Source organism: Enoplosus armatus, chromosome 14 (assembly GCF_043641665.1).
Source record: "Enoplosus armatus isolate fEnoArm2 chromosome 14, fEnoArm2.hap1, whole genome shotgun sequence".
NCBI classification, from domain to species: Eukaryota; Metazoa; Chordata; class Actinopteri; order Centrarchiformes; family Enoplosidae; genus Enoplosus; species Enoplosus armatus.
In genome coordinates this window covers 4,386,713-4,515,330 of record NC_092193.1, presented here as the reverse complement: position 1 = coordinate 4,515,330, position 128,618 = coordinate 4,386,713, and the positions used below count along the sequence as shown (strand labels likewise).

The window sequence follows — 128,618 nt, the reverse complement described above, 5'->3', positions numbered from 1 at the left end:
TTTATTGTTTGTTTTCATTTGGTCAGTGTTACTAATCTTGTTCTTGTTTGAAAACATTTTAACCTGTAAAGATGAGAAAGATTTCTATACCTTTTTATTGCCAATGAAGTTTCCTAAATCAGTATTTTATTGAGTTCTACGAACAAAAACCTCTGCACTACAGTATTCCTGGTTTACCTACGGATACATGCCTCATGCATTGTATGCCCTTCAGTGTTATATACGTACACTAGCTGGCAAATTGTTGTTTGTGTTAGTGTTAGTCTTTGCTAGCTAGCATTACTTTTGTTTTCAGTTTTGACTGTTAGCCTTAAAGAAAACAAAGTATCCTTGGGGAGGGTTGTGGGCGGGATGGGGAGTCTGGGATGAGAACGTGGCTTCTTTACGCCATAACCAAATTTGTCCTATCAGGGAAGGTAGAGTCACAACCTCAAAGCCAGCATCAGGCGCCTATGTTTTGCCGCCCAGCGTAGCCTGTAGGGGTGGAGCCTCCGCCTCGCCTGGCTCAGCTGTGGTTCCAAAACACAGGCGTCCATTCTTACCAAGCTTCTCCTTATTTTGGTTGACTGTCAGTCAGTGTTTCAGTGTTATTAGCTTATATATGAAGTCATACTGTACGTGAAGGAACGGGGCCGTTTCCCCCTCCACCCCAATGCCTCCAGCCTTATGCAAGACCTGTGTGCTGTTAAAAGTGCCATTGAACAGTGTTATCATTTCTTCTTCACACATGTAGCCAGTGTTATGTCCCTCTGTTACTTACACAAGACCCATATTGACTAATGTTTGTCGACTTGCACAGAACAGCAACTTTGTCACAACTCCTGAAATATACTTCCTGTGAAATTATTTTTGGAGTATTTGAAGTTTGGACCACACATGAAAGCTGGGAAACAGATTATTTTCATTATCGATTAACCTGAAGACTATTTTTTTTGCGTTTGTGTGGAAAAGGGCCCGTTATTATTTCCCAGAGCGGCTTTGAAGTGGCTCCTTCAAATGTCTTGTTTTCTGAGACCTGAACATATTTAGTTTATAATTATATAAAATAGAGAAAAGCAGCATCATCACACAGAAAAGCTGGAAACAGGATGTTTCAGAGTTGTGCTTGAAAAATGACTGAAATGATTAATCAGTTATTAGTTGTCGTTAATCGATAATGATGCTTTTGGTCCTGATACCTATAATGACAAGACTTGAATAATTTCTGTTGAGGAATAACTTTCAGCATGGTCTAGTTGACAGTCTTAGTTGCTCAACAGCTTCAAAAATCTTACAATTGTAGTTCAAAGTTAAATGTTTTGACCTCAGTCCAGACTGAACTTACCTGTGGATATAAAATGCATTATAAACTTGATATAATCAGTTTCCTGCTGATGTTAAGTTTTTAAAAAATGTGTTAATATGTTGGACTTTATGTCACAAGTCAAAGTTTTAAAAAATGTTTACATAAGTGCTTAAAAACAGAAAATGTTCTGTTGAGGCAGAATGAAATTTTCTGAAACTCCAACTTGACCTTCTGCTCCACCCGGAAGAAATCCAAAAAGATACAAAACCAAGATCAGTTTCGATTAAATGGAGACGGAGGGATTTTACGGTGAAATTATAAATGTATTCAGACTTGTGCACTTGTTTTCAGATAGTAAAAGAAAAAGAAATTGTGGCAAGCTGTCCCGCACTTCAGGTAACAAACGTTAGTGAATGTGGTCTCTGTTGAAGTGTTTTCAGTTGGTTTTACCGAACAGTGTTTAAAGTATTAGTCTGTTTTAATTTGTTTGTTTTTATGTGTGTCCTCTCTATGTTTTTTTTCAACAATGGCAGTATTAGAACCCTTTTCACAGATTAAAAAAAAAAATGTACCTGTTTAGTTTTTAGAAGACTTTTTTATATTTATGTGTCTTATTTTTATATTTTCTTTTATGGTTATTTATTACACATTGTAGTGTACATTACTGTAGTTTGAATTGATACAATAATATATTTTAGTATGAAAAATAATCTCAAGACAAACAAAAAAAAACCCAAAATGTGGTTCTGGGAGCTGAAGTTTGTTTTAACAAAAAAAAAACATAAAAAAAAGATAAAAACATGTATTCTGTAAACATGACTTCTGTTTTAAGCTAAAAAAGAAAAAAGAGGAATGAAGTGAGAAATAGAAACTGTTACATGTGCATCCGCTCTTTGCGTCGTTATGAAGCTACTGAATTCTAAAACTCTGTGATTTTAAAAGCATGAGTCGTTGCCGTTTTAATGAAGGATCTTGTTATGAAGCCGTTACTCCTCCCTTTTTATTTCGAAGCCAAATTTAGATCGTCCCGCCACCGTTTTCTGTTCTGTGCCAACTTGTTCCATTGTACTGTCGAAGGCTGCATATCGTTCGTTCTGTCCTCACCCTTTGTAAATCCACTGTCTTTTTGTATTGTTTTTATTTTAGTTTTGCTCCATTTTTATGACTCCCCATCACAATAAAATATAAGAAAGCATTTCTGAGTCACTTGTTTTACTTCTTCCTGCTTCAGTCTACACACAGTCATAGACTCAGAGTTTACAAGGTGGACATCATGCAAAACCTTCTTTCCTCAGACTCTCGATTCAGATAAAGAAACCCCACAAAAACGACCCTTTAAAATGAAAAAGGAAGGGAGACCAACAGTGGAAGGATCTCTCCCCCAGGACGGACAGACATGCAGTAGGTGTCTTATATGGAGAGTAGAGAGAAGAAGCAATAGTGTGATTACGATATGACATTCAGAGACTTTAAATTTACACATGAAGATGAGACTCAAAACAGTTCAAACTCAGTTTCAGCTGTTTGTGTTCTAAACGGCTTCATACAACAGAGAAGGTCCTACTCATCTGTACTACATGTCCTCACCAGCAACAAGAAGAGAACTACACACTCAATATATCCTACTAAAGCTGCCTCGGTATATCACATCGCTTCTCACATTCAAAACTACTGTTCAGATAACGGACAACTCTTGAGGGTAAATACTGGACCCTGGAGGACTGCCCTCTGTCTTGCAAAACAGATCTTGATTTCACTGAGACGTTAAATAAAGGTTATATCATCATCATTTTTTTCAAAGTGCAGAAAAGTCTATCATCCGCAGACATAAAAATACATTAACTGGAATCAGGTTTGTTTTGCTGAGCAGAAAACTGAGGACGAGAGTTGATACCGTATTGTTGTTGTTGTTGTTGTTGTTGTGTTTTGAAGATGTGTCACCAGGTGGTGCTAGAGGACCATCTAACACACCTTGACAATACCAGAGAAAATTGAAGTCTGCAGAGCACAACGTAGTAAGAGAGGGAAAATCAGCACTAATCACTCAGAAATAATTGAGTTATGAGGCATGAGTGTTAATACGAGTGCTGAGGAGAATTCGGAGCTCTATCCGAAAACAAATCCATGAAATCTAACCATCAGGTTTTTCTCCCTTGGGAAAATGGCAGATTATCTGCATGGCTGATTTCAGCGTGCAAAAGTTATTATGTGCAATTAGAGGGAAAATCAATGATGTGATAGTGAGGTGTGGGGGGGTTATAATAAGACAAAGCAACCAGCAGAGATATCTCGGCGCCTGCAAAGATTAGCTGCAAACTGATTTCTAACAGCATGTTTGAGCTCCAGGAGAGAAAGTGAGTTACCTTTCCATTTGAGTGTTCCCTCAGGTGATTACAAAGAGTGTGAGCAGCTTTTTAATGGGAGAAAACTCTTCTAATGTCCAGGTAATGAAAAAGTACTCTTATAATGTACTTTTACCCAAAGCAAACTGCTGCACAATAAAAGCTGATTTTTTTCTGGTTTCTGTGTAAATGGACTTGTAGTTGTTATGAATATTCATGATGCACCTGATGATGTTTGTGTGCCAGCTGCTGTGTGTGCATTATGAGGGAAGTAAAGACATTTTCTCTTCAAATTGGTGAAGCAATGATTTAACTTAAACAGACATGACATACAGCGAGACATCACATTAAACAGAGGCATGAGTGCAAGATGGGAGGTGTTTAGACGATGTTTAGATGTTTAGACGTGACATGTTGTTTGTTAGGAGAGGATGGGGCTTTTTTAAAGTGCTTCTGTGTTTATATGTGGCCGAAAGCATGTTGTACGATAAAAATATATTTAACAGCGAGTGTGTTGGTTTGGTGAAAGTGTTGATGATAGAAATGCAGAACTGGTGTCATGTCCCCCAAACCAAGAACATTTGGTGGATAGATTGTAGGAAGTAAATCAGGGGCGTCAAGAAAGCATTAAACAAATACACAAATCAAAACATAGATATTATGAATCCTCCTCTTCCCTCAAACGTTCGTCAGATGTAGAAGATGAAATTGCTCCATTGGAGAGTGATAGATTCCGACAGTGAAGAAAATTGGCTTGAAAATGAAACAGCGTCCCCACTCAAAAGCTTATCTGAAGTCGAAAATGAAATTGATGCAATAGAAGAAGATGTAGCATTGATCACTGCCCACTGTAGTATAGTTGTATGACAAACTAAAACCTTGGGGTGCCATGTTAGTTCAAAGTTTGATCCCAATATTGATTGTTTTTGGTGTCATCCTATGTTTCTGTACTTGTACTCTTACTTGTATGCGTGCATTGATGTATAACTGGATTGGAGAAGTAGTGGGAGGACAAGTACGTCAGTATGTGAAGCTACATTCTATGAATTATGAAATAATCAAAGCGGGGAATGTTATGTGTATATGTATTATATGTAAATGTGTTAAAAAATGTTCATGTGCTTGTAAGTGGAACATGTATTGAAAGAGTGACATGATGGTGCAAACACCAACCAAAACAACACCTTCTCTAATGCTTCTATACAGTGGCTAGATGAGCTGAGAGGATGAAGGATGGTAACAAAATAAAGCCTACTGCCGTGAGAAAGAGGAGACGAAGGTTACACACTGCACAAAGTCCAGCAAGGAGCAGAGGATGGGAAAAAAGGCAGCTCTCCACGCACCGACAGGCAGGAAGGAGTCTGAATGACAGATTCACTGCAAAGAAGAAAATAACGGCACTTAACACTTGTAGTGTTTCTCTGCTATCTCGTTCAAATGTGTCAGATTTAGGGCGGAGTATTTCTACCGAGAGTCCTCAGGGAAGGCTGCTCTCGTGTATCCTCGCTCATCGCTCGGAGCAGAATTAAGGGTCAAATCAGAGACCTCATCAGTGTTGATCTAGCCTCTCAGACAACAAACTGCTCGTTCTAATACAACCAGCAGGTGGCAGTGGAGGTCTGAGCTGTGTGGGGTTTTGAAAAACTGCAGCTTTGTGCTCTTTACAGTGTCTGGAAGAAGAACTCAGGTATGGATTAATGGATTATTACTGCAGGAGAGGCCGATGTGCTTCCATCAAAATGCTGCTTCAGTTAAAGTATGAAAGTGCGGGCAATGAAATGAACTGAAGCATCAAAAAGAAAACACATTAATTTGTTTGGACAGAATGGTTCAATGTTTTTATATGTGTGACCCTTTCTTTAAAGTGGTTGGTGTTAAAGTATTTGCGGTTACAGTAGTTGTGTCCACTGCCCCCTAGTGGCAGCACCTTTGTAGATATTACCTATAGGGGGCGCCAGAGACAGGATATTTTCAAATCACTTCTAGTTCTTTTCATCACTATTCATTACGAATAACTATTAGGAAGAAAATTACCATTGACAACGTTACGATCCATATGGATTTGAAATGACTTCTTATAAAACACATTATTGTCACAAGGTGAGCCTGATGTTTAATCTCATGTCAGACAGAACTTGTTCTTGATAAAAACATTATTTATTTATTTATTTATTTATTTATGAAGTCCTGAGGGCTAAAAATAAATTATTAGAATTAATACTCAAAAGCTTTCTCTTGGTCGACGAGTCCACTCCTTCCTTATTCATTCTGGACAAAACACTGAATTAGTGAAAAAGTCACTGAACTTGAACTTGTTAGACAGAGACAGGCTGACAGTCGTCAAATAGAGTCCTTTAAATCAATCCTTCTGTATAACATTAAAGCCTCGAAACATCCACAGTCCACCCACACACATGTTTTCACTCATGTTGCCTGATGAGACAACTCACTCTTATTTAGTTCATAGAGTTTGATGACACGTAACGTCCCTGCTTAGCTCCACCCGACTTCAACCTGACTAGAAGTTTAATCAACCAGAGAAATTGAAAGCACCTGTGAACACCTTTCTTTCCTCCACATCAACTTTGCACCGTGTTTCAAAATTATGAATGAGAAACTACTAGACATAATAAGGATTTCACAACACATCTACTGATGTGTTCAGATGTCTGAATGTGATAATGATAATGGGCTTTTACAGCTGTAGATTACACAACATTATACGCATGAACAAATACTGATAATCTATAAATGAATGGAAAGCACAGATGGTCAAATATTGCATGACAATGCTTCAAGGCAATAAGTGATACATCTATTCCTGCACAGATGTTTGGAGGATGTTCACCTTCAGCAACAACGACAACATATTCAGCTCATCTACAAACCAAACGAGTCTGCGTCCGCTGGACCGAAACAAAGCACAAACAACGTCAGAGCTGTAATAACTGGCGGTAATTAAAGCTCATTTCACGCCGCTGCAGTTTGTGATGTCGCACACACGGAGCTATTTGTCAAAATTAGTTGGGATGCTCAGGAGCACATCACACCTGTCAATCAATGCACAACCTTTCTGGCCGCACTGATCAGCAACGTTGATGCTGACGAAGGCTGCATGGCTGAAATGAGTTGAGGGTAATGGACAGGAAAGACAACTCATTCATCTTTGGAGAGTGCTGTCATGCTTCAATATTTGTGAGGAACCATATTTCTGTTTTTTGTTTTTGTAGGACCTCATCCTTCAGTTTCTACAGACATGAGATTTGGCTGATGTATTCCCCTGTGTGTGTGTGTGTGTGTGTGTGTGTCCTACACCTTTATATGCTTTTATCATCAACATTTCTCTGAGAAGCCGAGTTTCTGCACAGATGAACACTTCAGTTTTTATATGTGTGCACTTTAACTCCAGCAGAGTTATAGATTTTCCAGCAGGGAGCAGTGTTGGCGTGCATTAGTGTGCGGCAGCAGATGCCTGCTGAGGTCTGTCCTGCTGAATGAGTTTGCTGCCTGTCATTAAAGCAACCACGCAGGGAGAAACAGTGTCTGTCACGAGTCCCTCTGTGGCTGCTCTGAGTTCAGCTTCCCTCGGCTCGCTCTGTCTCTACATTTAACTACGGGTGTCTAATCGATTCTCTTATGCAAAGCAACTCAAGTGGAACAGTAAAGCAAAGATCTTAAAGGAAGCAAGCTACCAATAGTGCAGGGATAGAATAAAACAAAACAATATACTATCATTTTGTGCCTCACAAGCAGGCTTTGTAGCTTGTGGCCTCTTATTGCTTCTAAAAAACAAAATGTATTTATCAGCAAGACCACGAGTATAAAACAAACGCGGATGTAAGAAGTTGTGTATGTATTCCATAAATCATTTCATAACCTCGCAAAATAATCACACGACCACAGATCCTCCAGGTTGAGAGGAACAGCTGAGATACGCAGGATTTATCTAAAGCTGTATTCAAATCTGAGGTATGAGTATATACAGGGCTGCTATCTGGGATTTGAGTAATTCACACCTTGATCCTTTATTCCAGGACAGCTGGTTGGATCACGCTGGACGCAGAGACAGACGGGGCTAAGACGTAAGTGGAACTTTACCAATGAAGCCAGCTGCAGAAAAATGTTAACCTCTCTGCATCGTGTGTGTGCAGAATGTGAGAAACACCCAAACCCTCTCAAAGCCTATAAACATGAATATTCATTGAATCACTACCATGGTGAAGAGATTTGCATGCCCCCATGACCACTGGAGCTGTGTTGTCAGGGGCAATAGCCTAGGGCAAAAAAAAAAGAGCCAAACTTATCAGGCATTCAGACCAAACACACTGGTGGGGGCGAGCTACTGTAAGTACATGTGGCCATTTTAAAGTATTAGTCCATGAGTTTGAAGACTCAAGGCCCCAGAACACTGCACAGCAATGAGGATCACGTTGCAGCAAAACAACAGAGCTCCCCCAGAGCTCTTGGCCTGAAGGAAGGATTCAGGAGGATTGCTGGGACAGGATGAGGAGCTCCTGGACCCCTCAGTGTGGAGGAATGTCCAACCTGGGGAAGCACAGGAGATAATACATATCTCCCCTGACCTGGGAACACCTCAGGATCCCTCAGGGAGAGCTGGAGGCCACGACTATGACTGCTTTCCTTCCACCTGGATGAGCGGTGGAAAATGGGTAAAATATACTGATGACTATATAAATTAAAGGCAACGTAAGCAATGTGCAATGTAGAAGATTAAAATGTGGGGTTCAAATCTGTATTACAACCATTTAAAAAAGTGCGTCCTGGAGATGTCGCGATGCTGCATTAAAGATACTGTGGTCCTACACGGAGGAAATGCAGACAGGCAGTATGTCTTCAACGCCAAGTCTATAAATACTGCACTGTTACATGGGTCTTCAGCAGAGCCATTATTCAAACAGGAAGATTTGTATCAACACACAGAGCCTGTGATGGCGTGCATATTGGTGTAAGCAGAATATGTATGTGAGTGTGAGTGAGTATACATATATAGGTCTGTGTTATGAGCCTTTATCAGAACCTCACACCTGCTTATTTCCAATTGTTTCTCCCTGAGCTGCTGCAGCGCTCCCCTCCCTGCACATGTGAGACTCTCTGGTCTGTTGTGTTGCACCAGCTTTATGTTTTCTCTTTGTTTGTCCTTCTTGCTGCACTCCACTATTTATGCAAACCACTTAACAGAGATGGAGAGGGGTGGGGTCCAGGTAAAGCTAGAATGAACCTGGGCCAGTCAGCCACACAGCACTTATTTTTACTTTTATTTAAGCAGAGGCTGGGGTTATTCAAAAATGTACATTTGACGTTGCATCTGCCCCAATTTAATGAAAGAGATATGCGCTGCTGTGTTGCAGTATTCTCCTAAACGCCTTCGTGTTACTTGTTCTGCACTAGAGCTTGTTGTTGCTGAGGAAGAATTTATCTGTTTTTATCTATTAACTGTGGCAATCTCTCTCCATGAGTTCAGGATCATTCGGCTGTCATTCGGGTCGTTGAGGTGCTTGTTAAGGCGAACCTGCTCGGCCAGGTTTCATAAACATAAAAGTCTTATAACAAGCCTTACCCTGCAGCGTTATTTGTGCTCCATTTCTGTCTGAGCAGGACCGCAACGTCACTGTCCGATTAATGTTTCCTGTGTCCTGAAACCGAACCAGAATGTATTTTGTCGCTTAATCTATAGGACTTGCTGACTGAAGCAAAAATGTATTTCATGATCAAACACTTCTTAAAGACATTAAACACAGTCAACAGGATGAAAATGTAATTAGACATTTCAAGTAGACCAAAGCCCATTGCCAAAAAGAAAGACTGAGGCAGTAAGTTATTTAGAAGTCATTAGTAAATACCATTAAAAAGTCATTAGTGAGTAAGTCAGTAAAATTCTGCAGTAAAAGTCCTCGTAGAAGTCATTAGTACTTGTCTGTCTAAGTCTTTGGCGAGTCATTAATGGAAACCTTTAGTCAAAGTTGCAGCCTTTAAAAAATTTGCCGTGTCATTCTTTAGTAGAAGTCATTAGAAGTGTGAGTGGAATAAACAGCATCCTGCTTCCTGTTGTGACGCTCCAGCTCATTAGCCTCCACTCTCCTCCTTCACTTTCTCCTTCCCCTCAAACCTCCTTTTCATCCTCTACCACCTCCTCCTCCTCCTCCTCCTCCTCCACTTTTCTTCATCTTCAACCCTTTGCTTTAACCGTCTAGCCTCTCACCCCTCCCCCGCTCCCTTCATCCTTCCCTTGTTTCCTCTGTGATGGGAGTCTTATTTCATGTATTTTCTCCCAACAGCATGATGATGAGTTGGCTCGGCTCCATCTCATTTCTTTTTCACATCCTGCAGTCATGAGGCTGTAAGTCAGTCCTGCGAAGCAGTTGGGTGTCACAGCATAATCCCTTCGCTCAGTGTTTGCTATCAGAGTTTATTATAACCAGCGGAAAAGTCTATTTCTTTTTGCAGAAGGTGGAGTTAAATAAGTGTCTGCTGTCTCAATCTGTCTTGTAAATGGAGAGAAGGTCAGAAGAGGGAGGAATATACATTTCAGTGCCTCAGTTTGAACTTTGGTTCTTGCCTTGTACGTGCAAGAAATGTGTTTTATTGAAATTTAATTCATCTTGTAATTGAAGCTTATGTTTTTGGTAGCTGGAAGCTCAAGTAAAGTGCATAATACAAACTGAAGTTTTGAGCTCACGATCGCTCTGGATGAAAACGTCTGGGTCGACCAAAGGTTACAAAGACCATGAATGTCTGTACCAAATTGTAGTTAAAAATATTTTACTCTGAACCACAAATATTAACCTGCTGGTGGCTCTAGAGGAAAAGTCATGGGATCACCAAAGTCAGTAGAACTGATCCTCTGGGGACGAATGTCTGCACAACATTTCATGCAATCCCTCCAATAGTTGAGATGTATTTCACTCCGGACCAAAGTGGTGGTCTGACGGACACTGCCATCCTAAGAGCCGATAAAGAAGTCGGTCTCCGTGTAAAAACACCATGGTGGGTCCAGAATCACTTTGTGGACAGAAAATCTCTTCCCTCTCTGACCCCTGCTCATCACTCTGGGAGACCCTGTGCATCATACCGTCAGCATGTTTCAGTTCACAGCGCTGCTGTTCTGGGACCCCTCGACCCTTCCAGCGTGGACAGGAAATAAGCGAAGCTGCTGAAGCTTGAATACCAGCAGGCTGAGCTGACCGCACGTCACTAGTTCAGACTCCACTATAGCTTAAACAGGAAGATGACAGAAAGTCCTTCTGCAGGTCAAACACGGTGGAAAAGTCCTTTGACCAGCTGAAGGTCATTCCAATAGCTTGCTGAGAAAGTGCATTCAAGTGCAGTGGAGTTATTAAAGTTATGGCTTTTTCTTAACACTCCATCAAACCCTTCTCAGCCTTGGGCTATATATGTCCTCTGACCTTTCCATCCAGCTCCAGGCTAAAGCTTCTGTCCAGTCGCTCTTCACTCAGTCATCATCCCCAACATGACTGATGGAGAGCACCATCAGTGAGACGCCCTCCGAGGGACACAAATTAACAGGCAGTGGTGCAAAATGACCTTGGAAGTTCATACAAGGCTGTAAGAAATTAAAAAGTACATGATTGGGCATTTTACCATTTACACACATTGTTTTTAATGGTTTGCAGTCAGTCTCCAGGAGGGAGTGTTCATAAAATCAAAAACAAACCCTGCTGAGAGTTACATTAGAAGATTGATACCCTTCTCATATATTTCTGTTGAATATGAAACGAGAGCCAGGCGATAGTTAGCTTAGCATAAAGACTAGGAACCTGGGAAACCGATATCTGTGTGTCCGACTAGTACTGATCTATTCCATTCTCGCCATTCTGGCTAAGAAATAGTCTAGCGCATGACCCCCTGTAAAACCACAAATTGTTGCTTTTACACTTCGGTTTTTTAATGATAAAACAAACGGGATATAATGTGTTAATTAATGTTACCTTTGGATGGAGGCAGGCTAGCTGTCTCCCCTTGTTTCTAACATCTGGCTTGTTACTAGCTTCATACATACAGACATGAGCGTGGTATCGATCTTCTCATCTAACTCTCAGCAAGAAAGTGAATTAGCACGTTTACCCAAAATGTCAAACCATTCCTTTTAAGTTGTAAAGCAGAACTAATAGAGCTAACTGTCCAGAGCCAAATCATAGCACAGATGCTAAACTCTCAGTGACTCAGGCACAAGCTCACACAGAGTAGTTTGGCTTCACTGAGAGAATGAAGCCTTAACCCAAAACCTCATTCTGACCTTTCCTGGCTCCAGACCCCTGAAATTCAGCCCTGACCCCAACCCCAACTCATCTCTGCACCGTCCTGACCGGCAAACAAACCTCTCCACCGGTCCTCACCCTCTGCCCGGCCTCCCGCCTCAGCCTGAGCTCCATCTCTTCCCCCTAAACTGTCAATCACCTGCAGCTGCAGCCGTGGATCCAGCTGACCGGTCGCTCCGTCTCCACCTCAGGCAGCAAAACCAATTAGTGTCTCTGACAGTCGGCCGCAGAGCTTCTCCCCAAGTTTCCAAACTCTGTTTTTATTTTCTTCTCCCTGTGACCACAAAACAATCTCGCCCATTGACCCGCATCAGTGCAGGTCAGGCAGAGAGGACACGCTGCAGGATACCTCAGTGTTGTTGTGATTCATTTGTCCCCAGACTGTCCAAATCAGATCCCGTTCGTCCTTGTTTGTGTTTCCAGAAGGGCTGTTTTGAGCCTCTGATGTGGTTTATCTTCACCCAGAAAGGATTTTTTTTTTGCATTTTCTGACTTAATTTTCACACAGAAGAAATCCCAGAGAGGAAGTAACAATCACAGCAAAATTACCAGCAGAGTTTGTTTGAGCCTCCTAAATTGAGATGAGATGAGACACCAATGACCCTGTTGAAACCGTTAATTTCCTTTAGCAGCATGTATCTGTTTTATTTGATTGTGAAATCTGTTTTATTGTCCTCTGATGAGACATTCAGCTGTGTGGCATTTCAAAAACACAAGTTTCCACTTTTGATTCCAGTTGGCAAACAAAGTGTAGCTAGTGTGATTGTTTTCAATGTGACACGAGATCAATCTGACAGTGAGATGAAGACAGCATCCGGTGTTAACAGTCCAGTCCTCTTATTGTTGGAGAAAGACAGTAATTAAAGTAAAATCTCTGCCAGTGCTTCGTTAAATCTCTGATTACAAAAGTCTAAGAGAAGCTCTGGAGGGATTTTTCTTATTTGGAGAGTTTTGTTCTTTAATGAGCTCTCCAGCATCGGAAACAATTGATGCATACGCAAACAAATGGATGGTGCAAAAAATTCTTAAATGACAAAATAATGGATATTTGACATTTTAAAACTGTTTTGAGGGGATTTAGAAACCAGCCTTTCCTTCAAAAAATGTCTGTCTTCACTTTCACCTGCTTTCCATTCAGAGTGTGTCGTACGTCTGCAGAGTGGGCGCTCTGATTACTTTGTACATCAGTGAGTGAAATGACAAAAAAAATAAAATAAAATAGCCACAAGAAAAAGAAAGATGAAAGGAGAGATGTTATAGAGCACAAAAAACACAAGTGCAATTACAAACTTTTGAGCAAGTCCTTGGGCGTAAAACAAAAGTTGCACAAATTGGAGAAAAATCTAAAATGGGGAAAGTGAAGGCGAGATGGATGCAGAGATACTTCAGGAAAATAAAGTGTGATTTATTTAATAATTCACCTTGAGAGCCTTTCACCAGCTTTCTCATCAATCTTTTCTTCCCTTCACCTCTAATCTCATCATCTACTCACTTTTCTTCCCATGTTTTGTCTTCGTCTGCAGACCCACTCAGTTGCCCCAGTCGTCCTCGTCACAATCAGAAGTGCTCTGGAATAGTATGACCCCTGTTTTATTGTCTCCAGCCTCTCCCACGCTTGTAAGCGTTAAGCAGTATTTCGACGTTTTGAATTTCACCACCCCTCCTTCCCGTCAGCCCCACTCAGTTACCGGGAAATTAATATGCACGCTATTACGGGGAAAAATAATTATTCGCTGGCATTTTGACTCCAACCATAATTATACATTATTTATAATTTATTTATTATTATATTTGTCCTTTTCTTAAAAAAAACGTTGATTACTGCAGCATGGATGAAGGTTTCAATCAGACAGTTCACATATTCTCATTCCCACACAACAACATAAAATGAATGTATTGTCTCTAAACTAATTTGTGTCTGTGCTTTGTAAACAGCTGAGAGATGAGTGATAAATATTCATCGCTTATTTATAATTGGTGGTGCCAATTCTCCAGTCGGGTTGCAGAAGAAGAGGGCACAACTACATGATGAAATTAAATGAGCATCAGCCAAACCTCAAACAAACCAAAACGATGTAGAAATATGGCATTCAGGTATTCATTTGAGGAAGGCCACAGACTCCTCATCGCTCCACAGCGATCTGACGTCCTCGTCTGCTGCTATTTTTGGTCTCTTCAGTGGACGTTTAAGTCACATGTACGTCGTGATTCATTCACTAAGTCTGTTTCCATTGTTGCATGTCCACCACGTGAACAACTTTCAGAATTCCTGGTGTCTCCGCTGCATAAAGAAAGACACTTCATGTGCTGATGTTTGTATAGATTTCTTAGACGCTCAGTTTGGCCATGAAAGGAACTAGACTCACAGAATGAGCCATTTTAATAGTGCAATCTGCATAATGAATGTTAAGCTGGTGAACCCAAAGTTTTTCCTTTTTTATGTTGCATTCTTTGCCCTCTTATTCTTAGGCTGTCTCTCCCTCTCGCTATCTCGCCTTTTTTCCTTTTGCTCCTCACAGGCTGCAGCCGGCTGATAGCAGGCCTTCAGTCAGAGAGGACGGAGCTGTGATGTTTCTATCAGCAGACAGACAAATGAATGAACTTCCAACTGTGTCTCTGAGCCACTGAAACCACATCAGCCCTCCTTCCTCCTCCTCCTCCTCCTCACCGCTCTGCCCTCTCACCTCCCTTCTTTTTTCTATCTTTTCCATGCCTGCTGTCAGCCATTCCCTTTGTCTTGTTTTGTCTTCCCATCTCATCCTGACTCACTCCTAGAGTGTATTTTATTCCACCATCATCCTCTGTGAATTTGTCATTGTGTGTTACAGGAGCTGTGAAACATTCCCAGTCCCATTAATCATTTCAGAGTCGATCGTCCTGATGGCGTATCTCTGTTTTGAGGTTTGGACTGGTGTTTGGTGTTTGGGTGGCGCCGTGCCTTCGACCTGTTTCTCGTCAAAGGTAGTTCATCTAGAAGCTGCTGTTGAAGCTGATTAGAGGAGCTGCTGCTGTTCAACAGCCTGAAGGTGTTTGTCTGATCATTTGCTCACAATTTTGTCTCAGTATTTTCTCAAACAATGTGCAACTCAACATAAGACAGTTTAATCAGGAAGTAGGCATATAAGGATCTATTATTTATTTTAGTCCCATTTGGATCTGAGAGCTGCTAATCAACAGTTTCTTAATTGGAAAGTTGAGGTCTTTGGTGATTTTTTTTTCACCAGGAAAGAAGAAATTGTTCAGCTGTTTTTTACAAAAAAATGAGTGACGTGAAACAGCTGAAAGTATTGCCTCTGGTAATTCATGTGAGGAGGAGAATTGAGAGATTTGAGTTTGTGCTGCACACAGATACATGTTTATTTTCAGAAACTTTGAAAGACAAAAACTCACCGTTGAATGTCCCTCTTTGACAGAAAGTACTTAAAGTAATTGACGTGTTTTCTGTCAGGAGGTGAGGGCGTGCAAACCTGGAGGGGGGGGGGGCATAAACGAAATGTTGCTGGTAAGCCAGACAGTATCGACTCTGCTGCTAAATCTGAGTCTGGACCAAACCAGGCCGCCTTCATGCAGACCTGTTCGAGACCCGCCTCCATAAGAGTCCCCTGAATCCATGTTGTAGTGAAACTGGACTTCCTGCACGTTCAAACAACTAGCTGGCTTTTATTGTTGTGACTCGGGTGTTAAAACCAGACACGAGAAGGCTGTGTTCATCCAGCCACACTTTTGTTAAACGTGATTTCACAGCTGATAACTGTATCAACTGCAACTCAAGATTTCTGACGTGACATGTTTATTGTTCCTTTGTTTGTGATTTTTCACTTTCAGCTGACACTCTTCTCCAGGATTGTAGAAGGTCGGTTTAGTCTGTTTTCACCTGTTTCCAGAATTAATTTGCGGATTCATAATCAGTGCTGACATGCCACATTTCCCCCATTAATTACAGATTTTATTCTTGTCACAGAAAAAACAACGTTATCATGTCATCTGTTTTAGTTGATCCACATTCTGCTCGGATGACAAAGTGTTTGTAGAAAACACCCGGCTGAATTGATTAGGATCACTTCAAGCTGCTCAGATTCATTTGCACTCACAGCGGTACAAAGACCCAATCTTCCTGTTTTTTGCAGCCGGCGTAAACATTGAGCTCAGGAGATTGGAAAGTGGTGATTAGATTCTCTTGAAATTTAATGTGGGTTTCAAAAGTCAAGACATGAACCAGACAGAGTCGTGTTTTCGGAGTTTGCCTCAAAATGAATCAGATCAAAACAAAGTCCTTTATGAAAGTGTGTGTTGTTGATTTAACATGTTTTATTTCTACAGACAGGACAATTAAAAGATTGAAGTCTGGTGCGTCAGTGTGTTTTGCAGCTTGTTTTGTGGATCACAGTGTGTTTGTTAAATTAAGTCAAAACGAAACTCAAATGAACATCAGGAGCCTTATTTATTAAAGCGTTCATCAAACAAGTTCTTAATCTTTGTGTAAAAACTTGATGTACGTAGAAGACATTTGGTAGCAGCATAACATTTAAATACTCAAGTAGAACTGTACTCAAAGTACTTGGGTAAAGTTAGTTACTTTGCGCCTTCATTCTCAAATACAGGAAGAGATTGTTCTTTCACAGGCTGTGTAGTGAAAGCAGCACATCAGCAGCAGCAGCTTGAGTCCTCTACACAGGATCAACATTCAACCACAGTACTGCCTGTAGCTCGCTCGTGTTTTGGCAGCTCTCAGAGCCCAATACACAAATCACAGCTTCAGGTTGCGGGTACATGTGCAGAGCACAAGTAATAGAGAGAAATAAACCATATCAGCAGTAATTGTTTGCTCTGATTATAAGCAATTAAGACTGAGTGGGAATGGATTTGGGGTCTTAGCCAGTGAGGTGAGGCCAAAATATCAAACGATGGATAATCACACTTGTGTTTACACAGACACTGGATGAACGATTACCCATGAGCCTCTGGGGCCAGGCCGAGGCATGCAGACAGAGTCGTGGGTGGTTGGCGAATTGACACAGCATCAAGCTGTGAGCCAGCGGCCTTCTGGGAAGAGGCGGCCATGACAGGCTGCAGGCTGCGTGAAGAAAAAGAAAAAAATAACCCCCCAAAAAAACCCACACAGACTCATGATTAATGGCTGCTGGTGGTTTTTACAGCAGCGAGGAATATAAAAATAAATGATATTATAGAAAAGTGGCTGGTATTAGAACAGAGAAATAACAGGTATTATAGGGTATAAATGGAGCTGCAGAATCATTCGTTGATCCATATGTTTTGGTATTAGGCTGCAGAGTAATGAGGGTCTGAGAAACTGAACAGAAACGACCCAACAAAGAGCCATGCTGAGGAGATGTGAGGCTCCTGGGAAAACATAATGAAACCTTCTCACCTGAAAACACAGACCGGCCGGCCGCAGAGTGATTGCCTTTCATCCGGCCGTCTGGATCAGATGGAAAAATGAGCCGACGACGGTGTAAACTAACAGAGGGTGGAGGAGTGAGGAGGATTTAAAGTGGCCTGTAAAGATCTACCGGTGGTGTTATACAGTGTGTGTTAATAACTGTACTGTTGCTTTAGAAAACTGAATACACTGAGTGATGGGAACAGACTTTTAAAAAGTACAAATGTCCCAGAAGAGGTCACACTGGGGCAATGTGATGCTCTGATCTATGAATATAATTAAACAACCATCCTAACAGAGCGAGGACTGACTGACCATGATGCAGCCTGCCGGACACTAAACAGTAGCAGAATGTGGACAAAGTGCCTGAAATGTGTGTCTAGATACAGTTTTAGATTTTGCTGTTTTTAATGGTTGTTTTTATGCACGAAAAATATAGAATGTACCTACAATAAATGTGAATATACATAAGGACTTGTGTTAAAGTCTATAGTTTTAATTTTCACTCAATTTCTCATGACCTTACAGTGAAGAAAATAAGTCCTTATTTATCAAATTTCAACTAATGGGCCCACACTCATCTGTAACTGAAAGATGAAACCCAAGCTTTTTCGGATTTCCACTCTTGATTGTTTTATGCGCAACTTGAAAATGCGTATAAAAACAGGTGGATGGAAACCCACCTAGTGTTACGACTAGCCTGCAGCTCACTTTGTGGCATTACAAACTACACGGAGTCCGTGTCACAGTTAAGTGGCCGGCCCAGATCTAATAAAAAGGTAATGGAATGAGTCTTCACACCTAATGAAAAGAGCCACCATCTGGTTTTTGTGCATCAGTGAAGCAGAAATTAAGCCATGGATGAAAAATACTGTGAAGAGTCTTGCATGCATGTGTGTCCATTTGTCTCTACATTTGCCTCTAAGCTGTCAGTTAACTCTGTTTCTCCCAGCGAGGAAGCTTGAGCGAATGTTGCAAATCTAAAAAGAGACCTCAGAGGGCACACTGGAGAGAAAGAACATTTTCGTTTCTCCATCCTGCACAGTTTTCCTTTGACATAAGTTAAAATCCCTCATGATTCCCACACACAGAACTGTCTACAAACCCAATATTTCTGATCTTGCAGTCATTTTTTCTGTTCCTATCAACCTGTTTTTGGAGCAGTGAAAGCCCAGAGGAGCGTTGAGCCGGGCCAACTCTTATCAAAGCTCCCGAGAACGGAGCTGAAAACAACAGTCAAACTGCAGCATGGCTGTTGAACAAGGAGGCACGGTGAGGGTTGATGTAACAAGCTGCTTGATTGTGTGTTCAGTTGGCCCTTGACTGAACATGAAAACCCTGCGGCAAAACCAGGTTGTTTTCCTCCCCAGGTGTATCCCCAGAGATCTCTTTTCTTGCTTTTCAAACAAAGCAGGTGATTGAGAGCAGTTGAGAGCAAAGAGCGGCACAAACAGGAGCTGAAATCAATTTTTAGATAATGATATAAAATCAAGTAGTGAGAAAAGGTGAAAACAAAGTTTAATCAGTCAGGAAGGGATGCATCTGTGCTCTCGAGTAGCCAGCCCGGCAGACAAATCGCCGCAAACTGTTTTTAGACGACATGTTGAAATAAGTTTAATAGCAAAAAATTGATAAGAGGTCAACAGGAATGAAACTATCTTTTAATATTACCCAAGGACTTCTATATTATTGATAATGTTTCCATGGAGGATGATTTTTAGCTTCATATACGTCAACTAAATGTTCTGCCAACATTTCTGTGCAGAAGAGTTGTTCTTTTTGTTATTTCATGCATCAGTGTGGCGGTAAACTATCCCCGCCATCATTTCATAAAGAATCATTTGCTAGGGGGACCAATGGTTCAGCTCTACGGACCTTTCTCTGAGCAAACAGAGAGCAAGTGACAAACTTCACTTTATAGACCAAATCACCTGCCACAGGTGTGGCTCCTAATTAGCAATCAGCAGGTGAGGCATCTGACACACTTCCTGTTTCTTCCAGCACGTCTTTTTAGATAAAAAAATAATATTAAAAGATCCAGGAAGATGAATCAGCTTTGTCTTTCAATATTATAACAGACAATTTAAGTAAAAGTCAGCAATAAAAATATAACCAGAGATAAAAGAAAATGACAAAAAAAAACTTCATCAAGTTTTCAAGATGAAATTGACTTCTATAATTGATAACAACAACAATTTCTATATAGTCTCAATGAATTCAATTTGTGGATTTGAAACATTAACTTACTCATCTCAACCTCAAAATAGCAGCAATTTATTAGTTAGTTTGATTTTATCTTTATTCTGTCATAAATAACACTTGACCAAATACAATAATACAAAAAACACAAAGAACTAAAACAAAAATAAGATTCCACACAGAATACGAATACAACAGTGAAATGAAAGGAAATGAAATAAACTGTAAATAGCTAATGATGCTTTGACACATAAAAACACTCAAAATTAACATTAACAACTGCTTAAGGAAAGTTGGCATGTGGATTTTGTTATCATAGGAATTGCACACAATCACACGTCTATATGTTTAATAACAAATTCCAAATCTTTGGATCTACACTGAAAAGATGTAGATCCAAAAAGGTATTATACCTATTCTGATACACTCAACACTGTTGGCCTTGTTGTCTCCTCTGTATATCCACAACTGTGGTGATTCTCTGAACATCCTGGACAACACAGAGACTAGAATATGATGTTCTTTATTCATTCTTTATATTGTGCAGATTTAAACACAAGGTAAAAAAACATTATTGTCACATGGACTCTACAGCTCAGGTGTTTTCTTTAGAAGTAAGTTGTATACATTTATTTTTTGTTGTAATACATGAGATTGATTTATAGTATGTATTCTCTAACTCTCTTGGATTTTGTTTTAAAGGAGCCATTGTTTGACAATGAGGTGGATCACAAGATGTTACTGATTACTTGCACAGTGGAGGCAGGTGGAGCTCCAGGTGACAGTCTAATTACTGAAGAACGCAATCATCCAATAGGATGCTTTGTATGTGTCTGACAAAGCAGTATATGAAGTGGTTTCTGCCGTCACTTCTGTAGGATGTGGGTGAAGGCAGGAATGATGGGCTTTGAGCCTTTTCCAGTTTGTTCAGAGCTCCAAAGACTTAAACACCAATTTGTTGGGGTCGAGGTGCTTTTTCATTTGATTGAAGCAAACAAGAACATGTGCCCTCTGTAGCAGGATGACTACTTGAATATTTGCATTCATTAAAGTTTGGGGAACCATCTTCAGTTGAAGGAAAATAAATACCAAACTAATAAGTCTTATAACATGGGTGGAAAATTCTCAATACATTGATCCTTACACTCTGGCAAAAACTTGGAGTAATGAGTAATTAACATAATGGAAAATCGGAATCAAAGAAATGAAGGAAATGGTAAGACCACTCCACCAGAGTACTAATCCAAATTCTCTAAACCTTTCAAATTTAAGAATTCAGAGCGATCAGACATCAACTCTGATGCATGCCTTCAAAGCTGGAGTGGATTCAGTCAAGACCAGAACAAGTTAAAATTTCCAACTGCTTAAGCGAGGTGTCATTGGTGCCAACAAGAACAATAACTTTCATGGACATGACGGTAGGTTGTAAGAATACCTGGTAATTGTTCTGAAATATTCAATTCAATGTTATTTATATAGCACCAAATCACAACAAAAGTCCAGGCAGGCCTGAGCCAGCCCTAACTATAAGCATTATCAAAAAGCTTTAAGCCTACACTTAAAAGCAGAGAGTGTGTCGGCCTCCCGGACCCAAACTGGGAGCCGATTCCACAGAAGAGGAGCTTGATCGCTGAAGGCTCTGGCTCCTGTTCAGCTTTTGGAGACTCTACAAATGCATGCACTAGTTTTTCTGCGTCTGTTTGAGACAGGATCTTCCTGAGTTAAAGGACATGTCCTGATCAAAGATAACTCTTATATTCCTCACGGTGGCGCTGGAGGCCGGGGCAATGCCATCTAGAGTAACAATATCTTTAGATAATGTGTTTCGGAGGTGTTCAGGGCCAAATACAATAACTTCAGTCTTGTAGGACGCCAGAAGGACGCAGTGAATAGTATTGGTCCAAGCACAGAAACTTGTGGAACTCCATGACTAACTTCGGCGTGCATCATTAACGTGTACAAACTGTGATCGGTCTGATAAATACGACTTAAACCAGCTTAGTGCGGTTCCTTTTAATGCCATGTAATTCAAAGTACATGTTTCGGTCTCTGTAATAAGATATGATGGTCAATGGTGTCAGAAGTACAGAGACAAGTCCTGGCCACTCTGGCTTTACAGAGGGCCTTCCTATATGTTTTAAGCCAAACTAAACGTGATTCCATTTCCTTTCAAGTTTCTGCAACGTTTGCTTTAATTTGTTATTATGATATATTTATTATCTTCTTTTTTTAGAGGGGCAGTAGAGTCAAAAGTGCCAGTCGCATTGAGCCTGCGGCACTATCAACAAGATCAATTTGGGAGGGAAGTTAGCAGAGGAGTCCTCAGTTGTATTGCGACATGGCACTGAATAACATGAATAACAATCTTACTGTATTTACAGTTATCCTTAGCCAGCAGTTTTAACTTTGACTCTGTTGCTCGCTCTGGCCCCAGGAATACATTTCACTATGGTCGCTGGTGTCGCTAACCTCACGTTTCTGACTATGGAGCTGCAAATTACCAGATTCCGGTAATTGGTAAAACATATATATATATATGTGTGTATGTAAAAATCTCTGCAGCGATAGGAATACTTTCTTAAACCCTAATTTCAATGGGGCCAAATCTGCCCAGTGGGGAAATTAAACTGTAGCTGTCAGCTCCACCTCAGCCATGCTGCTCTCTGTGTGAACACACAAACGAGCAGAGAAAACCTATCTCGGATTAAATAGATCCATTTGCAAATACATTATTCATGTTCCCCCGGTAAGCACTAATATATTTTTACCTGCTGCTATGTTTAATTCATTACTTGGAGACATTTCTCTTGCCTCCAAACTGGGTGAATAAATTGCAGGATGTGTTGTGTGATATTTCTCAGACTGTCCATGCAGACTGCATGCCCTGGATGGCAGGCTCCAAAATCGACCTTACTTAAGCAGTAAATATTTCTCTAGGGGTTACCAAATTGGGACAAATAGCAGGTGCTACAAGTGTCAGTTTATGGCAAAACTGTTATTATTTTTCCCTGACAGCCAAGTGTTCAAAATGGCATCAGCACTAACGAACAACTAACATCGCTCTGCCACCTTTACAGCTACTTCTTGTTTCTTGAATGAGGGCAGAATTCAACTTTTCTAAACTTTCCTTTCTGTTCAAACATTGACACTAATTTATTGCAAATTGCTGCAACAGAGCTTTACAGGATTCAATAGGAAGATAAGATGTAAAGCTTGTTGCCAGAACTTTGCTTAAATGTTTTCAGGTTTGCAGTCCAGGATATTGGCTATAAGGTTTAATTCCTAAAACTGTTGTCGGTAAACTACACTGTATCTACCAACCTGGATGTTGTTTGGTGCTTAATTGGCCACACAAACATCAGGAGAGGTAAAAAATAAATGCACCATGTATTCCTGTCACAACAGGAACAGGATTACCTCAGCAGACTAAATATGTGCTCAAATTTACAGAGCAGCTTAATTTAAAGGTCTTAACTGCCACCAAAATACAACAACGCAGGACAGATGTGACTGTAAAGCTGTTAATTCATCAAGTTAATAATATTAAACCACCCACAAGTGGCAAAGCCTGTGTTTGTTAAACCTCACAGGGACACAGGGAGGGAGACTCTACTCTCAAGGCAAGGTACACTGATCAATGTTCAGTCCGTAGGAAATTATCATGCAGAAAAATTGCAGATTAAAAGTGGTGAGAGGAGAAAAAGCAGCACACATCAATCGAGGATAACTTTTACTTCTTGCCTGCAATATGTATTTGACGTTTCCTTTATCAGATCACAAGATCATTTCTATGCATTTAGTTGGCTCCAAATAAAGTAATCAAACTCAGTGGGTAATGGAAGCTAAATAAGAACTTGCATGAAGGCAAAACCTTTCAAGATTCAGTGAAACAAATACTTATACACAAAATACTTTTAGAAAAAACCCAAAATGAGTAATGCACAGAAATGGATTAAGATTAGAGAATCAAACAAAGCATTTGTTTTCAGATGCAAGTGAATGTATTGTTGGCTAATAGCTGCTATCCAGATGCTCTCTCACAGGAACGTCACCACTGGCCTCCCTCACAGTTCCCCTTTCCTTTTTTTTAAAAACCTCATCATGAATATTTCTGAAGATGTTTAGCTAATGATTTTCTAATGACAAAAATGCAGAATAGCAGAGTAGAAAGCCAAAACAGCTAAAGGACATATATTTTAGACATATATTTGAGTTGGCTGGGGAACTTTTGGCGCTTTGGATTAAACAGTGCTCTCTGAAATGATCAGTGTCACTCTGTCAACAAAGCCTCCAACTGCCATCTGCAATCAATAAACCGTGTCATGTGATTGGTTGCAGTTAAATTAAACTCGTAGCATCCCACTATATTTCACAAGCTAATCCTGCCTACATGACAAGCACACTGGCATTTGCTTGCAGCGCAATTACGCCAATTTGTTTTTGCTTGGTAAATACTGCCAGATTTGATGTCTTTCAGAGGTTCTTAATGTCTCCATTTCCAGACTTTCATACAATTCTTCCTTCTAAGGTCTATTTTTTTTTATTTAAAGTCAAAACATTTTGTCTGGCAGCGAGCCATTTCTGATTAATCATGAAGAGAAAGCCAGTGAGATGAGACTCTGTTGGAGGACTGCAGTATGGCTGACGTCTGTGCTCCATATAATGACGAAACACACTGAAGTCAAACATGTAATGAGTGTTTTATTTTCCTGTGTCACTTTAGTTTGTTTATGCAGTATGGACAGAATAACCACAGCCTTGATGGCTTGATTGTATGAGTCAGAAGGAGAGAGAAGGAGAAAGCAAGAGCTAGTCGCTTGGCTTGCTCCACTTTCAGATGATCAAGGAGATATTTAACATGCAGTAGATTACTGAGTGCCACCCGCAGCGTCCTGTACTGCATTTCATCCTCTCTAGTAAGGTCTGGAAAAGGAGGGCTCTAAAGTTTGTCGACATGTGTTCTGCCAGTAGGGGGTGCCAAAGGTCTCTGTTCCTGGTGGCCTTGAGATGTAGAGGCATTAGAGAGGAACACTGCCTCTGCTGGGAGGAAAAGAAAACCTTTGCCAAAGTATTCCAGCTGAAGGAACTGCAGCATCAAGGACTGACAAGTTGGGTAAGTAGGGCATGGCAGAAGAAACAAGATGAAATAAGATGACGGCTGACTTTTGGTGGACAGGATGGCTGGTTCGGTTTTGATTTAACGCTTGGGAATTGAACAGCTTGCTGTTCTGCTTGAGAAGCCATTGTTAGGTTACACACACCGTCTGTTCCCTGTAGATGACCCCGATCTGGATGAATATGTGGAGGAGGAATGAACAGTTGACGATCTATCCGTGAAACACTGAAAGTCACATTGTCACTTAAAGTCGCCTCACAATTTTAACCTGATCAGTAGATGTCATCTTGACACGTACAAGCATACAGCCTTACATGCATGTAGTACACAGACGAACCTGCTCTGCCTCATGCTACTCACGAACATGCATACAGGTTAATACTACAATATTCTGTCAAGACATTGCAGTTGTCTTTTGCAGCTTTTGAGGAGATTCCATTGGGATTTAGCTAATGAAGTGGAGTATGCCTGAGTGCTTATGATTCACTCCTGAAGCTATATGTGAAACTTAACTGGCAGACCCTCATGCAATGCAGGCTGGCCATGGAAGGCCTGTGCTGGATGATGTGATGTGGTAAATACGATGATTCCCCAGCGGCATTGATTTCAGGCGTCACTTTCTTGACATAGCCGGATTCAACCAGGTTTTGGACAAAGTAACAGTCCCCACAAAGATAGAAAATCCAGTTTTGATGTGTATGTGTGTGGGTATAATCTAAAAGTCTATTGTCAACCTCACCTCCAATATTAAATTTAATTCATTTAATGCTTGGGTTTTAAAACCATCTCCATCCAGGGAACTGGATTCCTCCGTGTGGTACTTTATTATTCACTTAAATAAGGCCTTATTGATACACTAATGGATACTTTTGGTTTCACTCAGTTTGTACATGAAACTAAATAAAACTGAAGATTTGATCAACTCCAAATGATCTATATCTTTACTCTCCATCAGATTTAAGTCTTTAAATCCCTCTGATAAGCAGGTAAAGCCGGCAGGGTTTTTTGGAAACAAAAAATCTTAATTGTCTGGATTCTGCCGCGTCGAAGGCCTGCACCCTCTTCCTCTTCCTCACAGCTCTCCAGCTGCCTGATAAGAGCCTTCAGAGGTGAAACTGAAGAAAATCTATTTATTATTGGACAGGGAGGCTGTAAGGTGGCTCGGCCGTGATAACTGATATGTATCGGGATGAACACTGACAGAGAGGAGAAGCTGGAGATGTTTTGGAAAGAGAAGACGATGAGCGTGAGGATAATCCTTTTAAAAGTACACGTCGTCTGCAGGCAGCCATGTTTAAAAAGTTGTCCTCCAATGCTGTTATTTCTCTGTCACAGATTAGCTCTGTTTCTACAGGGACAGTTATTTTCCCATTAGAGATTAGACCGGTGTTATCTCCTATTAAGGAGGAAAGGTGGGAAGAGTCCAGAGTCAAGCCGAAGCTGTGAGACTGGAGAGCAATCTGATAAATATTCTCTGCAGATGTACACATCAGCTTGATCTGCTCCATGATAATTCTTTCTCTTTCACTTCTCATTGCCTTGTCCTACTTTGTCTTCTCTGGTGTCCTCCTTACCTCGGACATCAGGTAACAGGTGACATCAGCCATGAAGGTGTGAAATAATTTCACTAAGAACAGGATGAAAAGGAAAGCTGTTTTAACAATTACCTTCTCGCATTTCATTTGTCGGAAGCATCTTGATAGAAACAGATGGAACCTGTTTTGTTCGACTTCATACAGTCACTAAGTATACCATGGTCATTATACATTCTTGGATAGGTGATTAACAGTAGTTACAGTGGGCCCTGGACCTCAACCTCCACCTGGTCATCGGACACTGGTGTAGAAGCCACTTATCTTAACCAAGTTGTTCCCAAACTGAAAACAAAGGCCTTTTCCAAAATGATCTTAAATCTAAGACTCATCACCTTCAGAGGTGAATCAAAAGATGATTGTGTGCACTTTCTCACATTAGGATTATTACTTGACAGGGTCACAGAGCTCACATTCTTCAATCTTAATAGATTTTAATGACCTGTTCGTTCACGACAGGTACCAAATCTAGCAGATAAGCCCACACATGAATGAAATATAGTGTTAGATCTTCTGTTACATAAGAGAAATGAGGAGTGAAGGGGAGTGATAGTGGACCGACTCTCCTCTCTCCTACATGCTGTAGGTGGGCTGATAATTAGCAGGACAAACTCTGCCATCTAATTACTCATCTGATAGAATTCAAACTCCACAGTGAGGAACATTTCCACAGCCGCTCAGATTGTAAACTGCAGGTGGGCTGGATAATTACGAGCAGCCTGCTATGAGAGGAGAGATCTTTTCCCTCCAGCAGAGCGTCAGGACAAAACATCGAGGGCTTTGAGTCGAAGCAGAGAGAAACTCCGACTGCTGTGTAATGAGCTGAGATCCTCCTTTACCCCACCAGGGTCCCCGTATCATTGACAACCAAAATAAAACAGCAAGTCAAATCCCAAACCAGCAAGTGGATGCTTCTGAGGTTTCTGGCGGAATTTGAAAAGCATTTTGAATCATTTCGACAGAATAATCTTAACTAGAGGTCCGTATACTAGCTCATCCTGGAGCTTTCAGCTGTATCTCTCGGCTTTCATCAGTGGATTGAGTTTGATCAGAGGAAGTTCCGGGAAAAAGCTTGTAAGTGGATCACTGTTCATAAGTCCTTCCAGTTTGGTCTCATTGGTCATAGCACCATCTGACTGGTTGGCAGGTAAACTTAACCAGCATCTTAACCAAGTCTGTTTTTTTTTCTTTTTGTGGGAGATATTGTTAGGTTAGAAGTCCTCAGATCCATTCAAAATGTTGCTTAATACTTAAAAGAATCAAAAGTAAAAGTACTCATTATGCAGGGCTCCTTTCACTCTGTTCATATTAGTATAGAATATTGTATTCTGTTTTTATCACGAAGGAATACATGTAAGAGCATTTTGGTGTTGCAGTTTGTCAATGTGGAGCCAACTTTGGATACTGTATACTACTGGGTAGATTAGTAGTATAGTACTGCATCATAAGTATATCATGTCTTCTTTCTGTAAGAAATAACTAGGGACTATAACCTAGCCATTATTCAAGCTGTCTGAAGCTAATGTTTTGCTAATACAACATTCTACCTGTTTAAATTTACTGTCGGGTGAACTGTGCTGTGTCTTTTTTATTGTTCTTATTTTTGTGTTTACTAGTTCTGTTGTTTTGTACTTCCTATGGGGACGTAATGTTGATCCAGTTTCCGTGTTCATTTTACAATACCTTTGGTCTAACTGTTGTTTTATTGTAAGTGTGTCTGGGTCGCTGCATAGCTGTGCACAGATAGTGAGGGCAGAGGAGAGGATATCCACACAAGTAAACTTTTTGGAAAAAGTTTTATCACACCACTCGTCTACACTGACTGAAAGTTGAACTTTCTAGATATTAAGTTGCGGACGATATCACCTGATCCGCCTATCAATCATCTCAAAGCCTAGAAATCCTTCTCCAACTCAACTGCTTCTGTTTACATCTTCTCCTTTTGTGGCCGGTTTGGATTTGATAAGAGAAATCAATACGAGGAAATGGCTTTTACCCAGATTAATCTTATCAGTGCATGTCATAAAAAGAGCAAGTGATATTTTGTACATAGCGCACATCCTGCTGGCTCTGATAGGTGGTGGTAGGTTGTTTGATGCCTACGTAAGCAGTTGCACTGAAGTAGCCTCTAAGCTTTGGAAAAATGTCACTCTAACATTCTGGATGGCTGTAATAGATCTAGTCTGAGTGTCATATTTACATAGCAGGCCACAGGTAATAATGCAGCCCAATTACAGCATGTAGGACAACACGTTATGACTTGAATCGTCCAGCTAAATCACCCCTTCTATTCAAACATTGCATGTTTTAGTAATTTCAGTTTTTGAGGGATAGTTTGTTTATAAAGCTTGACTCCTGTCTGGACTTTGCGGCAGATTAAATTAAATTATTACGGCCCATTAGATGTGCACAGTGTCCCCACCTGTATGTCAGAAATAATATGATATTATGAAAATGTGGAAGTGCAGCAATTATCCTGAAATGGTAATAGTTGGTAGCTCTGGTAATAGCTGTAGAGAAAATAGACACTGACAAGTAGTTGAGGCTCTAAAGGGCTCATGAATCAAAACATTAAATTTCACTGAAGTCCACATCTGATGTCTTTTGCTACTGCTTGCATATCTGCCCTGTTTGTGTGACGTGCACAGGCTGCCAACAGGAATCATCTCAAAGCAATAGCAAAAAGAAAGGATGAGTTTCCCAGAGATGTGCCCTCCAAAGCAAAGAGAAGTTTCTGTGGGTTGATTGTAAAATAAAGATGGTAATAATTAGCACTTGAACGGTAGCCGTATTCCAACAAAAGGTCTGGCTGCATGCCAGTGTTGGAATTAATCATTTATTCTGCTCATTTCCCTTTTAAACGTATTTTAAAAAGCTGATCTTAATCTTTAAATTACTTTTAAAGGGGAAATGTGTGATACAGCACATTCTTCATTAGAATTATTACAGCACCAGCGGTAAATGTTGGCTATTTAAAATCACTTCAGTGTCACTGTGTTGAGTTAGTCTGCCCTATTCAAATAATTCATTGAGTTTTCTTCTCCCACCTCAATGAATAAAATTACAGAAGACCTTAATCTTTTAAAATCTTAAAAAGTCTCATAAAGGAGACCTGTGAATGTGCCGCGATGAGTGAGCAGGTGTCAGTCAGCAGGAGTCCTCTGGGTTCGTCTGTGAGGAGTTCCTGATGAGGGGGTCGACTTCCTCCAGCTAGACAACATCTGCATCAGGTGGAGATCAGGAGATACATATAGAAGGAAGTGAGAGACACAGCTGTTTATTGCATTGCATTACTGGCAGATTGAAGCTGCTCTTGAAGAGGAAATAATCTCATGGGGTGATTAAATCAGCGGGGGGGGGCACATGTCCACATGTGATCCGCTCAGATTTATGATCACCAATGGCAACAACATAGCCCCTGCCATTGAGATATGATCTGAACCAACGGAGGACTGTACCAGATAATACCACCCGCTTTTCCAGTCTGTTGAGAAGTATGGTGGTATTATGGTCCACAGTATCAAAGGCACTAAGATCAAGGAGTTAGAAAAGATAAAATAGGAGTTATTCGAGGGAAGGGATAAGGGGTAAGGTTGGTCTCAGCAGTGAACAGCTCTTTCATCTGGTCTGTGAACTCCAGGAGGGGGAGAGGAGAGGGAGAGGGTGACTAGAGAGGAGGGAGAACTGGATGGGATTTGGGCGGTTGAAGAAAGTGAATCCTGACAGGTGGTAGTTGGCATGTGGGGTGGAGACTCTCTCTCTCTTGGCTCGGATGTCACTCATGTTTTAAACTCTCTTCAGGGCTGAGGCGGCTCCCCTTCAACGTTTCTGGTGTGTTGTTAAGTCTTGTCTGGGTGACGCAGGAAGTAAAATAGGTTAGAGGTGAACGATTTTACTCCTGACTTGTTAAAAGGCAAATTCCATTTGTCCTAAAAAGATGTCTGCAGCCCCAGAAAACACGTCAATATAGTGCACTGAATGGAGGGTATTTGCAGTTGAAAGCCAGATGTTCAGTGCCAACAATCTGCTGAATCTCTCAACTCCTCTTCTGACTGCTGGTAGGAGGCCATTGATAAACACCTCAGTATTCAAGGTGTGTTCAATGATTCTGATCGCAACCAATGAGAGGAGATTTAAATGAATCAAACAGGGATCACTGATCTGAGGCAGTTCAATCATCCTGTAACCTCAGGCGTCTGAGGCCCACAGCTTTACATATTTCCTTCATCTCTGGTCTGCAGAAAGACGCACGTTAACAACTGTCAGAAATGTCATGTTCCCACACTAAAGCGACAGGGAGCAGCAATAAAGACATAACTGCAACTTAATTATACTCGAAGATGAGGGGTAAATTCTGAGCTCCATGCAACGGAGGAACAAAAGAGCTCAATGATCGTTCACCAACAAAACCTGAACCTTATCTCTCAGATTTCTGGTTGTGCAGTAATGTACACGCTCTGCTGTGGATGGGGGAAATGTTGTGTAACATGTAACCTCTTAAATATGTATTTATAATGTGTATACTCACAGGTTAGATCCATTGATTCAAAATAAAAATCATACTCAGTGAAAACATTTTATTTTCATCAAACAGATTTTGTCTGTAACGAAACAATCAGAACATGGTTTAAACCTCCCGTTTTGTTTTTGTTCTTTATTTTTATGGCATGTCACTCAAACTCATTGACATCACGGTTACTCACCAATCACCAATACTAAGTACCATTACATTATTATAGTTACACTGAGAACCAGCTTACTACAGACCTTAACCAACCTGATTGATAAAACGTAATGTTTTATTTAATAATGCTTTTAGGTGTACAGGTGTCCAAATATGCAACTGTTTTGACACTGTTTCATAGTCACGCTGGACTGAGCCTGAACGCTCACGACTAACAGTCTTTTTGATGACTTCTTTCTGTTTTTAGTGCCATGGTAAGATCGGGTCACTTGAGACACATTTTTGTACTCTGCCCCTCAAATAACATTTTCTGTGTTTTTCACAAGTGAAACGACATGACTCAGTTTTATAACAAAAATGTTATGCTTTGAAACGATGCATAGCAAGTGTTTAACACCAGTGACAGAAACACTGCAGAAAACAATGGCTGTTAATTTGTTGTGGGGTGATTTAAAATAGAGACACAATGAGATTAAGTTTAAAGAAGCACTTTTGAAGTTTTAGTAACTTTTGTCATTAAAATCCCATCTGTGCTGTGGGGTCTTGCAGAGAGACGGCGGTGTGTGTTTTGATAAACAGCTGCTGTCGATCCTCTTTCTGCTCCTCATCCTCCCTCTATCAGCAGCACTCTTTACACATGAGCTGAATTAACACATGGAGGGATATCCTTCATTTTCAGTGTTAATATCAGAATGGCTGTTTTCTTTATGCCCACGTCTGCTTGACTCAGTCTCTCGGATTATCTGTCTGTCTCCTTCTGATCATCTCTCTGCTTTCCATCCGGTCACAATCCACCTGTCAGACCGAAGCAGATTAGCATTTCAAAAAAACACATTAACTGTCGCTGCGTGCAGTGAACGAGGTGACAGACAGCCACAGCGTTATAGAGTCTGTGCCGCTGTCACTGTTAAAAGCTTTACTGTTCAGAGACATTTAGAGAGCTGGGAGAGGAAGCTCCCAGCAGGCAGCATACAGCAGGGAAGAGAAAACGTTAAATTGGGGTAGAAAGAAAAAGTAAAGTGAACTGGATGTAAAAGCTTTTGAGGGAACCACCCATGTGATATGGATGGCTCATGGATGTGACTGGGTTTCCTTCCCATGCCACCATGTGTAGAAAAGAAAGAAGGATAAACTGAATGCCTGTGTCAGTCCAGCACTACCCTGATTATGGCTCAGATATGTCAAACCTTCACTGCTTTTAAATTAATCCAGACTACACACTGGAAAACCCAGTTTTACCAGAACAAAGTTCTGTGGGAGACACAGCTTGACTTCTTCGTATGATATGCTTTAGATAAATCTTTGTAGCTTCAGATGTGTGTGCAGTTTTAGGGTTAGGGGTTAAACTTTCTGTGTGGGTGTGTGCGGTTAAAGGTCAGTAAATTGATGTCACAGCCTTCTTGCTGACGTTCTCCCATATTTCACTCGGAGGCCTGTCCTTGCTAGCTTCGAGAAAAATGTGTCTATTGACCCGGCTTGGCTTGTAAAATGTATATAGTTCACTGCTGTGTACATCCAAAAAAGCCTTTAAATGTAAGCTAATGTATGTAGGAGTTTTCACTGTTGGTTGCCTCCTACGCTTTCCTACAATGTGAGTTTGTTTGGCTGCACTGTAAACAGATACACCAGTTACTGTGGTGTATTTCTGTCAAAGTATCTGCTTGGGGGCAGCAGAAACAAGTTGTTAACAACACTGAGATATCATCACCTTTTTAAGTAGATACAGCAAACTTGTTGCATATTTACACACATCCAGCATTTACAGAGCAACATTATCATTCATTTGAAGTTTCTGGCCACCTGGTGAACGCAAACTCAATATTCACTCTGTTTTTGGTCTCTACCAAGTCTGAGGAAAATACCTGGCTCCTCTGCTGCTAAATATTCCACGATTTTCACCAGCTCATCTCTAGCTCAAATTTGGTATAATTTCTTTAATATGGTAAAATAAAATTCTCCCTCACTGAAGTACATACAGTATATTTATTTAGTTATTTTCCCAAAGAGCTTACAATGTGAATGGTTAAACCTTCAAAGGGAGGGGTTAAAAGTAAGTGGGAGAGATGTTGAGGACATCGTAAAATATCCCTGGAGGGTTAGTAGGTGACCAAAACATATGATCACAACCAAAGGTATGATGACTGAACTTCTAAATAAAAGTACCCATCTCTCTCCAAGAGAAACCCAACCACAAAAGGGTGTAGCTTGACATTTTCCCTATCCATACACCATTAAAAATACTGATACCTCCATTGTTTCCAACATTTCGATAAGTGACATTAGCCAGAGATTGTTACAAAGACATTAATTCAACATTTACATTTTTTAATATTTACAGTTAAAACAAGGATATCAACACCTCATAAGTCCAACACTGTTGTCTGTTTGTATCAATATATTCACAATTTACAGTAAAGCAACAGATAGACAACACTGTGTGAATTGTTATTTTTTGCCTCGACATGCTGTGGAGCCACAGCCTCCAGCGAAGTGTCTGAGTGGCTCCGAGTTCAGTGTAAAGCCCTGAGGCGTGGCAGGACGCCCCCCGTCTGCAACCTCTGCTCCAAAAACCGCCAGTTAATCAGGTCATCAGGCCTCCAGTTAAATGAAATACTCCTTTGGGTTTTCACCGGAGACATTCTGGGAGTCAGTCTGGTTGTTGAAAGGGAAATCTGGGCTGTCCTCCTGTTTGGCCCCCTTCACTTCCTGGTTTCGATACGTCTCTTTCCGCCGGTAGAGGAATCTGGCAGTTATCGCCAGGACAGTCACAATCACAAAGATCACCACTGCTATGACACCTGCAAGGTAGAGGACAATTAAGATGTGAAAGACTGAGATATCAGATAATTGTCTCATAGATGCCTATTTTTCTTCCATTGTGCTGACATTTCATTTCCTAATGTTTTGATTATCTGGCTAATCTAACTTTCAAGTTCATTGAACATCATTTTAAATCTTTTGAATCTATTGAGCGCTTCTGCTCCGTTGAGCACATTTGGGAATATGAGGGCAGGTTTCATTTAATTGTAATTCCAAAATACGTCGGAAATCAATTTTCATACAACATTACATTATAAAAAGACCGTGCTTTTTAAGATAACAGCAAAAAAGTTTTCCCATCAGCAAGTCATTCCTGCATAGGTTTAATTAGACAAGCTGCCCTTTGTGCACTGAGACAGAGTCAGGCCAGTTTAATGGACAGTTTTAAATGACTTTTCTGTGTCTCACCTCTTCTGTCTACATGATTATAGATTGAACCTTTTCAGTCTTCACTTTGAATCAATCTGTGCTGGCAAAGCAACAAAGTTTTAAATTAGTTTTAAATGGACTCTTGCCTGGCACATCACTTTATTCTTTCTTGGAGCTCAACATCTGTTCACACAACTTTCTCCACCCCAGCTAAGGTGACGCGTAACTTTCAAACTTGATCTTTGTCACTTTGTTGAAAAATGCACCAAACAAATATATTGAATATCAACATTTGATAGATGAAAATCAGTATGATTGCTGTGTACCAAAAGCCAAAGATCCTGGTGTTACACCAGTGAAACAAGGTGAGACAGGTTCCAGTACAGTGAATTACAGTGAAAAGGTTCAGTACCTCCAATCAGAGCTGAGTCAGTCCTGATGGCATTGACTAAAGGTTGACCTGAACCCACTGAGCCAGACTGGTCTACAGCAGAGAAAGAGAGAGAAGTAGTGAAGGAGAGGAGGAAGAAAGAGGGGGAAAAGATTAAAAAACAAAAATGAAAAACCAAAGGGCACCCAGAAACAGAAGAGAAGATGTACGAAAGAAATTCAGGAATCATACAAAGTCGAATGAACAGACAAGAAAACAAGAAAGAAAGAGACAGAAGAAATATCCAGAGACAAGATCAGAACATCATTCAGAGTAAACAGGGAATACTACATCAGCTCTCCAAAGGACTCTAATAAAGCATCACAAACTGGATGAGAACGAGCCCAGGGGAAGGAAATCCCAAAGGAGACTTCCCCCTCTGTGGTCCAGATTAATTAAAGCATTGATCATGCTGTCTTTAGTCTCCAAAAAACAAGGACGATACTATATGCGATTAATGAGCCCCCTATGAGCTGGAAAAGCAGCTTTCATGCAATTTCAACACACAGAAATGAAGAGACAACAGAAGATGCATGCTACTCTACTCTACCAACTTCTAATGTAATGCTATCAGTTACAAGTAAACAATGTCATCAGAAACGTCCTTGTTGTTTTGAAAAGATGTGGAAAAATATTTGTCCCAAGTATTTCATTTTTAGATATGACAACTATAAAAGCTGTGTTGTTAGCTTTTTGCCATTGCTCACTCCGCAAACTAACGGCTGTACTGTAGTTAAAGTGTTAGCAGACGCAAATACCAAAGCGAGTCTGGATGAGTGCAGCGGTGTAGCTTGTGATGCTACATAATAAGGGCTTCAGGCTTGACAAGTGAACCAAAGACGCTTTAATGACTCAATCTGGCATACAAGGCTGCACCATTGTTGTCACTGTCGGCTGCACTGACTGTGGCTTCTTCTGTAGTCCTTAAAGGATAAAGCCGATTGTTATTGTCAACCAATCCCATGAAAAGACAAAACCAAACAATGCATTAATCTGTCTCTTAATACTCTCCGACTCTGTGGCCCATTCGTTCATAATGAAGAAGTAAATCTTATTAAATATAGTTACATCATTGTAAAACGGCTGGGCACTGGACTTTTTTAAAAGAATGGGACTATTTTCAGCAGAGGATTATTTAACTTTTGGTGTTTTGTGTGTATTTATATATGTGGGATTGACTCAGAATAAAAGGAATAAGATACATCAGGCTTTGGCTACATTACAAAGGCATTATTTCTCAGTTGGAGCAATTCATTGTTGGTTTGGGATTTTCATGAAATTCAATGACAATGAGAACATTAGAGAGCCAGTCATCCAGCTCTGAACTTCCACATACAGTCTTTTGTCTCGAACTTTTTAATGCAATGTGCCTTATGTCTATGATTATCATGTTACCTTGCTTTGTAACTTCTAGGATTTACCAAATTTGCAGGACTACAGCTATTAGAAGTTTCTACGCTACAAATAAATAGTCAGAAAAACATAGTTGACCTCATTTTGGATATATCATGTGACATTTGCTACAAACAGAAACGTAACCCTAACTAGTATCCTCACATCATATCAAGTTTGATTTTGAATTTCGAGGACCTAACCAACTCCTGCCCTCTTACCTGACAGGTGGTGTGTGTTCTCTGCTGCGTAGGGATTGGCCGAAGCCAAGGACCCGCAATTGGACTGGACTAAAGGTCCGGTGATGATGACGGGGCTGGTGTCCGGGTGGAGCAGGGCAGCTTTCAGAGGGCTGATGGAGTTAAAGTGGACCACCGACAGACAGCCGGTAAAACCGAGAGACGCCAGCCTGGCCAGGTCTGGATCCAAATCATCAGACCCTGTAGAAAGAAATGGAATGAGAGAGTTGAATATGTATCATTCCTGTAAACTGGATAAAAGAGCCACAAGTTACTAAACTTAAACTTTTTTCTGTAAAAGTAAATGGAAATGGAATAAAGTGTCTGTTTTCCTGGATAGTGTCTTTTGATTTTGTTCCCAGTAGACGTTATTGAATTGTGAAATAGTATCACATCAGATGAGGAGAATCTCAGTCCGTTCAATACTGCATAACCGGTGAATATGTGTGCCGTTACTATATCAGACTTAATAAAAAGATGAATTAAATGAAACATATACATATTAAAAAGAAAATCTAGGCCGGCCGTGACACATGTTTAGGTAGATGTAATTGTCTGTCTACACATGGGAATGAAGAGCATGACAGAAGTTCACATCCTGGCAAGTCTTCCAGTTATCCTGCAAGACTTCTGGTCGGTAAGAGTTTTATTATCTTGCTCCAAAAAACTCAGTAGTCCTTTAGGGAACAACAGTGTGATATTTCTAACTGATGTCGTTCATTCATTATGCTGACGACAATACTGTTTATCTGTTGTACTTTGTTTATATATATATATGTATATATATATATATATATCGTGTGTTTCCTCTATTGAGTGCAGCAGTAGGACACAAATTGACATCATGTCAGGATCCGTAATGCGAATCACCATCCAATCAGAAAGAATGACAAACATACAGACACTCGCCGCCCTCATTACAGCAGACAGACTGCCAATGACTCAGCTTCCAGTCTGCATCTGTCACTCCACAGATGTGCACTCTCACCTCTATCTGTTCACTTTATTGACTTAAATCCCTTCATCATTCACCTCCACTCCTTCACAGCAGTGTAAACAGCAGCTGTGAAAGCCGACATCACCGCTGTAAACAGCTGCATCAGTGTCTGTTCAGATGACAGAGAGGGGACTGTGGTTTTACCAGAACACATCTGCATGTTGATGAGAGCAGCAGGAAACATTGCTGCAGCCTGTAAGCTCCTCTCAGCTGATACACTCTTCACTCCATCACCTCTCGCCCCCTTTCTGTCTCTCTGTATTCCTTCCGGGTCCATTAGTAAGGCTGATGGATGACGGGGTTGGCAGGAAACGACAGAAAATCCACTTTCCTGCTGCTTTTCTGATCCTGATCTGACTCTCTGCCGCCTCTGGTTTGACAGAGGGGAGGACCGGTCACATGCTGACATGACGGGGTTAAAACACACTGAGCTGAGTTACAACGTGCTGCAGGTTTACATCCAAAAAGACAAAAGATCTTGGAGGTTTTGTATTAGTTACTCCATAAGACATGTAGTGAACATGCCTCGCATAGAATGTAGATTTATTTAGTGTATCATGAAATTGTGCTAAATTAGGTTTTGACAGATGTTTGAAGGCTAAAACCACAAACCAATATGTTTTGAAATTAACCAACTGATTTCCGCATGCAATGTTACTTTAATTTTGATAATTTCATGCCTAAAGATGCAATTAATTAAAATTTTTGAGCGCTGAGAGTAAAACAAAAAGCCTCTGAAACATCAATTACAGCTTGAAACAGTCAAAGTCTCTGTTTGATTTAATCAAAAGAAAAATAATGCTTGCATGTGTGGGATCCAATTAAATTTTTCTGAGGTTGGCTTCACATAGACAAACACAGCAATGCTCAGCACTCACACAAGACATATGAAACTCAACAAACTGCAGAATATCAGTGAAAACAAAAAACATTAATAGTAATAATAATAGACCTGTTGATATGTCATTTTTTAACAAGGTTCAAATTCAGTACAACATATTGACAAACTGCTGGAATATATCGGTCTGAAAATACATTATGTGCAGTACCACATAACAACAATAACAACAACAAACGGCTGCATGTTTTCTGCACTCTCTTATGCCAGAATAGAAATAAAAGAAGCATTTTCTGACTTGACGGTACTGATGAGAGCCATTTTAAATAGCCGACTCATGTTTTACTGCTAATGGCTGATGTGTTTCCTTTTAAACTGACAGTACGGTTGCTGTGTCTCTGTTTTATCAGAGCGGTGTGCCTGCAGCCTGCAGCCTCTCAGCCCCTCATGTTATTAACAGCTTATATCTCAGTCCGTCTCTGATGGAGCCATGACGGAGCCAATTACTGTCTCGCCCCGGCTCTGTTACAGGTCCCTGTCCAGGACTACACAGCTAAATGGATAAAGCATGGCAGTAAAACAACCTGGGTTGGTGACACTTTGCAACAAGGGATCCATCAAATGGACTCCTGTTCACTTCTGTAACGGGAGTGAGGAGGAGACGCTATGTGAGGTCAGGGAAAGCTTTGACCAAACAGTCCGACTCCCTGGATTAAGACTGGACAATAACTCAAATGTATTTAATAACCAACATTATGCATCTCTAACGACCTAAATTCAAGCTCGTTTCTCCTCTGACCACAGCCAGCATCTTTGATGGGTGTGGTCAGGAGCGTGCTTTGTTGCACCTGTGACCACAGCCAACGGTGATGTCACCGATGTCAGCCTCCTGGAGTACACCTGTACATCACTACAGCACTACAAGAGGTGAGAAGTTAAAAACAAAAACTTTCAAAAACTTTCAGAGGGTGTTAAGTTACTCTTGAACAAACCAATCAGCTCACAGTCTCATCCAGAAGATCTAACCCGTCATACTGTATTTAATAAGGTATTTGTTGTTATCAGAGTAAATTATTGACAATTTATTATGATATAGAGTTTAGGTCATATCACCATGCCTTTCTTGCACACATTTAATTTTAGTTAACTTTGCAGGTTCACTGCAAACTTTAGTCCTTTCTTCTTATCAGTCTCTTCTCATTACCATTAGAAAGTGAAATGTTTTTAAGTTAAGACAATCAGGGCGATCTGAAGTCATGTCTTTATGACATTAACGATAATCAAATAACTGGGTAACAGTGATCTGAGCTATAGAGAAAGTTGTGGTTCCTGCAGTAATCAAGCACGTGTCTGACAGCATCAGCATCAACTCTACACCTCAGTTTAAAGTGTAACACAAGAACCTTTAAATTATGTGGCTAAATCCAACTTCACTCTCTGCTGAAGTAGTTTTCTGTTTACATCTTGACTCAGCACTACTTAGCACTAAGATGAAAATATATCATACTGAGTGCTAACAGATTTGGCTACATTTTCTTTCCAATGCTTCAGTGTTGGATGAGGCCAGTCATCTCAGAGCTGTTGTTCAAATGAGTTTTGAGTCTGAGTGCCCTCTAACTAAAAAAACCTTGTCAAGAGCTTTTACTGCCTCCTCACTTACCGTGCACTTTGCCCAACACCAGCGACTTGATGGCGTTGAATTCTCCGTCAGATGTCAGGTTGAAGTCTTCTCTGGCATTTTGGTCAATCTGAAACAACCAACATATTTCTGTTATTAATTGTGGGTAAAACTTTTTTGTCGCCTCACCAGACTAATTCAATAAAAACGAACTTTAAAAGACTGAGTTTGACTTTCGTGCCATTATTTTCTCAGTGTAGAAGTCAAAAACCGTGGTGTTATCTGAATTTGGAACTCCATTCATTTATAGTTGAACTTTTAGAACAGTGATCAGCTTTCCCTTTATTCCCTTTTGTTTCATGTCAAAGAGTCTCGCCATGTGGCTGTGGAGAGGAAAGCAACCAGAGCCAAAACTGAAGTTTCAAACTAAAACATCAAAGCTTGAAGAGATACTAAATGTTCGTCTAATATTTTACTTTTAGCATTTGACTTCATAAGTAGGAGTTTTAAACACTGATTACTTCAACAAGTGTGTCAATTACTTGACTTGAAACACTGATTAAAATAACAGTTTTATTTTCTTAACCTAATTACAGATGTGATGTTTAGTGCTGTGAAATCACACCTGCATGTCTTAAACATTAACTCTGGCCCTTGGATGAAACATTTCTGTTTATCTATATATATTTCATGTCATGTAATTCTGTGGCTCAGCAATGATGTGTGAAATGAGAGTTGCAGTCCCTGAAGTGTTCAAACTGAACTTAAAGTGGGGTGAGTTGGACTTGAATAAATGTGTATTAGCTTGTAGGTGCAAATACATGTGCACAATCTTCATCTGTTAACTCTTCACTCAAGTTAAAGACTTAGTACATGTCCCTCTAGATCTCACCATACATTTTAAAACGTAGATGTTTAAAAAAACAAAAAACATCTGACACATACACATATAAATGGAGTAAAACTTCTTCTGCAGATAATATTAATATTACTAATATTAGTCTTGTGCTCATGAAGAAATAAATAAAATGGCTGATATTTGGAAAAAAAAAAAAAGCTCCAGTTTTCATTGCTTTAAATTTATATGATTTATTTTCGTACATTATATTATATCATATCATACTATAACCTGAAATGTTTCTCCTCTGGTGTCCGGACAGAGTGGACTAACTGGAGCATGATGTGAGATCAACAGGAGGAAAACACTGAGCACTGGCCTCCATGACAACAGTATGAAAACAGAGGACACTGTGTATTGGTAGCCCAGAGTGATTTAGGCTCCAGTGAGTCATTTTTCAATTGGACATCGGCTCAGGGGAGAGGATATGATACTGTCCACTTGTGAGACTAGTGGGGAGACTGTGGGCTGCTGGCCATCAGGAAATGGCACACTGAGGTTCACCTGATGTCCCTGGAGTATGGTGCTAACAATATAATGATTCAAAGTGATGGAAACTGGCAAGATGAGATGCACCTCCTATTTCACTGGAGCCTCACAACACAGTGAATCAGGAGGCTGCACCCATGCAAGACGAGGTCACCTTGTGTTTCATCTCAGGGTGTTGGTAATTATACAGGCATTCAGGCTGCTGGCTCCTGGTTAGATGAAGTTAGCCTCATATATCATCTGAGGCTGTTGTTAACAAGATAAGACATTCAGTAGATCCAGATATGAGATACGAGACGCTTCATATTTTATCTGAAGCTCCTCAAATGTGTAGTTTGTCTCTGCTGCCCTGCCGTAGCTCTGCTGTCATCACTGGCCTTTATTATGGCTGGGAGAAACAACACAGCACTGTAGAGAAGGGACTCTGTTCGTGTATCATTTTAATCAGTAAAAAAGGAGGGAACAAACGCCCACATATGTGACCTACCATGTGTCTCTGGTAGATCATTAGTTCTAGTATTGTAACATTTTGGTATCTTGAGCGACAGCAGGTGATTTATTATCTCAAAAGTGGGAAAATAAATACTTTTAAATGCCATGTGCCCAAAACTTCACTATTTTTGTGGGAAATTGGTAAAACTTTGACACAAGTAACACACTGTTTCCATCCATTAAGAACTACTGCCCCTGTTTCCACAGAAGGAGAAGGTACAGAATGGAAGGAGACCATGTACAGCTATATGGTTTAAGTTATCATGGCTATCAGTCAAGTATCAGTAGTCATCAGCAGCAGACTTTGAAGGTGGTTGTTAAAATTTGGTAATTTCATTACAACAGCGGCTGTTCAGTTTGGCATCATGTCAGTGACAATGGAAATCTATGCCAAAATATGGCAGAATAGACAGCTTTCATTTGTCACTGGTTTGACTAGCTGTAAATGTTTGTTGCACAAAACGAGACTGGTCGATAATCAAAAACTTTAACAGCCCACTGTGTTTTTAGCCATATTTTGGAGCGTTGTCTTTGGAACATACTGAGCACGTGGATGGAAAACTGGATTATGCTGCAGGAGTGGTTGGGCTCTTTTTTCATCTTGAAACTGGGTGGAAATTGTTGGAATATATTATAACCAACATCAACTCCTGCTGTTTTTTGCCTGTTCTGGGCACTTGAGATTGCAAGAGTGTGTGACCATTTCTGACAAACAAGTTGTAACAGGACCTGCCAACATCTGGAAGTTTTTCAAAGTCTGCGTAGTGATGGAAACCCTGAATATACAATGTGCTCGGGTACGTACCAATCAACATCTTTTTAATTTTTTAATTTTTAGACCATATTGTTCTTTGTGTCCATCTGGTGGTTAAAAATATCACTGTCACAGCTTTTATTTTGAAAAGAGAAGTAAAGAGTCCAACAGATGGCCCTTCAAACCAAAGAACAAATTAAGCTCGGCTCTCAGTTTGAGACTGCCAGAAGTGAGAGTGAGCGGTTTTGATAATTACGAGCTAGAAAAGCTTTATTTATGGCTAATATGTTGTTAAACAACAAGTCCTTTTGCAGGCTCAAATTATCTATAACGTTCACAATTTCATCCTCACTCTCAATTTTGTCATCTACATGCTTCCATACACTTAAGGCCAATCTCCCAAAATATAGTATTGTGTATTCATTCAACTCTCTGTACCAACAGGTATAATTATACGGTGTGTGTGTGTATAGTTACCTGCACAGACACAGAGTCTGTCAGTCTGCTGATGGTAACGGTGTGCAGCTGTCCGTTGGCCAGACTCTTCACTCTGCTCCTCAACACTTCAGCATCTCTGCTGCCGTCCAGCTTGTATCTCACCTCCAGCTTATCTTCACACACACACACGCAAAGTTTTTCCAATTTAAACTTTTTCTCTTGATGAAAACATCCAGGTCGTCTTCTCTAATCTTTTCTTATCTTATTTTTAAGGATGTATTTTTCACTTCACTGATAAATCTGAATGATGAGTATCTGAGTCAATGAAACTTTCCATATTAAGAGGATTAGGAGTTAATTCCCTACTAACAACACAACTCCAAATCTAATTAATTTTACTAATATTTGGAGGATTAAGAGTAGATTTAATGAAAACCCTGTGATGTTTGGGCTTTTAAGACTTTTAGAAGGACGCCGTCCTTCAAATGCATACATATTAACATTTATTATACTTTTCAAATATAGTAATTAATCCCATAAAGAACATTACATGATTATGATTCATTATGTTCTTCTTTTTATTACAAAGGTTTATATACCAAGAAGAAATAATTATGCTATTTGATGTAAGAACTCCTCCAGTAGGCTGTTGCTCTATGATCTATTCTTGAAAACAGGCCTTCAGTGATTGACAAGGGATTTCTGTGTTTGTAATGAGGAGGTTTAACTGCAGTAGAGGGGGAAAAGAAATGAGCCGAACAAGAGAAAGCTGCCTGGGATTTAATTGGACATTTCAGTTTAAGTGCATCTACCTGACGACTCCACGGTCAAAATGAGACCTTAATGCCCTGCTGTCCATCAGCTTTCTCTGACTCATTAACACCAGGAGAAATCCATTTACAGCTAATCTAGCAGCAAAGTGCTGATTTTATTAGACTCCTGGATGCTGAAAATGTCATTTTAAATTCAAAGTGCCTCCGACTACTCTTAAAAGCCAAACTCCCAACATGATTATTTCAAAGTTTATAAAACACATCTGCAAGTTTTCTGCTGTTTTATTCAGCGGCACACTGACCCGCCACCCATTAGCAGCCCAGCAGACCTTTATTCCCTCAGCATCACTCATCAGGTCTCAGTGATAAGACCAGAGAACACCTTTTATTTCCAGCCTGAGACAAAACATAATAACCGGCCCGGCTGGACGGATTAAAAGGCAGTAGAGGCTGACAGGGTGAATCCAGAGAGAGGAAAGATCCTGACAGATCCTGACAGATCTGGTAAAGCTACAGAGCAGAGGAGAGGATGAGGAGGAGGAGGAGAGAGGAAGAAGGAAATGAGGAGAGGTCGATATCAGGAGAAGATGACAGGAATGAGAGAGAGTATGTGAGGAAGAGGGGAGGAGAGGTAAGGTGAGAGGCTGGGAGGAGCTGAGGAAGAGAGAAAAGTAATTGAAAAAAGTTGAGGGATTAAGGAAAAGTCTTGACAAGATTTTTAAATAATATAAAAGAAGGAAGAGCAACAACCAAGAAGGAAAATGGAAGTTAAGATGTAATTAACTATAAGAGGAGGAATGGGGGAGAGTAAGAATTTGAAAAAGGAGGTGAAAGAAGACTTCAAGGGAGAAGGAGGCAAACAGGAAAATAAGATTATAAGAAGCTTTTCATAAATAGGACATGCAACCTGAAGTCTGAAGGAGGGCAGACAAAGGGTGGAGGAGGAGAGGTGTTTAAGAGGCTTTTCATAAAAAGTGATGCACCAAATATTCAAAATGCAATCTTCTAAATCAAAGCTGCAGGAAAGAGAAGTCAAGGTAGACATGACGATTTAAAAAGAAAATAAGACCCTCCACCTCAAGAACATCCGCCACATAAACAAACCCCTTCAAAATAAAAGCCTGCTCACCGTGCTTGTTGATGAGCAGGGCCAGGTACTCTCTGTAGTAGGAGCTGACGTAGAACAGCACAGCAGGACTCTGGTTCGTCCTGAAGCTCAGGGAGACGTTCTCTCCTCTCAGCGTCATGTCAGAGTAGATGGAGGACGGCAGGGCGCTGCTGTTCCTGCTCAACTCGTACGGCTCCTTGAAGGTGTAGCTGACGGACGTCCCAGACTTGAAGCTGGCCGACACCTCTGGAGGAAGAGCGACAGCCAGTTACAGGTTACAGAGTATAGAGTAGAGTATAGACTTTCATTTGTCAATATCAGAAATGGAAAAATGAAAGCTTCTCAAGATGTATAAAACAAGGTGTTCTTTGAAAACAATGGAGTCACACTGAGATCAAAGATATCATCGGGAACTCTGACAAAAAAAATACTGCATCATAAAGCTTTCATTTTTGTCCATTGACTCATGCAGACTACAAACACATTCAAACCTCTTGAACCTTGAAAGATAAATTGAGGCTTTTTGATGTTTTCAGAACAAGAGCACTGCCATTGATTTTTCATCAAGGAAGCAGACTTCAGTACTTTCTTTCTTGTTTTTACATTACTTTTACATTTATATTTTAGGGATTTTACTCCCTCTTATTCACAAAGAGGCTAGTTAGTTGGTTGATTTGAACTCTGACTGATTTGAACTCTGACTGAGTTTATTTGAACCACGCCCAAAGAGACTTTCCCATACGCGACCATAGATGTTCTTCTTCTGGCCTTTCTCCTACAGTTATTCTATGGAGGACAAGAACTGAAACTCAGCAGGATTAAAATGCTACTGCGGTTCATTGCTCTAACAGCAGCAAGTCATTACGTTCATTACTTGGTTTAGTTTTATGAATAGATTTCTTGGAAGTGGAATGCATTGACTTTTTATCCTGCATGAACACCATTTATTTCAATTTGCAGCATCTCTTTTGTTTTTCATCCAGTAGAATTATTGGTCAATATTACCAGGAAGAGAATAATTGTTTCCCTGGCAGAGCACAAGTCACTTTGTTTCAATATTATAATAAATTGCTCAGGGTTATTTTAGCTCAATAAGATATTTACAGCATCTAAACAACTCTGACATCGCCACACAAGGCTGTTCTCAAAATACCAACACAAAAGCAAGACAAGAAAACCTTTATACTAATTACAAGAACAAGTTTACACAGCTATATCCATGCAGTATTTCACACATGCCTCAAAGCAATTAAAATTCACTTTCTGTGCCTCCGCCTGCTGACGTAGACCCCAATAAGTACAGCAGATGCCAGTAGTTGTTGGGAAGAGGGCAAAGATAGTCCCCTTAGTGAACCCAGACATAAAGTTCAATGTGATGACGCATTATTAGTGCAATGCATTTAACATCAAACGCAGGACTTAAATAGACTTCCACACATCAAACAGACACTATTTGCATGAGACCTTTGATGTCACATGGTAACTAAGTACTTCTTGATGAGTGTTAAGTGCAGTAAAAGGTTCACTGGAATGATATGGATTCTTAACCTTTAGACAGCAGCAGAAAAACACCCACACTTGGTCGTTCTGAACAGCAGTCTCCGTCTCGTCTTCTTATCTTGTGTTTATTTTTATTCGCGTTCCCATCCTTTGAGTTTTGTAAAGTACATTATGAGAACATATCCAATTAGCTGTCCTATAGACTGCCTATGTGCACAAAATGGCTGGAGACACAGACGTTCAGGATTCATCTGCACAGTGAAGGACTCCTACTGTTTCATTCTGTAACATCCAAACAGCTGTGACCTTGGAGGTTGAGATATACGAGTGAACTGCAGTAAATGTAATGTAAAGAGGAGGGGATGGAGGCATGATGTGACACTGTGCAGCATGCTGTAAAGTGGTTAGATGGGTCTCATAGAGACAGGTCAAGGTAGGTGGCACCATCAATGTTCGAGCTGAAGAGAAATATAAGATAGAACAAACCTTCTTAATAGCTTCAGCTTTATAAAGACTGTGGCGACTTTGTCCGCAGAACTTAAAGGTACTCTGACAACTAGAAGCACAATAGAGCAAATTTTCTTCGTTTCACACAATTGTGTGAGCATGAGGGCAACGTGATACACACTCTTGGGATTCATCTTATGCTTTTCCGCGCAATTGGTTGTGGTAAGACACAAAGAAATATAGCAATGCGCAAACGAAGACGGTGAAGGAGGAGCCTTCTAGCAAGTAAACATGGATATGAATGCAAGATTTACAGCTTTACAAATGTTTTAAAAGGAAGGAAATACATTCAGCACATCAACGATATACACAGAATGCATTTTTGTGAGTAACACTAAACATAAACAGAACTTTTTGTTTTTGAGAAAACTCTGCGGGACACCATTACCTATCTTATAGGATGTGACATGCTGCTGTGAAAAAAGCCCAATAGATAGAGAACTAATATTCTCCTTACATTCTTCTTCCAAATACATTTGAAACACCTCAAAGTCACCTCCAAAGTGAGAAAATTCCCCAGCCAAAGGAAACCAACATATGGAAATTGGCTAGTATGACTTGCCTACACCTCTGCAGTACGTATATGTGTGCACCTGTATGGCAGAAGACTCCAGTGTAGGCTGACAGGCCGCAGTCGCAGTGGAAGCCGTTGACTCTCTCCACACAGCGGCCCTGGTTCTGGCAGAACGAGCCGTAGCTGCTGCAGTGACCCGGGCAGCCGTGTCGAACCCCGGGTGTGATCCTCGCCCTCTCCTCCAGGTCCAGGGTGACGCCGTTCAGCTGCAGGGAGCGAATACAGCCCCGAAAGCCCTTCTGCCTGGACGCTGTGCCTCCTGACAACACAGGAAACAGGAAGGACGTCAGCACGAGCATTTACATTTTAGACATTCGTTCCCAGACCAAAGAGGTGACAGCTAAGGATCTACTCCAACACACCAGCACACTCTGTCCTCTTTGTCCCAGCCTTTCTTTTATTTCTTTGTGTGTTGACAAGGCCGTATGTTTTCTTTCTCACTAGTTTTTCACTTCTCCTCCTTCTGTCATCTACAGCAGATCCACATGTCGCTCTGCTCCGCCAGAAGCTCCAAACTGTCAACACTCTTCTGATGAAGTGACACAATGATTAAACAGCAATGAGGCAACAAGCTGTAGGTGGAAAACTGAATCGGAGACATAACTTTCATCAGCTGCCTTTAGGTCTGTCTGTATGGCGTCATTCTAGCTGCTGACTGGCTAACTAGGTGGTTGGCTGCCTTTCTCAATTACTGTCTGTGTATATGGTCATGTCTATATATTCCCATCCACCTCCATCACCTCACGTGCAATTTGTCATATTTTTTTAATCTACAAACCTGAAGATAAAATATGTCCATCTTTGCACACACACTTCCTCAACCCTCATATGTGATAGCACAGCAATTGAAATAGTTCAGCATTTTGCGCTCAGCCTTCAAAGCTGACAACTTCCTACTGTTCAGCAGCAGCAGCAGCTTTTCACACCAATAAATCACTGAGCTCTGTTAGTCCCTCTCTCAGCTCTCACACAAGTCACACACTATGAATCACTGAAGTAGGTAGACGTCACTAAAGCAACAACAGTGCAGGCGTAAATATTGAAAAATGGCACAATGAGAAGAAGTACTTTAACTGAGCTGACAAGCTGTGTTCATTGACACTGAGAAAACCAGACTAGACAGGAGACTAGAGACAAGACTAGAATCTGTCCTACTGGGAATTAATTTAATTTAATATATTTATATATATTTAATTTAATTTAATTAGTAATCTTAAGGTTCTTGAAGAAACAACATTTTGACTGCATCTTGCTAACTGCTTATGAGTACACTGAAATACATCAAAGATATCATCGGGAACAATGACATACGTGGGAAATACATGGGACGTCGAGCAGGGAGATAAGAGTTTATTGCTTTATTATTTACATGTATTTGTAATTTGGCAAAATTGATGGAGTTTTGATTTAAAAACTAAAATATAAAATGTTTAAATGTAAATATTATCATCAAACAAGAGTATATTATGAAATTAAAGGCAGCCTACATGAAAAAGGCATCTTTAAATGCAATTACAATTTAAATGAGAACTTAAATAAGGGATATTCACATAACTATAACACTTTGACTTTATAGGATGGGTTGGAAAGCTTGTTTTATGGTATGTTCGCTCAGGTTTTGGGCTGATTTCAAATGAAATTATTTGCTTTCAGAAATCAAAACCCCCCACAGAAATGAGCCATCATTCCTACTGGTCTAAAAAGCTGTTTTGTTGCTGCTTTGGTTTTATTAATTATAATTATCATAACGATAATACATTTGATTTTAAGTGCCTTTCATGGAACCCAAGAAAACCATTCAGGAGTGTAAAGACGCTCTGAATCTGTGGACAGACATTGAGAGCGAAACCTTCAGAATCTGGAAACAGCTATGCCCGCTTAGTGAGGGTTTCAGCCACATATCCAGCAGTAAAGCTTCAGGACGGCAGCCTCTCAACATCAAGTGAAGACAGCGCTTACAGGAATCACGTCTGGGAGGGTGAGATCATTTATAAAAAGCATAATGAGGGATTTGTGGAGTAAAAGTTAAAGCACAGATCAAAGAATCCAAATGCAGGTAAACTCCACTTCTGACCGAATGAGAAAAGCTGTAAGTGAGACCTTCAAGATCAGTGAGAATTTCAACCACAACCTCAGCTCTAACAAGAAGATTACAGTCTCTCTACACTAGATCATACTGTGAGAGAGCACACTCTGTTCTGAAGCGTACAGTACGAGTCCACATGAGAGTGAATGGAAAAAAAATTAGTGAAATGGAGATCAAAGCAACCATCAAAGGCAAAGTGTGTGACTTAAAATGCAAAGAACCTCGACCTACAGGCCCGGAAAGCAAAGTGTAGAAAGAGAGAATGAGCTCAAAACTGGTTAGAAGTTCCTGCTTTCATCACATTAGAACTTTTTGATGCTGATTTAAACACATCTACTGGTTGGAGAGTGATTCTAAGCATTATTCTGTTATTTCTGCACATGTGCTCCAAGTATTTGGTGATTTTATCAGAAAGGTAAACTCAGAGCAAAGCTGAAGACCGAATTTCCACCAAAATACCAACAACTCTCTTTGCGCTGCCTCGTTTGAATGACGCTCCCATTTGTTTGTGCCTCTCCTCCACCTGTGGACCTGTGCGTGGATGGGCAAAGCAAAGTCGAGGAAAATACTGTCAGCGCGTGGTTGTTACGCCGCCCAAAATGAAGATTTGATTTTGCTGCTGCAGGAACATGGAGGAGCTGAAGTCAAACAATATATCAAAAGCAGTCTAATTACAGAAGGTTTTCTTTGAAACTAAATGGAAATACTGTGTCTTATGGCACCACTCGCGGGATGCAGAAAACTATCACACCGCAGCCAACACAGATGCTAGTGCAGCACCAATAAACTACTGCTTATCTATCCAAACCAGGCAACACAACAAGTAATGTGAAATGCGGCTTGCAATGAATGCAAAACTCCATTTGAAACTGCTGTGTGTGGATATTTTACACCTACAAGTACCAGGCAATAAAGAAAAAAAGCAATCCGATGGCTTATAAATCTATGCAAGGCAATACAGTCCAAACGATGTAATTCACTGCCTTTTAAATCTGTACCAGGAATAATTAAGGCTCATAAATGCACTGTTTATGAAGTTATGGCTTATGAATTCATAGAGGACGACACTGTACCTTATTAACTCATACAACTGAGCAGACTGACTTATAAATCTGTAGATTTCTCCTACATGCACTGCATGTGATAACATAGTTAATTCAAAATGCGTACAAGGATTAGAAATCCAAACAAAAGTAAACAAGGATTGTGGCTCATGAATAAAATGTATATAATCTCATAGTTTGTAAAGCAGTGTTGTGGTTTATGATTGCATACAAGCTGAGCTGATATTAATGCTTATTTATACATACATTGTGTACTTTATATTTACATTTCAGGCATAGAGCCGATGCTCTAAATAGCTTTCTCAAGGACGCTTTAACAGAAAATACATTATATTTGTTATTGTTCTAAACAAGGAGGGTGGAAGTTCTTCATACCTGCACATCAAATCAAGACCATCAAGTCAAATAATTTAATACAAACATCCGTCATCAAACCATTCTGGGAAATTACGCCCGCACATTTCCATTCAAACACACAAATCTATCAGACTTATTCCAGTGTACTGCACTGATAGGCTGTTTAGGCTGATGGCGGTGACCTCAGAGTGGATTATTGGCTAAACACATTCAGCCAATCAATGTTCACCTTGATTTCCCTGCTGCTTCTACCTTCGTCCAGTCTCATCAGCGTTTGTCGGTTTGTTTTCCCTCCACAGTGTGTGTTTACTGATATGAAGCGACATGCACAATATTTGCAGGATGATAAAACCTGATAATAACAAATTTTCTCCTGAGAATCTGAATAATAGAACTGATGAAGAGTTGAGATAAACAGGGCTGCAGTATTGATTGAGTTCGTATTAAAGAGGGTTAATTACATGACTGCTTAATGAACCACTAAGAGGTTCAGCTTCATTTACACATTATTTAAAGACCCTCACAGCAAGAAATCACATCATACACTACTCTAGTACTCTCTGATGCGTGCTTATTTATTAAATGTGATTATCGGTGGTCAGAAACCATCGACTCAGCACTTTCATATCCAATAGTGCTGAGCAGTTTATGGCATTTAGCCAATAGCGGTTTATCACTTTGAAACAGAATATTTCTTTTCCTTTTACAGTATGTAGGACTCTGTGGGAGGAGGTCAGAATTTCTACTGTCTTGGAGTTTGGATCTCTATCAAGGCTTCCTACTGCAGGGCTGTGGATGAAGACATAGTAGAAGCCCTATAGAATAGACGTGTGCAGACTCAGCACCTTTTATATCCAAGACACCTGAGCAGACAACAAGAAGCAGCCAAATGCAGATTAACATATGTGAAAAAAGAGAATAGTTTGAGCTCTTTTCTGAGGATTTAATCCCGGGATCTAATCACATCCTGTACTACCTGCTACTGATCTTTAAACTTTTTGTATTAGGTTTGTCTGTCGAGGGAGAGTTGCAGTACTGGCATGTGAAAAACAGCCACAGTGATTTTTAGGGCGGAGAAGTCAGACTTTGGTGAAGTGAAGCTGCAGAGGCTGCACACATAATTCAATTGGGAAATATTATAATTTTAGTCAATCTTTTCCTAATATTATACAGAAATATGACTATAACACGAGTAACAGTCTTTACAATTAGAATTATTGTCCTATGTCCTTTAACTTTTAAAAAACATACATTATCTACCTCTTTCAGCCTCAGCCGGATTAGTTTTATTTATTAGGCTGTTATGCCTTTTCAGCCTGATAATTCATTGCAATTCACGTCTATGCAGAGACTGAGTGTTGATGAGTCAGATGTACTCAGTTTTTTTGTCTTTTGTTTATAAAAGGTACTCAGCGTTTGACCACTAGTAACGCTATTCCAGTGATCCACAGTTGGTGGCGGTAACGTGCTACAAAACGTAGCAATGCTCCGACAAAGGCAGGGAAGATGGAGACTACTAGCAGGCAAACAAAGATGTAAACAATGTAGGTCTCAAATTTCTTACAGAAATTGGCTCTGCAAGTGTTTTATGAGGAAGTAAATACATTCAACACATGTACAGGGCGCCTTTTTTAATTGTTTTCTGTCTCTATAAAATCTTTTGAGACTTTATTCTATAGAATAAAAACTTTCACATGTCATGTTTATTTACATCACAGGTAAGTCTCAAAAGATTTGGTACTAACAGGTATATAAATTACCTGTTAGTACCAAGACAAAGCACTGTACTTGTCTCAGTTTCATAGAGCTCTGCCTGATGTGAACTTAAGGAAGAAACTGAGAGTTTCTCTGCCGAGAGACAAAAAAGGATTTCACTGAAAGTTCTGTGATCAAGCTGCTGACTTCAAGAGGATCTGAAGAGACCAAAACACTGAACTGCTGGTTCTCCGGAGAGCAAAGAGGATATGAGAAACAAGGCAAGTGAGTGTGGAAGTTAGTGCCTGAGAGATATGGAGAGACAGAGAGAGACTTGTTCCAATCCCAGAAGACTTGAGACTGAGACTAATGAGGCCAAAGGAACTCACACACACATTTGTCCTATTATAAGAGGCTGTTTTACAATCATAAACAGTGTGAATCAACAAAATAACCAGACTATGGAAAAGTTTGTCTCCTTGCTCAAAAAACTCCCATCCTCACCTATGAACAGCTGGCTGTTGAGCTGCAGGTGGAAGTGTCCGTCAGCAGGAGCCTCCTGTGTGGCGGCAGGAAGTTCATCCAATCGAAGCGACGCCTCCTTGACGTTCCGCTCGGCTCGGACTCGATGCCACCGGTTGTCATTCAGGGCCACGCTCGACTCCACGTGAACCTCCAGCGGCCCGTTACCCACATCGAAGGAGAAAACCACCCGAGTGGAGGCTGATAGACGGGAAGAGAAAGGGGTGACGGGGATAGTAAGATCGAGATAGTATATAAGATAGTTGAGAAATAGAGGAAGATGGGAAAGGAAGTATCAAAAGAGAAAAAAACATAATAAATGTACTGTGTGAGTCATATTGAGATGAGTATTCGATCATACCAATTGTATTTTATTGTGTAAAGATATTTTTTAATTCTTCTTCTACAAATCAAACTAAAGATTCAGATAATACAGTGCTCTCATTAAATTGTCACAACAAATGGGTTTTTTTTCACCCCCAACAGAAACAAGTTTAATGAAAGAGATAAATTCAGGTCTGTCAACCAAAATCATTTTCTTGGATAAAGCTACGCCAATTTAAAATTTAAAACTTTAAACAAAATGTAATGGTTCCATGAGGCCTTTTTGTTTGGACAGAAAACCCATCCACTGTCGCTGTTAAGGAGCACAGCTCCTGCAGCCCGTCGAAGACCTGCCAATGCCACAAATGGGAATAGAGATAGGAGCTTTAACAAGCAGGTAGGTTGGACTCAAGTGTATGGAGACCTAACAAGCAGACGGAGGGAATGTAGGGCTCCCAGGAATGTAGTTTAATTACTCTTTCACAACAACAACAAACACAAAAGCCAACTGGGTGCAGTTCTCACAGGATAACAACAAACAAAAGACTAGAGAGTCTGCCGAGACGTTATGTACTGATAAAGTGAAAAGAACTAGACTATGTGCTTGTTTCCAGACATGTTCTTTGTTTCAGATTACGCCTGCCTCTACCTGGTAGGTAGACTTAGCACATTCTCTTCTGGACCTCTTTCCCTCAGCTCGTAACTGAGAACTTTTACTCAAGTACTTGATTTTACATTAAAAACATATGATGATCTATAAAATATAATGTATTATTACAGATTATAAGCGTATAAAGTTCTTAAAAATACCTCTAGGCAAGGCTGGTTAACACAGCAAAATACTACATACATGTAATGACATAACTCTCTGAAAGGGTAAATAATGTGTACTTCACCTTCAACAGCTTGCCAGTGGAAAGTCTCCATAATATATGTATTTAACACACTGAGGTATCCAAAATAGGTCTCTGCATGGACATCACTCCATTGTATTATTGTTTACATGGTATTGATAAATAATCCAAGAATAGAAACTAACAAAGTGCACTTACTCAAGTACAGTCTTGAGGTACTTTACTACTTTTCTTAGGACATTTTTACACATGAAAGGCTGACAGGGAATGCATCATCATCAAATGAGTTAGTACAGTTAGCTCATTTATTGTGACACATTTCCATATGTTACCTGCACTGTTCATAAAGTAGATATAGCATATAGCTACAACATAAAAATGCTACTCAAACCTTAATGAACTGACTTGACTTCTTGAAATGACTTCATCGCTTTCAAAAAGAATACCTTATTTTGCTTTTTCAAATCTGAAATGAGGACATTTTTATGTAGGATGTTCATTTATAATGGGCTATTTTTACTTTTATTTGTACTTTATTTTGTAGTATTGTTACAAGTAAAGGATATGAATAATTGTTCAGCCACTGCCCTGAGCAAAGTTTCCCTCTGATCCCCACCATCATCATGAGCCAGGACCGCGGCCAGCTCCTTGGCCTGTTGGTGCTGCCCTGTTTCAGCACCATGGACAGCACCTCAGAGCTGAACATCTGTTTTCACTCCTCTCTCTGTTCTCTCCACCAACACCAAAAGATTTAAGAGATTGCAGGCGAAGCAAACCATCATCCTTCAAGTTGTGCTGGTGCAAGGTGAGGATGTATTATTATGGGAGTACAGGACAAGATGAAACAATATCCCAGCATCCTACAGGAACTTCATTTAGAAATGGTTCTCGGACCCAGCGATCTGAGGCAGCTGGCAACAGAGCAGCAGTATTCAGAGCTGGAACAACCACACACTGACACAATGATTTCCCCCGAGGAGAGCGGCTGTTGGTGCAGCAGTGTCCCTGTATTAGATTCTGTGTGTGTCCCTTCAAAACCCATTTCTGAAACAACATCCTTCAAAATGCAACACAACACAAAAATAACCACAAAACAGCAAACTAAACCAAACTTAAAAGATGGTGAGGTGCGAGAGCTTCAAAAGGCAACTTTGGATGACTGCAATAACTGATTCAAGGCACCTACACAAGCCGTTCCAAACGACACACACCACTGCTGCCCATAAATGTGTAACTCATCCGCAATACTGTCATAACCACATAAACACAAGGACACCTTGTTGGGTAATACAACTATAATTTAAATTACACAATATATGGTAGGCTATAAACATACATCTCACACCCAGACACATTTCCATGGCACCCATAAACTAAATAACACCCTGTTGGTTATAACTGTCATAATATAAATGACACACTATGGCACCCATAAATATGTGCATTACACAGGAGACAAGAATTAATGGTGGGTCACGGCTAAGATGCAACTGACAGTTCATAAAATAACTGAAATTAAACGTATGGGCCCTGCAATAATTATGAGTTCTCTTTTTATGGATTTCCTCTTGGTTACATTTTATTTGTTGTGTTTATGTGTTGTGTGAATACAGCGCTGTTCCATGTGGGCACTATGGCGTATGACAATGCATTCAACTGCGGTCTGTCAGGGAAGGAAATTGATCGGAAAACAACAAACAATGCAGCCTAAAGCAAAACAAAATGATGGAAAACATGCAAGCAGCACCAGAAGAAAACAACTGTCAATAAAAAATTAAACAGCCGGTTTCATCCAACCAAAAAGTTAAAGGATAAATGGATGTGAAAATGTTACCATCCTCTACTGTAAGATACTTTTACACTCTGATTCCAGCACAGGGAAAGATATTAAAAGATATTGGAAGGATACAAGTGGGGTGTTTTTATGAAGTGTTCACTGTTGAACAGAAATAAACAAAATAGGCAGAATTTATCTAAAAACGTGATTAAAAGTGAAAGAAATATAATGAAAGTTTCCTTCTACTGCATCCTCTAACTGCCTCACTATTAGACCCATAAACAGAAATACAAGAACAGTCTTATTAGTTTTTCTGCCATACTATGAATAACACACACCCCATAAAGGGATTCAAAGACACACACATATCCCCTTTAACTATGCTTGATTTGGATTCAGTCCAGCTCCTACTCACAGCTCAGTTCGATCCGGATGAAGTCTTTGATGCCCAGGTTTTCGAGGAACACACCAGAGGAGGCCGTGGTTTTAAACAAGAAGGAGATATCTGCGCTCAGCTCTCCGTGGAAGGTGGGAAAGTGGAGGTACGACGTCTCCTTGTCGAAAAACGCAGCGTTCCAGAAGTTCTCTGAGAAACACAATGAAAACTCACCGTCAAGATCTTTAAATGGACAGATATGAGAGTGGTATCGATCTTCTCGTCTTTTTGTCCAGAAATAACCGAACTAACAAGTTACTATGTGATGAAAACTGAAGACTGATTTGTTGGATGAGGATTTAAAATGTTTTTCTAACAAAACCTGCATTTGAGCTGAGCTCTTATGTCAGTCATGCAATTTGACAGTGACAGTAATTTCCATAACAGAAGATTTCTGTCATCTCTGAATCATGTGTAACTAGGCAACTGGAGAACTGGACCCGACTTACTGTCTCCATGACAACGGAGCGGCCCCACCCTGTAGGCGGCCTCTGACCCCGGCCTCTGGATGTCGCCCAGCACCAGAGACCTGACGGGGAGGCTCTCCTTATGGGTGAGCAGGCCTGAGTCTTCAGCCCTGGAGGCAAAGAAACGAGAGGAAGCAAAGACAGACGAATGAGCAGGAGATGATGGAGAAGTTCAACAAAAAGAAGCGAGAGGAAGGAAAGACAGGCGAATGAGCAGGAGATGATGGAGAAGTTCAACAAAGAGAAGTGAGAGGAAGGAAAGAAAATGGGAAAACAGATGAAACAAAAGTAGAGGAGGAGAAGGGGGGGGCAAAGTTGAAGAAGATGAAGAAGTAGGAGGAGGATCAGCACAATAATAATATGTAAAAGAAGAAAAAGGTCAAATGTGGAGAAACTTTTCTCACAAACCCCAAACTGGGATCATTGGCTTGCATTGATTTATTGGTGTGTTTGTTTTGAATGTTACGTCAGTCTTGTGACAATATTACATGCTGTAACTAGCTGATGTAAACACTGCAGTGTGTAGGTGCAATCTCTTGGGGACCTATTTATTCCAAAACTAAATTATAACCAGTCACCAGTCAACATCCATCCCTGGCAGTTTGTGGAACAGCTGCTCCCAAGACAAGACACCCCCCTGTCCATTTACGCCCACATGCAGCTTCGTGCACAAGATAATCCGCCTGTTAGCCTCGTTGCTGTGCAAAGTTGTGTGTATAAATACATCCAGGACTGCAAGGACTGGAAGCAGGGAGTGTATACAGCACTTTGTGAGTCTGATGAAATATTGAAGAGCAGCAGTGGCAGCTCCGGTCTGTAAAAATAGCCAGCGTTGCAGTTTGGACTGGGAAATGATATAAGGAAGGAAGTGAGGCAAAGGCAGGATTGCTTACAACACAAGGAAAGGTTAAAACTGTTTTTTCCTCTGCTCAATTTATCCCAGTCGATTTGGTTGTTTGTTTAACTGCTAAAGTTACAAGTCAAAGCGGGACAGTTTGCTAAAAGTGTCTGCTGGTGTACAGTTATCAATCATGTTTACTATCCTAGAAAATAAATTGATCTTTTCTTATATTCAGGAAAAGAAGACCTCTGTTTATCAATCATCTTGTTGATTTGACTTGTCCATCAGAGGAAATTCTTATTTTGGTGTCATGAGGTTGCCACTGCATGAAAGACATTAGATATTTCACGTGTTCAGGTGTAATTTTGTCTGGTTTTTACATTTTATATAAATTCCTTTCCTCAACTTTCTTTAAACACACATATGTTGCATCCAGTCTTAAAGAGTTTCTTTAAGTTAGTTAATAAAATACTGTCCTATCTTCATTTACTGACTATACAATCTATGTTTAGGTCTCTTATCGAAAGCCACCAATAAGTAACAAAAAAGTGATAGAATTAACACTAAACCGATGTATTGTTATGTTTTGGCATTTATATACAGATTACTGATTAAATTGTCCTCCATGTTCAAAATGATATGCAACATTGTACAACAGAGCATTTTGTCTTTCTACCCCATGCAGTCATCTGTTTTCTCTTCATGAAACATGCCAGTAGATGCTGAAACTTGAATGTGGAAACTTCCAGAAGCAAGATACCCTGAAAAAAGCTTTTTACAATGTGACTAAAAATGGTGAGAAAAATATATGAATTTGTGTTTATTGACGTCAGTACCACTCCATGCGGTCGGCGTCACAGTTGCAGTAGTGTTGTGGGTCCAGACAGTCGCCCTGCAGGCCGCAGGCACACTGCTGGCTGCCCGGCTGAGCTCCGCCCCAATAGGCCTGGACACGACCGGGACCGGGACCGCCGAGCCACCAGCTGAACGGAGAGCCCTCTGAAACACACACACACACACACACACACACACACACACACAACCAAAGCAACTGATACATAAATCATACATAAGAAAACGGTTCAGCCTTTCACACCAGAGGCTTTCTATTCTGTTCTGTTCTGAGAGTCAACTGTTTTCACTCTTTATGCTCACACAAACAAACAACGTGTGCTGAGAGAAAAAAGTCCTGTTTGAGAAGATATTTTGCTGTATAAAACCAAGTACACACAAATATTTACTTCCTCTATTCATTTGACCAAAAAAGTGAATCAAATAACTGTTGAACCATGTTTTCCTTGGTGACATGTGAGACTTGACATCCATTTAAACAAAGTAACTTTAATGGACATCTTACGGTCTCATACTGAAATAGCACACACAAATTAAGCGTTCAAAGATGATACAAAAGAGCGTTGCTTTCTCTTTGCTTCCCCTGAGAAAAGCTGCCGAGTATATCTCGGCTCTTACAATAAAACTGAAAACACTTTCTGGACAAAACATTGAGGCCGTGAAATAAAAATGTCTTCTGTTGTGAGTTGGGAGCATCATTAATATGAGAACATCGTGAGTTAGGGTCAGGAAAGGTCCATCCATTCCAGAAAAATCAATGATATCCCTCTACATTGCTTTTATTTTGTGCATTTTACTGGACCTGAAACTCACGACACAACAACAGCACAACGTCCATAAATACTGCCTGGACATTGTTACTGCTCTTTTCTTGTGATGCTGATGTGCAGAAACTTTTTTGGAAGCCACTGTAAGAGTATCAACTAAATGGCAAGAAAGTAAAGCACTCCCTCCATCCATACATTAGTCTCTCCTCCTTCCTCAGTCCGTCTACATTTGCCCTGAACTGTTTTCCTGCCAACTGTCTGATAAATGTTGAATTTATGAACGTATAATGACAATCATAAATAGTTTCCTGTCCACTTTGTCACAGGCAGTGTTTGCCACAAGTAAAATGCCAGTATAAACATTGCTTAACTGATTCTAACTCACAGCATCATGGTCAATGAATGACTCGATCAACTTGATCTTGAAGACAAAGAGACACCGTGATTTGAAAAACACACAGACAAACCAATTGGACTTGACACTCATTTTAAAAGGAAACATTTAAACAAATCACACACAGTCACACATTTTTTTCTGGCTCACTGGTAAATAGGAAGAAAGTCCTTGGAGCCTGATTAAGTTTGAAGCAATGAGCGTAACAATCATTTTGTTTTGTCTGGTAGAGTGAGAAACATGTGTGGAGCCGCAGGGAGTTAGATTGTTTTCTCCAGAGCTTTTGTTTTTGTACAAAATGATATATGCCTCATAACTCACTCTGATAAAATAAAACAAATATCCGTACGATTCAGTGGTTACAACTTGAGTAAATCAAGTCTTTCATAGAACAAAACACTGCATTAACTGAATATTTTACAATCTTAATGATGATCATTTGTTTGGCCCTTGTTTAGTCTGAGTCAAAACGTTTTTTCCCACTGTTGTTAAATGGAGCAGAGTGGATCTTTCACCTAAAATGCAAAGACAGCCTTCGTCAACAGGCTTCAGGTTTTTCTGGATTGAATCCCTGCAAAGAAAATCTGAGCCAGGGCACGAAAAAGAGCCAGCTAAGCATGCACCTTCTTTCCTAGATAAACAAACAGGCTTTACCTGGAGTGTTGAGGAGGCGGGACTTCCTGCAGTGGTAGGACAGTTCCTGTTCGCAGTGTTCTGATTGGCTGATGGCGGCCAATAGCTGCTCCTCTTCAGTCAAGTAGTCAAAGTGGACTGAATGCTGGTTTCCACCTGGAGTCGGTCGGACTCTGGTCTGCTCTGTGTTGTTGTGCTGGATCACCATCCATGTGTTCTCCTCTGGATGGACGGACGGACACAAGAAAACATTACTATGATGCAAATTATCTTATATGGTCAAATGTATTTTAGCTTTCATACTGTATTTATACATAGATGACTAAATTATCCTTCAGTGGACCACAGAAATTAGTTAAATCGTTTGAAACACACACTGCCATGCCTTCTTTATAACGTCATACTATCAAAGGATTAGGAAAAGATTAGACAATGACAGAGGTAAATAACATGTGTCAGTATTCATCCTAAATCATCATCTATAGAGCATTACACTAACATCCATATGTGGCCAAACCAAAGAATTAGGAAATGACATGGATAAATAATAAAGCCTGAGATCTTTCTGTGAATACACTTTAACTCACTGCTCACGTTAGAGACGCTAGGCATATATCACATGATGAAGGGCTGCAAGCGACCAGAGAACCAGGGTCATGCTGAAAATAATCATCACTATTCAAATTTATATAATTGTGCAAATCGTGAGCACTGACACAGATGACAAGAAAGACATTTATGAAGGAAGAGGAGAAAAATAAAATCAACAAAGTACAAATGACATAAAGCACCAAGACATATACAGACAGGGAGATGAATGTGGGAGAGAGAGATTGAAGTAAAGAGTGTGAGAGCGTGATGAGAAGAGCATCATCATTTACAATCATGAAAAACACAAGAAGGGAGTGTGTGTGTGTGTGTGTGTGTGTCACCTGTCATGTTGCAGTAGACCAGCTGCGGTTTGATTGGTCCGCTGCCGTCCACGTCAATATAAAAATGTCCCGACGTGTTGCCGTTGTGTTTGTACGCCTCGCAGGACTGTTCGTACACAGCTGGGAGGGAAATAATGAGATCAGCTCCGGCATGAATCACATCAACATCAGCATCAACACATCAGACGCACACAGGAGCTGCGAGGGGATGAAGATCACACACTGTGGAGGATTATGGGTGCTGCTTCAGATGTTTATTTCTGCAGCAGCGTCCCATAAAGTAAAGATCACTCCACCTGGAGAGGACAGTAATGAGTGATGGGAGTACAAAGACTGCATAAATAAAACGTTAGACCTTTATCAGCCCTGCCTCTTCCTCTCTATCTCCATGAGTCTTCCTCCCTCCTCTCTCTGTCTCACACACACACACACACACACACACACACACACACACACACACCAGTGCATCCTCTGCAGTCAAAGAATCGAGCCCTTCCAGTCAAATCCATATCTAAAGGTTCCCACACTCCGCTCACCTGTTTATCTTTCTTCTTCTCCACAGCCAAAGGCCTTTTATTCATCACATTCCCTCAGTGTGGTTAGAGAAAAAGGTTTTCACAGAAACATCAGCAATAAAAATGAGACCCCGAGGTGAACTGTGTGGGACACTCTCCTGTTTTGGTATCAAGGAATTTAACTCGAGGGAATCGGCGCAGAACCAGTAAATCTCACCTATAAGCTCACCTCACTGCTGCGGGTTCATTTACTCGTTCAGTATTTGGCAGTTTAGTCACGGCTACAGTGTCATTAACCTCCATCGTATCACTCACATACAAACAGGTTGTATAAATATTCTGCAGTTGGGGGGGGGGATTACTGGACAGGCATCACATGAAGCTCACAAAGGGGTTGGTTTATTTGAAAAATGCCCCCAGGCTGCAGCTAAAATAAAACCCTTTTCTTTTTTTTTTTTAATTCTTGTTCTGTCATAACTCACGATTTGCTGCAGCGACGCTAAAGGGGAAAAACCTACAGCTGTAATTACTGAGCAATATGGCTGGTAAGTGCATCTGTGATTGGCAACCCCAGATTACAGGTTTTCTGCATATTGAAGTTGAATCCTTAAACTGAGCCTCTTTGCCGTTTGAAGCTGCCAACTTGACGCCCTTGACGTGAATGATGGAGAGAACTCACAGTAACACAGAACATTACTAGCAGTCTCCAGGCTGCTGGTAATGTTCATTTTTCATCCTTTTATTGTTTTCTTATACGCTCTATTGCGCTTACTTTTATACTATAAGTCTTATTTGTTCATCACTTTTTTATTTTCAATTTGCCACCTTGCTGAATGTAGTATACATAAAAATAACTGTGTGTAAAAGGAAATTCATTATCTGCCTCTCTCACTTGATTGAGCTCTCTAACCCTTGCTCTCTCACTGTCTCCAACCATATCTCCTACAAATTACATTTATATACCACAAATCTGCAACAGCAAACACATTTTGGATGAAACATAATGCTGCCCTAAATACGTTTTATATCAACATAATTAGGAAACTTTTTTGCAATATGTTGACTGACAACATATTTCATTTAATTTCAATTCAATTCAATTTTATTTATATAGCGCCAAATCACAACAAAAAGTCATCTCATGACACTTTACAAATAGAGCAGGTCTAGACCGACTCTTTATAATATTATTACAGATTATTACAGAACCCAACATTTCCCACCATGAGCAAGCACTTTGGCGACAGTGGCAAGGAAAAACTTCCTTTTAAGAGGCAGAAACCTCGAGCAGAACCAGACTCTACGTGGGCGGTCATCTGCTTTGACCGGTTGGGTTGGAGAGAGAGAGAGAGAGAGTATACAGTATCCACTCATAGCAACTAAAGCATGATTCATGTTTGTTTATGGTTGTATATAGCACCTGGTTAAGGCTGGCCTTAAGTGTCAAAGTCCTGCACTTTGTACGCCCAACGACCACCTCCCTTGTGTGTATACTATACTTCATTGAAAAACACTTCGCCTTCGAACATAAACCAGGAAACATAATCCAGTTAATTTATTTGGCAAACCAAAATAGTAGTATATAACTTTTTAGTATTTCAGCAGAGGAACGGGCTGGTTTCTGGGACTATGTAATCTAATCTATCTCATGGAGCTGCCATGTATCATCAGCTGAGTGCTGTGTACCTGATGGGTACTCAAAGGTAACAGGACACATACACAAAGCAAAGAGAGTGGGAGGAACTGGTTGGTCATTCGGGGCTGACAGCGCTCTAATGGTTCAATCTGGCCCTACTGTCCACTGATTACTGTGTGCGGTGATGGTGGACTGACAGGTGACTTACAGCTGTGGCAGGTCGCTCCGCTGTAGCCGCTGTCAGAGCAGTTACAGTGGAAGACGGTCCAGGACTGACTGCAGAGGCCGCCATGTTCACAGCGACTGGGAGAACACCTGAGACAGAGAGAGACAAAGAGAGTCAAGAAGTTTATTGCAACGTTTTTTTTCAGTCCCTAACAACATCCTGATAGACATTTGCATGGGAGGAACTTGAAAGTTTTATTTTTTTCTGTCAGAAGGAAAAGAAAGAGAAAAAATGTGTTATTATATATTCTTTATTTATACTGAGACAGCAGATTTGAAAAATCTATTTGCTTGTTTTGGCAGCTTGAACATTTGGAAACAATTCTGTAAGTTTTACTGCCAAAAACCTTTCAAAGAGGACAAAAGCAGTCGCTGCCAATAAACACCTTTCTGCCATTAAATGTCAGGAGAAGGAAAGTTTTTTTTGTTTGCTTGTTTGAAAGAGCAACTGAAGCATCTTTCATGTTTTAGCTGAGTAATTTATCTTACAATGAGTGAGCAGGCTCAGTGTGTCTATGGACACTTTGATCAAACCTTTGACCTTTTTGGGGTTACTTTATAGATTATACTAGATAGTGATGATCGGCCTTAAAAGGTTTGCAAACTATCCTCACAAGAACAGAGTGTGTTTGAAATACACTTCAAAATGAGTCTGTTACATAAAGCTTTTTCATTAAATGGACAGAAAGCCTTTTTAAATTATGTTTACTCATGTTATTCATTTCATGGCCAAATGAGCGTAGGCGGGTCAGGAATAATGTAACTAGTGCAAAGAGAAAAAATGTCATTTTAATATTTGGAGGAGGTCATACTTTCCATTTAGGCAACATGTTGTGGGAGGTTGTTGAATTGAAAAAAAATCTCTTTCTTTCAGTTGATGTCATAAAGGGAAAACCTTCCTTCTGACAGAAAACCATGACTTTCTTCATTCCCGATTATGAGACTGGGTGAAGTTACTCTGCTCTGATTCACCCAGAGCTCATTCTGAGACGATAGAACATGTAAACATTGTAGGGTTGTTGTACCATGCCCTGTGTAAAAGGTCTTTTCTCCGTTTATTAGATTAAACATAGCTCAGCGTCTGGTCTTCACTATCACTGGGAAGATAAATATAAAAGTGACCTCATTCTGCTGAACTGGGAAAGAGGAAAAACTTACAGAGAGGGTGAAAAAAGATGAACTCGCTGTATCTTTTAAGTCAGTTGGATGCACCTTGCTTGGTGAGTGTTGCTCTCAGGAAACATGTTGCCTGTCTGCATGTTACAATACAGCCACTTCCTCATCTTCTCTGTGTGTGCTTTTCTTTTACTTTTCTTTGTGAGCACCAGGAGCTCCGATAAATATTATATTATTCTGCAAGCAATGTACTTCAAACTGTCTTTATATTGATCCTGTCCTGGCCTCTTTTGAAACCCCTTTTTCTTGCTGCATCTGACTCAGACAACAGTATTTTTATCCACATGGATCACTTCCATGGCTGATTCCTTCAGCAGGGTTTAATTCACACACACACACACACACACTCACACACACACACACACACACACACACACACACACACGCACACACACACACACACACATAAAAACTCCAATCCCATCTCAAGATTTCTCAGTTCTGCCTTTGTGACAGTGTACAGGGTGTTTGTGTGTTGATATTTTGGGGGCTGGCAGTCTGCATGCTTCTGTTTATATTGTAATATTGAGAAATGCATGTTTTGAGTACTAAATGTTTTGACTGTGACAGTGTTTGAGTGTGTGTTTGCTCTAACCCAGGCAGGAATATTGAAGAGAAAACAGATAAGTGTGCAGAATCTGCTACAGTGAGATTTTACCTCCATTTATCTCTATACTGCTCTGACAGTGAGCGAGTTCACATTAAATTCACATTAAATTTTAACCTAAACTACTGCTGCCAGTTTTACTGCATAAGTAGTGACAACTATCTATTACAACGATTCTAACATTCTTGGGGTCACGTTAATTTTTTTGGGTTAGGGTAGGAGACGAAGGAGACGGACGCTTGCCTTCTACCCTCCTTTAATAACATAGAAAAAGAACGCAAGCAATAAAGACCCCACAGACACACACTCCAGGCACATATACACACTCCCATCCCCTTCACATATATCCTGAAAACATAACATTGATAGCTTTTGACAATCAGTTTCTCCCACTCAGAGTCAAAACTCTGCAGTGTCACAGATGGATAACCAGTTGAGTCCCTTTCAGCCTGCAGCCTCATCTAAACCACAGAGAAACACAGTATTCATACTTAGCCCTGAGGCAGCCAGAGACCAGCTCTTTAAACACTAACTCCGGGTTCATCAGCCCACTATCCTGCCTTGCGAGCCAATTTAGCCTGACAAAGCCAAAAATCCAACAAAACATTTTTAACTTCTGTGACATAGAGTACATTGGCTCCAGTACTGGAGATAACCCCATCACCATCTTCCCTCGGACTGTGCACCATGCGTTTGTTGACAGTCAATAAAATCCCAGTGGTGGAAGAAGTATTCAGATCCTGAGGGAACACTTAATCCTTCAGTTTATCAGAAAAAATCTAATTTGGAGAAAAACGGTTTTGACTGGACAGGAAAGGTATACAAGTACAATATTTGTCTCTGAGATGTAGTGGAGTAGAAATATAAAGTTGCATAAAATGGAAATACTCAAGTAAAGTACAAGTACATCGTGCAAAGATTCACGTGAGCCAACATCACACCCTCTACTGAAGAGAAGAAGAGAGGAACATTCCCATTCACCCCCCCCCCCCCAAAGTTCCCCAGGCTCAGACACCAGAAGAAGAAAAAGAAGAAAGAGACAAGGTAGGAGGACGAATAGCACAAGGAGAAGAAGGCAAAGGAGGAGGAGGAGGAGGAGGAGGAGGAGGAGGTGACGTGTGTGTGAGGTATAACACAAGGTGTTGAACTGATGTTGTAATGGAGAGGCTCCTTGTGGGTTTGAGCTCCATTTGTGCTGTTAATGGAGTGTTTGCTTTGGCTAATAATACTCTTTGCTACGGGCAAAAAACATCAAACCCACACACACATATACACACAACTGCAAATGTAATAACCTGCTCTGAAGTATGACCACCACATTGAAGCTGTGTCACTGAGTCCATTTTCCACCTGACTTTACAGTACAATATATCCCATGGGCCCAAAATTCAATCAGCAGGATTACAGCCAGAGAGCGTGTGGTAGATTTTTTTTTTTCTCTTTACTGGAAAACAGGATTTTTTTTTTTTGTAGGTTTGTTTCACTGAGCAGTCAGATCAGTGCAGGAACTGTATTCTGCTGAATAATAATCTGATGAATGCAGAAACAGGGAGACATTAAATTAAAACCACTCAAGCAGCTTCTCCATATCTGACAAAGATGTGTGCTTCAATATTTGTGTGTACGTTGGTGTTTACATCCAGTTTACTGTATATGTGGTATATGTGTGTGTGTGTGTGTGTATGTGTGAGTGTGTGCGTGTTATGCCCTGGGGGAGGGTTTATAATTGTTGTAATTGTCTCATTAATTGTGCTGCTGTTAGGCATGACACCAAAACAACAAACGATTTGTTCTGCTCTCTCTCTGTTATCGCTCTGATCCTGCATTGTCATTGATGACATACATATTTATTATTTCGTTTATCGTCTTACCACCCATGATTTCCATTGAAAACATTCATAATGTCCGAAATTGGTCTCTGTTCAATTTATTTCACTTCAACTTAAGATTCTTTACTTACGAATGCTGTACAAACAAAAGTGCCTAATTTAAATTTGCATTAGACTGTGTCTGACACTTAATCAGAAAATGAACGTGGCTAAAATAAATATTTTTTCCTTATGTCTTTTTGTGTCTTCCTTTTCCTAGTCAGTAAATGGTCTTTGTTTCTCCCTCTGTGTCCCGATCATACATGCTGTATATTGCTAGATGCTGACGTGGTGATGGTTGTACAGTCCAAACCCCACCCCCAACCTGTTATTTAGCATGTCTTTATCGCTCTCTGTGTAGAGAAAATTCCACTTATATAATGTAACTTGACATTTTGTACACACGCATAACTATAATTAGGTGCCAATCAAAGATACAAAAGAACTAAAAATAGAAAAGAAGCCGACAACAGCAGGGCTCTGCAACATAACCGCATGTGGACATCTGAACATTACTCTCAAATGTGACTGCTGAACATCTCTTTTCATTAGTCTGCTGCTATGACAGCAAGGCCTGGGGGTAATGGTAATGGGGGTCCACAAACAATTGGCCATACTGTATATTGTACATGACTGGTGGACAGTCCAAGCAGATATCAGCAAGATCCCAATTGCCACACCACCAGTCTCTATTGAACAATAACTGTGAATTTCTCAAGGGAGATACTGTGTTTGTGTGTGTGCAGGCTTATTATTGTTTGTGTGTATTTGTGTCCTGGATGGTGAAGTTTCTCTCTATAATGCGGCGCAGCTTCACCTCACAAATATATTACTCTGCCGGCAAAGAAAAGGGAAAGAAAAATGATGTTTCAAAACAACAAAACGTTGCTCCTCAAAATATGTTGTATGACAAAACAATCAAGGACGTTTCTGCTTCAGAAGCAACAAAACACACCACTGTTTGACAGAACAACAATGCTGTTATTGCTCTCTGTCAAATCATCTTTTTGTGTTTTGTTTTACCACAACAAGAGCACTGTTTATTACATTCTGCTTAGAAGCTACAGGAGCAAGACTTTTCATCAGGTTTCTGTCTAGATGAGATATCCAAATAGGTTAGAGACAAAGAAAATGCTTTAAAAATGAAATGACATCAGAAAACAAGATGACACTTTTTGAATAATACAATGCAAAATAAGTCCTTACACAGTGGTGTGATTCTGTCCATAAGCAAATCATATCCTTGCAAGGACTCATTAATTATGACTATTATAATTCTCAACTGGTGTTCTCACTATGATGTCTGGGGTCATTGGACCTGGATTCTAGAGATGTACTGACTTTACAAATACTACTCCTTGAAATATTAAAACATTTCGTTGCTGCAGATCTATATTCTCACAACGTTCTTTTCATGGCTTTTGAACATGTGCACCTCACCAGGATGGCCGAGTGGTTAAGGCGTTGGACTTAAGATCCAATGGGCAAGAGCCCTCGTGGGTTCAAACCCCACTCCTGGTATAAATACCACTTGTGACATAAAAAAGACAGCAGTTCTCAAAGACAATCTATGAATTTCAAACTCCCTCTCCTGCTTTATGGCTTTTAATTACAGGGAGTAACTGCAGCAACACTTTTATGGGTCTCAAAAGATGATCAACAGAAAGGGCAAAGTTTGGATCAATGACCCGATGCTATTTGTATTCAAATCAACATGCATATCTGCGTTGATACGTCTGACTGATATGACGGGCAGATAACAGCACATTGATGGGTTTTTTTGCCACTGAAACCAAACAGAAGAAGTCACTGGGATATCTGACCAGGAAGTGGCACAACTAAATTCATTCACGCAAGCTCATAAAATAGTTCTTGCTGGAAGGTTTGTGATGTTGTTACTACTTCTTACATTATACTTTGGCAGAGTGAAGTTCTATTAAATTGCAACACAGCTAATATAATAGCTTCCCCCATGTTGGGCTGCAAGTCTCCATTCCCTCAAAGGTCAGCAATCGGTTAGCATCGCAATTTATGCGTCAAAGCAAGCCAAAGCTCTGTGCTGATTTACTTCACCTCCGCGAGTGAATGCACTGATTTTGGAATTCTTTGGAATTTCACAGTTGAAATGCTCCTGTGATAAAGCTGTATAGACTATAAGGTAATTAGGTATGTAATAGCAAAGCAACAAAAATGCGTCTTAACAAATGTCAATGAACTATTCTTGTGTGGTAACTGACCTGTCGATGATTCCACACATGTCGATCTGCAGGTTACTGTAGATTCCCAGCTGCTTTTGCTGCACCATGATCAGGTCCACGTTTTGGTTGTCCAGAGTTAAGAGACGCATGCAGCCCTGGAAGACATTAAAGGGGTTTCTGCATTCCTGCCTGTTGTCTTCAGCGGGACAACCTGAAAAGAAGAGAGTCCATTCGAGAGTTATTATCCAATCACACAATGCATAATTACAATAAAATTCAAAATACTGATAGACATACATAGATATACCTTCATGGTTACTTACCATTAGTTGCCAAAATATAACACTGCATTATGGGTAAAGATTCACAGTTTTTCTGGTGATTACTCTGTGTAAACACAATGTCATTCAACTATTTTTAGATCTTAAATCAGTCTAGTGTTGAGCTAAATCCTCGTGGCATTTTGACGCTTCATAGGGTTTAATTGCTCAGAAAGATACAGTTGACCTGTTCCACTCTTACCACCAAAGAAGAGGTGACTTTCTATGGTGACAGGAAATGAGGGGCTGGCTTGAGCACTGCCTCCTTCCTCTTTATCCACATTGATGCTCAGACGACCTTGTTTGGAGTTCAGCTCCACCGAGTGCCACTGACCGTCATTCAGAGCAGAACCTGGGAACCAAAATACAGTTTAACACACTCTGCTGAAAATTAGATTTTTTCCCCCCCATGTGTTCATGGCTGCACATCGAGCTGTTAAGACCTGTAGCAGATGTTGGCGGCGCAATTTTCTTTTTTTCCAAGGCTGAAGCCAAGCATGGGCACTCATGTAGTAATGACCATTAAATTAAATATTCTATCACACCATGACCTGCCACACATGCACCAAATTGCTATTTGGAAACAGCCTGTAAATCGTGTCTCTCCCACAATGAAACAGTATTTAGAAGAATATTATCGGTCAAGATTAAAAAATGATGTGAGTAAAGAGTGCCTGCTGGTGGGTAAACTTGGTACAAATGGATTGCAAGAACCATCAGGATCAGGTGAGTGCAAATCACACAGGCGTCTACTTTACTTCCTGCATCTGTGTGATTGACCTCCAAGTACCAGCAGGGCTGTGCCTGCCTTGTGAATCTGTATGTTAGGAGTTGAGGGATTAAATCAATATTCCATTATATTCTCTATTTTTCTTACTGACAATACTTTGCTCAAGCACACACCCCAGTCATTACAGTGTCACTGGCTGCACAGCGCTCCGCCAGAGGGATATTAATGTGTGACCAGAGCTTTGGCAATAAGGATAATACAGTAGATCATAAGGTAAACATTGGACTTTTGAAGTGAGTGCAACTGTTAGAGACTTTGTCAGAGAGAGAAATGCTTATGTGTCCTTGTTGGTTCAAACCATAGCCCCCTAATTTATTAGAGAAACGTTTAGAAAGCCCGTCCCCAAACTGCAATTGTCCTGTCACAGCTTAGCAACTGTAACCAGCAATGGCAAGCCTGTCAAGTGTTGGAGTTTTGAAGGTTGTTTTTGTGAAGGGGGGGATATTGAGTCATATGAAGCCATATGACCTTAAACGCAACCTCTAACTTAACTGTTAGTGGTTAGAAGTGGATCTGAAGGTGTAGGGGTTCAGGGTTTGGGTTTAGACAGACCTGCACTGAGCTCCAGCAGCGCCCGGCCAGCTTTATGGATCTGTAGCCGGAGCCTGGCCTCACTCAGGTACAGCCAGACCACGCCCCCTTCCTGAGGCAGGTCAAAGGTGAGCAGAAGCCCCGCCTTGTTCCACGTCCTGAACTGGAACCCCACGGACACGCCCCCCGAGGAGGACACCGTTGCCCCAGGCAACTGGAGGAAGCTCTGGGGGCCGGGGAACGTCACGGCGACGGAAACTGGCTCAGCACAAGAAAAGGTCACATTGCCCTGAGAGAGAAACATGCAGTGTGGAGAGAGAGGAGGTGGGACAGTGAAAATGATTACGAGGGAGATAACACAACAGAAAACATGAATATTAATCAGCTGCAGAGGGCGTGTCGATGTGACCTCATGTCACAACGATCTCATCAGCAAGTCTCCTTAAAGAGGACACCGATATTACCATAATGATAACAGCAAGCCTTAGAATAAGATTAGAAAAGCAAACTGAAAATACCAAAGTCACCTAGCTTGGAGGTAAAGGAGATAACGAATGAAAGTGAAAGAGAGCGTACAGTAAACCCAGTACAACAGTATCTTGACATCTCTGTTTCAGTCCATTGTTTTGAGTAGTGGTAATGACACCGGGTGCATTGCTCTGGCTGCAGCAGTAATATATTACAGCCCCGGCTCTCAGCTGGGAATATCAGCCTGCTATCTTTATAATGCTCCGGAAACGCAGATGACATCTAAAAGCCCTTTGTGGTGCAGTTAAAGTGATATACAATAATTCATGTTGGAGTGGGCTGTACTACTACTACTTTACGCAAAGTAATAAGTTACCTTAAAAACCCTCAAAAATCTTAGGACTACAGCAGTCACACACCAGTCCTCCTTCACCCACACTCTTGCATTAATGCCCCCTCATAGAGCCATATGAAGCACCATTTAGTCTCTGTATTAACTTGGACCATAACTTTGTGGCTAGTACCAACATAAAATTGCTTCTATTAGATCTTCAGCCATGCATGTGAAACCTCTGAACCTCTTTAACCAAGAATTCATGTTTTTTTCTTCTGCCTGTGCCTTTACTGTAATGAGAGAACTAATGTAATGTATCACTCCCTGTGGAAACGCTTCACAGCCTCTCCCTGATGAGCTTGCTCCACTCATCGCGAATGTAGAAACATCCAGACCGGCAAACAACCTATTCTGTCGTTTAGGTATGAGAATGTGCTGGAAACATCCGAAGGTCCTAATGGCCAAGATTAGGAGGCATTAGTGAGAGTCTAACCACCGTCTACACTCCTTAGTCTTGGCTTCATTTAGCAGCAGCAGCAGCAGCAGCAGCATGCAGAACAACCAGCAACCTGAGTACCTGAGTGGTTAAGCCAATATTTCATCACTAAGATTGAATCCCAGTGGGGATGAAGGGAATCTAACACACACAGAGACGGGGGGCAATGCATTCACGCGAGTGACCAATAAAAAACAAACAAACAAAACAAACAACCCTTAAAACTTAAAACAAAATAAAACATAACCCACTAAAAGATATACATGCTGGTCTGTGGCTATGTATGCACTGTGTTGAATAATTGGTTAGTATTCAATAAACAAAAAAGTCACAAAAAACACAAAGCAGAATATTTTAGCAGTGTTTGAAGTACCAAAAGGAATTTTATGGTTTTTGATTTCAGTGGCCGTTGTCCAGTGATTGATGCTATAGCCTCTCAGATAAAAGCCTGAGAGCCCAGAGTGTGAGAAGAAACTGAACTTTAAAAGCACAAAGCTGCTGTTGTCTACATGACGTAGATACACAGACACTGCATCACTTTAAAGACATCAGTATAGGCTTCTCTGCTGTTCCACAGTGAGTCCACACATTGAGTACACACCAACATTGAGTGATTTTGAACATCGCGGCGTGATACATCACACACTACTGCCAAAAATTCAATTAAATTTGTTTTTCTATTACTGTACTCCCCGTTCAGCAGCTTTTCATGAGTTAGTATGTGATGTGTGCTTTTATCTTATCTTTGACCCATATCATACCATACCATCATTTTAGGTTTATGGGAATTCTTTCAGGGCATTCGCAGTTATTACTTTTATCATTATCATTGACTGATTCCTTGTTTTGACGGCTAATCTAAGAAGTGATGGTTAGTCTACTAAATTAGACACAGATAGAGTCCGATAAAATCTATACAAGTCCTAAAATAACTGAATTCACTCCAGTTAAACTTAAACCTGTTGGTGGAACCAGACATTTTGGGGGTTTTGGGCTAGCTTAATTTTATAGCAACAATACCAGTAAGCTAACTCATCCCAGCAGTATCTTGTTTGTTTTAATGTCTGCAAACACTTACAGAAAATTAGCTTTGTTAGCAATTGTGACACTGTATTTATTACTTGCACAGTATTTTAGAAGATGTGTCTATAAGTGTCAATATAGAAATATTCCTACCATTACACTAACCTGCTGGTTGAAGCTGGTCTTTCAGGTTAGCTTAGTATTAAGCTAGCTACCAGTAGGCTAACTTACTGTGACTGTTAGCTCTAACTGTTACAGTATCCTGCATGTTTTCATGCACGTTTAGTTACTGCAACTGGGGTCAACTACCAAAAAACTAGCTTAGCATGTTAACATATTGGTCTTTCTGTACACTGTACTTACTTACTTGTACAGTACTCAGCCTTTCAGTGCCAGTATAGAAAAATAGATAGACTTCCCAGTTGACAATAGCTTAATTTTGTAGCTAGCTACCAGTAAGCTAACTTAGCTTTACAGTATTCTGTTGCGTGCTTTCACTTCTGCAGACGCTGTAGCCTTCAGTTAATTGGGGTCAGTAGTTATCAAAAATTTAGCTGAGTATAATTGTTTCGCTGTTAATTGTTACCTCATCACTAATACGGTGCGTCAGTGTCTGTTGTGTTTAGCTATGTTATATTACCATCACAGCAACTTGGTGTTCATGTGTTTAACTCCAGGGCTTTCAACCCATTTTAATCACATTAATTTACACTTATACACTGCAGTTTACTATATCACTTAATAGATATTCCCCTCTCATAAATATATTTGACAGCACCATTTCATGACCACAGAACATCTGAACTCTGTTCCGCATGGTGGCCCCCGACTGCACAAAGTGTAGGTGGTTATGTTTAGCTAAATTAACTTACCATTACAGTAACCTGTTGGTCTTTTTGTTTTACTAGTTCTATCAGGTTGAGGCCGTTGTACAGCAGGTTTTCCAGGCAGCCACGGAAGTTCATCTTGGAGGCGGCTGGTTTCTGAGAACCGAGGCCCTGGACTGCACCTACACTCAGCTGTATAGGGACAAAAACATACAGACATATACAGAGAGTTGAATGTACATAAAATAATAGAAATGCAATATCTACACTCCTTCTAGGTCTGTAGTAATTTTGAACATTCAGTCGTACAGTTTCCTGATTTCGTGAAAAGTATGGGTGTATTTGGATGACTCAGTATCTAAAGATCTGTGTTTTATCCCACCTGCTGGATGTCCCAGTGGCTGAACTCTGCAGGGATTTGAACTCTCTCTGTGTGTTTGTCCACAGTGAGGTTGAGGTGAGAGCTGCGCCGCTCCACTGCTAAATGGTGCCAATGCTGATCATCTAACAGGCTGCCGAGGGAGGCGAGACGCCGGGGTTCGGACGATGAAGTCCGACCTGGAAGAGAAGAGGTGGAGAGAATAGTTAGCAGGAAGGAGGTTGACAAGATAAGTATAAAAGGAGGATTTTCTCATCTCAATATGAAGATTGTTTTGCATTAACCGATCTGGTGCACGGAGAAGTGAACACCAGGCCAATAAAAGCTGCTTTATTGTGATGAATATTTTAATTTTCTCAGTATCCCACGGAGAGGATCACTCCGAGGTCAGCCTCCCTCATCTCATTAGAGGCTATAGAATATCAGCATAGTAGAATTTGAGAACTGAAGCCAAATATGTGATATTGCTTAATTTGAAAAACTACAGAGGAAACATGGTGAGACATCATTAATGATAGATGAGCACCAGCCGGTCCAATAAGTGGATCCATCCCCCCAAAGTACTGGGAGAGAAACTTTGTGTTTCTGCTGAGAGAAGGAACTGTAGAAAGAGCTGAATACAGTTAACCATTAAAAATGTATTAGAGATTCTTTAGGGAGAGACAATCCCACTTCAAAGAGAGAAACAGAGACAGTTTGGAAGATGATGGACAAATTGATATTTCAGCCCATTTTGTGAGAGGGTATATTTGACTGCAGCTTGGATAAGAAAAAAAAACTTAATCCAGAGAGAAAGTTAGGATGGTCAACATGGGAAGTCTGTCAACATATTTATTGTGACGAGTTATTTGGTTACAGTCTGGACGAGTGGAAAGAGACAGTGCAATCGATATGAGATGAACAATGGCAAGGCTTAAAAACAAATGAGATGTTGCAAGTAGAGAAGAGAGGGACAGGACTTTATGACAGAGGGATTCATTGAATGGATGATTTGATTACTGGCTGAATGACTGGAAAGAGAAAGCAGGAATCGATATGAGAGATCAGAGAGCAAATAGAAAATGAAATGATATTAATATATAGAGACCTCTCTGTCCTTTCCAGTCTGTCTTTATTTTCATCTGCAGTTTATCTCTCTTTTTTAGCAGTATTGGGGTCATCAGGAAGAAAACATTTCTATTTTTTGGACCAACTGGGAAAAACCTTGGTGTGGAATATAAAACACACCCATGCTGTCCTCTGTGTAAATCCCACTGACAATGAGTCTCTGAGAAAGATTGATATATGATTTGTGATGGTGGTTACCAAAAATCAATAGGTTACTTCCTGATGGGAGCATGAATGTGTGCAGAAAATATTAACAAGCAACGGGTCAGCAGATATGAAAAATTTAAAGATCAGGGTGATGAAGAAAGGTCATGGGGTCTCAAAAATCTAAACATTTATGCACACGCTCCTCGCTGAAGTAAAAATCAGACTACGGTTGTGAATCTGGATGTGTGAGATCGTACAAGGAAGAGTGAGCATGCTCAGCAAAACCTCATTCTTGCAGCCTCCGCTGAACACTTTGTGCTTTTTTCCTCCGAGGTAACGCTGCATCACATCCTGTCTGCAATTTCATTACAGCAGTTCACTATCACTCTAAATGTGTTTACGCAGGAAGACAACGACAGCTCTTATATCTGCTGTCACTGTAATCAGCTCCAAACATAATTTTCAAACTGTAAACACACTTTGGGGAAGCAAGTATTTTAGCACACTGATAGGCCATTAAGATTTACACTACTGTGTCGTGCCTTATCCTAAAGTTTGTATTTCATGAGGAAGGTGGGGTGAGAAGACTTGCTGGTTTGTCATTATCAGCTGAATAAATTGTATCCGCATGTTTCAGTCTCTGCTGTTGAAGGTACTTACAGAGGTTATGTAGAATATCTTTTAAATAAAGCCTTTGTCAATCTCTGTTTTTGGGGTAAAAAAGTATCCCAGCATGCACTTTGCATCAACCACTGGCAATGGCAGAGACTCACATTAGCAAGACTGATTCAAATTGTCTTCGACAACTTCTGTCAAATCAACTTTTGACAAAGATTACTGACCGGCCTCTGTGAAGTACTTTGACTTTCCTCTGTGTTTGAAATGTGTCTGAAATGTCTGTATAAATGAAGCTGCCTTGCTTTGATAAATCAAAACAACAGCTTAGCTTACAGCAAACGACATGCACTGGAGCAGGACCCACCAACCATCAGCATGTTTGTCTTCTAAACATGTTTGTCAGCATGTTTGTCTACTAAACTGACATTTTGATGAATGTCAAGCGGTCTGTTGGATAGCAGACAGAAGTCTTCTTAAAACACCATGTTTATTCCAGCTGCTTGAGCAGCAACTAGCAGACTGAGCAAAATGCCTGCTGTTAGAAGCTACACAGATTTAATATATGGAACATGATGATAACACCAACAGAAAAGACAGAAAAAAAACTTTTTACAAAAAAAAACTTTAAACAAAGCATCTCACTCTAAAAGAGATGGTGGACAAATGACAGAAAGCCTGAGCAAAGTAGAAAATGGGATAGAAAACATTCTTGAAGCAGAAAATGAAATGTTATAAGGTGCTCTACAGTGGGTGTGGCGGACGCCGTGCCAAGGGTGCTGCAAAATGTATCCTATCATTGTTCATTTGTGCGTTTTTAAAAGTTTCACCACAGGACAACATTTACATTATCTACGTTTTATGTTACGTCAAAAACATGTCAAAACAGCTGAAAAAAAGTATCAAAATCACCCTTTTAACCTTTCTACCATCAGTTCTCTCTCTAACTATTAGTGCTTTGTTTCCTCTGTTATGACAGAGCTGCTGTTTCTGTGCAAGGCCTCATAAAAAAAACTGCATCTGCTCCGGGGGGTCAGACCTGGATCTGTTACTGTTAACGAAGCTGACCTGGGGGCACACAGCAGATGACCTAAATTACTCGATCTGTGACCTAAAAAGCCTGTGTAGAGAGAAAGTGAGAGGGTGGAAGATAGATAAAGAAAGAAAGGACGAAATAATGAGAGACAGAATTATGAAGGGCAGAGGGGAAAAAAAAGGATTGTGAACCGCAAAAAGCTTACCAAAATGTCAAGAGAAAAACAGAAACCATGGTGAGATAGATGAAGAGCGTACAGCTGAGAAAGGCAAATGGCCTCTTTTAATGTGGAAAGAATAAAGGGATGGGAGATCTGTGGAGATAAACAACAATTAGACCAGAAAAGGAGGAAAACAGAAAGGAGTTGTAAGAGGAACAGAAACAGAGGAAGAAGAGAGGAAGAAGAAAGCCTGTTTGTTGTTTTCAGTGTTGGTCTGACGCAGCAGAAGCACAGTTCCTCCCAATCTCTCTTCTATCGTTTTAATGTCCTCTTTCCGAAATGGAAATACTCATGTAAAGTACAAGTACCTCAAAATTGTACCTAAGTACAGTACTTGAGTAAATGTACATAATGGATGGATGGAGAAAGTGTTTCAGCAGCCAGATGGGGTCCCTGGGGATGAGGGGTGAGCCATATGGTGATGATTCAGCATGGCAGCCTGACCACCTCTGGTTTAACCCCATTTACACACACACACACACACACACACACACACACACACACACACACACCCCTCTGTACAGATTATAGGCCATGCATCAAGTGTTGCAGAGTCCGGCCCTAACACATGCTACAGTGAACGGGTGCCATCCATCACGGCTGTAACTAGACAGAGATGCAGCAGCAAAGCGCAAGCCAAAATTTAAACCAATCAGGCGGCAGCGTGCGTGTCGTCCATCACACCCAACCACAGCCAATCTAAAGTTATCTCAGAGTTTATATTGTCCTCCACCTCATATAGACGTTCTGTACCAATACGTCCACAAAGTGACTCACAAATTACATGAGAAGAAACAAAATGTGTTCTTCCTGATCAAATTGTTTCAGCTGAAGATTTTTTTCTGTTTCCATTTGATGGAAACATCCTGTTCTTTGTCAGAAGAAATGTGTTTACAAGCTACATTTTCACTGTTACTGGAGATGCCAACAATGTAATCTTCCTTAGACTCTTAGACTATTTCTCCTAATAAAGGTAGATGTTGTTGTGGTACCCTAATATCCCACTATCCTTCTGCAGATAAACGTGGTATTTAAGTTTTGTGTTATGCTCAAATGTAAAATATATCAGTACCTATGAATAGATGTCAGTATCTGTCAGTAGTACCTTGTCTGAGCAGCAGCTGTAGTTTTCCTCTCTCTAACTCCAGACTGAGGCTGAGTCCTCCCTCCCCCTCTGCGTGCAGCAGTGTCCCAGAATTCCTCAGGGTTTTAAACTTCAGAGAGACGACATCTCTGGGCGTCCGTCTCGGCCCGCGACTCAACCTGTACACCAGGCTGCTGCCGCCGTCCAGACTCACCACATCAGAGGCTGAAAGACAAAACCAAGATACAGCAGTCATATCAGTATGTTACAAGAGCAGTGAAGCATTCAAAACAATACCTTAAACATCCCAGGTCCTTCAACCATGACCATGAAAAAAACAAAACACACACACACACACATCTGGTTTAATAGTTATGCTTGTTATTGTGATGTGAGTCTGTGCACAGCAGGTGATGAGGAGAAATCCCTCAGGGAGAACTGGATCTGTATTCTGTTTAGCAAATTTGCAAAACTACATTTAATAAATAAAAGTAGTACCTTTGCTCTAGCCAGGTGATTGGTTGTTTTGACAAAACTGGAACCATCTTTGAGCATACATGTACATATATATGTGGAACTAATTCTTTAAAGAGTTTGTCTGTGTTTTTCTACAGGTGCAAAAGAGCTCTGAGCAGAATGAGGACAGTAGACCTCCTCCTGCACAACATAACTGAAAACCATTAAGTAATATATAAACATAGGAGACGTGGTTGTTTTGTCACTCTGTGGATTTTATGACCGTAGACTAAAATGATCTGGCAGGCCAGTGGGTCTGGGCTCACATCTCCAAGACGTGTTCAGCATCATCTTGTCCTGTCATATTGTGTAACATATGCCTCTTGAATATTACATTAAAAACATAATTTGAGCTTTAAATGGTTACCATTGATAGTTATTTGTGTTATTTTCATATTTTATTGCTGTTATTTTATATCACCCTCATATTTAATACTAGGCTGCATTGTAGCCATGGTTATAAAGCCCATCACTGCTGTTGGCTGTTACCTTTATCAGCAGGTGTTGTAAACTGTATATAGAGATCCAGAGCAAATCAATCCCATTTTGTCCTCTATTGCAAAACTCTATTGACTCAATAGCAGGGGAACTGTCTTAAATGTGTGTCGCACTAGATGTTTTTCATATTTCTGTGCGATTTATTTGTGGCACGCTCTACATAAAAAGACCTTCAATGTACTATCTAGGAATTAAACTGACAGCATGTGTTTTTTATCTCTAAAGTAAGAAACGCTGTGACAGGAGGTGTGATATGTATTTATTTCAATTAAAAAGCAAAGGGCGGAGGGATACAATTAAGAAACTGTGATATTTTCCCCATGTGAGTGGCAGTACTATTGAAAGTCCTTTGTGAAACATGAAAACCAGAAGAGGACTAAGGAATAATATGTTTATGTGGGTATAAACACAGTGTGACGTGGGTTTATTTTCATTGTGTTGGTGCCAAATACTGCAAATCATTAAATGGAAACAGAACCAATGAAACAAAATGTATTTTCTGGCTCAGGGGAGCAAAAATGTGAAATATGGTGTTTGTCGTGATAATAAGGTGAGAACTAAAACATGTTGGGGGAGACAACAGTTGGCAGAACACCTTGAAATATGAAAAACACATACCAATAAGAAAAGCTGTGGTAGGTGATGTGTCGATGTATCTGATGTAAAAACAGAACATAAAGTGGTAACGCAACAGATGTACATGCTGAAGGTGATACAGTGTGAACCGAGAAAACATAAGGCACTGTGAATTATTATAAGGTATTCAGAGGATACAGTACATCATTTTAATACTTAAGACTGGGGGTGAAAACAATCTGGAAACCAATTAAAAGTACACTAGATAAAGGAGAAAGTCCCTCCACACACACACACACACACACACACACACACACACTCAATTTCCCTGAGAAAATGCCTTCAAGCTTCAACATTGTGTGGTATTTTGGATTAGTAGCCTTTATAAAAAACATTGTTATTCTTGGTAAAATGATGGACTATGAAGCTGTCCAGAATTTTGTGAAAAATATTCACATGCCTGAATATGGTGAGAGTAAATTTCTGCAAAACAAAAGATAGATTTACAGAAACTACATGCTGCTGCTGTTGTGAGAAGATTACTGGTTTACTGGGGGCAAATTGCAAATGTTGGAAAAATAAATTCTTAAAACTAATGAAGAAATCTGCCACTGCGGTGAGATCATTTCAACCTGTTTTAATAGAAGTCAAAAGCAATAATCCCTTATTCTGTTTGAAATAATCCAGCTATACTTATGTCAACAAAGAAGGAGAATATTGTATAAGATAGTTAAAATCAGCTCCACCCGGATCAGCTAACATTAAAATGCTGTTAATGTTAATGCATACTACAAAAGGGATGTTGTGCATAAAGAGAACTTGTAGTTTTGATACTTTAATTACATTTTGCGTATGTTCTTCTACTTAAGTAAAACTTTAAATGCAAGAGTTTTAGTTGAAACAAAGTATTTTAATACTGTGGTATTGACACTTGAGTAAAGTTATTTCTGCTGCATCAAACAGCCACTTCATTGTATGATAAATACAACAATTGAATTAATAAAGTTTGCCTCATCAATTTGATTTAATATTACCAACAGCTTGGCATTTGTTTTCTCTTTCACTGATTTCTTCAGTCTCTTCAGTCTCTTCAGTCAGTCTTGAATCTTGAATCCTATGACGGATTACATTCAGCTAATTCATCTATATTCATTGATATGCATTACCTTTACTCTATTTTATTTTATTCACTGTGAGAAACTAATAGAGGGTACCAGCAATTTGATTAAAGCCAACTTTTATAGACAAAAGAGGATTTATATAGACAGTCAATAAATGGCCTGGACACATTACTTTTATTATATCACTAATCTAACAGCTAAAAATAAAAGTGGTCCTGCTAGTCTCTTATAAATGCTGTAAACGTTTTATTACTTGGCTAATTCATTAAGTTTAAGATTTTTAATCATGTCTATTTTTGTCAATTAAATTCTAGCAGTAAACGATCCTCTAGGAACGCTTCACTCATTACTTTATTACTATAAAGTATATTTGGATCCAATAACCTGAATAAAAGGGGCTCCGGAGCAGGTTAGGTGTGCAGTCAGTGTTGCCGTGGTGATGCAGACCGCCCCAAAAAGTGAGCCAGCATCAGTCCATTCTTAGTCCAGTAAGGCCGGTGAAAAAGAAAAGACTTACTGTAAGGACATCCGTAGGTCTCCAGCCGGAGTCCGATCCTCCCGCCGGGGTTCCAGTCCAGAGGAATGAGGCGGAGGAAGCGAGCCATCGCCGGCTGCTGCAGTTTGTACTTAACCACGCTGTCTGCATTACTGTTACCTGGAAAAGACTGAAAACACACAGACACAATGAAAACATGCTCACCGGCTTCATTTTACACACAAAACACATGATTTATTTCTTCATTTGTAGAGTCACACTGAGCACTGAAGTCAGGTTTGCAAATAAAATAAACAATATAGCACAGATTTTCAAGGGAATCAGGATAAGAAAATGTGAATTACTGTGTGTTTCCATCCATTCCTGAAGTTGAGATAAACAGTCGGTGGCGCTAATTCTCCATGGGTGCCATTAAACCATTGTAGAAGAAGAGGACACAAGGGTGATAAAAATAAAAGAGGTCCAGTCAAACCTCAAGACGATGTAGAAAATATGGCATTTAAGTCACTTGATTCACGCACCTCATGATTTATTTCATAGCTTCCATTACAAGTTTTCCACCTCTGTCAAGTTTAAAAAAGTTTTTGCGATCTTCCTACTTTTTTTTTCATGATTTCCAGCATTTCCGCTGCAGTATTATTATGCACAAAATGAAAAAGTGCATAAAAATGAGTTTACTCTCTTCTCACTTTCACCTTCAGACCAGTGGCTAACCACACTTCAGACACAAATTCATATCAAACAAAAATTCTCTGGTTCCAGCAGCACCACCTCTGTTTTATATCTTCTTGATGGGGATTTTGTAATAAGTCAGAAGAATCGTTAATGAAAATGAATGAAAATAATCATTAGTTGCACCCCGGCAAATCTGACATCATTTCCAGTGAATTCCTATATCCATATTTACGTCTGCCACCACCATGTAGTTGTACGGGAACACTTACAGTTTGCATTTACTTGGTCTTGCTGGCATTTTTTTTAAATTACAGATATTCAAAGTACTTTGTTTTTACATGATATTCTTCTCGATTAACAACAGCAACATTTTCTGCAAAATCTGGAATTGTCTGTCTCCTTTCTGACTCTGGGCTGAACGCCTGATGGATCGTTCTTTCCATCTCTTTCCATCTCTCCCACCTGGCTATCTATCCTAATTACATCCCTCCCTTGAAGTTGACATGCAGGTTAACTGCCTCTTCCACTGCTGAATAAAAGCTTAGACACATCATTAACGTATTAATTCCTCTGTAATCATGAGAGAGTGGAGTTGGATCTGTTATGAAGAGAGACGTTGTGTTGTGTAACTTATAATAGTCTTATAGTAGTTGTGTGTTTGTGTCTGGATCCTGATTATGTTTATGTTAAAATCTTTTGTAGTTTGCCTATATACATATTTATATATATACATACATATATATATATATATATATATATATATATATATATATATATATATATATATATATATATATACATATATATGCTTATGTTGCACCGCTGGGAGAAACATGGCCTGAGTGTTTGAAAGACACAGAGAGGACGAGAAGCAGGAAGTCTTTTCACACATAGTTAGCCTAAACAACTCCCACAGTTTCCTGTGTTCACACTGCTATTTACCGCTGTTTCAGTGTGAATTCACAGGAGATGCTTTGGTGAGGTGAGGCTGGATGTATTATATACGTTATGAAGAGGGAAACCTCTGTTAACAATGGCAGGTGAGAAGTTCTTGTTTTTCTCCTGCTGATGTTAATGTGCATGTCGTCCATCACTCACGATGGCTAACAGCTCCTTTATTTCACAGTTTGTCCAATTTACAAGCATGTCTTTACACAAAACATTGCAAATGAGAGATTTATATAAATCCTCTCTTCAGTGTTTCCCCCTCAAAGTAAAAGAAAAAACAGAGTAACAGGAAGAAAAACAGAAAACTTAACACCCTCTAAGTTAAAAGTTGATCCAACAGCTCTGCCATCAACTTCCTCCTCTGACAGACTCTGTAAGCTCGACTGACTAATGTGCAGAAGTTCAGAAACACTTTGAAATGTGGCTGGGATTGTGCTGAGTTTATGTAGAGTGTCAGATCAACATGTTTTTAAGAAGTCGTTCTCTGCTCTCTCAGGGAAGATCCTCAGTGCTGAGATCAGCTGGATTCCCTCCACATGAGGAAATTGCCTCGGCTCGACTTCTAATCAAAATCTCCTCTCTGAACCACTGTAACAAATGTGGTATTACCCTGGATAAATGTCCACGCTCATAGTGGGTTAAATGGGTGCTTTTCCATGTTTGCTTCCTACACAAGCAAGATCTGCTGCTTAGTATTCCTGCGGCTGTACACTGAACCATGTACCATCACCACGGTGGGACAAATACAAGCCCAGCACGACACTTGCGTGACGGGAAAACACTGAAGAAGAGCTCTCTGTCTACCAGGAGGTGGGAGGTGATGCCTCACTGCCTCTGCTGTCCATCTGACTGATATATTCATTAATCAGGTCTACAGAGGCCGGCTGAGTATTCATTTAGAATTAAAACCTGCCAGTATTTGCCCATCCCTGTTTTAAATCACTGGTTAATAAGATTCATTGAACTGAAAAGATGTGCATGTGGTGTTGTGTCTCACTGTTGTTAGCTATCTACCTAGCTGAATGACTTAAATTCGAAAATTCACGCAAACTTAGATTTGCGTCACTTTGTGTGCGTCACCTCTCATTTGAATTGACTTAATCGGGATTTGCAGCCAGGAAGCGAGCAAGACGCTAGCCAGAACAATGAGGCAGCGCATAAATAAATGTGTCAATCTTGAAGGTAAAATCTGTCATTTTGGGGAATATGCTTTAGTTAGATGAGTGGACCAATATCACTCTTACGTCTGTACTGTAAGTGTAAAGCTACTGCCAGCAGCTGGCTAATGTAGCTTAGCATAAGGACTGAAAAAAGAGGGTCAAACAGCTAGCCTACCAGTACTTCTAAAGCTCACTAATTAACATAGTCTGTACAAAAAACAACAAATAGTTCAGTGCATAACACCCATAAAATGGTCTTTATACTTTGGTTTTGTACAGATTTAACATACGGGATTAAACTTCCCAAAATGTCTTTCATGAACATTACTATGATATCCAATTTCTTCTCCTGTGTTTACTGTCACTCTCCACTCCATACTGTATATTAAAGGGACAAATCGTTGAAAGTATTCCTGAAAAAGTAAAAAATGAGATGAGAACATGTGCGTCAAAGCACCACAGCTTTGAAGTTTGGTTCAGCAGACACACTGGAGTTTTTCGCCATTGATTTTAGGGCTCCGGGCTGCAGCGCATAGTCTCAGCCAGGAAAGTGACGCTCTGCTGCCTCTCTGTCCCGCTCTGTGTCCATCAACAGCAGCTTAAGTGTTTTGGCAACAGGTCCGCACAGTCAGCAGCGCTCTTTCACTGGTTCATCCATTATTAATGAAGAGTCAAAGGCTCCTGATGACTGTGATTATCTCCTCAGCATGGACTGATCCCTGCAGACCAGCACTCCCAAACACCATATCCACTGTAAATATGACTGTGGTAGTCCAAGAAAATTAGCTGTAATGAACCGGAGTGGCATTCATTTTTAAATCTATTACCTGATACTGTAAATAGACTACTTAAGGTGGTACTGTCTCACACCACAGGAGCCTCTGTTTATCACAGATGAGTCATACCTATAATGTGTTTCTGCCAGTGTGACAAGTTAAAAGACATCCAAGTTAGAAGGAGAGTAAATTCGTGGTCTGTAATAAGACATAAAGGCAAGTCATAACGGTTTGTTAATGTATTTGGTTAGTTTGAGAGAGTTTTATTAAGCCATAGCTACGAGCTGCTGGCAAGAACCACTTGAGAATTGCGTCTCAGGGAAATACTATAAATACTGTATGTATTCTCCAGAGAAATCATCTTTCCTGTACATATGTTCATTTGAAACTGTTTACGTACTTGTCTCAATGAGGAAACACCACCCTGTAACTCTCTAATTATTTGTCACATTTTTTCTGGGGTGTGAAATCTGTTTTGAATGCCAACAATAATTTGATAGATAGAAAGCACGGACTCACCCCTGTACTGTCCTCCTGTCTGTACTGTTTCCAGTTGTGCCCCGTGTCGCTGAACATCAGCAGGTACGACGTCAGCCAATCAGAGCTGCCGTAGCGGCCCTGAGTAGCGACGGCTGTGATCTTGGTCCGCTCACCCAGGTCGACCTCCAGCCACTGATACCTGTCTGAGGTGAGAGGAGACCAACCTCCGGCTCCTGCAGGGAGCGAGAATGACAAAGAAAAGATTGATTTCATTTCAATCTGCGAGGTATAAGATGTAATAAGCTTTTGAGTCACAAGTATATGTGTATACGTGTGTGAGGAATGAATTGCTTGACCTTTAAGTCTTTACTAACATCACATTTTGTTGTTAGAGCCAAAATAAAGCACATTTTTGTGAAACACAAACAACAGTTTAAAACCCATTTCAGTGCAATAACTGAACACAGTGTTGTGTGTTTTGTTGGAAAGGTTGATTGGTTTCATTCCAAGACACTGCAGGAGTTGTTTAATGTAGGAAATTGAATTTTAAAAATGTGAGGCACGCACTCAGATTGCTGCAGTTTATTACACCGAATGTTTCCTAAAAGCTTTATTAGACACAATACATGTTGGAATTGCATAAGTCCATTTGTCTTCATACGTCAGAAGAAGAAGAAGAACTTCTGCCAATTCTGAACAAATTTCTCCACAGCGTTTCATGCTGGTTTGACATTTGTCTTTGGACTGAGATTCATTTTTCTTTGAGACAACGCACAGATGGATGACAGACTTTCTCACTTTCTCAGCACACAGATGCACCATCTCCAAACCTGTAATCTTAATATTATTAGTCATTATACGACAAAGGATCGCACAATGAAATGCAATGTCGCCCTTGTTATACATACAGAAAATGTATAAACAAGAGAAAGATAATACATTAGAATAGTTTAATTACTTCAGTTGCTGTTTAATAAGACTGTATATATTACATAAAGCACGTAAATGTCTTGAGAGGAACAAAACATCAGGCTGCTAATGTCAGTATGCTAACATTCTCATTAAAATAATGCAGGCTGATGTTTAGTAGGTAAAACATTTACCTTGTTCACCATCTTTCTTTAGCGTGTTAGCATGCTAACATTCTCTGATTAGCACTGCAAGTACAGCTAAGGCTGATGGGAATGTCATTCGTTTTGCAGGTATCTATTGTATCTGAGTTACAAAGGCACACTGTGGAAACAAATTTCCCCTTTGAAGACAATAAAATCTATCTATCTACTCATGAAACAAAGTCATGGGCAAATACAATCTGGACCCGATGGAGGAGCTAGAAGAAAACTCAGAGGATCACCAAAGTCATTGCAATTCATCCCGAGGAGCACATGACTGTCTCTACAACATTTCATGGCAATCCATGCAGTAGTTGATGAAATATTTCAGTCTGGACCGAAGTGGTCTGCTGGCTGCCAGAAAGACTCTCTACTCTCAAATGTCCGGACGTCGTCATGGCGAGATGCTGAGATGTTTCACCGGATTTAGTTCATGAAAAACAATTTTACACCACACCTTATTGAGTAGCCACTTATTGCATTTCCAAAACAAAACATCATCAATATGAGGTTGCAGTGCCATGCATTGATTTGTTGCACAGAATGCCAGACCATTTGCATCCTTCCCCAAATACAGCATTGTTGTACAGTTTGCTTACAAGTCTTGCTATATAGAATATCATCAATAGGAGGTTGCAGTGCCAAACATTGATTAGTGTTACATTACCCCTGCAGGTTTGTATCCTTTCCTGTATTACATATCACCAATAAGCAGCGTTGTAACATATTGATCGGTTGTATTCTAGGTCAATAGGCTGAGAAAATAGAAAGCGGGTTTGGTGAAACATGCTAAGTTTTTAAAAGGTGCAGTTTTTCAATAGGCTATGTATAGTATTGTCCAGTTACACACTATACTAGTAACAATGTGTCTTATTCCAAAACACCATCAATAAAGGCTGTGTTATTGATTAGCAGTATACAAGCTCATTGTCTGTGTGTTCAGATACAGAAACAACTGAGAAAGAAGAGGCTGCAGCGCATGGAGTTCTGTATCAAAGCCATTTGGACTGTTTGTCCCGTACTCTCTTTATTTCTGTGTGTGTGTGTGTGTGTGTGTGTGTGTGTGTGTGTGTGTGTGTGTCTGTGTGTGTCTGTTGGAAAGTGCTTCGTCAGGCCAAAGCAACACCTCAGAGCTCAAATGCCAGATGGACGATTCTGAAGGAGGAGGCTGCTCACTGGTGTCCCACTGAGCACACACACACACACACACACACACACACACACACACATACACACACACAAATAAAGTGAGAACAAACAGCACAAACGGCATTAATACAGAGGAAAAGAGAGAGGAGGAGAGGCTGCACACACACAAACACTGGGAGTCGACGAGCTCTTGAAAAACATTAAAAGAACAAACAGACAGAAACGTTGTAAATGTCACTTGTCCTCGTGTTACTGCGCTGTTGTCTGCTTTTTGTTGAAGCAGCTGGAAACAAACATAATTTATCCTAAGCCCCCAGAGGACAATACTGAGCTGTTCAATTTGGTTCGAGGAGGTGAAGTCTGAACTGAAGGCCATGTGATGTCCCGTGGGTCTGGAAAGACTTTTTGCCACACAATCCCATCATAAAAGAAGCGGCTGAAAGACATTTCTGTGTCATCATTTGCTTCTGATTTCCTGTTTCCTGAAACTCTCTTCTGTAGAGATCAATATTCAGTTTGGTATTTTGATAATAGTTAAGTCTATCTTAGCTCCTTATTTATGTGTTGAAGTAATACTAGTTTCCTAAGGGTGGGCAGTGCAATAGGAAAATGAAAAGTTTCCATATTCCCTTATTTTTGTTATCAGTCAAAAATGCCTCTGAAGTGTGTGAGGTGGCAGGTCGAGGAGAAAAGCTCAGCAGGGGAAATGAATCAGTGTCGGTCTGGTGGCTGGTGGAGCCTGATCTGGCTAAAGGCCAAAGCTAATAAGCACTTGACTAACAGACGTGTCCAGTGACAGAAGAACAGAAAAGAGCAGACACTCTGACCTTTACTCATGAAGATTAGACTCGGGAAGAAAAGAGAAAGAGATCAGAGGGAAACGACTCAGAGACAGAGAGGCGTTACGAAGATTCACTGTGTCCACCCTGTCAGAAATAATTGAAACAGAAGTGAACTGATGGCTGATGGTCTGAACACTTCCTGTCAAGGCTGTCACTTTAAATCAAAGCGATCTCCCTGGTTTCTTTCTCCCCCAGTGTCTGTCAAGGCACCCACACTAACCATCCACTGAGAAACGCAGTTACAGTTAATACCAGGAGTCAGGAGTGTGACATCACTGCTCTGCCAGCCAATTAGAACGCCAAACTCTTCTATGCTATGACTTTACCAATCAGGGAACAGCGAGGCAGTTGCCAGTGGCAACAAAAAGCTCATTATCTAACATTCAATGCCTATAAAATAATCTATATTTATTTATATAATGCATTCATTATCTAAGAAATAAAAAAATGTGAATTTAGTGATACAGGCTACTGATGTGTAAAGGCTTCGTCACATCTGGTTTCACGTCAACAATTACAGCACTTATGTCATGTGTGAATGAGTGGTGCTACTGTTTTTATTGATGCCAAGAAGCTTTGCTAAACTAGCAAATTACATTCCTGCAACCATCTGTCTCTCTATCAGTGAATGAAAGACTTTAAACATGATTACTTTGGGGGTGTATAGTTAAAGCACGATATGGCATGATAACGGACAAGACATCTATCTAGTGTTGCAGTGGTGAAATCCGCTGAACTACAAACCAAAAGACAGCGGTGTATGTAGACAAGTTGATACCAGCGAGCAGGCGTACACAGAAAACAATGGATGGGGATGTTCTGAATAGCGTCATTTGCCAACGTTATCCTCAAATACGTTAAATGATATGCTTTTCTGTAGACAACTTTCACATTATTACATGTTCAGCTGACCTGTGCACTGACTAAAAGATCCCTCTTTGCACTAGCAATTATTGGAATTGATTAATTTGTTAACTAATTGAGCACTGTCTCTGTTTTCCCTTTAATTAATACCATTACATTTCTTTTCAGGATATTTCCTGGAAATTATCAAACATAATTGGGAAATTATGGACCCGTAAAATAAAGCATTCATTCATGCCTTATTTTCCCTGAAGTCCCATCATCAAATAATTGATGTATGAAAATATATAATATGATACAGTAGGGTAGATTTTCGGTTTATCTTGGGAGATGAGGGGCCAATTTTGTTTCACAAAACAAAAAGTATAACCTAACTTAAGGTGGGTTTACCGCTCTCTTCATCCCTGATACTTCAGTATTCCACTTCGCCTATAAGGACTCTGACACCTGAAACCAACTCAATTTGTCCCTCTGCTGTTATTAGAGCAGTACAGGCTGCACAGCTCTCCTTCTGCTTTACTGTTGAAGGGAAACCAAGCTTGACGTGAGTCCGCTCTGGACAGCAGCTTCACTATAAGGAACAGATGGACGGATAAGTAAAGAAAGGACTGCTGAATCATTAATAATGCACCGATATTCCACCTGAGAGGTACAGAAGACCGACGGGAACATACAAAGAGAGAGACATGAGTAAAATGAAGAGTCGAGCGGAATGGAAAAGGCCAGACAGGCAGAGGAAGAGTGAGAGTCACAGTGAGAGACAGGTAGAAAAGCCAACGGGCAGGTAGCTGAAAGCAATGGAAGAGAGACAGATAACAGGCAGACTGTTTAATATAGGCCTGGAGTGAGAGCTCATAATTTGCATGAAAATAGCAAACTTGGATGGTAATTTTAGCAGCCTGATAACATGTCGGACAGACAGAGAGCCTAATGGGCCCAATGCAGCAGGGGGCCGAAAAACATTGGATGTCTCCTGCAGGCAAAGTACAACACATTTCCACTTGAATCACACTGGAACTTCACAATAAAGTACACACTGAACTCGCACATGTAAATCAATTCTTGATTAGTTGGCAACCCATACAAACAACCAGAACACGTTCCAATTAAAGTTTAATTCCACTTTTAAATCTAATTCGTTTAGAAAGTGGTTCGTGTGGCAAAATTATTCTTTTTGAAGTCTGTTCAAGCATAATTGCAGATAATTGTCAGTGTTGCCCGAGAAAAGAAAACGTTTAAACACAAAGACTGCTATTAACATTTGGCAAGAAGACGGCGCTGGCTAATTAGCTCTTACCGATGAAAATGTGACTGCAGACGGAGTGAAACCTGTGATTACTACAGAACACAGTCTGTACAGGAGAACAGAGCACCATTTAAAAGATGATCATTTAAAGCAAGGAAGTTAGACGGATGGAAAAGGGGACGAAAAAAGGCAGAGACTAAAAAGAGGCCAGGGGAGAACTGAAAGATAAAAAGTGAAAATGGGAAATCAAAATGAAGAATAAGACTGAGGATCAAAACAGAGCGGTGAGGAGCCCAAAATAGTGAGTCATTCATCCTGCAGGTTCTTAGTGAAAGAGACATTTATCTCCAATCAGCTGCCTGCCACAGCTTTCAAGCCAGTTCTGGGCCCAGATGTAAAAATGATGTGCATGCACAAAATATCGAGTGTGCCACCTTTCAGAAGAAACCTGCTATGTATATCTCCTTGCGTGCTTTAAGCCAGACACAAACACATTTATCACTGCTGAGCTGTGTGTTTGATAGAACAATGTGGCAAAAAAATGAACCTCAAAGAGGGAATTTGTGGACATTTCAGCCGAAGCCTGCATCTGTTCAGCACACCATAGGTCTCCACAAAGGAGGTGCCAGATGGATGAAACAACAGCTCTGCTTAATGTTAAGCAAGATTAAGTAGGAGTTAGTTAACATCCATCAAAAGGATAGAGTGGGCTTTGGCATGTGCATGAATTCAGGGGGAGGGGATTCCATATGTATCTTGGTGTGTTGACATTGTGTCCTTAAGCTTGAGGGTGGAAAATTAGTTCAATAAGTAACGACTCAATATTTTCCACTGCAAAAAAAATCAGTTTTTTTAATAAAAAAGTCATGAAGCCAACTGGACTTGCTTTAGATCAACCAATCAAGATCAAGCACATCTAATTGCCTTTTGACTTAGTACTTGACCTGGAAGACTGAAAATCTTGAAATGTATTCATTTGAAAATATCTGTATATAAATAAAGTATCTTCTCTTTCTTGATTCTTTCGCAGCAACCTGAACGATTGTGTTCTTGTTTCAAAATACATTGAAACGTTGAAATATTGTCACTGTTTGCTTTGTTTTTCACTCTTTTTTTTAAAGGATGAGATGATGAGTGGTGTTCCCCATGACGACACAACAACACCCTAACCATCATTTGTTTTAATCAGTTATGCCTTTTATGTATATGTTAGCACCAGCTGTACCAGTCCTGCTGATTCATGTCAAACGTGTGAAATACATGCAGATGTTGATGAAGTTCAGTAAAAATCGAATTAGACGTCTTAGTTTTATCTGTATAGAGTATTATGCATCAGGCTCTTTATACAGTCTGACTCAAGCCTTAAAACACGATATCAGCTTGGTTTTAATAAATGTCTGAGGAGAAGAGATCAATCACCTGGTTGTACATAAACCTCTACAGTAAAGTAAATGATTACATTCTTGATTACAGTCCATTGTTAGGTGTAAAACACCTGTATTTACTTGTAGGTGGTATTCCAGGTCTCTGATAATCTGTTCATTTAGCGAGTAAATGAACGGAAAGCAAAGCTGCTCCTCTAACAACGACTGGAGGCAGAGAGTTAGCGGCAGCAGCAGGAGATGGTAATGAGACGGAGACTTCCTCAGCAAACAGCTGCAATCGTGTGGGCTTTGCACCGTTAATACAGTTGGGGAGGAAATGTGACACAAACCTCTCCTAATCTACCAACAACTGGAGCTAGATTTGAAAAATGCAGCAGTGAATTGATAGGTGAACCTGTTTTATGATGCTATGAGCAGGAGCTTCATTACACTCCCACTCCCAATCCCTGCATTTCCTCATATTGACTTGATTATTATTAATGAGAGGAAGTCTGGTGAATTTTTGCACAGGCACTCTGAGGCATGTACATCTGATCCACCAGCTACTGCAGGTTTGAATAATATGCCAGCACAGATATGGTTATAAAGGGTAAAGCCGCCTTACGGTGTTAAGGACATGAATAGAGGTTCACCATGTTGAATTTAAAGCAGCATTTATTGATTTTTTGGCCACTCGGGAGCAGCGCAACAACCTATTAAGATGAAAAGTATTGCATTATAAAGCTGATATGGTGAACATGTAGAAAACTGTTGCTTTTGCTTTACAATTCCAGCAGATACGGAGCAACATTATCATTCATTTGAAGTCCAACATTCCCTCTGCTTTTAGCTCTGTTTTGGTCTCCACCAACTCCTGAGAGGAGCATCTGGCTCTTTATCTGCTAAATGCTCCACTATGTTCACCAGCTAGTCGCTAACTTTGTCAGTCTGCTGTTTGGTGCTGGGCAAGTAGCATACAGTGACATGAGGTTGAGAGCAGAGAGAGTGAACCAAAACAGTAAATTTGTGGGTTGTAAATCCAAAATACAGGTGTTCATTACACATGAATAATATCAAAAATACTAAGGGTAGCTTTAAGCATCATACCTCACGGAGATTATGTCCAGAATAAATAAATACACTTAAAAAGAGACATAATTTGGCAAGAGACACTTGCAGCTCTGGATCCCTCACTCACAGCAGTCTATCATGACAGGAAGAGCGATGCTTTTAAAGAGGATGGAAGAAGTCAAAATGGTTGACCATGACTGTTACTAACCCGCTGATGACATGACAATGAATTCCTGCTAATCCCACCACCCCCTATTTCCAGTGGCACCCTGTGTGCATCATGTACCATCAAAAGAGATGACAACAATGACATGATATGTTGAGTAGCTTCTCAGATCCTGATTGTTCATGTGTACATCAGGGAACAGCAGAGTAGCAGTATTTAGCAGCAAAAATAATGTTAGCTTTAAGTCTCGACCATCAAACTAACTGAGGGCTGAGCCCTGTTCTGCAGCTTCTGCTTCCTTTAGTTTCCCAGGCGGCGAAAATCATTCAGATCCAGATTAAACTGATCTCATCCGGCCAGCTGATTCAGGGCTTTGATGTCGGGATAAAGCAGTGAAGCTGGTTCCCTGCAGAAAACTCCACAACAAACCCTGATCTTCATTTTGTCAAAGCCTCACATCAGCTTCCAGCACTCCCTGCTGTGTTTTTGTGTTGGACGAACAAACACCGCTCAGATTTATCCTTCTGGCAACACATACAGACAATCTATACAGACAATATAGATCTTTACATTTCAATGAAGACGAAACAAAGCAGCTATTGCTTGTTCTCTCTTTTAGATTGTCTTGTCTCATAGAAATGATTCTGCCTCCCTCTAAACCACCGGTGAGTTTGCTCTAAGTCTTTGTTTGTCAGTTGTCGGTTAGTCTCTGAATCCGGTAAAAACGTTCCTGTTTGTTATGTTTTATGCTTTGTGTCTTGAGTTTAAACAAAGTCTTTCCTGCACTGAGCTCCACTGCTGCAGAGCAACTCTGCCCTGCACTTTCTCATGATAAAAAAAAACATTTGATACAGACAAAACAATCCAAGAGGTCATTTAGATAACCTTTAATCTACATTTAGTTGCATGCATAACTCTCTGAAGCAGCAGCAAGAGTCCCAGCCAGCCTGTCATTCCCAGGCTGAAGACAGAAAAAGGGAAAGTTATCCATCTGTCAAATATCTTTCAAAGGCATGCATTTAAAAACAAGCTTCAAGATTTCATATTAAATGCGTTTGTCTTTACACTGTCAGCTATTGAATAAAGGCAAAAATGGCCAAAAAATTAACTGATAAAACGAACAGCAACAGAAAACAGCAGCTAAAAAGTTACAACAACGTGCATAGAAGAAGCATGAGTATCTAACATGGATTGGATGCACAGATTATAACAAATACTGTACTTTTGGTGACATTCAAAATGGCCACTTCAGGTTCCACTGACCAGTAATCCTGAAGAAATAACTGTCACCTTATATTGGAAAGTGCCATAACTAGACCCAGAGGCATATTGCAAATGACACTAGCCAATATTTACCTGTAAACCAGCTACACTTCAGCCATGTTTGCAGCAGAATTCAGTCTTGTCATGCAATGTAATCTAATATTCAGCCTCATCATGCTGTACACTGGAGTCAGATCCACAGTTTCGGTCCCACCCACTTCACTCAGTCACTCTCAGCACCAGAAACTCTTCCTCACCGTCTCTCCTGTTGAGTTTGGCGAAGCCCGGCGCGTGACTGCTGGACAGCTGGGAGGAGCTTCTGAAAGACGATGGCAGCAGATTGGACACCAGTGCGCTGTCACACACCTCTGTCAACCAATCACAAAGCAGAAGAAAAGCACACAGGGTTAGGGCTTCACACTTATGTAATAACAAAACAGTTTTGAAAATCCAGTTTTCTCGACATTTCCTTTTAATACATCCTTGTTTTCAGGGTTTTCAGTTAAGGATCACTTGTCGCGTGGCACTGTAATGAAACAGTGGCTCTGACCTTTATCACTGGCTCCTTATAGTGTTGCTGCAAAATGAATCAAATATTGTATTGCATCTAATCTTGTAGAGACACTACAGATGTTGATGTGTATGTAAATCACACGCAAAGTTCCATAACATGATTATTTAATTGCTCTGTGACGTGTTTTTGTCCACAGCAATCAGCAAATAACAGCAACACATGATAGGATCACACAGATGTTGTGCATTGTAATGTGCATGTTGACTCATATTAAGATGTCCCTACTACAGCTGACTAATTACATGCTGTTCTGAACACCAATGCTTCAAAGGCACGGTAGCTCCTAAAAAGCTCCCGTAAAGTTGAGATTTTGAGAATATGAGGTTTTCACCCAACAACCATCCAACAGCAACCGTTCATCTTTCCAGAGGCTCAGTGGAGAGTTGAACAGAAGTACCAAAACACTTATCCTGAGTGATTCAGCACTTAAAGGCGAAGGAGAAGTGGAGTTTTATCACTGAGCTGCAGGTCTAAAGTCAGCTAAGTGAAAACAAGCCGTTGACGTTACGCTGCAGCGTCTCAGCGAACAGAAAGTAGTTCTCAACAGCAGGCTGATGCAGGAACGTCTCCTCTCTTAGCATGAGTGTAAACACTTCTATGGATCAAAATTATAAAAGTAGTTGGAAAGAGAAAGGATATCACACACTGAGGATATCACAATATCACACGCAGCTGGAGAAGGATGAGTATCTTTTAGCCTGAGTGAAAAACAGCAGGACGGGAGCTCGCTGACGCTGAGAGGTCAAAGCCTTGTAGCTCCAAATTATCAGCACCAAAGAAATACGGAGTTGCTTTCAACTTGACCTTCATGCATTTCAGCATTTAGCCACTGTAATTTTGACAATGTACTACACAGAGAAGTAAATGCTTTTAAATCCAAACACCAAGCTATGAGACATGTCAACAGCTTCATCATCACTCCTATTGAGTTTGTGAATATTAGCACACGAGCGGCACAGTGGAGTCTAATCAGAGGTTTAATGTTCTCCAGGTGGAAACAGGTCTTTCAGCTGTAATGGCACCATATTAGATGAATGAACAGTGTAATAATGTCCAGTTGGATGAATGAATGGCGTAATTCTGCCGAGGAGGATAAATTAATGTTGTAATCATGTCGTGTTGTGGAGATGAATGGCGTCCTGACGGGCTCATTACAGGCTGGATCCTGATGGAGACGAATCAGTGTTGTCAGAAGAAGCCTTGACATGTTTCACACTTTAATGCTTTATGGATGATCGAGTACAATGAAAACATCATATATTAAACATAATGTGCAATAATTGTCCTATTAATTGGCTTATCTCTGCAGAGAGCACATCTTTTGTCACTAGCACACAGCAGCTTCACTTTATTCTGCATCTTAACAAGTAAAATGTGCAAAACAGCAAATATTTTGTAAACAAGATGCATCATTTATGATTTTTGCCATCATTTTTGCAATTGCGATCTGGTAGCTTTGTGAAAATGACTGAATTGGCCCAAATATATATTTTCTGTGGGGATTGTTATGTATTCGAGGACTAGAAAATGATGTGCTCACAACAGCAGATATTCTTTATGAATGAAGAGAGTATCAGTTAAAAAAGAGAGTTGAAATATAGTTTGTTTAGCCTTAATGTTCCCAGGCTAGTGAGCGTCTCCAAGTCAAGTTTTTTTAATCATTCCAGTTTAACTTACAGGAGTTTCTGAAGGCTCGTGTAAAACTTCTCCCGACATCTTTACTGCAGATTCTGTCAAGCAGCCAAGTATTACCACTGTCACACTTTCCCAACAGGACTAATGTGAAAGTGTGTCATATCTTCAAAAAGCCTTTTTCCAAAAACAAGTGCTTGGAAAAAGCTTATAATCAGTGTCATCTTATGTTCGGGCCAATACGGATATCCTCAGTACTGTTCAAATTGGAGGACACCATCTGAAATTCTTGTGCACTTTTAGTGATTAATGATAAAATAAATTGTACCAATTCAACAGTGTTTATATATTACTCTGAGATATTATGGAGAGGGTGTTACAACCTTAGGGTCCAATGAAAATATTTATAATGCTGGGAGGGAATGAAACATGATATTCAGGCTCCCTTCCCACTGTGCAGTGCCTTTAATTCTCTTTAAATAAGAATATATATAATTAAAATATATCATAATGCAGCCTACTAGAAATTTAGTCAAGAATTTATTGTGTAATGAGGCACTGTGGCTGTGTTTACATAGTTATATCATGAATCATATGGAGAAAATGTATTCTACACAGTAAATAGACACATAGTAGAAATGCAGCTTGTAGTGTAACTGTATCCCACACACACACACAGATTCATGAACATCAACTCAATAAATATTCATAGCTTTCCTCTCGAGCTCCAAACTGTAAGCTAAAGCCAAACTAACGCTGCCTCCATCTAAAGCCTCTCTGTTAATGGATGTTGTTCTCCACCGCTGAGACAAGAGCCAATTACTATGATTCACGCTGCAGTCCGATCGCGGCCCACAACTCCGACAACGAGGCTTTAGCTTTGATTACTCTGTCAACATCAGTGCGCTTCATCTCAACAGCACAAGGTCTTCATATCCACCACGGCCTGATGATTTCACTTTTTTAAAAGGGGGAATATCGCTTCATTTAAAGAGCCATTGTTTTCACAACAGTGCTGGAGTATTTATCTTGAATAGATTGAGTCTTCCGTATCCACGCGTTTTGAAGATGAACTGTGAACTGCCTTTCTCACACCAGCGACATTGCTTAAGGCTGGCAGATATACATAATATGTATGTATAATATGTTTAAACCTGCATTCACTCATGGCAGCAGTGCAACAAGCAGTAAACACAACAAATGTTTAACCTAATAACCTTAATGACCTTAATAACCTTTATGTTATCGGGGATGATAGTGGTAATGCAACAACATTGGGTGTCTTGATACCTTGATTGTTAAGGTGCATACCGCATAACCACAACGTCCACTGTTTGATTTCAGCCAAGGACCTGTGTTGCATGTCAGACCCCTCCCGTTCTTCCCTTGTTTCCTGTTTACTGTCAAATCTAATAAAGGCTGAAATGCACAAAAACATAGCTCACGGCTGGAAACAAGAAACCACCAGTGGTTTCCGTGGTGAAGTCCAATCCACCCTGACCTCCTCCCTATGAGGACTTTGTATCTATATAACGTCCTCGTTTGGCTCCCATTATAATTACTACAGCCGTTAGAGGGCTTTGTCACTTGAACATAAACATATCTCGTTTTGGGACTCTTGCTGAAATGGCTGATGCTGTCGTTCGTCTTTGGAGGACAGTTTTGAAATATTGGGGATGACAAGGAAAAGTCCACTTGGCAATCAAGCCCTTTTATCAAAGTATTAAGGGTCTGCCTGCATATTGGAAGAGAGAGCCCAACAACACCTGAAGCCATTTGATTTTTAATAACCACATTGATGTCAGTACCAAGAAAAGGTCAGTTTATATTTTCCAACCTCATATCTTTAATTGCTTTGTAGTTGTTGTTTTTCTACAGATCAGTTGGTAGTCATTACATAACTGTAATTTAAACATAAATAACATTGAATGAAATACCAAACCCTGTTAATTATATTCCCAGTCCCCGTGTAGTTGGTAATCATTTATTGATGTTAGAATGCTACACTGAGTGCCATTAAAGGTTTCATATGCATATGAAGTGCATGAATATTCAGTCCATCTGCTTGATAACATCAGAACGCCTCCAGCGTGGCCTCCGTGACACTGTGGCTCTGAGTAGTTTCTCTTTGATGATGAAATATCTGGTATTAACTGCGTCTGAAGTCTATTTAAAACAGTTTGTTACAGCAGTTATCACTAAGCCTCGTATTACACTTCAATCAATCTTTAATAGTTCTATTGGTGGTGATAGAGTGGCTCTGCGCTTCATACATATTTAATTCCACTGTTTTAAATGGTGGTTTAGTTACTCAACAATCATCAGCAGGCCTCCAGCTCTCTGGTCCTCTGAAGCTCCTCCTGATAGTCTTTATCCCCGCAGGCCTTGGCCTGACAGACACTTGTTACTGTGGGTGGAGGAGGAGCCCTCAGCGTGAAAAGCAGGTGAATTACAGTAGTCTGAAGAGGTGAAATGAGAGGGAAGGCTCTCCAATGCCGAGTGCTGTAATCCCTGAGGAGATAATGTGTGGTGAGAGCACGGCCTCACTGAGGCAACACTCAACAGACAGAGAGAGAGAGAGCAGAGGAGTTTAAAAACATCAGGCCGCTTTTCCTCAGCTGAGCTTTGGCATTTAAGAGCCGACGTCCCTGAAAGTGTGACCAGTGGAGCACAAACACAGACAGCTCGGAGGAAAATGGAGCTAAATGTTGAATACCTGCTGGACTCTGCGGCCGCTGAACCTCGACACCGACCCTGGCTGTGTCGGACACAGAGCTTTCCTGAATATTAAACTACTGCACCTTCGTCCTCTGCACAAACTGATCGAAAACACACACCTCCTTTGTCTTTCTGTCAGCCTCAACATCTTGCAGTGGGTAGACTCCTGGCATTTACATTTAATTTTAAGAAAACTGACATTTCTGAATAAGTAGCACTACTTGCAACCAAGGTTCAAGATGTTGGAGCTATAACACACTTACAGCAGAAAAGTCAACACATTTCTATGACATTAGACGGACTATTAAGGAGACTAAAGCTGTGAAAATGAGAGCTGTTTTGCTTCAGGATAAGAGCACTACAGAGCAATTTCAGGAGGGAAATATGACAGACGAGGTGATTGAGGACACAGAGGTAAATGGGGTATTTCTTGATAGGATGACTTCTCAGCCTATAACAGAAAAAAGGAAGTGATTCTGCTGTCTTAAATCTACTGTGGAAGAAAATAACAGTATTAACTGAGCCTAAATACGATGCTGTTCCTTCCTCAGGTGAAAAGTGTAACGCAGGACTTCACCGACAAAAGCAGGAAACCATGATATTGACATTTGAGTGATGAGATATGGCTTTTCATCTCCATAAAATATCCTCCCATCAAATGAACGTTTAATCGTTTCTGGTACCTGAGGAGGATTTGGAGGGAGAGAAAGAGTCAAACCTCTCTCCTACAGCCCATCCATCCTGTCACAGTGTCAGTTTTATCATTCAGGGTGAATAAACTGTGAATCTGACGGTAGTAAAAAGTCTCAAAAGATTAAAAAAAAAAAAATCTCTGGAGTGCCGAGGCCTTGGCACTGTCAAGCACAATTAATCACCACTGACATGATAGGCAGACTAATACTTGGCACAGGAGAGACAGAGAGGGAGACCACAGCTCATTCACCTGCATTGTCCACTTCTTTTTACTGTTTGGGTGAATAACAAAGTGCCCACAGAGTCCATGACAGAGCTGAAGACCCTGAATACAGATGAGCTCCATCCATCACCTCAACAAACAGCAGTGAACAGAAGGTCCTGCACTTCAGAGCTCTGTAAGCCCCCCAAACCGGTGCTGCTCAGTATGAGCCGGGCCCACTTACTTAGCCATTCAGAGCACGTAGCAGTAAGCGGGATAATGAGGCTCCGGCGATGCTTGTTTTTGCTCCAGAGCACTAACAATCATCCTCAAGCGCAAAACGTCAATGTTCATTTCACTAATCCGCCCAACTTCTACCTCCTGTTTGACCTGAAGAGATCCAGCCTGAAAGTAGTGAAGGAATATAAAAATAGCGCGTTTGTGTCACTTGATGTAGCACAATGGGGTGTCTCGACAAGTTGACTTTAACTTTTGAGTTCAAGCTCGACATGAGTCAAGAGCAAGAGCATCCATCGCCATAACTGGGGTGGCCTATTTCATGGGTCACTAACAGGCGGACCGCGGTCCGAGTCAATCAATAATCAGTAATCAATAAATTATTAAGGGATTTAAAATTTTGACGGCTCAGCTTTTCTTTGCGGCACTGGTTTAGCATACGAGTTACGCCAGCCCACCTGACGCTACTCAGCCAATCAAATCTGTGCATTCCAGGCGCTAAACATTGCGACTCTGAATACAGACAGACGAGAGAGGTGAGAGGCGAGTGGCCGATGATGAGACGAGGTAAGAGACGAGTGAGCGGGAGAGAGACGACTAGATTATTTATTGTGAAATTGGATGAGACTGTGAAGTTAAGATGTGAACAAAGAAAAAGGGAAACTCAAGCTGCTGCTACACTTTATTTTGTTTTTCTAAAATTAAGCACTTTAATGCTATTTTATTTATTTTCTGTGTTTTATTTTTAAATGCAGCCCTTCTTTTACTTAATGAGAGAAGAACATTATACACAGTCATCTGTACATCTACAGTATTATATATCTGTATAGTTCAATGTTAAGTGACAATAAATAGTCAAAATGTTTTTGAATTGTACTTTCTTTATTTGATTTGACAGTCAGTTGTTGATCACATGCAGATGTTGATACAACTACTAGGCTACTTCAATATATGTCACACTAAATCACAACGCAAGTTAGACATTAGGATCAGGACCTTTGCTTGAGGACATTTTCTCTAACTGGACCTCTTTTGAATTTTACTTGAATACCTCTGGCCTATTTCATCAAACATTCATTATCTGTTTACACCATTTCATCTCTGCAGGCAGATACAAATACTACAGAACGTCTTCTTGGTACAAAAGACATTCAGGCTGCAACTGTCGATTATTTTTTCAGTTAATTAATTAATCATTTGGTGTATGAAATGCTGGAAAATAGTGAAAATTTCCCAGAGCCCAGGTTGATATCTTCAAATAACAATCGACAGTTGAAAACCAGAAGACATTCGATTTACAATGACATAAAACAGAGAAAAGCAGCAAATCCTTATGGCTTTGCGAACAGGAAATTCTTCAAATTCTTCAAAGCAAAATCTACAAATGTCTTCTCGATAAAAACTAATGCACGAGTAATGGCACGGTAACACCCCAAAGTTTATCTGCACGTGCTTGCAAAATAGGTTTCTCTTGAAGCTTGGTGACGCACTGTTTACGAGTACGGCTAGTTGATGAACTACTGTAGTTGATGAGCTAACCGCAGAAGATGCAACACAGCTATCAAGCTACGATAGTTTACTCCATTTTGGACTCTCCATTCTCTCAGAAGTTAAGACGGCTTGCTGTTGGTCAACGGCACAAATTTGCATGTCAAAGTTCACCAAAGTTGGTCCTGTGGCGGAGGATTTGTGCGGATTTACTTCGCCCCTGTGAGCGAGTCCACTGATCGCAGCGATTTCATCGAAATCAAGTGATTTCACCGCACAGTTTTACTGCGAGTGAGCCTTAAATCTGTTCTGTCTTCGCAAAGTCCAAAAGTTAATTATGTCAAATAGGAGCCTCCATCTAATTTTTCAATATTAATCTAGATTTTTTAAAAATGATTGACACACAGCGTTAATAGTTCACCCAACTAAATCCAAAACTGTGTTTTCACCACGGTGGTTACTAGACTGAAACAAATGAGAAAAACAAAAATAATGACCTCATTAAAGAATCTGTGACAACATGCATCAGCTGTAAAGAAGATGAGCAGTGAACCAAAAATAACAGTTACATAATAATAAAATAATAACAATTTTTGATTTCTTTATTTAATTCATACACCATGTTAGATTTATACTCTGGCCGTGATAGATAGAACAAGCTGATTAAAACTGCTGAATTATTCAACATGAGCCAGTATCTGTTCTAAAGCTGCCTGTGGCCCGACTTGTTAATTGATTAATTGAAATGCAGAGCAGCATACTGTGCTAACTAATACCCTGAAGGTAAGGACATGGCAGGAGCTCTCCTCTCCTAGTTTAATTAGCATTGCTTTGACACATAATTAATAGCACACGATGAGAGAATCTGATCGGGCTCCACACCAGCATATGGCGCCTACCATCTACAGCTACTCTGCAAATGCACAGTTATTCAATGCAGCTTCCTCTAACACATATGAACTGAAATTATTTCAACAAGGGCTGTAAACAAGTGGGTGAAGTTCATGTTGAGCTGTGGCTCTGCACTGAATCCTACATGAACTGAGACATAAAATAGTCTCATTCATAACACAAAGCACTCCTTCACCGTTTGGTTCTCAGTTTTTGTTAGTTACTAAAAGCAAGAATTTATCATGATGTCAACGGTCCCAATTCCAGTTGTAAATATCATGTATATAACAACATTATGAAAGTAATCATAATGAGAATGACAGGCAGCAAACAAATAAAACCTTTAAAGGGATATTTCAACATTATGGGGAAACAACTAATTGCTACGTATTAGCTATTTTACTCACTGAAGAAATTATTCGATTTGTTTTGATTTGTTTTTGATTTGCTTATTCGTTTCTTGCCAAGAGTTAGATGAGAAGATCGATGCAGCTTTCACTTCTGTACGGTAAATATGAAGCTACAGTCAGCAGCCCGTTAGCTTAGCTTAGCACAAAGACTGGAAACAGGGGGAAACTAGCTAATCAAGCTCACAAACTAGCTGTTCCCACATATTTCATATTTCCCTAAATGTCAAAATTAAACAAAATATATGACTTTGCGTGGTGGAACCCCATTCTCCCAAACTACAAGGCAATGTCACATTGAACACATCTGCTGAAGTCTTGCTAAGATGGTAGTTCAAACAAGTCCAGCTCTGAAATCCTGCAGGGTTTGTGTGTCAGGGTTCGAATGCATTTTTTTGTAATTGTGAAGTGGGCTTCTTCAAGCTAAAGATGGGTGTTAGCTTGCATTTTAAACACCACACACTGGATCATTTTAACACCAACTGAACCAGACTGGAACTTGGTCCGTTCACTCACGACGGCCAAATGAAAACTATAATCGGCCCAACGACTGTAATGTACGTCCCCACCTGCAATGAAGATGAAATCGCTTGACAAGAAGGTCATTTCTCTGCAGTAGAAACGCAGCCCTTTAGAGAGACAAAGTCTAATCTTTTCTCTTTGGTGTCAAAAGACCTGTCAGCGTCAAATGCACGTTAATGCGTATATACAGTGAGCAGCCCACACAAACGGCGTCCTAATGCATACGCCGCTCTGCATTACACTAATCTACCGCTGCCTTTGCAAAGGACAGAACAATCCTCCTCATTGAGGCTCGTCACACTGAGCAGCGGTGTGGGTGGCTGTGTGGGAGACATCAACCAAATGAAGTGATCACAACAGCGACGAGCATTTAAGATCTCGTCATCTTTAAGCTGCCCTTTAACTCACATAAACTCAGAGAGAGAGAGAGAGAGTTGAAACAAGCTGCTGAGAAACGACTTTCACCAGGACTCCGTTCATCAGTCATAACGCCAGAATTATGCAGATTTAGGGGGAATGCTGCAGGCGACATCACACATACTAATGGCTCCAGGGGGAGATATGTATCATAAAATTAGTACTAATCTACCAGCTGCATTAAGTGAGTGGTTTGAATATATTTGCCTCTTAATTGAAAACAACACACATCTCCATAGAAAAAAGGTAATTTTCGTCATTCAGGCAAAAAGCACACAAAAATTCACATCATCCCGGCAGTTTAGCAAAATTAATTTACTTCAAAAGTGAGATGTTAAATTGAATGGGACACTAGGGACTCATAAAATGGTGAAAAAAAACAGCATTGCTTCAGTTGAGGGCTATAATGAGGGTTATAATGTAGAAAATACTGATGCCAGAACAGCATATCACAAACCTTTTTTCCTGTGCAATCCACTGATCTAAGGGTAATGTTTCCTTTATTGGGATAGAAAGAGCAACAAGTGAGGACTTGTTGCGATCTGTCTCTTCTACGGATAACGTATTTATGCAAAGATTGTGCTCATGGTTAAAAGAAACACGTGTTTACTGTTGGTAGAGAGGATACAAACCCTTGTTTCCAGAGTCTAAGTCAGTATGTACACCCGTCCTTTCACCCCGACCTCCTCCCAGATGTTTTGCATCTATTTTGATATTTTCATAAAGAAATACTACAACAACCAGACTAAAGAACACAGTCAGTTACTCGAAAAATGTGATGAATTAAAGTAAATAGTATCAACCGAAAAAATAATTACAGTACTTTACAGTAAACTCGTAAATTCATAAACAAAAAAAGCCAATAGCCATCACATCTTCTGTATTTATCATCTGTAGAAATCCACTCAGCCTCAACCAAATATTATTTGTTACAGAAAATCACTTTACAGCCCTGCTAAAGAAACTAAAACACACATACAACATATTCTACACATACTGCTGGTGCTGCAGTAGAGTTTTATCAAAGCAGCCTGTTTACACCTTCACTAAACCACAACAGGAGCCGCAGTCAACAGCATCTACTTAGTTTTACTTTACAGCCATCCTCCCTCAGGAGACATTAGAAGATAAGTGCTCTTTAAAAAACTTCTCTGTAGATAATGTGATGTTCTCCATCTTCCCCTGCCTCTCAGACACTCAGCTTCCCTGAGGCTGGAAACACAAAGGCGACTAAGATTTATTTAAGAGAAGACTTTCTGACCTGAGACTAGCGTTTCACAGGACAGGGTTAAAACCCTGACAGACCTCAATTAGGGCAGCGGACAGAAACTCAGGATATGATGGTGAACATCTCCTGTCACAGCTTGTTGGTCACATCCTTCTGAGCAGATTGAACTCGAAAAGTCTGACGGAATAGAAACCTAAGTTCGGAAAGATCATAGCCGCCTGTTGCATGAATAGTAAAACTTTTACAATATGATCATCTTGAATCGACCAGGCTGAAGACGCGCAGGAATAAAAACGACGAGAACACAACCTTCACACCAGATAACACACACACACACACACACACTGATGAACCTCACTCTTCACACCAGAGATGCACTTCACTTCCTGTCGGAAACATGCTGGTGATGGTTGATGAGCAGAGGATTATAGGAGGCTTTGCTCCAGACCAGTATCACACACATTTGTTGTCTGCCTGCCTTTAATTTGATCTTTTGCTGAGGCTTCAGGTGTTTTTATCTCTGTATTGATAATGCACTTAACAGAAATTTAATTCTTTCTGCCTGGTTTGCTGGGATGAAATCACACTATTGTGTGACCGATCAAGCAGCTACACTCCCATCAGACAGCTCTCAGACTCCACTTACAGTGCATCTGTTCACATGGGTTGTAATTGTTTTTTCCAGATTATGTTCATGATGATATCTGATACAGTATAAATCCCCTTTCTCTTGCCTCTACTCGAGGAAGGTTAATGGTCAGATAGTTAGTGGGGATTTAGTGTCATTATAAGTACCATTATTTGGCCTCATCGCTGTAAATTCAGTTGGAAAGGACGAATATCCTTCGTCAGTGCACTGTAGTCTTTAACACCAGTGCAGCCTTGCAAAAACCCACAACTTGTAGGGCTCTGAAAAAACTGAGAGCTGAATATGAAAACACACATAAATGCACACACACACACACACACACACACACACACACACACACACACACTCAAAAGCCAGTGGGGGAAAGTGAAGTTGTAGGTGCAGTTGAAAATGTCACTGCAGGGAAACAGACAGGAGGCAACTGCTAAACCATCTCTTCATCCCTTCTCTGCCTCCATCTCTTCACGCTCCTCCTCTGTTCACCTTCTACTCTTCCTAACCTCACATCTATCATTTTCCAGCTTTCCACGCCCTTATCTCCTTTTACTGTCTTAATTCCTCTTTCCTTCTCCCTCTGTCCTCACTATCCGTCTTACCTGCTGTCCCCCTCTGTCATCCTCATCTTCATCCTTCTCTGCCTCCTGCTTCATCTTATGAAGTCAAATCATCTCAAAGATGCGAGGCGGTGCATCCAGAAAGCAGATGGTGGCCGTACACACACACACACACACACACAGCAAAGTCATTGAGGGATGAAATGGGAAAGCCAGTAGAAAATGTCACTGCAGTTGTGAGAAACACAGAGGGAATACTACTACCAGACAGGCTGCAGACTCTGACCCCTAAAGTTTATCCTCTCAGACGTTCACTGCTCTTCCTCCTCTTCTTTCCTCCCTGCATCCTGCATCCCACCCTCCTCTCCCTCCCCATTTCACCTCGACGTGCTTAGCCCTGATTAAGCTCCGTCTTGTTGTGTTGAAATTCAGCCTCACGCTTCCGTCTTTAATGGCCACTGACTCAGCTCTGTCCTCCTCTCTAATACAAACTGACCGGCCCTGCTTCTCCTCATCAGCAGTCCCTGCAGAGCAGCAGGCTGCAGAGCTGTGGTCACGCAGTACTGACTTCATAAAAAATACACAGCAGTGACAGCATTAAGCTGTGATCAGCATCTCTTTTAGTGTGTAACGGGGACACATTAGAGCCTGGACTGTCAGAACTGTAAGTTATGTAGATGCGCTGATGCTGAAGACATTTATTAGCCAATTAGCCTTGCAAAAACTTGGAATAATGCAGAGTTCATAAGTAAGATATTAAGGGGGCCACTTTTCAGAGTTTCAAGGTGAAACTTATTATTCTAATGAAAAGCAGGACATATGAAAATGTGACATTAAAATTCCCACAGCAGTCTGTCTCCAGAGCTCGGCGGCACCACCTGTCTCTCTTTGTGGCCTGTATTTCATCACTTTCAGCAGTCGCAAGTGAGAGTAGAGGCAATGCCAAAACCGTTGCAGTAGCTTGCTAGTTGTGGAAGCTTAACAGAACTTGTGACAACAGCCAATAGGAACACCACAGCATATCAGCTCAACCAAACTTCTCAGAGGTCCCATCCAACGTTCACAAGATAACTTATTTAATGGATTGTTCTTAATTAACATGGAATCATGTTCTTATTGATACGTAACCACAAAGTTGCCATTACATCCTTATCTACTTTACTTATTATTTACTGCTATTTATGTACATATTAGTTATTACCTACTATATTTACTATTGTGTGAATTAGTAAAGTAAGAAAGTTTTCACTGGCGGTGTCCCATTAGACATTTCAGAATTGACATTCTTGACCAGAGGGCTGAACAATGCTATATATCTAGTGGTGAGCTTTAGATCGGTCATTCATAAATCACGTTGTGACTTCGTCCATGCCTTCACTTTCTTTATTCCTATCAGCTGAAAAAGTTGTTCTAGCTTCTCTGCAGCAATTACAGAGAGAAAATGCTGGGGAAGCTTCCCCTCAACATCTGAGTGACGGAGTATCATGACCTCCGCAGATGGAAGCAAATCCAGAATTCAAAGCGACAACATCTGAGTTGATGACAGTCTCACATGATGAATGGCTTTCTTTTTGAGGGAGCCAGACTTCTTCTGGAGACGGCCTTCTACAAATACAGCAAGTCCAGCAGGTCCTAATGTCAAACAGAGGGACTGCAGTCCTTTGTCAGCTGCTCACTTAACTACCTGTTCCTGGGTTAATAAATCCAGATTCATGACTGGTGGCCCCACGTTCGCTCTGTACCCTTGACTTCATAAGATCACACATTTACATAAATGACACTAGAGAAGAGATATGGATTTATCCTCAGCTACGTTCCCTTTTCCCTCATCCTGGCTGTCGCTGATGCTGCCCTCTCATGAATCATTAAGGACCGGGAGGTTTGAATTTCACCGTATTCACACCCAATAGTTTATATTCACAAGTTTACGTTCTTCTCAATCCAAACAACCAGCTCAGCGTGGCAGTGCCACACCTGAACTAGGCTGCTGAATTTGCACCAACCTCAGCATTTTCTTTCCCAGATTAATCCTGGAACAGAAGAGTGAGACTTCATGAGATTTAATCAAGCAGCCCTAATGGAGCCTCCACAGCTTAAATAGCCAACCAATAGCCCTCATTGGGTCTGTAACAACACACCTGAGGTTGCCATTCAGCCCTCAGCATCTCAAAAACTCCCCTCAGCTTCAAATATGTGGACAACCAAGCCATGCTGTCTTTAATTTGTCATGTAAAGGCAAAGAAATCCTGATCACCAGCTTGTCACGTCTGCCTCTTTGTAGCCTGATCACAGGACGATTGGAGGACAGGCAGCAATGAATATGAATATGAATGAATTTCACCTGACAAAACACATGACTCCTTTTAAAACTCAACAGCTGACTTTGAGGCAAGACAGGACGCCTCTCTTTCTCTCTGCAGGCAGAAAATAAACTGACTGCTAATAACAGCTTTAGGTTTAAAACTTGCTGTGAATCTTGTGACTCAGAGGAAGCAGTGAGCCACCATCATCTTAACACCCAGGAGTGAGGGCAAAAATGCAAATCAGAACACACACACACAGTAGGAGGTGTAGTGGTATTATCTGTCATTAGGCTAGGATTAAAGTCATTTAGTGTTCTTGAAATTATCTGTCATTAGGCTATGATTATAGCTCACACTCCAGTGAGTCTAAATCAGCTCGGAGGGGAGATAAAAACCTCAAGGAAGACGGATGAGACTCAGAGAGAGAAGGAAAGAGCAAGACAGAGAGCATACCTGAAGATGACGGTTGGGAAAGTGAGCGCAGCCATCTATCCTTCATGTGCGGATGATGAGTAATATGATTAATGACTGACTAGACAAAAACCATTTAAACTTCTGCCACTACAGAGCCTGCCAGAGAAGATAGCGTTACAATGATGGGCAGCGCGTCATCATAGCTGGTCCATGTATGGATTGTAACGTGACCCCGTTTGGAGATGAAGAGGAAAGAGCCATCATTTCCAGCTCTAACTGTAAGCATGCATGCTATCTGAGTTGCTGAGAAATTAACAGTAACTGCCCCAGTTGAACACCAAGTCACAGCTCTAACACTTGTTCATACCAGCTCTGAACTGGGTCAGACTGGTTCACTCACTCCACTGAGGGACTTCTTCCTGATCTTTTTCATAATATTTGTGATTGTTTTTATTAGTGTTTGATTGTTTTATGTGACTCGTCTTGCTGTGAGCTTGTATGTTATATATGTCATTTGTCTTGAAGAAGAGATCTTGATCTCAGTGAGACTTCACAGGATACAACAAATAGGCACAGGTGTTTTAATGCGTGTCATACAGCGCCTGTGCATTTTTGCCCTTTACCGTTACTTTTTACTTAATTGTGTTTGGTGTGCGTTCATCATCAGATACTTCCTCCAAATTAAACAACAAAATACGTACTTCTTAGACATGGATACATGTTTCGGCAGGATGACATACTTTTTCTGTGCCTTTCAAAACCGTTACAAATCTGTTTTATGATGTGACGACTGTGTCCAGGCAGGTTGAGGGAAACATCATGGTTTGGGTAAAAAATTACTACTTCGTTAAGGTTAGGGGACCTATGTCGTTATGGTTACAACAATAAACACGTGGTTAAGGTTTGGGAATGCTTGTGGTTATGCTTTAAAACAAAATGTTGACTGTAACTGACTGGAAATTGAAAGTGGCAAATGAGCAGTGGTCCATCCATCCAGCCGGACCTCCCCCATAAGCGTAAAAACGTTTTGGGGCACTTGTCGAAATTTCTGTTTCTGTCCGTCTTTTTGGGAGGACAGGATCTATTTTGAATAGAATTGGTGGAAGTTTTGCATGGCTACAGTAGCACCAAGAAATCAGACTCCTAAAATCAAGTGACTGTAGTATAACTGTAATAAAACAAAATCTAGAAAAAAGTAGTCAGTGTTTTACTAAATGTCAAACTCTCAAACAAAGGACAGTTACAGGATGTAGTCCACTTCTCCACTGATATCCTATTTTCAGTACAAGTATCAAAGCTAGCAGGGCAGCCACAGCGGTGTTACCTATCAATGCACACCACCTCACCTTGCACATTCCTCGGAAATCCACTTTAGAGAGATCAAGAGCTACTACCAACTGAAAGAAAATGTACTGCCTTATGGGGATAATTTTCTTCTGGTGCTTATAAAAATGCACATATGAAATTACTTTATTAATATTACTGCAGGTAACTGATCTGTAGGCTTTTGGAATAAAACTGTCAAATTGCTTCCCTCATTAATAACTCTAATAAGTAAGAGTCAAGCACTGAAACAAGCGGTGCATGCCGCACAGACGCTGACTCATTGTGAAGGTAGAAACATAAACATCATAACCTCTCTGGACGTGTTTTAGCTCCTTCAGTTCAGTGTGATAAACAGCTTCAGACAGACCTTGCCCCCGGCAGCGGCAGAGCACAGAAACAAATGACGTGTGGAGAGAAGTCACGGACGGTTATTAAGTGAATGATGAACAATAGGTGGGCTCTCTCAGGAATAAACGGCTGAAGGACAACATATTGGTTTGAGCTAGCTGTAGGTCCTTTTTTCTTTTGGCTGTGGCTTTAAATGCCAAAATCATTTCCTTTGAGGCAGTAAATTCTTCAATCTTGCTGTTGTCTGTCAATACTATAATGTAATATTGTGGTCTGTATCATATTTTCCGTCCATCATTCTTTTCCTTCATATGTCCACTCTTCTCTTTTGGTCGGATCCCTCAATAGTAATTTGCTTTCTGAAATATTATAAACATGCCTGGCTTGTTGTCTACTTATCATCCATCCCTCACCTTTATTGATCCATCCAAGTTTACCACATGATCTCATACTGTATCGGATTTAACCCTTATGTAAACAGGCAAGTTGGAAAAATGTGCTTAAATAATGTGTCTTCATCCTAACATTTGCATATATGTAATAAGTAAAAATGACAATAATTACATATGTGTATCTACAATATTTACACCTATATTTTCAAATGGCACCTATTTGCATTCGTTCTCTTTTGTTATACTTACTTTACACATCTTTTTATTACTAAAGTCTGTATTTTTACTCTAACTTTCATTCATGAATTTTCCATCATTAAAGTCTCATCTTATCCATTTTTTTATTCCCTTTCCAAACAGCCCTGCTCATCGTCTCTGCTGTTTTAATCGTCCTCTCATCACTCTGTGTAAATACACACTGAAGAGCTTTAATGTACGGTACATCCTCTGCTTTCTGATCACTACTGCACTCAAGGAAGCATTTCCACTGCAACTGTCTAATTTACAAGCCTCCGCCTGAGGAAGTGCTGTAGCGGGAGGGAGACTCACCTCCACAGAGAAACATTACTATGTTTAGCAGCAGGTCAGATGTGTCTCTTTCACTCAAGGCGGCTACATCTTCGTATTAATGTGCTTACATAAACTTTAACCGCATGTTTGCTTAAAACACCCAGGGCCAATCCAATTAATTTAAACCCACAGTGAGAAGAGTAACGTACATGGATGTATTACATGCACACACTCACTAGGACACACACACATGAACACAAAGACACACATGGACCATCTTGGTTTTGTACCATGTTCAACAGAGAAACAATTTCAGCCTTCTGCAGCTTGATATCATCGTAAAAGGGCCGATTTTACTCATGAAGTTCAGTTTACTCGCCATGAGGAGTATTACTCAGCTTCTGAAAACGTATCATTTATGTTGGTGTCTGTGGAGGGACTCCAAAGAACAGACAACCAGATTTACAAACTTCAGGAGTGGAGTTTGAAAGGTGTTAATCAGGCAGGGAATGCCAAACGAAACTTTGAGTTGCAGTATGGGAAATGTAGGATCCAGTAGTTTTGGACTCATGATATCTTGGAAGTACAACACTAAACAGCTGGGGTGCCTTTTTAAAAAATGCAATATGCATCTTTGCAATGAATGACTAGGAAGTCACCGGTGAGCCTGTGTGTCCATGTCTAACTGTCTTTGTTTGCCAGAAGTATGCTTTTATAATGATAATGGGATGTTTTAAAGTTTATATAAACATTGACATGATCACGTCACAGCATAGTTACAGCAATAACGATGCAAGAATAAGAATAAACTAAAATTCACTCTCTCACCATACAAACATATAATATGGAACAAGTTCCTAACCCTAAGAAACGTCCTGGAAAACACAGGAAACAAGTGAAGTAGATGCAGTAAAGCATAAAACATGGACTGGACATGACACATCAAAGAGTATCTAATTGTTTAATTAGAGTTAGCTTGTATTCAGCATCTGCTTGAATTAAATCCACTTTTGAATAATACAGGCCTTTGTGTTTTCTATTATAAGTGCACTATTATAAGTGCACTTAGTCATGGTGAACTCAAGCTCGGCCCATCAATAACAGTGAGTGAGTTTGTCCCTCAAGCTGATATTAAACTTTACATGACACTGGCCTTCATGTATAGTTACACGGTACAGTTAACAATTAACGAGAGTGTGCAATAACATAACTGAACTTGACATGTCTTGAAATTTCTGCTTTGAGAAACAGTTGAATGATCCAGAAGCAGAACTAGTGCAAGAATATGGAGGATTCCTGAAGGCAGCAGAGGAAACCACAGCCACAACAACAATACAGCGAAACCACTTAAATAATCCACTAATTCATGCAGAAATACATTTAAGGCAGTGTTGTACCTACTTAATTTATACCTGGAGAAACACACATCGTTCACATCTCCCTCAAGATTAAATTAAATTCAATGATCCTATGACATTTCATCTAACGCTACTGTCAGGAAAAAAAAATAATAATTTGTCCAAGCACATGCAAAGCTAATGACATTCCCATCAGTACTTTGAGTTAAGTGCTAATTAGGAAATGTAAGCATGCTAACATGCTAATCTAAGACCTGCTTAGCATCATGTAACACTGCCATTGTAAGCATGTTAGCATGCTAAAGTTGTCATTTAGCTGAAAAGCACAGATGTCCCCAAGTTCAGCCTCACAGAGCCGCTAGCATGGCTATAGACTCTCAGTCTTGGTCCAATACAAACACGATTTTCTACTGCCAACATCTTAGCAACTCAATTAGAGGAAGGCTACTGATTTTCAAACTGGCAACGTTACACAAAGTTAGGTTCTTGGATGTGAGTGTTATTCATGTGCAGCTGTGCATCTGCGAAAATAACTTTTATACTATTTACAAGATTAGACACTTTGTGGGAGTCTGCTTCTTCATTCCTTTGTCGTTGTCGCAGAGACTCAACGGTCAAACATCTTGAAGCTTTTCCCGCTCAGCTGCTGGGAAACAACCCACATCTCTCTGCAGACTGACTGAGGTTAAAGCCTCCGTTTACAGGAGCAAAACTGAGAAGGAACAATCCACCCTGAGCTCTGATTGGTCTGTGCTGTTCACAGTAATGTAGTTTATAGCTTTTACTTCTGCTACATTTAGTGCTACAGTTTCCAGAATTATTTTACACAGCAGGCTGACTTTGAGGGGTAATTTGTTGTTTTCAATAAAAGCAGAGTGTATGGGTACACAAACAGGTCTAGGCTGGCTGGCTTGTTTGTGGACCATATCTATGATGACAGCCACATGCTTTATTCAGAGCATAACATGCCCTGAGGCTGCATTGGATTCTGGTCTCTTTTCTGCAGCTCTGACTTGAAAAATTGGTCTCTCTGCCCCCTTTTTCAATGGATTTCTCACTGTACGATTTTACTGAACATAAGTGCAAAATTGTTCCTATCGAAGTCTTTAAATATCTGATTTTAGCGTTAATGCTTTACAATGCCGCAGGGTTTTCTGCTCGCATCTGAGTTTCTGGACAAGTTTGCCCACTTGTATGTAACAATAAACTAAAAAACGAAACTAAAAATGCACATCGTATTGCCAAGTTCTCTTTAAGGCTGCACTAATCAATATTTCTATATTAATAATGGATCAAATGACTGTAACGTGAAAGGTGTCACTCATGGTGACAAACACAGAGAACTATCAACACTTCTGCATTTCTCCTCAGCTATACAGTTTTAGTATCTTTCAGCTCATGGTTTGATTTAAGGGTCCACAACTGTTTTGGTTCAGTCTTCACCGCTCTCATCTGCCCAGCACCGGACAGAGCATCTTATCTGCTCAAGAGTTCGATAATCTGAGCTAAAAGGAGAGTGAATATTGGACTTACCTTCTTCAGGTGGCCATAAACACGACTCCAAATGAATACTAATGTTGGTCCGTATGTACCGGATGTGTAACAGCAACTGTTTGCTTAAAAATAAATGATATGTTAATGTTGCTCATAGCTTGTTCTGCTGCCTTCAGTTGGCCTCACTAACATCAGCTTTCTCCAGATCCCCATGAGAAACGACGGCTCCTCAAGGGGAAAACACCTTTCAGTTACATTATGGCCTCTGCAAATACTGGGCCGACCTGCCTTCATTACACTACCTTCATGTAAGAAGCTATTTAAAACAACACACAGTGACTTTATCATGCTGTTAATATCAGAAGGCGATTAAACGCAAAGTGACTTTACTGCCCTGCAGGGTGGCTGTTTTACACGCTGACTTCCTTGAATCTCATCACATAAACACCAGCACTTCACTCCTCCGGCTAACAAGTCATCGGAGCGCCATCTGTGGCTGTTAAAATTTGCATTTCTACTTTGTTGTCATTTAGTACCACCTCCATAATGAACAGTGAACTGTCTGCAGGGGGGTGGGGACAAGATGTGAAGCTCAGTCTGAAACCTGCGGCCGAGATCCCTCCACCTCCGCAGGTTTAACGCATTATGCTGCTGTGGTTTATGGTCCCTGTGTGATGAGTGTGCTGCTGGGTCAGGCCGGGCAGGATAAACAGAGATCGAGGGAGAAAGAGAAAGAAAGAGAGAGAGAGAATTCAATGTATCCAAGACATTGGCAATCACTGAATATGTGTGGTGGATTTGGTCCTATATAAATAAAACTGACTTGAATTGGGTAAAGCTGCTTTGAAGAGCTGCAAACCCTGAAACAATGTCATCAGTCTGAGCCTCAGTGGTGGGTTTTAGTGTCCCATTGTGGTCTAAATGCTGATTCAGAGGCTTTCACACCCTGACAGGGATACCATTGAGGGGAAAAACTGAAGCATTAACATTGGTTTGGGTCTTGAAATCCCCTCATGAAGGACGTCCAAGCGGTATCAGCTGCACAGAAGGAGGTGATGACAGAAACATCAAATCACCAGAAGAAGACGAGAGAAAGGAAGGAGCAGGAGGAGAGAGTCTACAGAGAGAGGAATGAGGAGGTGTAGCCAGGAAACAGGAGGGAAATATGCGGGGGGGGTATTTAAGAGGAGGAATTAGAGAGGAAAGATCCAGCGACACAGCAGCAGCTCTCTGATTCAGATACCGGAGGGCAGAGATCCAGGGTAGAGACAGAAACAGAAGCAGAGAAAAGACAGGACACAACCAGGAGAGAGAAATATGTTGGCAGGAGGACAGAGGAGGACAGAAGCTGACAGGAAACAGCAGGGAGAGAAGACAGAAAGAAAAGAGCAACGAGCAGAAAAGACGAGTCGGGGAGGAGATGACGGAGAGTCGGCAGCATATCTGATTCAGAAACAGCCGGAAATAAGAAAAGCAACTGAAGGACAGAAATAGCAGAAGGAAAAGAGACAGAAAGGAGACGGCTTCAACTAAGAAAGAAACATATTTTCAGATATTTTGGTGAAGCTGTAGAAGTTTCCTTCAGGAAGGAAGAACAGAGGAAGCAAACTAAAGATCTGTCCTGATTGCATATTCCTCCTCATATCACCTCATTTCTCATCTGTCCAACTGTGGAAGAAGGCATCCGTCTCGTGCCCCTCTCTAACTGTCTCACAGCCCACTGTGTTTCCATTAAACCGCAGCAGAACCGTCAGACCTCAGTGATTACTATGCATGCTGCTTCACATGACATTTTCATGATGATGTGTGAGAGACAGTCTGTCATAGAAAGGACAAGACGGATACGAAGCAGATTAAAACTCAGAGGAGGCCAGAAAGGGAGAAGTTGCTTGATGTTGGCTGAAAAAAAAAAAAAAAAGGCAAGGAATCGAATAAAAACAAAAAAGACAGAAAAGAAGAATCAAAAAGTTGTGAAAGAGGAGAATAAAACCGTGGAGGGGTGGAGAACTTTAACAGCCATCTGCTTCATGTCTCATTTCACACTGAGATTCATCTCATTTCTATCCTCCCTTCATCCGGATTCTCTCCATCTCTTCTCTTTGCTTGGATGTATTTCTCTGTCCTCCCCTCCTCATGCGGGGAACAGACATGCCTGCACGTTCACAGCTACAGTATGAAATAACTGAACGCAGGCACAGAGGTCCAATAATCCAACCACCAGGCTGCCATGCTAACCTCACCTGTGCTCACACACAGTGAGCTCACACACAGTGAGCACAGGTGAGGCTCAGTCCCAGGATGCTCATCACGCTGCGCTGAACACCAAATGAGCCAAAAAAAACAAAACAAAGCGATAGCCTAACGTTGTTTTACGCACTCAGCGGATGAAGTGAACACATTTGGGGGACAATGAAATGCTTCTTTTGGCTCTGAGATAGAAAGCGTCTGCGGGCATTTCTGTCCAGAGCAACAGCATCCTTCCATTAAGCAAAGCTCCCCAATAGGACGAATATGATCATTGGAAGAAAATAAACAGCTGATTAAAATGCGACAAAGCAAATGAAGGAGGAAGTTGGCTCCTGAAACCCTTTGAGTTAATGCTACTTGCTCTCCAATAGCCTAATATGCACCCGGAGAGCCATGACAGCCGTCTACTGTCAAAACTGATCCAATTCTCGTAAATAAGAGAAGATTAAATCATCCTCATTCACATTAAATCACTTCCAACCTCCTTATTTCTCCTTTGCAACAGAGCGCTGATGCGTAACCGAGACGCGCAAAATCCAGCAGCCTAAAGACAAAAAATCCCTGTACTTTGTCCAAATTAACAGAACAAGTAAATGAGACAAACAGCTGAATATCACTGCATCCAGAAATCAGAAGCCTTGAGTTTTTCCCAGGCGGTATGACAGAGGGATGAAGCCCCGTCTAAAGCCTCCTCTCTGCCCGGACTCGCTCCGTCTCCTCCGGGAAAAGTGAACAAAAAGCGCACAGCCTGCTCACCTTCTCCGGTCGTCCCGTACGAGCTGGAGAGAAGCAGGGCGACCTGAGCGATAATCCCAGCGACTCTTTTAGTCCCCAGATCCATGATGAAGCGGCGGGAGGCTGCAGAGAAACCCGGCGGCTGCTGGAGGAGAGAGACGGCCAACCTCTCCTCTCCAGCTCCAAGAGAGATCTCCTCAAACCCGACCGAAGCGAGAGAGAGGAGGGAGAGAGAGGGAGAGAGAGGGAGGTCAGTGAAGTCTGCTGTGCAGTCTGTTGTTTTCTCAGGGATTCAGCAGCTCTGTGGCGGGAGCCAAATGCGCGCAGGCTCTCTCCCTCACACACACACACACACACACACACACACACTCACGTGAATCCTCACATGCAGCGTTTTCATTTGACAGGATTTAATTATGAACTTTATCACCCAAAAAGTCTCAAATGTCTTTCGTTTCACTACATGGTATGACTCAAAAAGGAAACACTGGACTATTCAGATTTCACAAAAGTAAAAAGTAAAAAGTAGCCCATTAATACTACAGTGGAAAAGTACTTAAGTAGCCTAAAGGTCCTGCATTCAACATGTTTCTACAGCAAAAGTACTCAGTGTAGGCCTTCAGTGAAATGTAACAAAGTACATTTACTCAAGTCCCTACTTTAGTACAATTTATCTTAAGGAAATATTGTGCTTTTTACTGCACACGTGTAACTTTTTACATAAAAGAGATATGCTTATAAGACGTGATGCAGTACTATACTAATAATCTACCCAGTATTATATAAAGTGCAAAATGCTCTTACATGTATTCGTAAGAGATAGAAAACAGAATCATATAATATATTATAATAATACGACACTGTGAAAGGAGAACATACGGAGGCTGGAGTAATCTTCACCCAGTCTTTGTTTTATTTGTAGTTTATGTCACAATTGGTTGTGGAAAAAGAACAAAAGAAAAGTCAAGCTAGGCCCATGGATCGAGGGCAGCTGGGCAGCTACCAACCACGATCAGCTTTTACCCCTTTCTTTTAAACAGCAAGCTCCTCCTACAGACAACGTTAGTTCACAATCATAAAACTCCAAAGTCGGAATAACATAAGGTCTTCCTGTTCTTCCCATTCTGCCGAACCTTATGTCTGTATGACGCTTTGTGCCGATCCGTCTGTTAGATGTCGAGATATTTCACAAGATAATCGACCTGCTGGCACAAGATGAAAAGTCAAGGGGAGCACGAGTGTCTGCACAAAATTGACTTTGGACACGCCAGTGTGGCTATTACATAAAATGTAAGAAAGAAAGATACAAGGAGGAGGCTATGCATTCAGTAATGACCTGCTACACATTTTTGGTGGCTCCTACTTGTCTTTAACGCCTCTCTGAAGGTGAAAGCTCAAAGTTCAGAGAGAAGAGCTACATCACAGGGCTGCAGCCTTAACAGTAAAGAAGGTAAAGAGGTTGTTGAGAACAAACAGCGAGGTACAGATCACTAAGTTAACTTGTAAAGGAATCATTCAGACTCCTCTAAGGAGCAGAACAGGTAGGAGGTGGATCAGTGCAGAGCAGATGAGTGACAGCAACATCAGAGCAGATAATTGCTCCAGAAATCCCGTGTTATACAGATTATTAGCTGTGAACAGGAATAAATGGGTGAGATGCTCAGACTGACACAGTAAACACATAAAGTATGAAAGGTGACAAGACAAGAATAGAAATAAGTAGGAGGCAGATCATATAGACTTAACGGGAAAATAACGAGAACCCAGACAAGACTTACTTGATCATATCCAAGACATGAGAGACTCGGGCTGTCTTATCATACATGATGGTAAATCAAATGGCAGGAAATCACAATAAAATGGGTAAAAGTGAACTTTCACTGGCAACCAACTCTACAGTTAAACTATATTCATGAGGATGGGCATCACATTTTTTGTGGAGGATTGTGGGAATTCAACCATCAAGTAACGTCAAGTAAGTCAACTTTATCTTGTCGGGTTATGGAAATATAAATCTGATATTACATTATTTATTTCTCATACCATGGCCGTATGTAATACTAACTTTGATTGGCTGGCAGGTGTCCATTAACATTGTATAACCTTAAATATAAGTTAAAGGACACTGATAAATTGGGTATATTCAAAAGCTTGTAGTTTCCACATAACCAGAGAAAAGTGGATATTGTTAGCTTGATCTGGTTTGATTCCAATAGAAATACAAACTTTAACAATTCACACAAAAACTTTCTTTCCTTTGGTAAGTGGCCATTGTATATGCATGTGAATGCACTCTGAGGGTTCCCACAATAGAAAATAATGGAAGAAACTGCACTGTGCTTTGCATCAAGGCTTCCACCCTTCCTATAATTTTTTTATGTGGGGACACCATGTCTTACATTTATATAAAATTCATCCCAAAAAAAAGAGTTTTACATCCAATTCAGAATAAATAAGACGTGTAGTTACCCGTTAAAATGAATACCAGTGGACATTCAGTGTTAAAATAATGGAGCAGCATTTTTCATGCAGCTCACGTAGCTGGCCATGGAAACCTGAGTAAAACAGCTCAGACGCACCTCCCTGTCAGTGGGCAAGAGGGGTAACCGTGAACCCACATGGGAGAGGAGCTCTCGGTAGCATTCAGCAGGGTTTGTACTTTAAAAGGAAAAGAGAGAGGAGAGGGTAAGATGTGCAGGGAGAGTCAGCAGGGGAGTCTGATAATGAAAACCTACTGAGAGTATAGACAGCGGGGGAATCAGATGATAAAAAGCCTGTTGAGAGCAAACACAGCGGGGGGGATCAGATAATACTGAAGCCAGAGTCTGAGAGAAACAAGGGATCAAACCGTGCACCAACACACACACTCAACGTGAGCGTCACACACCTCGGCGGCCGGCGGACACACCGCACACAGAGAAACCAGCTGGCTGTTTAATGCTCAAATCAGACGGGTGAGAGATTTTAAAACTACGTGGAGATACGCAACAGCTGTTTAATGGTCGCAATGAAGATATTTTTTGTCGGCTTTATTGTCTGGAGCTCATAGAAAATCCTCCAGGTAAGAAAATGCTTTATAGTGGAGTGACGGCACAATGTCCCTTCTTGTTTAGTGACGTGGACTTTTTTAACACCTTCATTGTTGGGAAAATCTTTTAACCATCTTCAGCTTTACCTCCTGTGAAAAAAGTAGAATGGCGCTATTTCTGTTTTGTTATGGGAAGATTACTCGATGCTCCGTCTCAACGGTTAGATAAAATCTCTTGGCAGGTGTGAGTGAAACTGGGCCACAATGTGGGGAAAGCAATTTGTTTCATTTCAAAGAGAAATGTGCTTTGCCTCTTAGCTGGCTGAACTGTGCTGTCACAGAAATGCGTGGAAAACGGCAACTTTGCTTTGCACCTGACTTGTGTCCCCAAATGAAGGAGTCCGATGATCTTGTCCTATTCACGAGGCATGAGTTTGACAGGTGGATTAATGATGCTAGTCTTGCCAACCGTCGAGGTCGAGAGGGAGCAGAGCCTGAGGGGGAAGCTCTGATTTACAAAGTGCCAGTTAAGGTCATGAGCTTTGAGTGGTGACAGAAAGGATAAGATCACAGATACAAGCAGTCAAAATAAATTCCCTCCGCAGAGTGCCGAGGGTCAGAGTGTCAGGGTGAAGAGCTCGGACTAAAAAGAAGCCTGTTGAGGTGATTCAAGCAGCCGATCAGCATGTCTCCCTGCAGCAAATTTGTATTGGGAGGACATGTAGTTGTCACCCGGATTATGCAGACTGGTACTAGGAATCACTAGGAATCATTTTCTTATAGACCTTTTTTTACGGAGGACATTTTGTCACAGTTTGAAAAAGCACAGCATGGCTTTCTGGGACACTCGAATAAAACAGAGCAATTTCTAATGTAGGAACCTTTGCTGTTCCTCAACACAATTCACGTCCAATACCTACTCTACTAAGAGTCTAGAGCCATGCTAGCAGCTGTGTGAGGCTGTACTGTTGCATGTTGACATGCTAACATTTGCTAATTAGCACTAAACACACAGTATAGCTCGCAGGTATTTAGTCATGAACCAAAGTATCGGACAAAGTGACATTTTGACCTGATGATGGCGCTACATGAAAAGTCAGAGGATCACCAACGTCATTAGGGTAGTCTGTCTCTGAAGCATGAATGTCAGCACCAAATGCTGTCCCAATGTCTTGTAGGTATTGAGATTGATGAGTGAAAACCAGCATCTTTCTCCAGGAAAGACTGGTTAAATATTAGAGATGTGGTACTACTTCTACCCTCAGTTCATTTTGCTCTGCTCACCTGTCTCTGGATTTAATTTCTCACCCCTGACAAACCATGCTGCACTTCTCTTGGAGGAGGAAATTAACTTGAGTTTTCAGGTGTTTCTGTTAATTAGTGCCTCCAGACTCCAAACAACTTCACTCTCACTGGGCCAAATGAATCACACTGAATGAGTAAAGGACCCAGAGATTGAATAAACTGTTCTAAACGTTTATCTGATTCAGCACTTATTCAGCAATTGACTCCAGACTGCTAAATAAACATGTTGAATGGACTTTTGAAAAGAGAAGAAGGGACATCAGCCGGGAGTCATGTGACGAGCGTCTACTTTCATTCATCGTCTGTAACAGTGAATTTGGGAACACTTTTTATTCACAATGAGAAAGGGCTGAATATTCATGTCCAAACAGTGTGAATGTTATTTGAGAAAACATTGACTCAGGATCTGTTAGTAATTCTGTTTGAATCAGAGGATAAATATTGATAAGAAACAGAAGCTTTCGAGCGCTGGTCTGAATTATGCCAGTAATTCATTCATCTGCTGTCATGTCCGTGTCCACTAATGAAGATAAGAGATTTCTTTAACGTATACGCAGCGTGGAGGATGAATTTCTTTTTATTTTCACAGCACATCATTATTCTAAATTCTGTATATACAGTTTCAGACTTAGACTATACTCAAAGTCACCTTTTCAAAAGTCAAATACGTTTAAATCATTTGACTGAAAGCAATGCTGTCATCCATCAGCGTGTAGGGTGAAAGCCACGGTGAGCTGTCAGTAGAACAGTTATTAGTAGATAATGGAGTAAACTGAAGCCTTAAAGGCTCAAAGTGTCTCTGACATGATGAGTGAGTTTGCTGCTGAATGATGTGAGTTGTTCCTGAGTCGCTGCCTCGTCCTTCTTTGTGTCCACTCTCGTATTGAAGACCAGATGGAGCGAGCCGGCGATCGATGCGCTCTGACTCTGCTTTATATTCACAGCAGCAGCTGCAGCCTGTTGGAGGCCTGCTGCCCGACCGGCCGGCCAGTTGGCCGAAACAGAAAAGACACTCAGAGTTTCTTTGAGAGCGGAGCAGAGATCAAGCTGCTGGGAGCCAGAAGAGAGGGAGAGAAATCAAGTTTCATAAAGAAGTGAACTCCTCTGGGTTTGTAGGCAGTGAGGGTTGCCCCTCTTTTCACTGTAAATTAAGTAAAATAAGCCCATGTGGAGGAAATGCGGGTATTGCTGTAAAGAAGTTTGTCCCTGTGCACTGTAGGTGTTGAGGTTTGAAGATTGCTTGTTTAGTCTAGGATGTTTGTTCCCTCAGACCTCCTCCTTGGGCGCCAATATAGAGAGCTGACATACCGAACTGCTTTTTAAGTTACCCTCTGTTCCACTAGCCTCGTGCTGCCCTCACTATGAGTGCAGGTGCACAGCTATGCAGCAGGCTAAACACAAATCCAGTAAAGGTTGAAGACTGCAAAGTTGGCCTTCTGTAGTTTTTACTGGAAGAAATTATGAAACTATGGAAACAGTATTGGACAATAAACTGAGAAAAGCATGAGATACCACAAACTATATGCAGTAATGAGGAAAATGGATTCACAAACATCCAACTGTCCAACTCACAACATTGTCCCTCATGCCAGGAAGAAGCAAATATCAGCAGTGACATGAAAACATCAGTGAAAGAACATCATTCTCCAGACGTACAACATGGTAGGTAATCTAATAACCATATACATCGAGTCCACGAGGTGTCGTGTTCACACATCAGTGAAAGTTAGTGGTGATTATGCTAAAGTGGAAGTGGGACGAAGTCCTGTTTGTTGGTTAGCTAGCTCAGCTTGCAACTAATCCTTTGAACTTTTTCATCACACTTTTTATCACACTCACGATGCCCTCAAGGCTTTTCTGCTCTTGCTAAAATATTAACAGTCGGGGGGAGACCTCTAAACGTACGTTGGCCTGCCGGAGTGCATTTCATAACTCCTTAAAGGCAGCAGAGTGACATGTTAAACCTGCCGGGAAGACAACTAACAGTAAGATGCAGCCAGGACGCCTAAAGAGGGCCAGATAATGACACACGTCTAACTGTATTGAAGGCAATGCAAGTGGGAGTCTGTCCGGCACGTAAATGTGATTTTAGACAGTGGAGTGACACAGATGGCACATAACATTTTTTGGCCGCGCCTTTTACAAGTGTGTTTCAGAATTTTCAAATTCTCTTGTTTCAGTTTTATTTGGAGTTAATTTATTAATATAACAGATTTTATTTTGCCAGAGCAGCACAGACAGTTCCCCACCAGGCTTCCCAGAGTCATGGTGTTGGCGGCCAACACACTTTGATATAATTATGAAACATTTCTGACGTTTTGCCTGAAAGAAGTTGTTTTGAGTTAATTTATTCAGTGCAGTCTTCTTCAGAGAATAAACCTACAGAGCTTCAAGTCTCCCGCAGCCCTCACGCCTCCAATTGGTTTGTGGAAGGAGGTTCAGGTTCAGATGGGAGGCCTGGTGGGCACCCACTGGACCTTGCTGAGGTTGGTGCTGCACTCCAAACTAGATTTAGCATGTTCACAATCTTCAACTCCTTCTGTTTGTGGTCTGCCATATGGTTGAAATGCCACCAGGATTTAATGATGCAGGTTGGCAACATATGTCAGGCCAGATTAGCACTTATTAGCTTCATAGCTCTTGTGCTTATTAAGTACTTGCACATGCTATGCATGATTGGGGAAATTAAATTATGTTGACTTTAAAACCTCCACCTGTTTACACCAAAGAGTCAGACCTAAATCCATGTGCTTCTATAACCTGCACCACTGCACCTCAACTCTGCATCAGGAAATGCATAAAGGAAATAAAACAATAAGATCTCAAATTTAAGTTTATAATGTGGATTGTATTTTGTCTGTTTATCATGTGTTTCATTGCTGCTCATTTGTTCATTCTTTGCTCCAGGATATCTATTCAAACTTGCCTCGGCTTTGCATTGTGGGTATGGTTAAATTAAACTGTCAGGGGGCAAAAATGTTCTGTCAACTGTCACTGTCAACTGCCTTATAATGCAGGACCCACCTTAGTTGCTACTGTACTTACAGTAAATAATACGCTTCGTCCGGTTGATGATCCAGTATAGTGTGATGAGTTAAAACACTGTTTCACAAACGCTCCAATCGTGAACATTTAATATAACCTCTGGAGGAATATATGCTGCACCTTCCAGACACAATCAAAACTATTTATGAAGACATTTTTTTGAGAAGGTAGATTTTCAGTGAGAGTCAGAGAGCCTCGGGTGCGGATAGTTCTGCATTGTTTAATTTTTATCTGACAGATGGTGAGAAATGCCTGCAGGCTGCCAGTCAGATGATAAAGACAGCAGCAGGTTTCCTCAGAGAGGCACTTCCTGCCCCTGCTGGGTGGACTACAGGTTTTCATCTACATGTCTTCATCACTGCTTGATACTGAGAATACTGTAAGTTCCGTAAGGATAACTTGTATTTACATGTAATACTGCAAGTGGAAACACTTTTCCAAGACCTGTATCTATGTTTTATTACAATACACACATAGAAAAACTATATGACCACATGTTGGCACACTTTGTTGTTGCCTTTCAAGTTTCTGCTAGCGCAACAAACAACAATCCAAAAAGTTTAGTTAGAGTATATTTCTGGATTTTTAGGTGCCGTACACTATATTTCAAAACGACGCGCTGGCTCCCTCTCTCCGACTCACTGCTGACAGAAGACTCAGTCCTCCTGCTGCAGACTTTACCTTTAAATGTCAGATGCCTGCGGAGCTTAAAAATGTAGTTTATTTACTTTGCAGAGTAAATAGCAGAGCAGTGATGGCATCAATGCTGCAGTGATTCAGACATATTACTCATTTATGTTTACCCAACAACACGATTATGTTCACTACATTCAAACTAAATGTCAGCTGTATGCCCTTGTATGTGTATCCTACTGACCCCCTGACTTTTCCTCTAGCAGGTTCACATTTATGGCTTGAGTAAAATGTCTCAACAGCCATTGAATAGATTGCCATGAAATTTGGTGCAGACATATATCTCTCTCAGGCTGAACTATATTGACTTTAAGAGCCATATTTAGATACGACTTTGAATTTTTCCAATACTTTGATTTAAGACCAAAATTCAGTCTTTGTGTACTTTGTTTGTAATGCTAACATGCTAAACTGATTATGACATTAGAGCCACAGAAATAAGTTGCCGTCTTCATCAAACATAGACATAAAATCATTTAAGTGTTTCTTATCCTGCTGGCACAGAGAAAATTTAAAAAAAGGTGCAGGTGATTAGTTAAATAACTCTGTGCTAGATGGAGCTGGACAAATCTCTGGGTGTGACTGAATTATCTCGTCTGACCTTCCCTCATCTTGTAGCAGCTCCTCCTGGCTGATGCTATAAATATAAATGTTTGGTTTTTTTTGACACCACATGACTGGTTCAATAACGGTTAAAAACAGCCTCAAGGTGCTTTATAATCCTGGATTTATGGAAGCAGGTCAGAGAGGTAAGGAGATCCAAATGGCATTAAAATCTCTGTATAACTTTCCTGTTTTATCCTTGAAACACTGACGTTGGACGACTACAAACAGCAGCTTCACTAATCCTGTTGGTTTCAGTGTAACTCAGGTTTTTGTTGTTTTGGAACAAAGCTGATCAGACTCACAGCAGCCTCCTGGAAGCTTCAGGCGGTCGAGTCGTTGGTTGGTCTCTTCCAGGAATTAACACGCTTACTTCTGGATTACACAACAACAGACAGCAGCTCTTACGTCCACATCATAGAGTCAAAACTTTTCACCAACTTCTCATAAAAGTGTAAATGTCGCAGTGTAACTCTTTGCAATCCTAAAACGATTAAACATCAAAATATCAAAGCAGAAAGAACAGTATAATTAACAGTATAATTTGTGAAAGTTTTCATCTACATATCAAAGATGATGTTGCTAATCCATCTGAATGCAATGATTAGCAGAAGAAAGTGCTTTATTTTTTGCTTTTATTCAACAAACCTCACTGTGCTGTTTCATTTAACATAAACCAAATATATACATATATATATATATATATATGACCACAAGCTGTCCCTAATCTTAACCTAGTGCTGCTAGTGCGTAAAACATGGTCGTGAAAAAAGTTTAATAATGTTGTAGTCACTAGTATCATCAAGCAAATCGGTTGGTCAGGACCTTATATGTCATGCTGATAATGATAATCATGATAATTCATGAAAAACAATCAACATTTGAAAATATCTCTTAGAAATACTTTTTAAAACAACTTGAACAAACCGTTGGTCAGTATAGATAACTGGAGTGTACCTTGATTCCACCTGAGCTTCACTATTAATATAATTTATTACCTCATTTGAGGAAAAGGGGGAAATAGGTTTCCATTAAACCTGAAAATAGCATTTCAATTCACCTCCTTCATTAAAAATGTTGTTGAAAGGAAATTCATCAGAGCCCAAATCATCCGTTATTGGAGAGCAGAGCGGCTCAGCTGGTGAGGAAATTAATCATGCAGATCATAATTACCACTCTGAATATTGGCTGTCGCTGCATCTCCAACTTTCAGTGCAGAGAGAGGAAGAAAAGCAGTGAGTGATTATTTCTAATGACGCACAAGTTTAATATGGATTTACTTGGATTGACTTTTTGTTGTAATTTGATGTTATTGAATGTAGACTGGTTTGCTAATTCCAGTTATTGCTGCCATTGTGCGGTTGTTCCTCACTCTCAGTGCAGCTATGCTGTAGCGCAGAGAAGAAGAAGAGGAGCTTTATCCAAAATAGCTCAATTACCCAGAATATTGGCTGGTGAACACTGTGTGCAGACAGGCAGGATAGATGGGTGGATGGCTGGTCAGCCAGCAGAGCCGGGGGAAGACGA

General features: G+C 40.5%; 1 protein-coding gene and 1 non-coding gene across 3 annotated transcripts; one reads left to right on the top strand and one right to left on the bottom strand.

Annotated features, from left to right (window-relative positions):
* Positions 1-33,517: 33,517 nt before the first annotated feature.
* Positions 33,518-118,616, bottom strand: LOC139296771 (contactin-associated protein-like 4). 2 transcript variants are annotated; one of them, XM_070919283.1, is made up of 24 exons: positions 118,439-118,616; positions 95,336-95,446; positions 86,041-86,234; positions 81,984-82,131; positions 78,777-78,980; positions 74,550-74,725; positions 74,213-74,359; positions 71,041-71,308; positions 69,901-70,050; positions 69,418-69,589; positions 63,513-63,619; positions 61,154-61,273; positions 60,243-60,443; positions 58,412-58,574; positions 56,717-56,844; positions 56,247-56,417; positions 52,859-53,077; positions 47,172-47,411; positions 44,593-44,817; positions 42,730-42,863; positions 39,662-39,749; positions 36,149-36,367; positions 34,518-34,589; positions 33,518-33,714 (listed from the first exon to the last, which is right to left on the bottom strand). In XM_070919283.1, exons 1-24 carry the CDS (start codon positions 118,521-118,523, stop codon positions 33,518-33,520), a joined length of 3,939 nt encoding a protein of 1,312 aa, XP_070775384.1. In that variant the 5' UTR covers positions 118,524-118,616. The 2 variants fall into 2 exon arrangements, with proteins under 2 accessions (XP_070775384.1, XP_070775385.1); XM_070919284.1 differs by lacking the exon at positions 118,439-118,616 and adding an exon at positions 96,519-96,541 and having other exon boundaries at positions 95,336-95,448.
* Positions 68,619-68,701, top strand: trnal-uaa (transfer RNA leucine (anticodon UAA)). Its single transcript has one exon. It is a non-coding gene; the product is annotated as a tRNA-Leu (tRNA).
* Positions 118,617-128,618: the final 10,002 nt, after the last annotated feature.

Excerpts from the sequence above, each read along its gene's own strand:
- LOC139296771 (XM_070919283.1), bottom strand. The coding sequence starts at position 118,523 with ATGGATCTGGGGACTAAAAGAGTCGCTGGGATTATCGCTCAGGTCGCC. Across the intron at positions 56,845-58,411 it reads GACGCCGACCGCATGGAGTG|GGCTGAAGACTCAGGCCTGC; the intron begins GTACTGACGTCA and ends CTTTGCCTCCAG. Across the intron at positions 53,078-56,246 it reads CATCCGGATCGAACTGAGCT|CCTCCACTCGGGTGGTTTTC; the intron begins GTGAGTAGGAGC and ends CCCGTCTATCAG.